Raw genomic sequence first — 144,179 nt, 5'->3', positions numbered from 1 at the left:
TTCACCTTGGCTACTCCCACCCTCTGCGCCACCAGAGACCCTTTGCCTTCTGGCTCCACGGGATCCCCTTCATCCCTCCAGCTCTGCATTGGTCAGTCATCACCCCTGTGCCACGGACTTGCGAGCCTCCCGCTGCGCTTTGGATCTCCACCCCTTCGGCTGCAGTGGGATCCTCCCTCCCCCCGGCTTTGCCTTGGTCTTCGGTTGCACCGGCTCTGCCTCAGGCCTCGGGAGCTCTGGTTTCACCTCGGATGCTCGTCACTGTGGCTCCGACTAGGTCTCCAGTGCCAGCGGTGTCACTCGATTCCATTGGCTCTCCGTCATTGCCTTGGGATCCCCTGAGATTGGCTCTGTCTCTATCCGTCATCCCACGTATGTCGTCGGCCACGCCTCCACCTTCATTCCTCCCTCCATCGATGCCGCCATGGACTGTTGTCTCATTGATGCTCCTACCTTTTGTTCCTCCGTGGAGTCTCTGCCTTTCTACCTGCCTTTCTAGTACTAGCTCTTTGCCTGCTCCTGTTGCACAGTCACCTGATCTAAAGAGATACTTTAGGCTATTTTGGCAGAGCCAAAGTCAGAAATCACATTGTGTGACCTGGCCACAGTTCTAGAAGCGAAATGGCTCAAAATCCCTCTGGCCGCTGTGAAGGACTTGTATCTGTCATTCCCAAGACAAATTGATGCTGTATTGGCCACAAAAGGTGGCCCTACACCAAATTATTGTGGTCTAAAACCAAGTGTCAGTTTCACTGTCCAACCCCTCTATGTCATCTGTCATAGGGACTTCTGGGAATTATTTTTTACTGTTTTCACCAAAAATCATATGGTTATTCATAGTTTTTAATTGCAAAATTAAAATTACCTTGTGACCATTTTTATTAGTCATGAAAATGTTTTATAGTTAAGTTTGTTAGTTTTTATTTTAAAGTTAAACTGAAGATTTTAATTTTTTTTTTCTTTTTTAGGTTTCATTAAAATATTTTATTTTATTTTTTTTACCAAAATGACATGAGGGTGAGTACACGATGACGGAATATCCATTTTTGGTTGAACTAATCCTTTAACAGCATTTCATTCCTGTCATGAGACTACTCCAGCATACCAAAGCAAACCTCCCCCTGAATACATACATTGACTCTAACCTTCATTTTGTTCTCATATTTCCTCTCAAATCCGAGCCTTACTTCAAATAAATAAATAAATACTAAGGGTCAGGACTTTGTGCTGACTGGCAGGGCTAATAAGCATCGCTGCCTCTCAACCCTGCCAGTCAACCCTGTATCGACTATCGAGTTTGTAACAGCATAATCCTTTTTGCGTTAATGCGAAGGATAACACAAAAGATAACAGGAGAAATAGAAGTGCTGTGACATTGAAGCCAGAAAGGCTTTTGTTTTCACAGTATTACTGGTATCGAGTCGAAGTTCCATCCATAATGCTTTATTGTGTGACGGCAGTTTTGAAATGTGCCCTCCTAGTGACAGTTACAAACGGATAGGCCAACGAGAGACATTTCAGGAGCTGTTCATAAGTTATGGAGGGGAACCAGTGAAGCAGAGTGAAACTGAAATTAATGTTCCCTTGCAGAGGGGCCGCCAAGGCCATATCAGCACAGGAAGGGCCTGTCGTTTAACAGGCCTCTCGTCTTTAATTAGAATCTGCCCCTCAAACGTAGCTTGTATTTCTGGCTAAACGGAATCTATGCATGAAACTTTGGTCCAGCCAAGACTTTACTGTGGTGTGTGTGCATTCAGAGAGAAGTTTTTTCTGGCATGTGCTGCGGACGTTTTTAGAGGCATGTATGTAGATGCGTGTGAACGGGGAATTAAGCGCAGCTAAGAATATGCCACGTACAGAAGAGGGGCATGAACCTTGACACCTGTCTCACAGTCCGGAGGATCAGAGCCTCTGATGTAGTGATTTGATCGAGTGAACACAAGTGTGATGTAATGGCATATATATGCGTATCATGCATATTTAGCTTTTTGTATAATTAAAACTAATATTATTAGATGATTATATTTGCATATTTAGTGTTTACTATAATTAATAGTAATATTAATAAATGGTTATTTGAATGTTTAGTTTTAATTGAATGAATACTAATATTATGAAATGGATATTTTTCTTAAAGTTATTATTATATAATTTAAAAATGTTAGTTTAAAATAATTATTTTGTACAGTAGTTATGAAGTCCTCTTGCAGTTGCTGTCCAGTACACAATAGTTTTTAATTAGAGGGAATTTATCTCATATCAAACTGTTTGTTTATGTTACTTGGAAAAACGTCAGACTGATTGTTATTATATTAATATTAAATATAATAATATATTGTATTATTAATATTGTGGTATAACACTGCAGGTTTTGTCTTTCTCCCTAATTAAACACACCTGATTCAACTCATCAGCTCATTAGAAGAAACTCCACTACCTGAAATGAGTGTGTCAGACAAAGGAGACTTTCAAAATGTGCAGTGTTGGGGGTCCTCCAGGACCAAGGTTCAGAAACACTTGTTTAGATAAACCCTAAATCAGGGATGGACAACTCCGGTCCTGGAGGGCCAGTGTCCAGCAGAGTTTAGCTCCAACCCTAATCAAACACACCTGAACCAGCTAATCAAGGTCTTTAGGATTAGTAGAAAGTTATAGGCAAGTGAGTTTTTATCAGGGATGGAGATAAACTCTGCAGGACACTGGCCCTCCAGGACCAGAGTTGTCCTTCCCTGCCCTAAATGATACGTAAATGCAAAATTAATTCTGTTTGGTTCCTTTACATGTCAGTCAGATGGTCTCTTCGGGTCAAGTATAGGTGTTTTTTGTCCTGCAATGTGGATAAAGTATGCAAAAAAAAAAAAAAACATAATGTTGCTACATTCTGCACTTTCAAGTGCCATTTTAATTGTCTTTAATTTTTGCAGTTACCTCAGTATCTGACTTCCTACTCTGGACGTTTTTTTTTTTCTAAAGATGTTTTGGCATCAGCTCAGCCACTTTTGGTCATTTCTCATTTCTAAAGGTTGGCACATTGGACAGCATGGACTCCAGTAGGCAGAGAAATTGATCTGCTTTTCTTTCCTCACAAAAGCTTTGCGATGCATTGGGACTCTGGGACTGACCATTGTTTAATGCTTTTTACAGGGTAGCTTGTGAGCGGCTTTGCTGCCCTGCCGTTCAGCAAAGGAAACTCTACAGCCATCTCTCTGTGCCCGATGTCCCACAAACCAGCCTCATTGTTCACCGCATTCTAAACCTATACATCTCCCAAAAGGAAATTGCATTTTGCTCTGTGGATGAAGCATGTGTAGCCACTTGTGACTTTTTTAAACCAGGCTTCGATGGATCAGTTCTCTCTATAAAAAGACCAGCAAACAGCATATTACTCTCCAACACACATACTCATCTGAAGAGTATGAAATGAGCAAAAAACTCTCAAACTTGTACTTTTATTTCACAGAAAGTATAATTTCATTAAGCACAGTTTCATTCAGCCTTCAACTCAAACAACAAAAGCTCCATCTTTCATAGCTCAGTTTTTTGCTGTGTCTAATTAAGGCAAGAGGGCTACACTTGTTGTTTTGTGAATTATCTTTGGCTTTGAAATCTAACCCTTAGGTTCTAGTTAGATTGAAAACGAGTCGTAGCATAAATGTTTAGCATCAATGTAGTGGAACCATCCCCAGATACTTAGGAACTGTCTTTAGACCTGACAGCCTTTGAGACAATCACTGTCTTCTGTCTTACACGCCACACTTGAACGCATTTGGATCATTGCTCCCTTAAGAGGAAAGTTTAAAGGATGCAGTGACTGGGCATAAAGACTCATCCTCAGTGCTCAAAGAATGGCCCAATTTAAGTGCTCTATCATGGGACTGATGCCTTGTGCTCTGCTTCCCCGATGATTCAGGTACCTGAAGGCATGAGCAGACTTCAAGGCCTGATAGAGACAGAATGTTTTGCAAAATGTTGCAATTGTTACATCTCATTTAATCATCAATAAGATGCTATTTCAATATTGACATTATTATAAAGCAATTGCTTTTCATGACCGGTAAAAAAAAATGTGTTGACGTAAAACTGCATGCAGGTGTATCAAAGCTGTAAAACAGTGAATGACATCCTGTACTTGTCTCCAAGGACTTGTCTGCATTATTATCCTGTTCCCCAACAGTTTAGGAAGGCACACAAAAAATAGAAAGACATTTAATTTTTAAATAATATCATAAAGAACTTCCTTTGACACTCGCATGCACATATGCACATGCACTTGAAATATGGCATTTGCTGTCATCATCGCCTTTTCCAGTGTTAAGCAATAGACTTTTTTTGTGTTTTATTTCTATTTCAATTGCTAATGCAATCAAAACATAATGGGCAGAATGTGAGTATTGGCATGAGCTTATTGCCTCTTTCAGTCCTGAGAGAACAGAGGCTATTAAACTGGTTCTGAAAGAGAGCTGATGTGCCAGTAATGCACATCAGTTTTGGTAACGGATAGATGGATATTGGCCACAAAGGGAGAGTAGTGATTATTTGTGGCAGCATTATTGGCAATTCTCAAGTCACTTGATGTATTTCAGCCATGCATTTTATTACGTTTTTAAATCATGGCTCAAGTTTTAGATGGAAGTCATTGGTGATTCTGCTAGAATGCAGTAGCCATTGTCAGCCACACTGTGGTTGGATTTTTTACTTATTTTCTGGCTCAGGCCAATGTTAGCATGTTTACACAGAGAATAGTCCCATTTTTGTTGTAAGGCAAAAAGAGACTGTGTTGTCAGCTTCTTTGAATTCTTGGGAGACATTTATGACTGTGACAAGTTATCAATCCTCTCTTTCACTCAATTCAATCCTCTCTTGATAGCCCTCAGTCGCATTGGATTTGAGCCAGATCCTCTTCTCTGATCCTATTGATTTACCAGACTGCTTTAATTGTAGAGGTAGTTTTAAATTTAGAGAGCAAATAGCTTTTATATTTCATCTTTATATATATATATATATATATATATATAAGAAAAAGAGAATATATATATATATATATATATATATATATATATATATATATATATATATATATATATATATATATATATATATACATTCTTTTTCTTTCTTGAATTTGATGGCTAAGCTTTCTCATTTTTTCTCCACCAAGCTAAAAAGTCTGTGAAATTAAGAAGACAAATTCATAATTTGAAAATTTGCCCTTTTGCTGTGAATCAGATTTTTTTTACTCTTATTTTAGTGTTACGTGATGTTGCAGTGAGTTTGTTTTTTGTGAGTGGTTAAATATGTTCAGTGTTTACTACAGTAGTGATTGTTACTCTGAGTGCTCCTCTCTCAAGTTGATGAATGTGAAGAGCAGAAGGGCTTTTCGCTGTCAGTTGAAGAGCACTACACTTTGAGGACCATTAAGCGGCATTATTAAAAATGCACAATTAGAAAATATGATTTTAATTAAGAAAATGTCAGTTGCTTTGCATATCTATAGTTTAGCAATGTTATTTCCTCTGCCCCACCTAGATGATCTGTTTGAATTTTGACTTCTTATCATGTTTTTGATCAGCAGGTCACGTCACTATCATTTTTCTCTGCTGTTTCGCTGCGTCACTGTTCCTTAATTTGATGTATAGCTGCTCTTGACAAAGCTGCCAGGGTAATCCTATTCACTGACCACACAGCCCATTGTCCAAATTGTTCATCATTAATTTGCTGGATATGGCTCAATGGCCCCTTGCCTTTGGGTGCAGATTAAAAGATATCTGTCCAAGAAAATGTCAGTAGATTCCTTTTTGATTAAGGTGGGTAGTTTTCATTCCCTTTCAAAAGAAGTGCTCCCTGTTCTATGTGTATGATATTAATAAGTCAATTTGGCCCCCTAGGCCTTTATTACACCACTGAAATATGACATTTTTCATTGATCAGATTTTCTGCTTGTTTTCTCTATTTTTCTTGTTTTCTTCAAGTTTATTTATATATATATATATATATATATATATATATATATATATATATATATATATATATATATATATATATATATATATATATATATATATATATATATAATATATATTAGATATTTTCCACAATTACCCAAATATTCTCTTTTTTTTAAAGCATCTTATGTAGCCTATTGTTTAAACAAATACTACATTGAAAAGACTGTACTGTTGTGAACAACACACAACTGACAAATGCTTTGACTAGCGCTGTCAGACACGGAAAATCCCTTAGATGTTAAAAGGACAAGATAATACATCGGACATTAATACAGATTTCTTTATTATGAACATAGGACTGACCTGAAGGAAAATGCTAAATCTGAATGCAGGTAATAAACTTGCTCACTCGATCTCTTTCTCACAATACTCTTCTACATAATACAGTAAGCTTCAATGAACAATATAAATTGAGAACATACAGTTTACAAGAGTGGTTAGTATGGGTGTTGTGTAGTGATACACAGAACCGTAGCGTGAAGCGGTCAAAGCCATGTTTTATCGTGAATAAAACACAACTATTGGTTATAATATCATATCATATCATCTTATCAAAATGGCTTCCATATTGTTGTATTGTGAATTATTCAGCACTGCACATTTATCAATATGATTTTTCAAAGCTTCAGTTTCAGAAAATCAGTGCACATGGCATGTGGTTGGACTTAAGTTGAAATGCTGCCGTTCTTTTAGCTCTGATTCAAAATAAGCCTTTCCACATGTTTTAATTATTTTTTTTTTAATCTGTGCAAGAGCAACATCAGTAGTGTGTGGCTGAGCAGAGAATCATTGCTCATTTTCAGTACAGTGGCGTTTTATATTGGACAACTTCTTAAGAAGGCTTGTTTATGAAACCTCCATTAAATATGCCACTGAAGCCATCTGTTCGCGTCCCATGGCACTCTGATGAAAATGATCAAATTAGAGATCACCGAGTAACAATACTGGCATGTGTGACTCTACTGACTGTGCCAGACACTAACCTTCTCTTTTTCTAAGAATGTCATGGAAGCCTGTTTGAAGAAAATAAATGATAACAGAAATAAAGGCGGTTGGCACCAGAAAACCCGCTGGACAGTGTGTGAAGATGTGATGTCACAATGAGAGTTGGAAAGAGAAAACCGTGTGACTGCTGCAAATGAGAAGCTTGGATATACATGCTGTTACCACCAATCTGGATGATGGATTCAAACTAACATTTTGGGTTTTGTCAGACAGATTTCTTGTCATTCTTAAGTTATATGATGACTTCTTTGGGACGGGATTACTTAATATCCCATCTTTGTACTCTTCAAAATAACATATGGGGAGGAACGCCTCATCTAAAACTAGGCGCCTGGCAAGGGAATATCTGTATCTGCTCTCTCTTTTCATGTGGAAAATTACATGGCATCTCAAATGGTACAGTCAGAGTCTGAGGAAAGCGCTTGCCAAGTGTTGACAGATCTTCTGCTTCTCTTCATTTCACATTGGTGTTATCTCACTACACACAAAATCTGGGGCGGAACCAAACACCACATGTGGCATGTTTAATTCAGGGCACCATGTTCCTGTATTTGTGTACTGGGTTAAAGAAATGTGACACTGGGTCTCATTTACTAAAAACTGAATACAAGCTGCATACTTTTAAGTAGTAGCATACTTTTAACTTTAAAATTAGACCTATCAATTAGTTATTCACTTATCTTTTTATTGCTGATTTTATATTATATTAGCATTGGTTCATCTTGGGAATGACAGATACAAATTCTGCACAGTGGCCAGAGGGAATTTGAGCCATTTCTCATTTCTCATCGCACACCATGTGATGCTGGTGGAGGAAAACATTTTCTGACTGATGTTCATCTTCACTTTCATGTTCATCAAAGCATTCTGTCACAAGTCTTGTTGTGTATATTGGTGCATTATCATGCTGATACATGGCAACCCCTTCAGGGTTCAGTGTTTGAACCATTAGGTGCACATGGTCCTCCAGAATGGTTCGGTAGTCCTTGACAGTGAAGCCCAGTAAGGCATGCCATGATATTACAGCCCAAACCATCGCTGATCCCCCATCGTGCTTCACTCTGGGCACACAACGGTCTGGGTGTTAAGCATCTTTGGGGCTTTTTCACACCGTAACTCCCACGGATGTGGGAAAAACATTGAATGTGGACTCATCAGAGAACAATACATGTATCACATTATCTGTGTTTTTTTTGGATACAATCAAAAAGACATCCCTTTCAGAAAGCTTTCTAATGCGTCCACAGTTACTCGTGTTGGATGTGGTTTGTCCTATGTGGCGGTATGCCGACATTACCCTGTATACCACAGCTCTCCATACACCACAAAGACTTTCTGTCCTGGTCAAAGATGCACACCAACAGTTTGTCCTCTTTTGAACTCTGATTTGTCTCCCATTATGTTGTGTGAATTGCAATATTTAATGTACAGCTGTGCTATTGCTCCACTAATTTAACCTTCACACTTTGCTCTTACTGATCATGATTTTTGTGTTTGCACACAGGTTTCATGCACAAACATGAGCACATCAGCATGCGGAATTGTATTTGTATTGTATTTTGTATTTGTATTTATGATTTGTAAAGCACATTTCAATACAACCTCGCTAAAGATAAGACAGACCCAAGACCCATTTCCCTTCTCCTGTTTTTAATCACGAAGGAGACAGTGACTCTGTAATCAAGGGAAAAGCACCAAGCCCCTTTCCCGCAAAGATCCAGTGGCTAATTAATAGAGTACTTTGAAAGGGTTAGCTGTCAGCCCATAGGGATCCATAAATCAGAATTTTCTCCCGCTTGCTTTCCTTATAGATCTAATGTCAGTATGGATGCAAAGAGGCCGGCACACCCTAAACTTGTCACTCATTCACATAGAACTACGCATGAGATGCATCTGAGCCCAAACCCATTAGTAAAATGGATTTAGGGAGAGAATGAAGGACGTCTGGACACAAGGAAAAGAAATCCCAGAGGAGGAAAGAGGAATCCAGAGGGGACAGTTATGCTCTCTCGGGGAAGGTCAGCAAAGTGTTTCCGACACAGAAGAGGGGGGTGGGGGGTGCTGAGGAACTAAAAAAATCCAATGTACTGTACAGCGCTGGAGTGGTGGCTTCAGCAAGTCACTGAAGCAAGAAAGATAATCCAGTTAAAATGAGAAATGTGAATGTCAATGCCTCTCCATTTGTCTACATTAATCCATCGGTAGATCCATGTGCACTAATGGTTAAAGTGATTAGGACTGATATTTTTAAAGCTCTAGAAAAGCCACCAGAAGCACTTACGATATCGACAGAATGTTTTGTCACTTTGCCTAAACCAGTAACCCTTTTGAAACCATTTAAAAATAGGAAGGGTCATCGCTGGCTAAGTATAGGCACATATTTCATACCTCAGACTGTGCTGTCCACTGGGTGTTGAATGGGAAAGCTCACTGATCAGGCACGGTGACTGGCCTTTGTCGGGTTTCACACAAACTGGGGCATGGCATGTTGAGAGATTCCCACTGAGGGATCTTTCAACCTTTCAACTCTTTATACCACCCACATTGAGACTCTGTTGCCCTTTTTCCACGACAAGAGTACACGATCTGAAAAAATTGTTTCGAAGTTGTAAAAATCGCTACTACATTAGAATGGTATGAAACTCAGTGACTTGCTGCAGTCACTATGTGACCACAAAAAATAAAAAAAAAACTTGTCTTGATTCAAAAAAGCTAAATGTCTTAAAAAAAAAATAGTCACACTAGTTGTTCGCGGTCAAAAATGGCCGCCATAGGAAATGAATGGGAAATATGCGAAAAAATATGAAAATACAAATAATTTTTTGTCTGTACAATCTATAAATTAGCCACGATGCAGAAAAAAGTGCACAGCAATGAAGGAATGACACTCTAAAATATCAAAAGTGCAAAATAGACACATACGTATCACTTCTGACAAGGTGTGTGATTAGAAACCTGAGGTTATTTGCAGAAATACCTCTTCTCTTCTGGTGGTTGTGGCTCTAAAAGTGCAGGATGGAGTGTGTCGTAAATCTGCCTCTCTCACTTACACCCCGGTCCTGCCTGGGACATAATCTCCTTTAGATAAATGCTCTGCACAACACCGTTCTTACAACAGTTGTAACAGCACCAAATTCGTGTGACTTCCCGTGTTTGACCGGGATGAATTTGAACACTGTGTTTGGAAAGAAATCATCACAAGTGATCTACTGAATCATATTTTCTCAATCTGTCTTTCTGGTTCTCTCACTTTACTTCTAATCTTTGTTTTTTTTTTTTCTTTCTTATCAGCTGTATAATACCTAGTGAAATTTAACCGTTAGCATTTTCATTCATCTCTATGGAGGTTGCTCAGCTCCGGACAAACGATTTGAGATTGGCCATCTGCCTTTTTTTGGGTAGCGTTCTATTCCGTATCCAGGTTTGTTTTTAAGCCAGTCACCTGAGCTGTAAATGCCATGTAACTAATGAATCTTGAGTTGTAGGACATGAAAAAGCAGATTAATGGCACCACAAGAATACACAATCCCTTCTTGGCAATGATGCTCTGCCTCCAAAAAATCAGGTACTGGTAAAACATTTATAATAATATATTAAAAATATTTGCCATTTGTGTTATTTGCCACTACTTTTTCATTGGGCATGCTTTTTGGGTCAAATATGGTGTAGATACAGCATCTGCCTCACAAACCTTGATCCCCTTTTTTTCTTGACTCAGATTTGTAAATGTATAATATATTATTTTTGTATCTTCTGTGTTTTTAAAGGTGCCGTAGAATGTCTTTTTAAAAGATGTAATATAAGTCTAAGGTGTCCCCTGAATGTGTCTGTGAAGTTTCAGCTCAAAATACCCCATAGATTTTTTTTTAATTCATTTTTTTAACTGCCTATTTTGGGGCATCATTAAATATGCGCTGATTCAGGCTGCGGCCCCTTAAAATTCTCGTGCTCCCTGCCCCCGGAGCTCGCGCTTGCCTTAAACAGTGCATAAACAAAGTTCACACAGCTAATATAACCCTCAAAATGGATCTTTACAAAGTGTTCGTCATGCAGCATGTCTAATCGCGTAAGTATAGAATTTATTTGGATGTTTACATTTGATTCTGAATGAGTTTGATTTTGCTCCATGGCTAAAGCTAACATTACACACTGCTGGAGAGATTTATAAAGAATGAAATTGTGTTTATGAATTATACAGACTGGAAGTGTTTAAAAAATGAAAGGTATTTTAAACCAATGAGATTTTTATAAAAAGAAGGAAACAATGGTGTTTGAGACTCACTATATGTCATCTCCATGTACTGAACTCTTGTTATTTAACTATTCAATTTTTAATTCTAGGGCACCTTTAATTATTTATTGCAAAGATTGAAATGTTTTGTCTAATACTACTTTACTATGGAATTTCAAATTATTGAACTAATCCACAGTGATCAGTAAGAAAGTAGGTTGTAATTTCTAAATGGATGTCACACTGAGGAGAGAAAATGTCTTGAATGGGCCATCTGTTGCATTGCCTTTGACATTTAAGCTCAGATACTGACTTATTTCTGTGAACTTCAAATATTGTGGTCTCAATCACTGTCTTTAGAAACACACTCTTATGGTGCCATTTCTTAAAGGTTAAATTTTGTTCGGCGAAAGGTTTTGGGGAGAGGGCAATAGTGTGTAATTGTTAAAAGAAATTGTGTGTCAAAATGTCCAGAAGCCCAATTCTCAACAGTTGAACACCACAATGTTCCACGTTTTGTAAATAAGTGGAATGTTTTTAATGAACAGAGAGCTGTAATAGGACATTTTAAACTAGAGCTTATCTGTTCAAAACTCGTCATCATGCTGTGATATTTAATTTAGTTGCCAGGGCGTAGCTATGCGGTTGCTAATGTATTGTAAATAGTTGTTAGTGCATTGTTGTATATTTTGTAGGGTGTTTTGCAAGGAAGTTGCTTACTAGCACAAGTCAAAAGAGCCCACCCTTAAGTCTCTTTTTTTTTAACATAATAGTTTTTTACTCATTTAGTTATCCGTCAGATTTTAAAAACCCTAAATCCAATTACTTAGAAAAGTAATAGTACAGCTTTCTTCAATAAACCACATTATTTGAAGTATTATATCTGTAGCACAAATGGTGCAGGGTGAGTTGCGTGCCAATGTTTTAAACTTGTGAAAACATTGTTCAATGCATCTATATTGGAGCAATATATTTATTTGGAGAATATATTTGACGTAATGAGGACACAGAGTCTTAGAGTGGAGCCTAAAAAGGCACTAGTGGCCTCTGGTTGTTTATACACACTCGCCACCAATATGGAGAGTTTGCCAGAAATATGACATCATGATAAACACAGATGACTCCGGACCCAGCTGAGTGACCCACATTTCAAGCAAATGAATTTCACCCCATTACATGAGCCAGAATTTTGTTTTTATAATGAGAATCTCTCCGTTTCTCTGCGCCGCCTGATATCTCTAAGCTCCCTCTCACTGACACTATAATTGTTTTGTTAAACAGCAACAGGAGACTGGCGCAAGTCTCCCTTGAAGAAAGCCGTGAAATTCAGTGTCTGCGACTGGGAGCTTTGATCAACCGGCCATGCTACCATGTCTTCAAAGCCTCAGACTTGCGAAACCTGTCTCTGCAGGAGAGTTTCTGCTATTACAAGTTCATCAGCATATGCAGCCTGGACTAAGACATATCTTCATTTATGCCTATTTGGGATTCTGCAACCATAGTGTTGGTGATTCACTGCTTCTAATGTTTCAAGACTTTGATGGGAAGCTCTTTGGTTCCCAGGAAACATTAGTAGCTAAAGCCTGTTTTTTAGTTCAGACCCTTAGGGAATGAAATCAGACAGTTTATGCATGAAGTCATTCAGTTCAAATGGTACAGGCAAATTAATTTGAAGTTTCAGGTTGTGTTGGTTGCTTTGTGAACACAATAATTGTTTGTGAGGTAAGCTCACTATTACTATTAAGTAATGTATGAATAATTTTTGGCTACATTGGTATAAAACTTTTTATACATCAATCTATCTTGACCACAACTTAGTTGGGAAAGCTGGATTTGGATCATACTAATCTCAAGAACTGCATAGCATGTGATCTGAGATGGATACAGTTTGATACTGTTTTTTTTAATTGAGACTCCTGGGGTTGGTATCTATTCAACATGAAAAAAGTACACACTGCTATTAATATTTGCTTTTTTCAAAAGAAGCGACAGACAACACTGGTCAGGCATCTTAATTTGTGCACTGTTCCTGATGACTTTGACTGGAGAACTTCTACTTAATTAAAACCGTTATACACTGAAGTTTTAATTAGGGTGGCCAGTATGTGGCAGTGATATTAAATGTAGCTCCAGCCGCTGGTTCATTATTGAAAATAATTGTTGCTTCCAGAGAGCTGCGACCAGAGCCAGCCAGCCTGCCTTTCTAAATGTGTAACTCGCAGGAAAAAAAGGACAAAAAGGGGTGTGTTAGGATGGAAACAAACGGTCCCAGGTGCTTTGTCGGCAGAGTGGGACGAGTGCCACACCAGCACGGTATAAGATGGGGGTCGGCACACTGCCAATGATCCTGTCACCCTCACAGTGAACTGGGAATTAAATAATCCGTAAGCAAGTGACAGGGCCAGTGCTGTTTTAACGAGCTTAGAGCAACCTTACAGAAGCAGGTTGATGGCTAGCATATAAAAGAACAGTGAGCAGCAAGGAGGGAGAAGGTAATAATGGTTTGAATTAGTACTGCCTGTCCTCCTTCCAGACTCTTTGCCAAAACTGATATAATTAGCCACCTCCTCACCCATTTCCTCCCAGAGCCCACCTCCCTGCTTGCTTTTTCCTCTATTTTTACGCACTTTCTTCTGATTAGTGTCACACTAAGGAGGCTATATAGCAGCAATTAGTCGAGCCGCTAAAATGCTTTTAACCTCACAAGCTTTCTCAAAGCATTGGGCCTAATATTAGATTAGGTTAATTGGTGTGCTATTAATTATTATTAATTAATGCTGTTCGCTTTGTGGCCGCATTCTAACCCCTAGGCTATTATGTTGACTGTAAAAGGAATGAGTGCGAAACGAATCCAGATTTATTTCGTCATGTATTTATGTCTCACTCACAGGCAGCGCCCCGCTGATGAGTTCTGGTAATGATGCGACATCGGCACCTGAAATTGCGGCATGTGTTTCTGGATGTGGGGTGGTGAATGGTGCGGACTTTACCATCAATTCCCAAGACGCATTAGTTTCCCGCATTCCCTGTGGCGAGCCTGTTTGTTATATGTCAGGTTTGTACCTCTTGCCGCTGTGGAGCCAGAACACTATTAAGCACTGTACAACGCACATGCATGCAAATCTCACAGTTCTGAAACAGTCTGTGCTTATCCCATACAAATCCTATGAGGAATTGTAGCGTGCGCCCAGAATGCGATTACACCTCAGACACATGGATGTCAGTGGAGAGCGACAACCGATCCACTTGATGACTCTGGCTGAAGTGGCAGCTAAATAAATTACACTTGACAAGAAATAGTCCTTTTGGTTCCTTTCTTGATGCCCCTGTTTTAAATATTCAAAAGCATCACATATGCAAAATATGGGCATATCTGATTCCAGTTTGCATGTCTACGATCTCAAATCACTGCAGTCGGCTTATCAGATTTCAGTATGCAAGAATGCCTCCAGGGTTGCAGTTTAATCAGACAACCACCCATTTTCGCTTCAGAAGATGGTACTAGTCAACATTTTATGAGCCATAATTTGCAAAAAAAAAAAATGATATATATTCAGATCGAAGAGTGACTCTCTCTAATGAAACCTTAGAATAATTTGGAGATGGATAGATTAATACGAGCAAGAGGTTATCCTCAAAATGTGGAACTGAATCTGGTCACAGCACACTGCCTCTCTATTCATCATACTTAATGTTCACAATTCAACAAATATGCCTGCAGTTTAAAATGATTAATTAGATTATTAATCAACGGCAATCAGTGAAAGCTTCATTTGGCGGATTGAATTAATCTTTCAAACAATTAGCCTTTCACAAAACCAATGCATAGCTTGCTTAATGCAGGTAATATAATTTTTTAATATCCTATTTTTTTATATTTAAGTTGATTTTTTTTTTTCAATAAGAGGTCTGATGTAGATAAAGTCTGCAATATATTGGATTTGTTATTGTGCAAGTCATAATTAAACATTCATAATTATTAGATATCTTTACTTTCAGTTAAAATGGCTAGCACAATATTAGCTTATGTGTCAAGGAAATTTAAAGATACAATAACTCTAAGTATTTATTCCAATTCTTTGTTTCATTATGAAAATTCAACTTATTTTTCAGTTATGCATATTGTTTGGGAGAAAATAACTTATGGCAGAGGAACACCTGAACAACAGACATCAGCTGCAGTCTTGATGTTGACTTAAAGGGTTAGTTCACCCAAAAATGTCATTTATTGCTCACCCTCACCGTAAGACCTTTGATCATCTTCGGAACACAAATTAAGATATTTTGATGCCTCTATTGCCAGCAAGTTAATTTACACTTGCAAACACCCAGAAAGGTACTAAAAACATAGTTCATGTGTGTACAGTGGTTCTACCTTAATATTATAAAGCGACGAGAATACTTTTTGTGTGCCAAAAAAACTAAATAACGACTTTTCAACAATATCTAGTGATGGGCAATTTCAAAACACTGCTTCGAATCTTTTGTTTCGAATCGCTTGGATAAAACTGTGGTGGGATTATTTGAATATGTCACGTGCATTTCTGTGGTTGATGCAACAACAGTAGCTTTGCTGGCCCTTCGCTGCTATCATGAAAGGTTTCCTTTCTGCTTTGAACAATTGTTCCAGATGTAATGTACTAGCCGTGAGGCCTGTTATCAGAGGTGAGCTACAGGGTGACATATAGAGGAGAATGGAAGAGGTCTAAGCAACCATAAATCAGGAGACTGTCTGGCACAGTTTAACACCCCCTCCCCCTATCGTCTCTAAGCCCGTATTGCGAAGACAAACGTGTCTGATCGAATCTGCTTCTAGCTGACACGCTCAAGCCCTTTTAATTTCCTTTCTTTGATTGAAATACACAATCTCATCAAGATAGAAGGAGCTTGAAAAGAGCTCATAAATGACAGCAATTAAGGTAAATCACTCTGTATCCAAAATGACTTAGTTGAACATTGATGTGTGGTCTGTGGTGGGTTTTGTGTATGCGTGTGTTGTTCTTTCTGTAATGTAATGAGATTTATAGTTAATGTTATACTGTAAAAAATGAAAAGAAATTGCAGTCACTGTTAACATGGTTAACAGAGTATCTTTTGCCATAATTGTCAGTTGACAATTTGATTTAATAAATTGTATAGCACTGTCCAGTCATGATGTCAGTTTGGTCTATCTGGATCTTCGAAATCTTAAGTTGTTCCTGCAAGTAAAGGACAGGTCCATTGTCATGATTTATTTTCTTTCTTTTCTGCCAGTATATCTTTCTTGCTGCTCACTCTCTGTCTTAGTGGCATTAGAAGTGTCAACAATACTTTCTTTCAAACTGCTGTGCCCCCCCAAAAAAAATCAAATTGAAAGGACAAGAGGGGTTTTAACTAAGATAAGGTGTTTAAAAAAATGTGAATGGCAGAGATGTACTGAATAAGAGAATGCATTGGGACCCTCCAATCCAACTAGAGCATCCTGGGAGTTTTATTCTCAAACTTTTTAATTTGGGTCAGATGTGAGTTCACAAAGTGGATGAGGCAACATCATCTGTTAGAAAATGGGTTTCAATTCTTCCAAGACAACTGGAATGTTCACAGCCTGTTTCACTGCTGTAATGTGGTATGATTCCGAGCTCGGAATTTGGCCCCAACCCAGAGTATTCCCCCCTTATCTCTGGTGAGGATAGTAACCAGGTGAGTGTGAGGAGACAGGGTGGTGGAGGGATGCAGAAAACTGTCGAAGAACATAGGTGATTTGGGTATGTATATGTATATAAATTATGTTTTTTGTACAAACAAAGCACTCGTGTCGCTTCATAAAATACTGAAGTCATATGGAGTACTTGATAGATGTCTTTCCTACCTTTCTCATCCTTGAAAGTGGTAGTTGCATTGGACAGAAACCTCTCAGACTTCATTTGTGTTCCGAAGATGAACGACGGTTTTACATATGTGGAACAACACAAGGGTGAGTAAATAATGACAGAATTTTCATTTTTGGGTGAACTAACCCTTCAAACAAAAGGGATTGGTGATCTCATCCAAAATATAAAATTTAAATTTCATTTATACTTTAATCCTCACAATTGTTATATCTAGATAAAAGTATAATCCTATTAATGTAGATATTTATGCTCTTTACTTTAAATGTGTTTAATAAAAAGTGTTTTGACAAGATGGTCTCTAAATGAGGTTAAGCTAAAAACAGAATTCGTGCACTACTTCAAAACCACTTTTCAAAATCACTTTTCTAACCCCTTTACTCTATGGGGCACATGATAAAGTATCTCCCAGTAATATAATAAAGAAGCAATTTCTTTGTATATGATGCTTATCTTCTGAATTATCTAAAATGATGCAGTTTTCTCATTTGTTGACAGTGTTGGAATGGAGCGACCATGTTATTGATCAGTGAGGCAGGCGGGCTGTCTCTTTAAGTCTGTAGTTTTTATTGTGGTTATTTTTTACTTTCATAGGGCAATTTCGATTTATTTTCTATGCCACAAAACATCCCTTTGTCCTTGAGCTGTTTGCTTAAGCGCTCAATTCTCTCTCTCTCTCACTCCATCTCAACACCCATTCGGCCACAGGAAGAGATTAATTAATGCCCAGCTGACATTTCTGTCTGTTTGTTTGTATTTTTTTTACATTGTAATCTTAACCTGTCCAACGGGAATGCCCATTAGGCCTCTACTGGAGCTGCGGATTTGGCTCTCTGTGCTTCAGGAAGAAAATGCTGTGCATAGAAAATATGAAGCAAACATTTCTGAAAATTTGTGTGATGTGCGGCATTCAAAGCTCAGAATTAGAATTTTATATTAGGATGGATAGATGTATATCTAATATAAGATGGATTCCAGACTGTTTTCCCAGGAGCGACGGCATTTAGATTTAAATGAATTTGGCTGCTTTGTCATTGATTTGTTGCCCGGAATTTCCCGCTGAAGCAGAGGAATCCACATGGTTTGATGTCCTCTTTTGCGATTCTTAAACTTTCAGTTTTTATGTGCAACTGTTCAGTTACTGTAAGCTTTTTGCTGTTATCCATGCAACCTTTTTGTCTTACTAGAGAACACAGATTGAACATGGTCTCTCTCTTTCTCTCCTCAGCCAAGTCAAACTCCAGCAGTGTATAACATTAAGAAACTTTCAAAAGAGTTTTAGAAAGGTCTCTGACTATGCATTTTGAGTCCTGAGTATTGCTTGTGCCAAGAACTTAATACGACCTTTGTTTGGAATAGAAAACTACTCTTCGGTATCTTCCACTGAAGATGTCAGATGATTGACAGTCTGTTTAACTTGCATCTGATTTAAATAGGCTATGTAACATGTAGCAATGGCCTGTGATTTATTTGACATTATTAGATTGTTTGTTTATCCAAGCTATTGTTTGCATTAGGACAGCCACCAAGCAGATGGGGCAATTGCTAGTCATCTGTTGCTGTGACATTTCTCCATCACAAGGCCCAGCCCAGCTTGTCATAAACAAATATGAATCCTTCTCATTCACTATCTTATATTTTTCTTCCTGAGAAAGTTTAAAATACTTTTTTTGTAGGCTATATCACAGACAAATATGATTTGATATCACTGGTTAAAATGCACAGTTTTGATGTCGTGATCATGAACAAACTAAACGAACTGGGCCATCTGTTTTTGAATGAGGATCTGCTGACTGACAGTGACTGTAGGAAAGGGGACATGATGTTCTCTCAGTTTGGCACACAAGTCAATTCCACGAGGATATAGTGTAAAAATGACGGCTGACTATGCACTATCAAAATGATTAATGGATATTATTGACTCATAATGCAATGTTTAAGCTATTGTTGCCTTTTTCTATAGCTTTAAATCATTCTGAGAAGTTGACAAATGGAGGATAGAGATTTGTTTAATTTGTGAATGAACTGTATGTGTGAATGATTCAGTGACTCACTATAAAAGAGTAATTTGATTTGTTCAGCGAATCATTGTTTTGAGTTAAAGAGTCATTAATTACTCACCCTCATGTCGATCCAAAGCCGTTAGACCTTTGTTCATCTTCAGAATACTAATTAACATAATTTTGATGAAATCCGATAGTTTTTTTTTTTTTTTTATGTCCCACAAAATTAACACATTCAAGGTCCGGAAAAGTAGTAAAGACATTGTTAAAATAGTCAATATCACTGCAGTGGTTGAACCGTAATGTTATGAAGTGACGAGAATATTTTTTGTGCGCAAAAACAAAACAAAAATAGTGATTTTATTCAACAATTTCCTCTCTGCCCTGTTATTTTACGTTGAAGACACATTGCAGAAATTCCATGTTTACGTCCAAATGCCAACTTATTGGCTGGCTCCTGCGTCAGCATCACACGCATGTGTCGTGGTGCTCATGTTAAAAGCGTCAGCCAATACTGAGCCGGCATTCGGACGTAAACACGGAAGCGCTGAACTGCGTTTACTGCGTCAACTGCATAGGAGACTGACATGGTAGAGAAGAAATTGTTGAGTAAAGTCATTATTTTTGTTTTGTTTTTGCACACAAAAAGTATTCTCGTCACTTCATAACATTAAGGTTGAAACACTGTAGACATGTTGACTATTTTAACAAGGTCTTTAGTACTTCTCTGGACCTTGAATGTGGTAATTTCATTGCTTTCTAATATGAGAGATAAAGAAAACCTCTCGGATTTCATCAAAAATATCTTAATTTGTGCTCCAAAGATGAACGAAGTCTTGCAGGTTTGGAATGACATGAGGATGACCTAACCTTTTGGGTAAAATAACCTTTTAATCAGTGTTTTTTGAACAAATCACTTGACTAATTATTCAGTGACTCGCTCATAAAGCCAGTCATTTGCCACCACTTAATGGTGTAATGATGTAACCTACAGAAATAGTTGCTACTAGTTTGTCTGGAATATGCACATATATAAATAGAGACAGAGAGAGACATCGACATGCCATTTTAATAAATGTCATTTCTGATTGATGATTCAGAGTTTTGAACAAATCTGTTGAGTGATTGTTGATCTAATGATTCAATGACTCACTCGTAACGCAGAAAGACATTCACTGTTTGGGTGTAACTACTGAAAATAACAAACTCTTTTAGTGAACAGAATTAAAAGGTTCAAGTCATTGGTATGAATGAAAAAAAAAACCACCACAAAGCGTACAGGGATCCATTGTTCTCATTATAATGGGGAACATCTCTTGCTCATTCCTTGGCAGATCTGAATGCTACAGCAAAGTAGTTTTTCATTTGCCTTGTTCTCTGTGCAAAGTGTATAGCAATTATACAATATTTAAGGCGTGAGATAGACATGTTGAATTGTACTTTCGATTAGTATAGTTGTGATGATCATGCCTTTGAAACGCTGATGTGCTTGCTGCGCTGTCTTTTGAAATTTAATTATAATGAGCTTGGGAGGGGAAAAAAAACAGCTTTATATTTTAGAGGTAAAGACATTGCTGTCAAAAGAATTTGCATCTGACAAAATTATAGTTTGTATGTGTAATAAGCTGCCAATGTGCTCCTCTGAATGAACACTAGTGCAATCTGATCCTGTTAGTCTTTAAAGTAATCAAATGTATTCCAACACTGCTCAACATACTTATTAGTTGATTAGTTCATTGATTGGTTGGTTGGTTGGCTGATTGATTGATTGATTGAAAGTATTGATTGACTGATTTTGCATGTTTAGTCAGAGTAGCAATAGCATTTTTGCATCAATAGAGCATCTACAGTGTCAACATTCTTGGATATTAAATACTTTGAAGTATGAATTCTGATCTTTGCATTCAACTTGTATCCATCCTCAACTCACATGTATCATGAATGTTGATTAGTTTCTTTTCTCATGACAGCAGGCTAAAAGGCTCTTGTAGAATTTTAATGATCCTATTAGGCAGTGAAGACGTGGTTGTGGCCACTCTTTGAAAAGAGAACCTTATCTAACCCATCCATTCATCATCAGAATCAGAATGAGCCTTATTTTATCATCTGTTTAGCTTCAATATGACTAGAATCTAATTTGATTTGATGTATTCCTTCCTTTACTCTGACTTGTCATGATGACAAAAGGTGGCATAATATTGAACCAGGGCCATTGCTTAAATTCACAGGGCCCAGGACATCCTTAGGCCCAAAGAGCCCCTCCTGTCAGTCCCATGCAACCTTGAACAGCAAAATGTAATTTATTACATACCCCAGAAAGACAATTAGGTATTCTAAATTTAAATTGTGCAAAATCAGATATGTCTCTCTCTTTGTAAGCGATATACATGCAGGGAGCCGTTAAGACATTTCATTAAAGCTGATGTTAACAGAATTAAGTACGCTAAGTTAACTTTTTCCCTAAAGTGTAGGCTCAGCAGTCTTTTCAAAACGTCAAGTCTAAAGCCGGTAATCATTGGACACCTGTGTAAAGGGAAGTTATTCATCTGAATTAGAACCCTTGATAATCTTCACACTGATGCGTCTGGATTTTTCTTGACAGATGTTTCGTTTGTGGCTCGACCGCGCATTTGATTATCCACATGCGAAAGAGAAGCTGTCACGCGCTTGACACAAGCTCTCTCTTTCGTTCTGTCCTTTTTCTCCACACGATCTCCATTAATCTTTTTCCGCCTTCAAACCACTGTCTCCCTTTTATGCATCATGTCTCCACATGCCAGTCACTGTTACATGGTGTATTTTAGTCAACAGATTTGCTCCACCGCTCCTATCCTTCCTAACCTGAGGCTAGTGCCTAATATTTCATATGTCTTTGCATTACATTTCAGGGTTGTGTCCCTAGAAATGTGCATTAAGCTTAAAGCCGTAACTCTGTAATGTGCAGGCTCGTGATTAAGTGATAAGAGCTCTTATAGTCTGTCAGGTGTGCCTTTCCCTATGATGCATGTTTTACCCTTAGCTCCCCTTAGATTATTCACTCATGGAGAGATTTTTTGCCAGCCCTGTTTTTTGTACGCTACAAAAAGTTTTGTACTTTAAACACATATATTGTGATATTTAGAGAAGGCAAAAAATGGTTTAATAACTGAAAATAATTAAAGGTCACACATTACAGTATTACTGTGCTGACTGAGTACCGTTGATGTGTAACTAGTTTTTGTTTCAGATGTTAGGGTGTTGTAGGAGGTGGTTTTTAACATGTTGTTGGTTTCCACTAGCTACTGCAGGTGCTTACTTGTTAGGTTGTTGCTTATTTGCCCTTAAAGGGATAGTTCACCTAAAAATGAAAATTATCCCATGATTTACTCACCCTCAAGCCATAGCTGTATATGTCTATCTTCTTTCAGACGAACACAATCAGAGATTTAAAAATATCCTTACTCCTCCAAGGTTTATAATGGTTGTGAATGTCAAAAATAATGCATCCATCCATAAAAAAGGTAATCCATATGACTCCAGGGGGTTAATAAAGGCTTTCTGAAGCAAAGCTATGCAATTTTGTAAGAAAAATATCCATATATAAAACTTATAAATTTAAATAACTCGCTTCCGGCAGACGACCATACGCAGAATGGATGATTTGGGGCAGAAGAGCAACCTTTGACCTGACGCACAAAGTAATGACAATGCGTGGAGGCGCAGATGATAGAGCAAAACAAATCACCAGTCACAGATTACAAGTCTTGCGCATTCTGTGTACGGTCGCCCACCGGAAGCTAGTTATTTGAAATTATAAAGTTTTAAGTATGAATATTTTTCTTTCAAAAATGCAACGCTTCGCTTCAGAAGGCCTTTATTAACCCCCTGTAGTCGTATGGATTACTTTTTTTTATGGATGGATGGATATTTTAAGCAAGGATATTTTTAAATCTCTGATTGTGTCTGAAAGAAGATAGTCATATACACCTAGGTTGGCTTGAGGGTGAGTAAATCATGGGACAATTTTCATTTTTGGGTGAACTACACCTTTAAGCATTATTTACAGGATGGACACTTTTAGATACAGCTAATGTTCTATATAAAATAGCTTGCCGCAGGGATGTATCTTAAGTTTTTATTTTGTAAGTGTGTGTTATATTGACAGTTATTTTTAATAATGTGCTCTTTTAAGGGAGAATTCATTGATTTTTGTTGTATGGACACACACACAATGGAATTCTTAAAATATCTTTCCGTTTACTTGCTGGTGTATAGTCCATTGTTCACTAGATACAAGTGCAATTTGATTTCTTCAGATAAATAGTTCTATCTGACCTCCAAACGGAAAGCAGATGTATAATTTCAATTCAATCCATATATTCTCCAAACTTGTCCTGTATGGTCGCGGGCACAAGTGAAATTATGTTAAAGCATTAAAAAATAATGCTAAGTTATTGGCGCTTAACTTAATGGAGTAAGCGTTCGCGTCAAAACAAGAACATCTGAACCCCTACCTGTCTCTCTCTCTTACCGTTTTACAGAAAAATGAAGGAAAATTTGTTAATCTAAAATATTCAACCACAAACTACTTAAGTATGAATGTATAATGAGGAAAAATTTGTACATTACAACTGTAAAAAGGAAAGTTTCTAATCATGTTTATTTTCTATGCACTTTTTTTTATTTAAGTGATAGTTTAAATAATGAACATGTCCTGTTTGGGGGAGACCAGGGGCAATTGTAACATCTCAAATTACACAAATCAGAAACAAGACAGAACCATGAAACTCAATTTGCATGTGCTCTGTGGAGATCCCTCTCTGCATGCCAAAAGACAAGCTTCTAAATCATACTTGATAAAGTTTTTCTACAAAGACTCATTTTTGAGGTATAAAAGTAAATTTTTTCATCTGTGGTATTTTCCTCATACTGTCTTAACCATTAATATCTATGAATTTAAATCTGTCTTGTTTTGATGACCATTCTGGAGTCTAACATTTGATATCTTTGTCAAACATTAGCTTTGTTGTTTCTAGCTAGCAGGGTGGCTTGTCACGGGGTGGTACCCCTGACAGCAACATAGTGTCGGCCCAGATCCAGCCCACATCTGATCCGTGTGTAATACATATGTACCAGATGTGGGCCAGATCTATGCCACATTATGTTGCTGTCTGGGACAGTCGGGGGCAATTGTAACACTGTGTTACAATTGCCCCAGACATCATCAAAATAGCATCCAGCTTAGTAAAGACATCAAAATAGATTATTTTTTCCAATAATTTAAGAAACGTGTTTTTCCCTCTCGAACTGGGGATCCATTTTACTGAGTAGGCCCTGTACACTCTCTCACAGCATGCCTAGGTTCAGACTAATGAAAACCGCAAAGGGAGTTAATTAAATGTTCTGGATAATATTGTGGATATTCAATTGTTTTAGCTATATCCATATTCTCTGGAGTTTATTGTGGTCACTGGTGAAGGTATTACATGTGTTGTTACAATTGCCCCCATATGTTGAATCGCCCCGCATATGGGGACCGATGTAACATTAAACTTCTAATGTTTCAATCAATTTTGTGACTCTAACATTGCTTGTAAAAACATTTGGTTGTTAATAAGTAGAACACAGATACTAATTTACTGACATAAAAATTGTATCCAAATATTTCAAAAGGTTTTTGAGTAGTGACAACATGACCAAAACATGTAACAATTGCCCCCGGTCTCCCCCTACTAAAAAAAAAAAAAAAAAAAACTGTCTATCTCTTTTTAAAACCAAATTTATTTTTTTTATTATTTATTTATTAATTATTGACGTGTTATTATCATTTTTCAAAAGTAAACTTGACAAGTGAAAAAAAAAAAAAAAAGGAGGCGGCAAAGGTCTCAGCTGGACGATAGTGCCCCCGCAAACCCCCACCCCCCATCCGGGAGGTATACAAGTTCTCCTCGCGCTTACCGCGCATCAGTCCGCTGTGTTCAGCGCTGAGAGCGCACGGCACCTCTTTTCTGACAGAACACGCACAGATCTCACAGGGGCTTCGGATTAGACCTGAACGAAGGCGTTTGACTTTTGGTCTTTTGGGAGTGAATGCTTCCACATCTTTCAGGCAGCTTTGGTAAATTGTGATGAGCACAATGAATGACATTTCGCTTGGAGACAGAGATCCCTGAGGAAATAAACTGTCCTGCACTCTGTTGTATGTGATATGTGTTTCACGTGTTTACGCACCACAGTGAGGTAGTTTGACTGACACGCGTTCCCACGGACCGTTAAATGCCCGGGATCCGGTTTTGGGTGATCTATACGGTGGATGCGGCGGAAAGAAAGACCGTTCTGTGATCACCGGGAGCGGGGACAATATGAAGTCTCTCAGAAAGTGGAATTCCGTCCGGACCATTTGGATTATTTACACAGAGATGATTCTTTTTCCAGTTCTTTGGTTTTTATCTCAAACTCGGGCGGCCCCGTCTATAACAGCCGAGCAGATGGATATGGGGGTGGTAGGTGCTCTTTCAAGCCTGTCTTCCGACTAATAATTATCGTTTAGGGAAAAGGCGTGAAAGAAAAACCTGTGGCCTGTGGGTATAGATAATTACACGTAAATTAGACACGTCTATGGGATTGAAATTGTATTCGCACTTAGACTCCCACACGTCTGAATGGACCCACAGATGGGAGTATGGATTTACTTCATTAATGTCTTCACAGAAGTCAAGTTTCACCCGCGCCGATTCAGCAGAACCAAATCGTGCTTGAGTGTCTTAAAGAAATAGTTCAGGCACAAATGAAAATCCTGTCATCGTTTACTCACAATCATTTTGTTCCAGACCTGTATGACTTTCTGTCGCACACAGAAGCCTGACGCCCTCGGTCACCATTCGCTTTCATTTATTTTTTCTTTCCATAGCTACAATGAAATTGTATGGTGATTCTGAGACTGTCATTTCATTTTATGTAACGTTACCGCTGAAGAAAATGTCATATACTGGTCTGGAATAATACGAGGAATGATGACAGAATAGGTGAACTATCCCTTTAAATATCGAGCCGCTCACTCGTGGGGTAAATTCGTTACCTTATTATGTGTGGTCTAACGTACATAAACACCGTTTATCTCATTCACACAGTCACGAACGCTACCAGAAGGGTGCTGGTTGTATTTCTGCAAAACGTAGGCTATTTTATATATCCTGATACAATAACTAACTGAAGAACGTCAGTGTGTTAAACTTTATCTACCCAGATGGCGGGTTGTAGTTGTAGCGCATGTTAGACACTATTTTTGTGTTCGTCTGTCTTGAGCCATAATCAACCTCTTCATAGCTTCATAGGTAGCCTACTTTTTCCCGCAAACACACTTTGATGCTGCGCGCGGTTTCAGAAATGTTGTTGACGTGACATTTTCACGCGCACTGAGATTTGGAGAGAGCGTGAACTGTGCACATCTGTTCGTTTGAAAGAGAAGTTGACTAAGAAATATATAGAAATGTACTCTTATTGAATACGTTTTGGTGGGTGATCAGGTAATTTGGCCGCTGCTCAAACTACATTGAAGTGTTTGTACTTTGTACTGAGGCAATTCCCTCAGAAATGTTAAAGAAAAAAGAAAAAAAAAAACTTAGTTTTATAGTTGCATTCAATTATCGCTTTAACATTTTTCATCCATATATTCATCTATGAAATGGGCATTTTTTGTTTTTTGAGGATGCACTTTGCATACTATAGGTGAGAAAAACAAAACATTTTTAACAACTAAGCAGGTCTGTGTATGATGGATTATTCTACTGGTACAGTTTTCATTTTGTATGCAGATAAGTTTATATATATATATATATATATATATATATATATATATATATATATATATATATATATATATATATATATCTATATATATATATAAAGCCTAGCAAAATTTAAACTTTGCGGTTTCGAGCAAGTTTTGAGCAATTTAATAAAGAATAGTCTGGAGAATGTGCCATTCAGTTTGACTGATCTAATATAGATTAGACAAGAACATTAATAGACATGCTTAAAAATGATAAATGAAATCTTGTTTTTCTTTTTTCTTTAGTTTAAAATTAATTTGGCTCAAATATCCCAGGTGGTCTGTGTCCCGTGCCTTTGTATGGGCATGGGATTGTGATCTGATATTCATATTTGCATGTGCATGTTGCTATACGTACATTACTGCAGCAACAGATGCATGTAAATTAATTTAACAAGAGTACTCCAGTACTTGCTTGTTAAGTTGTTCTGTTGTATATTTGATTTTCTTTTCAAAGAAATTGATTTTCCCAGTCAATATCCTTTTATCTTTCATATCCAGTAACTTTCCAAGAAGCTTTCTTGGCATGAGCATGAAGTGTTCATAAAGAAAAGTTTCTATTACAAGAGGTTATTTAATCCCCGCTCATTTAAATAACCCGTTGTAGTAGAAACTTTTGACCACTAGTGATCAATACCCGTAAATACATGTGGTCAGATCCCTTCATTTAAAATTACTTCTTGTAGTAAAAAACTTTCAGCAGTGTCTAATAAGTTTTCATTTAAACTTACAAATGAATGGCAGCGAGTTTAAAGGCTCTGTAAGAACCACCTTTTTTAATAACCCTCACAAATCTGACGCTACTGAACAGTTTGTCCGTGCATATAATGAGGCTGTTGATGTCTGCCAGTGTGTGACATTGCATGTCATCAAACCTCTGATCATTAAATGTGGCATAGATGCTCTGCAAAGGATCTCTGATGGGTTACAGCTCACTGTGACAGCAGCTGATAATAACACGACACTTACAGAAAGACACTTCTTTCAATTGACATCTCCCACCCCACCCTTTCTTGCAGTGTCCATGTGAGGAAACCACAACCATAGCACTGTTGTTATTAACTTGGCACCCCAGACCACTCATGCTTGAATGAAGACTAGGGTCATGTCCACCTCAAGAGAGGCTGGCTGTGGCTCTGTGGGTTACTGGCACTTACTGTATGCTTTTAGAAATCTAAAAGCCATGGGTGATGGCACAGATGGCGAAGTATTGTGTTAAGTAAGAGTGTTGTGATGGAGCAGATGGGAGTGTGGCATGATGATTGGTTTTAAGACTGTTGCTCGGTCTGTACAGAATGGGTCAATAATGACTGCAAACCCCATGTGACACAGTGGACCTCTGTCAGCCTCCCTCCGCTTGAATAGTGCATCTCTTAGAAACACATCATTATAAATAAAAATGTAAACTATGTAAATGTCCATTTTGCATGATGAAAATGTTATCTACTACTAGGATTTTTTTTTAGCATATTTTTGCATGGTAAGGCTATATTTAAGCATGCTTTATCTGTCAGTTCTCATTACTTTAATGTGTTGTCTTTCTGATTTTTTAATGAACGTTCTCATTACCGTAACAGGTATTGTTTTTTAAAGTACAGATACAAGTTAAAATACTTTTTTTGCAAAAATTATTAGAATTTAATAGCTTTTTAGAATTAAAATCTAATTTACTTTATTTATTTATTATGAATTAAAGGCAATACAGTGAAAGTCATATGTGTGTGTATATTATGCATATATTTTCTGCCAGTTCTCATTACTGGTACTTTTTTATTATTATTTTTATATGACTGTTATTTCTCATTTTTCATTTTTCATTAGTAGTCATTTGACTATATTACAGCCAGGTTACACATTTTCTGTTTACTTATATGTTAAAACAGTATCAGTAAAGTAAGAGTTTGAATTTTTAGAATTAAACTAAATTATTTTTTAACTAAATTACTTAATTAAAAAGACACTACAACAAATTCTACCATTTATAAACAGCAGGGGTGTGACGATACATTTGGTTCATGAGACACATGATATTGGGTTCACGAGAACAAGACAAGACAATATTTTTATAATATACAAATACTATATTTAAGAAATCTTTAATAACAAAATATAAGACAGAACATTTTTATTCAACTGAAAGTCACAAAATGGTGCATTTTACTTATCATTGAACTAATCTAGGGTTGTCACTAACAATTATTTTGGTAATTGAGTAATTGGCAAATTATTTTTGTTAGTTAAAGAATTAGTTCACTTTCAAATGAAAATTTCCTGACAATTTACTCACCCTATGTCATCCAAGATGCTCATGTCTTTCTCTCTTCAGTTGAAAAGAAATTAAGGTTTTTGATGAAAACATTCCAGGAGTTTTCTCCATATAGTGGACTTCAATGGCTTCCAAATGGTCAAAGCTCAAAATGACAGTTTCATTGCAGCTTCAAAGCGTTCTTTGCAATCACAGATGAGGAATAAGGGTCTTATCTAGCGAAACCATCGCTCATTTTCTAAAACAACAACAACAACAAAAAATTGTACATTTTAACCATAAATGCTCATCTTGAACTAGCTCTCTTCTTCTTCTCTGTTAGAATTCTGGCAGTGTAGACACTGCTATGTGTATTACTGCCCTCCACAGGTCAAAGTTTGAACTAAATTGTCATATACAATATGCTAGTGCAAGTATATAACAATTAGTTCAAACTTTGACCTGAGGAGGGCAGGCTTTCTTAGCTAAAGCAGATAACTCCAGCAGTCACACGCACATGCAAAAGGACAACCAATGTTTCAGTATATAAGATGTATATAGTGTACAAGGACTTGCAGGAGTTGAAATTATAAATCCTTGATTACTTTTAGTCAGCTTTGACAAAACTCAGCAAGTGCGTCTTTTTGAAGTGACTAAGCCTTGTCACCTGACCTGAATACGGCACGCTGATTGGCTAAAATGGACTTATCGGTATCGGACTTATCTGTACACAAACAACAAGGGCGCTTGTCGGTTTCTGCTGTAAAACATGAACTCATGATGCCTTGACAGTGGACAATACTGGCTTTTCTGACAAAACGGATTTATGGTTCAGAACATGCTATATGTGGAGAATAACGCACAGCAGTTTATTTTTTTTTAAAAGTGACGCTTATTGGTTTTTGCAAATGAACTGTTCATATATATATATATATATATATATATATATATATATAGAGAGAGAGAGAGAGAGAGAGATAGATAGATAGATAGATAGATAGATAGATAGATAGATAGATAGATAGATAGATAGATAGATAGATAGATAGATAGATATAGATATATATAGATAGATAGTTCGTCATGGCAGTCGAGCAAATCCACCATATTTTTACAAATACTACTGTTGTTATTTCACGAAATGTAGTTTTAAGAGTTTTTTAGACAAGAATATAGTTATTTAGACCTCAAATATGTGGCTCATATATAAACATAGCGCCTATTTTATGATTTGTTTAGATGCTTTCTGATATTTGAACTTCTGGCTGTCAGCGGCCATTCGGCACTCATGTATCCACCCAGAACAGCTTCATCTCGGCCAGGCTTTCTGGATTTTGCTATATCAAATAGGTAATCTTTGGTCTTATTCATTTATTACTTGTTTCAGAGCAAATCATTAAGGGGAAAATGAAGTTTCATAACTTTATGTGGTTGTATTTAACTTAAATCCTGTACTAGAGTGCTGCTTTTGTACGTTTTTCCATTTGTGTGCAATATATAGCATATGTTTATACAGCACAAAATTTTTAATCGTGATTAATTGTTTTTTTCACCTCTTTTTGAGAATTGGCAAAATAGGTTAAATCAGTAAGATTCTATGTTCCCTTCTTTTTTGTGTGTAACATGCAGCAAAGGTGTTTTTCTCACCTTTTTCTCGCATTGCAGGTTACATTCTGTTTTGAAAACCTCTGAGTCAAACTAGTTTAATGTCTTTAACGAGAGCACCAGCTGAACTCATCAACAGATGCATACAGCAGCGCATGAGCTCTACTGCCTGCCACCCTCACCCGTGGCATACTCATTATAGTACACATCACATATTAGCTTACAAGCTCTGAGTGGCACATCCTCAACTGAGCCAAAGAGAGTCAGCCACCGCGGCTGTCATGAGCCTGTCCATCATTCACAATGTCAATGTGACCAATGTGCTCACTCACTGGCTCTCACTTCTAATTACCCAAAAAGACTTCAGCATGAGTGAGGCAGGCCAGCAATTGACATCCAAAGCAAAGAGGCTGAAAGCCAACACAGGCCCAGAGAAGAGTAATCAAGAGAAAGGGATGAGTATAAGAGCACAGTCTTGGAGACTGAAAAGGGCCACAGCATTTAGAGAACTGGTAAACATTAAATCAATAGCATTTCTCTTTGGCTAAGATAGACCTGTCTCTGGAATAATGTACTGTGGATTGATTTGCAGCTTCAGTAGATCAGGTGATTTTTCTGGAAAAAACTCCCATTAATTGTACCTGTCAGCCGAAATCGGCTCCCTTGTGCATGTCCTCAGGGCTAAGACAGAGATATAACAATGCAACAGGATGCAGTAATTGTTCGGGGCCTATAGTTTGGTGCATGTCCTACTTTCGGCTGTTGTTCTGGATTCTCATGACCTTGTGTCCATTGCCAGGCATCTGGAGTTTGGGATTTGGGACGAGGAGATTATTTTAGGAACGAGGTCTGTGGAGAGGTGGCAGAGGTGTTGATGAGAATAGATTTGGCACAGTGAGGCAGGAGAGTAAGATGTGTAGAATTAAGCACCTGCTAAAACTGCATTACGATTTTTTTTTAGTCATATTTTTGAAATTGTATTAGGCTGCCTAATTAGATTTTCTCACAACCTGGAAACCACGGTGCACAATACAGCAGGAAATCTGGTTGAAGGTTTGGGAGTCGGAGTAGCTGCCCAACAACAATAACACTGATGTACTGTATCTTTGTCCCAAGCTATCACACTGTTTTGATTGTGTCCAGCTCAGAATAGAGAAAAGCACCAGGGAGGAATAGAAAAAGAAAAAGAGGCTCATCACTCTCTTCTCACTCCTATATTGTAGCCCATTCAGAAGAATCCCTGGATGGTGTCTGTAGATATATAGAGTGTCAGATAGACAGACCTTTAAGTAGCCTCAGATGCTGTTTCTCATTGGCACCCAGTGCGGCTCATCTTCCTGAGATGACAAATACCTTGCAGGGCTTGTGCTTCTTCCTGACCCTGTAGCCTATCTAGTTGACATGAGCAGCAATCTGGATGCAGGGTCAGTAACATGGTTAGTGCTCTGTAATGAAGTCCATCCCTGGTAGCAAACATGTGCAATCCAAATGGCTTTGGTAAAAGCTTGTATACATTGTCCTTACTGACTCTGGCATTTGAACAGGGGCATAACAACCATTTAGAAAGCTGCTGTTTGTAACTTTTTTTGGTTAAACATTATCCAAAGTCAATTTTTGAGCAAGTGCATAACCAGCAAGTGTTCAAAACCATCTCCTTACCTTAGCACAGTTCACAACGGTAAGCTTGTAATAATGTTTTCTAATTCGAGTGGTACTGGTAGGTTTCCATGGGAAATTCGAGCATGCCCCCATTTGTATTTGTGTCAGTATGTCATGTCTGTTTACATAAAGAAGGAGTCCTAGCTAGCAGGCTATATAATGTGAGGATGCTGCAGGTTTCTCACAGCATCTGGAATAATTAAACGTATCATTTTGAAGGTGGTTTGTATTGTATGACAAATGGACAATTAGAGATTAGACTGTACAGAAATTGAAATCTACAGGTAACGCTAATACACACCAAATACACGTAGTCACGCAATGCTGATGTTGTTAACATGAACAATTTGAGAACAAATTATAAGAATAAGAATAATTTTCACGGTTTGATGTAGAGTTGTCAAAAGTACTGACTTTGGTACCTAGTCGGTACTGAAATTTTAACAATTTTAAAGACGCTTTAAATGCTGTTGAGCAGATTCATAAAAACCTCTGATTGGCCACTGTGTTCACAGCTCATCGTATATGTCTGCGATTTGCTTCAAAGATCAATGCTGTTAAAACGTTGCAAATAATCATCATAGAAGCTCTTCACCAGTCGTTTACAAAGATACACGCGGAAGCATTTGAAAGCATGCATCTATCGTGGACCAGACCGTTGATAGATGCCTTCAAACGCTGCCGCTTTCAAAACTCTTTCAAATTCTAACACTTCTGTGCACTCTAAAAAATGCTGGGTTAAAAACAAACCAAGTTGGGTTGAAAATGGACAAACCCAGCGATTGGGTTAAATGTTTGCCCAACCTGCTGTATAGTTTTACTTAACTCAACTATTGTTTAAAAATTACAGTATTGCTTACTTAAAATGAACCCAAAATATATTGAAAATTAACATTTATTAATATGTTTAATGAACATTTTAATTTCATTTTAGATTCATTTTAAGTCAGCCATATAGTCATTTTTGGTCAATAGTTGGGTTAAATAAAACTACCCAGCAGGTTGGGCAAACATTTAACCCAACAGTTGGGTTAAAACAACCCAATCGCTGGGTTTGTCCATTTTCAACCCAACTTGGGTTGTTTTTAACCCAGCATTTTTTAGAGTGTGTGCTTTCAAACGCTGCCATGCATTGATCATTGTAGCCAATCACAGACATATCCGATGAGCGCGTCAACACAATGGCCAATCGGAGGTGTTCACAAATCCGCTCAACAGTGCTTAAACAAAGCATCACATTTTTCAAATTTCAGTACCGATAGGTACCGAAGGTGGTACTTTTGACAACTCTAGTTTGATGTGATATGAGCTAAGCAATCGTTAGATTTAATCACCATTAGCAGCTTGGTTTATTGTAATGCTTTTTTTTTTTCTCAGTTGTCAGAACAAAAGTGGCAGATTTGTTACTTAATTGTTCAGATGACATTCTCCAGTGAAAATTCTTATTTTCGTCATAGTTCCAAGACTACAATCTCTGATTCTGAAGTACCTGTAAAGTATCCACCAGTGCGGTGACTGACAGCCACATATTCTCCTCAAAACATTAAATTCATCCGCGCCGAGGAGCCGTGCCAACGTACAACCCATGTAAAGATGATAATTCCGCAAATAACTGCAATTGCAGGTTTCGAACTGAGATGGCGACAAAAAAGCAAAACTTACGGACTGCAGCTTTAACACTTTTTGGAAAGGAAATAAAAGGTGAGAACCCTATATCTAATATATAATAGATGAATAGCATATTTTATGCATTTCTGCTTGATGAATATTGAAATATTCTTAAATATACTGAAGTGTGCACGCAACTTGTTCAACATGTACACTGGCAAAAAATAGCTAGTCCTCTGTGCACGGTAATGATGTATTTTTAGTATGGGCCCGCTGAACAGCCTAGGGTAGTGATTATACTGAAAGCCTCAATGGATAAACCTCAGGAAACATAGTGGCCTGTAATAAGTTAAATGCATGAGGGAATGAAAAGAGCGGGACCCTACACCAGCAGCTAGCTCTCAGTAGTAACAGATCAAACTGTGTGGTAAAGGAAGTAAGAAGGACATACTTAGCTGCACGCAATATTACGTGCTTTCCATTGGATCACACCGATTGCAGCACTTCAGAACTAATGCTCCAGTCCAAATCTCTAAAGAAAACCCCAAATCATCTCCATCTGCAACACTGGTCTTATTTTAGCCAAAGGGTACCCCTATCTTCCCCTGGCAGGCTGAGATCAAGGGCGTCTGTGCTATGCTTGTCCAAACAAACGACTGGATCTTATAATTATGTTGGTTTTGTGTTGGGTTGTCGTGCTCCTTTGCAGCTCAAAGTAACCCACAAATCTATTGAGAAACAGGCAACCATAAAGCACCATCCAATAATAACCCAGCAACAACAGAGCCTGTCTTAAATTGCTTGCAGAATTGTTTAAACAGTTGCTGTGAAGTTTGTAAGAGAGTTGTTTTCTATTTATTTAGCTCAACAGCCATCCCCACCATAAACAAGTCGGCAAAAGGCCAAGTGATTTTAAAAAGCACCATGTAGATTTTGGTGACAACCCCATGATGGCCTCTACTAAGCCTGTTCATTTTCCAGGTCTTCAGAGGCACGCAGCAGGTGCTCCTGTGGTTTTTCTCTCATTTGCATTTTTTTTCCAGTTCCTAACGAGATGACAGAACAAGCTCGGAGTAAGGTGGAAGAAAGGCCTTTTCAGATGCAAGGAGTGCCAGTGAAATCATTTTGCAAGAGTAAAAGCTTTTGATGTGCGGGAAAAAAAAACGATTCAAGACGCTGTAAAGTTTAAATGACACGGCTCTTTCAATGTCTTGTCTCTGTGAAAATGGCAGAGAGAAAGAAAGGTATATTTGAGCCTAGCCAGGCTTTTCTGTTTAGATATACTTGGACATTAGACTTGAAGATTTAGAGAGAATCAAGATGCATGACCTCGCCATGGTCAAATAGATAAGAAAGGCAGTATAATAAGGTATTCTCTCGGTTTTACCAAAAATTGATGACTTGCCGCAGTATTTGAATTTTTCCACAGTTAAAAAAATGAAATATCAGCATTGTTAGATTTAATAAATGAAGCTTTCATTGAAATTACCTCATGAATACTCACATTTTCAGGGAGAAACTATTGAATTAAGGCGCATGCACAGCATGATTTATTGATTTCAATGGGGATTGTGCATCACAAAAACATAAAAGAAAAATACAAAGGTTTGAGACGCTCTCTCATGCAACCTAAGTTGAGTTTTGCTGCAACACACTCTAGTCTATTGCCATCCCTCAAAGTAATGTACTTTTATTAAGTGGAGTTGGTTCTTGTTTATCAATTATATTTTGTCTTTATTTTGACAAGACAATTGAGGGAGAAACAGGAAGCGATAGGGAATGGGATAAGGAAAGGAGCACAGACACAAACTCAAGCTTGTTTTTTAGCAGGCCTTTCCTTTGGAGGGATTAGGCTTAGTTAATTAAAGATACCTAGATTTAGGTAAATAACTATACAGCATTCATTTTATATCAGTACTGTCCATTTTATGTCAGTGCCGGGTTGTGTAGTAAGGAGTGCGGCTTAATCCATCATCATTTGCCCTTGAGCAAGGCTCAAGGAGGAATTAATGAGTGTACTGTACAGTCTTTTTAGGATAAAAGCTAAGTAACCACTTTACTGTTCAACTTTCATTACTTATAACATAGGCAGACGTTGAACATGTGAGTTATATAAAATGATCACCTTCATATGTCATTTATTACAACCCTTTAGTTGAATTAACTTGGATCAAGTGAATACAATTTAATGAAAGCATGGCCATCATAGTTGGCCATGGAGAACCATTGATGTGGCATTTTGATGTAAGTCTGACATCTAATATTTTTAAAAGCAGAGTGAAGGATTAAATTGCTAAATAGCACAACAGTGACTGCCCACTTTTTAAGCAGCCTTGGTTCCGGAATGTTTTTTGTCATATTTTTTTCCATAAACATTTTAAAAAAGAGACATTCAACAATGAGTTCTAAGCCATGAACAGAACAAACCCAGTCCCCGATGAATCACAGCAGTACAGATTTTGTTTTACACAAAAGTATTTGAAGTGTATTGGAAAACATTTAGATATACTACTATATACAAGTAGTTAGAGAGTGTAGGTAGACTAACGTATCATTCGCAATTCAAACAGTGTTGAAAAATGCATTTTCTCCTACAACATCATACAGTATATCATTGCTTAATCTCAGAGCTCATGGTAAATAAAGTTTATATTATTGTTAAAAATAAATTTTTCTGTAAAAAAAAATTGAGGCGCCTAACATATGTGTTCTAGTGAGTGTTCAAGTTTCACACCGTGCATTGTTCTTGATCAAAATTTACCTGATTAACATGAAAAAATAACAAATTTCACCATAAAATCATGTAAGTTAGGTGTCTCACTGAAAAAATAAATAAAATACACAAAAACACGTCACTGCCAGTTTTTTCCCAAACTTCAATAGCCTGTAACTGTCACCCCTCTTTTTGACAATAGATGTGAAAATGCACTATCCAAACTTACAGTCAAACCAAAATTTATTCGGACACCTTGAACATTTTATTCATTAAAGGTGCTAAAGAGGAGGATGTTTTGTTTTATACATTTTTGCAATATTACTTGAAACTGTCTTTACTAACTGATAAAAGACTATTTATTAGGTGCACTGAAAGTAATAATATTAATATACAACATCTGTGCACGAGGTAGGGCCTTAAAAACATCAGCCAATCGTTTACGGGATCATTGCGTAAACGATTGGCCTTCTGGCTTGTAAATCGCTGCCGTGATGTTCCTTGTGAGAGACGTGCGCGGATTGGCCCTCTGGCTTGTTAATCACTGCCATGACGTTCCTTGTGAGAGACGAGCGCGGCTGCGCGCTCCAGTAACTTTCCATACTCCACAGGCGCCGCATGCAATGTTTTTGTCCGGAGACGGGAGTAACAACTGCAGATTATGAGTTACCTGCGGTGAGTCCGACATAATGAATCCACTAACACGACACAGCAAATTCCGGTTGTAAACACTCGTGTTCCAATACTCGTGGCACGAGTTTTGGGAGGCGTTCCCTCGAAAGGAGGGAGGGTTGTTCTTACGCATGCGCTCATTTCAAAAACCTCAGTAACAGTCTTTGGTTTCTCAGTCGACGAAAAGATCCTCTTTATCACCTTTAATACAATTTATTCACTATATTTTTAAAAAATGGCAATAAAATATGACAAGATCTCAGAGTTAAACTGTGTCATAAAAAGATAATCTTAATTATGTCAGATAACACTGAAGCAAAACATGGTCAGGACAGAGTGTCTGAATAATTTTTGGTTCCAAATTTTTTATAAATTTTACTGGTAGTCCACTGTATGAAGATTGTATGAATTTTTGGGTATAATATGTCACAGTTTACTTTATTTTGCTATCCTCACTTATAAATGAACTATAGTGTCCTGCACCCACTAGTAGAATTATATAAAAAATGTTTATAATTTTTATAATTGTTTTATAATTTTAATAATTTTTGGTTTGACTTTAAATAGTTGTAATTCAAGAATGCTTTGCAATATAGACCATATATAGAACATACATAGACAATATATGTTTGGTCTGTAAAAGCACTGTAAAAAATAAAAGTGTGCAAAAGTTAGGGAAGTTTAAATTTACTGAAAATCAAATGTACTATACTAAACATTTTTTATGTTATATATAAAATATATATTTTACAAAATAATGTTTACTGTAAAATTACTATAAAATCAAAGCTATATGTCGAACCAAGTTGTGTTCCAAATTTAAAGTTGATATCACAAAAATCTAATTATTTTTTTTTACCTGTAACAAAGCAATAAATTTATGTCCAAATATCACTTCTATATCAAAACAGTCACCAAATATGGAACCTTGAGTCTCGGACCTTTCAGACAATATGCGTTTTGTAAGATTAGAAAAGGTTTTGATTGTAAAGTAGTTACACTGCCCACTAGGGAAGAGCTTGCTAAAATAAATTAAAGTACCATTTCCATGTGAACGCAATGTCCAATTTCAAAATGGTTTTCACAGAATGAATTTTGAGTTGGTAAGCTTTTGATTGATACCTAATTTATGATGATTACTAAAATCTGTGATATTAAAAAAGGCGATAAATTAAAAGAGTGCCAAGCATCCCGCTAGCGGGACGTGACAGTTAAAGGGTTAAATGATTAAAACTAGAGGCATATCTTAACTTTAAGTTTACTTTTATCATGTAAACTACCTATATACAGTAAGTTATATGCATATGTGTATGGGACAGAGGAGAACACGGTTGCATCACTGCAGAGTATGCTGCACATCATAAATCAAAGCACATGGCAGACAGTGGTCGGAGGAGAACACCGGAAATTGGATGGAATGTTTGATACTTGTCTTTAATACCTTTCTGGACCTCAAAATGAAATGACGTTGCTGCCTATGGTTCAGAAACCCTCAGATTTCATCAAAAATATCTTAATTTTGGGACAACATGAGGGTGAGTACTTAATGACATAAATTTCATTTTTGGGTGAACTAACCCATTAAGTACAATAGAAGACACTGGCAGTATCATGGCAGAAGTGAACATTTGGTTTAACAGTGCATTTTCATGGCACAGTAACTCCAGGAGAGGTGTTAAGAACTGTAAAGCTTTTTGGCCTTTGGTTGACCTTTCCACAGCATCTGATATGGTGAACAGGGAACTGCTGTAGGGGTTTCTGCTGAAACTTTGTTGTCTTAGTTCAGTGATGAGTCACTTCCAGATGAGTCAGGTCTGCATACTGGCATCTTTGTTATTAAAACTGTGTATTGCATAACGTGCCCCAAGGATCCTGAAGACAGTAGGGGAGATGTGAACTTTAGGCTGGATGAGAACATCTTCACCATCATGATGTTTCAAGCAATTTTCAGGTTAATGATCACTAAAGATCAGCTCAAATGATGTATAGAGTGAATCCAGCATATGTTCAAAATATGGAAGACGCCCACATCATCTAGCAACAGATTTGACAAAACAGAAACATTTCAGGAGGCACACATCCATGTCTGTCCCCACTAGCTAAGTCACTTGTATTATTTGTCATGAAAATTGCATGTCTCAAAAGGATTTCTGTAATCCCTGCAGACTCCAACAAAGAGGTAGAATCATTATTGGATATGATTCAGTACCATTAGTAGCCAAGGGAGCAAATTATCACATTCTTCTGTTTGTTTGTTTATCAGGAGCCTCTTGTGGCTCATATGAACCTTTTTGACTACTTGTTTGTCATTTTAATGCCTCACAGTCGCTAAACAAAGGCCTTTGGGCAATTTTTTCAGAATTTTTTTTCTCACTTGGATTGCTGCGATAGTAGTAGTTGGGTCAACGGGTCTGTCGGGAGGGAAAAATAGCAGTTTTAAGTGGGCTTTTATGATAATTTCTGTTCTTAGCATCTCAGGGTGATGAAATACAGAACACATAAAGCACCAAATAAAAATTACAGTTCACAGCAGCCAAGCTAAGGTGAATGTCTTATCTCTTAAGACGAGTTTGGGAGTAACTAAGCCAAGCGCAGACTAAAAGACTTCTGTGTTGGTTGACATTTTTTCTATTGAAAATCAGTGAAGAAATAACTGCAAATTTCTTTCTCCAAGTTGTTTTATGGCATTGCCAAGAATAGTCTCCTGTTGCTTTGTGCAACAGTTTGTGTGAGATGTTGTGGTATTGTAGATAGTTAGGAACATAATTATCTTGTAATTGATGCACCTTGTCTGAATCTTGCAAACAAGGTTAAAATCTGCTACTAGTGTACACACTAGAAAATAGTGTTGTCAAAAGAAGCGACTTCAATACCAAGTCAGTACTAAAATTTTAAAAATGTGATGCTTTGGGCGCTGTTGTGTGGATTCGTAAACACCTCTGATTGGCCATTGTGTTGACGCATTCATCAGATATGTCTGTGATTGGTTACAATGATCAATGTATGGGAGTGTTTGAAAGCATGCAGAAGTGTTTGAATTTGAAAGCATTATGAAAGTGGGAGTATTTGAAAGCAGGCATCTATCAGCGGACCGGTCCTTTCTGCTTTCAAACACTTCTGTGTGTATCTGTGTAAGCGCTTGGTGAAGAGCTTCATTGATGTCTATTTACAACTTGTTTTTGAAGCGTTGATCACTGTAGCCAATCACAAACATATCTGATGAGCGCGTGAACAGTGGCCAATCAGTGGTGTTTACGAATCTGCTCAACAGCACTCAAAGTGTCACGTTTTTAAAATTTCAGTACTGACTTGGTATCAAAGTCGGCACTTTTGACAACACTACTAGAAAAGCTTTGCTAATGATCCATGATCAGGTTATATTAGGGGGTGGGATGTTGTCATTCAAGAGAGCATCTGATTGGACAAAAAGCTGTAGTACCACATAAGTCATCAATATTTTTGCTTCATTTTACCTTAGAGAAATGTACATACTGTATCTGCTATAAGTTAGTTTAGTATATAAATTGGCTCAAAGATAACAAAGGACTGAAATGGAAAATAATGTAGGAATGGAAGCTACATGCTTTCAGTTGTATGAACCAAATTCCTTCACTGGGCGGCCATATTTGAAATGTCTCTATTTCAGTCAAGCAAGTGCAGCTCCTACCTCTTTGAATTGGGAAACATCAGTGATGGCATCATGACATTACCACTTGGCAATTGGCTCTTTTATTTAGAAAGCGGGACTTATTCCGCTATATTGCGTGTTGCACTTTCTCCCATTCATAGTAAAATGAGTGCACCGTCTTTGTATATCTAAAGTCTTTGGTAAGAAGAGATATCTGAGACATCATTGCCAACGTATTAATCATGCTACAGAAATCTATTGAGTAAACTGTACATTATAAGAGAGACTGTGTTGTATTGATAATTTGCAAAGGCAATATCAAAGCATGGCAGAAGCTGTATGTATGGTCGATGATTCAGCAGACAATATCTAGTTTCTCCGCCTCTTTTCATTTAGAAGGTCAGAAATCTTCTGCAAGTGATGTGTTTACCGTGCTCACTGACAGTTTTATTGCTCTTTGCGCCCATTCGGTTTCATAGATAAGTACAAAACAAAGCCTTTAGTTTGTTGATATTATCTTTGTAAATATTGGAGGGTAACTCAATGCCACTACAGTACATGAGATATAAACTGAATCTAAAGGCAGAGGATACTACGACACATGGGCCAGTTGTCACAAGGGTGAAACTAGAATTGATTGAGAATGATTTATTGAGAATTGAAATAGAATGATTTCTGTAATGTGTGACTGCATCTCGCAGTTGCCACTTTATTTGCCCAAACTTTATTTTATAACTTAATAAAAGGTGACTACTTTTTTTTTCTTTTTCATTTTTACATGCAGGAACAGGCATCCGTAGGTATGTGCAGAAATTGACTTTCTTACCCTGAGAAATATTCACTGGAGTATGAAGTGTGAAAGCCAGACCAGTAGATACTAGGCCCTGAAAACAATCAAATATAATTTTGCCCTTTCTAATGTTTTGTAGATGTTGATGCATTTGTTGACATTTAAACATCGTAACGTCGTGAATTGTGAAGTCACAGACTCTTGTTTCGGTTTTCAATTTTTCATTAACCAACTGACCCTTTGGGGGTCTTGGTAATTTTATAAACTGATTTTACTGTAGAGTTGACCTTCTCTGGTCAGAACTCATTTGGTTGACAAAAGCAACATTAGAGAACACATTATTTTCCAAGGAGGCCTTCTCATCAATCACCTGTGTGCTTCTTTTCTGCACATTTATCTGCTTTAAAGTGAGCATCTGTGGTTCTGTGCCCTGCAGCAAGGCCCAATGCTTGCGTCACAGGACTCATGAGTCTATCCCCAGAAAAGCTAGGAATTATGAGCTAATTAGCAATTGTTAGTAGCTCAGGGCCCTGGGATGATTTGGAACACAAGGATGGATATGACTCTGTCTTTATTGTGGCCTCTCTAATGATATAACGGACCTTCCCTGATCGCACAGGCTCATCCACAAAAAACTCGCCCCCTTCTGCTGCACGATATACAGAAGCAGACGACATCTAATTTCATCTGGTTCAGAGCGTCCTACAAAAATTGATTCACTGATTTTGACAAGGACACAAAAGCTATTTTTACACCTTCCTAACTCATAAGTCATTCAGCGGTGTATGTTTGTTTGTTTGGGATAAGCTGAGATATCATTACAAGAACAAAAAAGCAGTCAATTGTCTACTTTCAGATTGTCTCTCAATTTCCCCAAAACTGATTTAGCAGTGTGGGGATGTTTTCATACAATTCTCCCAAAATTTATTTCTGTGAGTTATTCAAGTAAAAGTAAAAGCTTCCTTGGTTGATGGAGAGTAAACAAGTAAAAAAACATGAAATCTTATTACATTGTGCATTCAGTATTTATCAAACTGTTACATTTGTCAGTCAAAAGCAGCATGCACACAGAAAGTTAAAGTTGACTGCAACTTTTCATATCTTCCTAGGCATTTGTTCATGTCTATGAATACACATATTCTCCTGTCAACACTCAGCCCCAGTTGCCACCATTTCTCAGCTCTGTCTCAGACAGAACGCTTCCAGGCTCTGTGTGTGTGTGCGAGTTAATCTCCATCACAATGATGTGTCTGACCGCGACAGCTGTTCTAGAAGCGCATTGGTGTTCTACCACATACAGAACCCATCAAAAGGCTTTTTCGCAAAGTATCAGTCAAAAGTTTGGATACGTTCTTTGTTATTACTATTTACCACAAAGTTATACAGGGCTCCAGATTGGGCGACCACCACATTACCCAAATGAGCTGCTATTTCTGTTGTACATAATGCATATGAGAAACAACATACAGCAAATTAAACGAAAGCGGAGCAAAACCACACCACTTGTTTGAGCTGTGAACCGTGGACCGTTTATCAGCTTGGACAATAATAAACCGCAAGCTCAGAACAGGCTTTCGCACGATGACCTCGATCACGCGATACTGTTGCTACACACTGCTGGAGATCCAGTGAGAAAGCATTTGAATTTGCCGCAGAATTAATAACATCACAGCGAGATCTAGTAAGAAGCATTTAAAGGGGTCATATAATGCCACTTTTACAAGATGTACAATAAGTCTCTGATGTCCCCAGAGAGAGAGTGTGTGTGAATTTATGTAGCTGATGTGATCTTATTAGTATCATTGATTAGCATATTCTGCCATGATCATCTATAAATCACTTGTGTGGGAATTGTTGTAACATCCTACAGTGTAGAATATATGCTGCATGAAGATAGAACAGGTATAGTTTAGTTTAAATACGGTTAAAACTTGTCATGTTGTCATCTTGCTTTTATGACATGCTATTGCATTTGTGTTACATACTGTATTGCAATAACATGGCCACACCCCCTTTGTTGCATGTTCTCGGGGGCAGGATTTATGTAAATTTTAGGGTTAGTGATGTCACCAACCCACGAAGAAGCTTGTTGTAATCCCTACCAGCCATTTTAAAAGAAAATATCTCCCTTTGCTTTGAACTTTGAGCGTCCTAACTTTGCAGATGTTGTTTACACTCTAAAAGCAACATTACACACTAACTAAAGGTAAAAAATTGAAATCATAATAAACCACCCTTTTAAATTAAATTCGACAAAGTATTGTTTGTTATAAACTACAGCTATTAGATCAAACAGCACTGACGTGGAAATCAGGAGAAATATTGTGCAGTGAAAGTTATATAAGGCTCACCAGTACACAAAAATCACCAACATTCACCATGGATTTAATGTAGTAATGCTAACTGTAATCATGGTCGCAGAAGTAGTCAAATTTTGAGAGTGGAATTCAAGAAGTTTTCAAGGACTTTTAAAAGTGCTTCACACTTTTTTCAACACTTCAAAGCTTTAATTTTATGTTTTATGTTATTTTTAAAGTGGTGATTTGTCAAGCTAAAAGTTAAAAATGAGGGAAAACTGTTGGCGTCGATGGCCTGGTGGTTAGAGTGCCAACATGCACAAATGCGTTCACAGCGACCCGATTCCTGTCTCGAGGTCCTTTGTCAATCCTGCCCACCTCTCTCTTTGCCCAAAGCTTTCCTGTCTGTTCTCTACTGTCCTCTCCAAATAAAGGCACAAAAAGCCCCTTAAATATAACTTTAAAAAAATGAGGGAAAACATGGCCAAAACAGTAGATGGCAGCAGAGGAGCACTTTTTGACTTATTAGCCATTTCTACTCCCTAATATATGGAAAAGTAGGCGGTCATAAAGTCCCATGAAAAACAAAAGCTTTTCTTCGAATTATGACTGAATTACACAGAAAGCAAGTAAAGAGTGCTTCTTTTATAATCACTGAAGCTGTCGGTCAGTTCAAATTTTCCCTATAAAATGTGGTTTTTGCATGATATTGTTTTTAGTAAATTAAAGAATTTTTAAATAATTTTAGAAAAAATAATTTTTCTATCTGCATCTCAATTCAAACTAAGTGCTTTACTGTGAGATTTCCAATAAATTTACGTTACCAAATGCTACCAAATCAGGTGCACCACCATCTGTATAACTTAGTGGACATATATATATATATATATATATATAACTTATAATATATATAGGAAATATTTCTACACAAAGTTATTGATATTAAAGGTCCCATTTTTTGTGGTTTTTTGAAGCTTTGATTGTGTTTATAGTGTGCAATATAACGTGTTCATGTTTCGCGTGTAAAAAAAAACAGTATTTTTCACATAATTTACTTATCTGTATACCGCTGTTTCCACTGTCATAAAAATGGGCTGATGACTTCCTTGTTCTATGAAGTCCCTCCTTCAGAAATACGTAACAAGTTCTGATTGTGCCAGCGGTTCTTGTGTTGTGATTCGACAGCAGCTTAGCGAACCGTGCCTGGAAAGGTCACGCCTCTTACCATAACGTGGAGATGCACGCGCTCAGTGTTATTGTAAACATGTCTTTAATTTTACCCTATCAATTTGAGCTGAAATCAGACCCGGTGATTGAACTGCGGGATGAAAATAACAGCGTTTCGACGACATGGTGACAAACACACTCTACAAACGCAACTCTTGCTCTTATCCGTGGGAGCGCAACAAGACCACGCCCCCTTTTTTGTGTATTCCTGTGGGCGGAGGTTAGTCAAAAAACTGTTTTAGTGACGTCATTAAAGAAGGAAGTAGAGGGATGTAGTCCAAACTGGCCGTTCGATGTAGGCGACTTCTGTTAAATAAAATATCTCGCTTGGCATTGAACTTTGAGCTTTAAAATTTTACAGATTTTATTTATACTCTAACAACAACATTAAACACTAACTAAAGTTTGAAACATGGGATCATGAAGAGCGGGACCTTTAAACATAGCCAAAAAATCTGGCAACTATGTCCAAACTTTTGACTGAAACTTTATCTGGCAATAATACTCTAAACTCGTGTGTTTGAAAAGCTAGTTTTCCCACTTCAATTCTCTGGAGCTTTATTAAGAGTGTGTTGGAGAATCTTTCAGAAGACACTGTGTATCTGTATGGCTTTTATGCCCACCGTGCTCTATGTGGAACATGTAATAAATAACACAGCTCTGTTCCAGTCCTATTATTTCCGCCATTTGTGGGTTTTGGCTAACTGCCATTTCCGACTGTTGGCCAAAAGGGATTCAACTTCAAGTGCCTATTTCAGGGCTCACTACGGCACTTAAATTTAACTGCTGTAATAGAAAATTGTTCCTGGAGTCAGGGTTTGTTTATTTTGAAACCTATGCCGGCTCTTGTTTACCGTTCTCCGCTTCCCATTGGGAAAAGCCAGAACGTGAGCGCACATGAAAACTGACAAGCAGCTTTGATGTGGGATTTCATCATTCCTTTCTGACTAAATATTTGATTGGAAATATGTTGTTTGAAACTCTATATATATAAGCAATGGAAATGCCTTCTTGGTAAATTGTGCCAACAGAAGCAGACGGATCAAATGCTGTTAAATTCAGCAGGGATTTTCACACAAAAGTCTTGAAATACAGAGGTGCCCAAGCTTTGTTGAACAACTCACTCACTCTCTCACTTATAAAAGAGGAATAGGAATTACAGAGCATATGTCAAGTGACAGAAGCAGGAAAGCATGACGAGGAATACCAAGGAAAATAGGCCTAGCTTATTCAAATGCACCTAGCTTGTTCCGAATAGCACCTGCACACCATTGAATATGAAATGATTTTGAATATGAAAGTCTTTTAGCAAATATGGTTTCGTAATGCCATTGTGCTTGGTGTTGGTCTTTGGGGTAAACATAAAAAAATGTTTTTGCAGTTTAAGGCTAAGGCTTTGAAACTTGTTGACCATAAATACAGTTGCCTCCAGTGACCCATCATTCATAGCTGTGGACAGAAGATTAGGGCCCAAATTTAACTTTTTTCCACTCCTTATCTTCCATAAATTATTCTTATACTGGCCATGAAACTGTATTTGCATTATTCTAAAAATCTATATTTGTCTCTGACAGTGTTTGTTTGTTTTTTCATATCACTCAGAGCATATCCAAAATGAGTCACAACTGCACCTGGCACAAAAACATTGAAAAAAAGAGACCCGGTTTTACAGAGAGGACTTAGCCTAAGCCAGGATTAGGTCTTAGTTTAATTAGGATTTTAAGTAGCTTTTATAAACATACACTAGAAAACAACATTATTGGTGTGCATCTTGAGACAAAACAATTGTAGTGACATTTTAAGATAAGTTTCTTTCAGTTAAAACAGCTCAAACATGCACTTTAGTCTAGGACTAGCTTAAGCCTTGTCTGTGAAACATATATATATATATATATATATATTATATATATATATATATATATATATATATATATATATATATATATATATATATATATACTAGTGGTGGGCTGTTATCGGCGTTAACGTGCTGCGTTAACGTGAGACTCTTATCGGGCGATAAAAAAAAATATCGCCGTTAATCTATTCTCAAAATTCGGTTGGGAGCTGGGTCTATACTACGCAAGCTATGGTGACTTTCACCTTGATATTTTACCGCGGATGTATACCTAGCCGAATTGACCCTTCGCAAAGACCCGCCCCCCTTAGTTACTGTTGCTTTGTCCAACAAGCCGTGGCGCTGTCACGCCACACACAGTGAAAAATACATTGCGGAGCCAAGAGGACACTGACAACACATCGACAGATGAGACGGAGCAGGTCACTTATGATATAAAACAAAGTCCCAGCTTTAAAACTGTGTAATTTAAGAAATTCAAGCAATAAAAACCGTTTTGTGGCTCTTTAATGTGTCGTGACAGATTGCTGTAGCGCCTCAGCTCAAGAGGCTATGAGTCCATTTATAGCATCAAATAAACATGAATGAACATGAGAATCAATGTTGTTTCAAACGCGGAAAGATGTCAATATACACAATTTTTCAAGTTTAACTCCACCGTGGTTAATCTTCTAACTCCTGACTGCTTTGTCGGACAAAATGGCGGATTACTTTTAGTCATTATTTGGGTAGCTCACATATTCTGAATGTCTTCGGCAGAATTCAAATGAGCCATTTTAATCTTGATTAATCTAGATTAATTCCAAGATTACAGTGAGATTAATCTAGATTAAAAAAATTAATCTATGCCCACCACTAATATATTCACACCGATTGTTGGCTGATTAAATATTATATATATATTTCATATTTTAAAATTAAAATAATGTAATTTATTACTCACCCTCATGTCGTTCTTCACCCGTAAGACCTTCATTCATCTTCGGAACATAAATTAAGATATTTTTGATGAAATTCGATGACTCAGTGAGGTCTGCATAGACAGCAATGCCACTTCCTCTCTTAAGATCCATAAAGGTACTAAAAACATATTTAAATCAGTTCATGTGAGTACATTGGTTGTACCTTAATATTATAAAGCAATGAGAATATTTTTTGTGCACCAAAAAAACTAAATAATGACTTTTTAACAATATCTAATGATGGCCAATTTCAAAACACTGCTTCATGAAGCTTTGGAGCTTTACGATCGAATCAGTGGTTCGCAACACCAAAGTCATGTGATTTCAGCAGTTTGGCGGTTTGATATATGATCCGAATCACTGATTCGACTCAAAAGATTCTTAACGCTCCGAAGCAGTGTTTTGAAATTGACCTTCACTAGATATAGTTAAAAGTCGTTATTTTGTGGGGGGTTTTTTGCACACAAAAAATATTATTGCCGCTTTATAAAAAGCACGGTAACAGTGTCCTCGTAATTCATCCCAAAGGTGTTCAATCGGGTTCAGGCAGGCTAGTCAAGTTCCTCCACACCAAACTCGCTCATCCATGTCTTTATGGACCTTACTTTGTGCACTGATGCGCAGTCATGTTGGAACAGGAAGGGGCCATCCCCAAACGTTTCCGACAAAGTTGGGTGCATGATATTGTCCAAAATTGGTATGCTGAAGCGGACCCACTTTATATTAAGTGGCCTTAACTACTATGGACTTACATTTAAATTAATCATTTGATACAATGCACTTATTGTGTACATACCTGTACATGTTTTTACATTGTACTCATATTTTAAAAAACACCTGCATGTAATTACATCTGTAATTAATTTCTGTAATTACATTTATAATTACACTGTTGACCCATCCCTTAACCCTTACCCCTACCCTTAAACCTACCCATACCTCCAAAGCTTTCCCTAACCTTACCCATATCCCACCTCAATAGCTGCAAATGTGTTTTGCAATTCAATATGAACCCAATAAGTACATTGTACTTATTTTTTGAGTACATAGTAGTTGAGGCCACTTAATATAAAGTGGGACCGCTGAAGCATTAAGATCCTTTCACTGGAACTAAGGGGCCAATCCTAACCCCTGAAAAACCACCCACACCATAATCCCCCCTCCACCAAACTTTACACTTGGCACAATGCAGTCAGGCAAGTACCGTCCTCCTGGCAACTGCCAAACCTAGACTCATCCATCGGATTGCCAGACAGAGAAGCACGATCCGTCACTCCAGAGAACACGTCTCCGCTGCTCTAGAGTTCAGTGGCGGTGTGCTTTACACCACTGCATCCAACGCTTTGCATTGCACTTGGTGATACAAGGCTTGTATGCAGCTGCTCGGCCATGGAAACCCATTCTATGAAGCTCTCTACACACTGTTCTTGAGCTAATCTGAAGGCCACATGAAGTTTGGAGGTCTGTATCTATTGACCCTGCAGAAAGTTGGAGACTTCTGCGCACTGTGTGCCACAGCATGCGCTGACCCCGCTCTGTGATTTTACGTGGCTGAGTTGCTGTTGTTTCCAATTGCTTCCACTTTGTTATGATACCACTATCAGTTGACTGTGGAATATTTAGTAGTGAGGAAATTTCCCGAATGGACTTATTGCACAAGTAGCAACCTATCATGGTACCATGCTTGAATTCACTGAGCTCCTGAGAGAGACCCATTCTTTCACAAATGTTTGTAGAAGCAGTCTGCATGCCCAATTTTTTACCTGCATTTGGCGATTGGCAATTGTTAATTTTGGATATTTCTCCTTCCTCAGTTGTACATCCTCGGCCCTGTAACACGCTTTTGATGTTTTTCTTTTGTTCTGTTTTTTTGTTATGAAGGTTGACCCCTATTGAGCTATAAGGAGATGAAATTAACCTAGACCGTTAGCTTGACACAGAAGGTGGCTGTTTGAAGGATCTGACATATTGATCTCCTCCAAAAGCAGCTTTAATGAATCTGCTTGCATGTGTCCACCAGTAGTTTCCACTCGAATTCAATGGAGTGTGACGTCCATTAGCCTCTGCTCAGTAATGTTTCAGATGAAGACTGATTTGACAAATCCTCTCTCTTTCTCTCTCTCTCTTATTGTCTTTTTGTTCTCGCCCCTGTGTAACTCATAATGGTAGTCTCGCTCCAGAAAAATCACAAATGAGATGACTATTACCACAGAAAATCATTTTAAAGTGTCATGGTTACAGTTAAGGCGCTTAAAACTGAAGTACACGTGAATAAGCGGTGCATTTTAAATAAATTACACACTTTTTCAAGTCAAACATTACATGTGTTAGCATGAGACTGTGTCTGTATAAAGTTATATCCAATCTTTTAAAATTGTCTTGACAGTGCAGCTTTGATAAAACCTGGTAACTTTCACACAATATGTGCAAAGACACCAGTGACGCATCTGTAACTGTATCTACCGAAGCATTGTTTACATGGAGAAAACTCCACCCACAGGAATTGCAATGGTAGCAGGTAAACTGAAGCTTATCCACCTAAGCTGTCCCACATAAAAATGAATGATTTAGACAACCTTAGAACTTAAAGAATAATGGGCTTGGCCTGAATAATTCATGAAAGTGCTTTTACAAAAAAAAAAAAAAAAATACAAGCTTCACATTTGGGCTTTTAAACCTCCAGAATGCTTCCCTGGTTTAAATCTATTATAAGTGTATTTGCTGTAATCATGATTTATGTATGTATTTATTTATTTATTTTTATATTAAACTTTATTTCAATAGTCCACTTTAGACATTCTACTAAGTATCCTTTCAAATACATGTCAGCTAACTCATTAATTTGCAACTACATGTCAACTAACTCACATTAGAGTAGTAGACTGTTAGGTTAGGTTTAGGGTTAGTAGAATAGTTTGACGTTTTTGCAATGACACTTATAGCCGGTCTGTTTGGGAACCATCAAAATAAAGTGCAAATATTAAAGGACCAGTTCCATATGACTTTCATCTTTCTAAAGAACACAACATATCCAAGCTTTATAATGGCAGTGAACAGGACCAATGAGTATGAAGCTCAAGAAAGTGCATCCATCCATCATAAAAATACTCCACGTGGCTGCAGGGGATTAATAAAGGCCTTATGAAGCGATGCATTTGTGTAAGAAAAATATCTATATTTAACAAGTTATAAAGTAAAATATCTAGCTTCAGTCAGACTGCCTTTCACATTCAACTTACGAAGAAAGTGTATCGTTTTTCGCAGTTCAAACGCTTATTTATTACTGACTTATTATTACTAAAATTAGTTTGTTTTTTTTTTATCAATGCTACCAGTTGTGGTTACCTCTGTGTGCCAACATTTGTCTCATTTGTATCTATTTTAACTAAGACAAATTTAACATTTCAGTGAAACATAACTGAGATATCTACTAGGCCTCCTGAGCTTTGAAAGTGTCACATCTGAGAAATTCAGAGGGAGTTGCTTTTTAATTTCAGCGTGGAAGTGGAAGGATAGACAGGTAGCATTGTCTCTACACAAAGTACAGCCACAAGTGAAGCGTGAGTGTTCAGTTGTGGACAGATACGCCCCAGATCTCTGGATCTTCAAGATAGTCAAACAAAGGGAATTTAATATTGAAGCCACCAGAGTGCCTTTAAATCATGTGCACGTTTGTGGGAGAGATAACTGAAGTCAGAATGGCAGAGATGGAGAGGTTCCTCTCTTATTTTCTAAAAGATATATCTTGTACTCTCACTCCTCTCTGCTGCATGTAAAATATATATGAAGCTAAATAAAAAAGTGCTCATATGGAAACACATCCACAACAGTTGCACCCCTTTTGAGCAAACACTGTGCTAGATACCAGTGGAGACACACTCCTTTGCTCTCTATGGGTACCGCAGCAGGTTAAAGCAGTAGTTTTTGATATGTATTATTACCACTCATACCCCACTGATCCAACACCTGTGCAGTATTGATCAGCTTAAACCCCTCAGGCCGCACAGAAATCCTGCACATCTGAGTCTTTAAATGTCAGATTGCCCATTTAATACTGCCTGTGTGTGACTCTTTCTCTAGGATTGTCTGACCCGGGCACTAAACCAGCTGACGCTATGTCTGACATGTACTGTATGTAAATAGATAAGTAATGTGTTAGAGATTGTATAATGATGTCTGCACTAAGCTCTCATAAGTAGGACCAGATGGAATTTGCTAACTTTTTTCTCTGTGGTAGTTTTGTTAGAAATCTACAGAATTCAGCAGAATGGAATGTGTTAAATGAGGCTGAGAATACTACACTATTACTGGTTGTGGAAAACATAATAAAATTAGCCAAAGTATCTGACAAACAAATTTGCAAGGATCATTTAAAAGAGATGTATTTTGCTTAAAACATCTGGGGGGTATTCCAGAAAGCAGGTTATGTGACTTACCTGGGTATGTTTAAGAGTAAGTGGATAACCTCAACTTTCAGTTCCAAAAAGGGAGGTAACTTTCAGGGTATGTAAGTAGCCATAGCGACTTACTCTCTGAACATAACCTGCACCAGAGCAGGCTATGTTCCAGGGTTAGTTTGCTTAAGAGGCGTTCAGATGTGTGTTATATAAGTAATATATACAACTTGAAGTTGAAGTTTCACCTGCAGTTGTGGCCTAATGTTTAGAGAGTTGGACTTGTAACCCAAAGGTCATGGGTTCAAGTCTCAGTACTGGCAGGCAATGTAGGCGGGAGGAGTGAAAGAACAGCTCTCTCTTCCATTCTCATTATCCACCACTGAGGTGCCCTAGAGCAAGGCACCTAACCCCCAATCACTCCCCAGGCACCGCATCAAAAATGACTTCCCACTGCTCTGGGTGTGTGTTCAATACTCACTGCTTTGTGTGGGTACATGGATGGGGGAAATACAGAGCACAAATTTTGAGTATGGGACACCATACTTGGCCACTTTCACTTTCATATAAATTTATTCATGATTTTTTTTTATAATAAGCATCATGTCATTTATTGGCCAATATCACCTAACCCTTAGTGGCATGTAAGCAAATTGAACTAGAATAACGGAATGAGATCATACAAATTTCAAATAGTTACTAATTGCCATGAGAGGTTAATTCATACACATACACTAACATTTATGCCTTGAAATGAGCATGTATAAATAATAGCATAACTTGTTTTATTTCTGGGTGAACTATTCTTCCTAACATTTTAGGAAGCGTTTCCTTGTCGCTGTCGCATTAGCTCGTGTACACATGTCACTCAATGAAAAATGAATGGAACGAAGTGTAATGCACTACATGGCAGCTCTAGAAAAGAAAGACAGACTTTTGATTAAAAGAACTAACCATATTATTGGTGCTTATTCTAGAACTTGCATGCACATTAGCTGGACCAGCCTGAAAAAATCATGGGCTGAAGTTTATTTTCTTGATACTAAAGAAGCTAAATTATGAATTTAGTGGGGTCCAATAGTCATGGCAGCATAACAATTTGAGTGAAAGGTTTAATGGAAAAATTTGCATTAATATCAGAAAGGCCTTGCCCCAAATGGGGAATGTGCACTTTATTCATTAATTTGCATTTGAAGACCGTAAGGTGTCCCATTTGTTATTTCGGGTTTCAGAAGGGTGCTCGTGAGCTTCCCCTTTGCGGCCGAAATGCTCCATTGATGCACACTTTTGCCGCGCCCATGAGCTCCACAGCGGACTTCTACCCGACAGTCAAAGCGGAATGGCATCATGAAAATGTGGACTCTGAGGAAGATCATGAGGGCTTAGTGCCAAAATCTTGGCATTCGATTTGTCCTACTTTGCTTTAATGGAAGAAGCACTTGAGCTGCATGAACTTCACAAGTTTGTGTAAAACCTGATGAAACCACCATCTTGTGCTTCAGTGGAAACATCTGCACAGTTGAGTTTAACATGATCATTGTTACTAATTTATTGACCATTTAGTGATCAGAATGATGCATAAATATTTCTTATTAATTTAATTTCATAACCTTTCTTCAACGTTAAACTTTAAACTATCCTTAAACTTTCCAGTTTATTCCTGGTTTAAATTAGATTTTAAATCCTATATTTTCAAAGCTCAGCCTTTTGGCTGCCACTGAAAGCTTGGCAAGCAGTTCAGGAGGTTCGTCCTTTTACCTTATTTCTGGTCCACGGTGGATGGATCGGACTGATTTGCTTAAATGGATTTTGCTATAGTTAAACCAATGTGCTATCATACAGTGCTCAAAAAGTGTCAAAATGTTGCCTCCCTCTCAACTTAAGTTACAGCAAAGTCACAGAGCCTGGGGGGAAGCATCAAGCTTGTGTACACAGCCCCAGATGCGATACAGATGTCTTGTTTTTTCCATGTTATTGATATATTGTGCTGTGGATAATTACACAGAGGAAAAAAAAACTTTGTTTGACTTTGTAAAGGATGACGTTATTCCATTATTGCCACACTCAATTAATATATAAGCAACATGGCAGGTTGTTAGACAAAAGACCTGCGTGCTGGTGTCGTAGGAGGTCTGTGTCTGAGAGATGATTGATCACCGGTCTCTTGATTGTGTATTAAAGCAGTTCTGTTCTGAATGCTTGAAGTTGTTACTGTATTGATTTAGCTGGCCTGTTTGTTTGTGTTGCCACTGCGCTGCCACTCTGAATATGGATGACCATGCAGGGAACAGCAGACAGCTCAGCTTTATCTCCTGCTTTTTTCATGCACATCTTTCACTCACTTGATCTTCCTCTCCTAGTCTGTCAGCTTCGTCATTGCAGCTCATGAAATTCAGCAAACATTTCTACAGCAAAGTGAATTTCTTACCCCATAAGTCTTTGTGTGATTTATCCTCTTTGTGTGTTTACGGTTGACTCTTGAATCCTGCAAATGGATAAAACCTTTTTTTTTTTTCATATGCATTACTTTATTTCTCTTTCCCCCTTCCCCTTTGGCTTGTTTACAATCTCCCAATCCTCTCTTGGTAGTTTGGGTTGGGCATTGTGACTGATGGATGGCTGGTTTTCCATTCTCTGCTTCAGCTGCGATGATGCCCAAATCCTTCCGGTCCTCTTACTCTCTTGATTATAAACTTTCGTCAGTCACTATGGGGACAAGGTAATATATTATAAAGTTTATCTGGATGGAGAACAGCACCCAAATCTTTCATCATGTACAATGCCAGTCAAAAGTAAGGACACACTTGACTAAGTTTGATGTTTCTTGTAATCTTAAAAAATCTTTCTGTCTAAAAACTTGAAATGGTTTTGTTGACAAAAATAAATTGCGCCTACAAATGAATTGCAATATAACTGTCACAATCACCAGCTGGTCTGTCCTTGATTGCCTCCAGAGGGCACTCCAACCCAGACCATTGCCACTCTATCATGGACTACATTACCCATAATGCTTTGCCTGGACTCATCAGCACTCATTGTTTTCAGCTGTGTCTCATTAGCCTGTTTAGCTTACCCTATATAAGCCTGGTTCATTTTGTTATTCTCTGCAAAGTCTTGTATGTGTCATCATTGCATTTCGGAGAGCTCCATTGTTTATTGGTTTCCCTGGTTTTGATAATTTGCCTGTTCTCTGGATTTGCCCTATTTCCCTGTCTCTTGGTTTATAGTGTCTGCCTGAGTTCCTGTCCTGGTATCTGTTTGGCCTGCCTCTATTTATGACCTTTTACCTGTTTTGTGGATTATGATTGTGAATTACCCTTCAATAAATACTAGGGCTGGGAAAAAAAATCGATTCACTTAAAGATTACTCCACTTTTAAATAAACTTTTGCTGATAATTTACTCACCCCTATGTCATCCAAGATGTCCATGTCTTTCCTTCTTCAGTCGAAAAGAAATTAAGGTTTTTGATGTAAACATTCTAGGATTTTTCTCCATATCATTCATTTCAATGGTCACCAAACGGTTGAAGGTCCAAACGGCAGCTTCAGTGCAGCTTCAAAGGGCTTTAAACGACACCAGATGATACCAGACGATGAATAAGGGTCTTATCTAGCGAAACGATCGGTCATTTTTTTAAGCACAAATGCTGGCCTTGCTCTTTTCTCCGATGTGCTTTCGTGACGTCACGTAATACGCAATTACGTTGAAAAGGTCACGGTTGACGTAGGCGGAAGTATCGAGTCAGTGTTTACATTACAAATGTGCGGAAGGAGGATCGTATACACATATTCAAATGTCTTTGTGTCAGTTTATTGTTTAACCCTTTGAGCGGTACATTCCCACATATGGGATGTTTATTTCTGTGCCCCTGGGCGTACGGTTCAACATATGGGATTTAGAATGTTCAGCGACGTACATAACTGCTAGATTCAAACTGTGCTTTCGCGCTCTGGCTGCGAGACGGATGCGCGCTCTCTTGTCATCACAGCTATGCAGTGTTTTCAGCCACATAATGTTTCTTTTAAGGTTTCAGACATTTAAATACGCATAAGCACCATTAAACAATACATTTGGAGTTTATACAATACACACTGATGTCAGACATCAGTGGAAGCATCAATAAACAGTGAATACAAATATAATTTGCCGACATTTATTCATACCAGACACACATAATGGGTCTAAGTAACTATAAAGTTTACTCTCTTATTCTTCCAGTTCACAAGCCACTTACTTGCATATATTTCAGGAGAAACTGATGTATTCACCTACTGTAAATCAGACTGACAGAACTCTGTGAACTGCAGTGCAAACTAAGATGGCGACGCCCATCTCGCATTATAGATCAAGATAAAGATCATTTATAAAGGTTTTTAAACGACAAAACACACTCACTCACACATATTAGAGAATCGGGATATCATATGGTTGAAGACATGTAAGCAAGTTTGCGAATATTTTAAATAAAAAAGGAAAAACAAAATAATAGTGATCCATCTCTCATACAGTGTTATTGTGGCTACGTTCAGCGCTCGTGACACGCACGCCATGGAAACAATAAGGGCAAACGTTCTAAAATAAGGATCGCCTTAAAAAAAAACTCACTCTGGCGGTCAGTTAGAATATTTTAAACTCACGCTTGAAAGGTGTGCGTATCCTTGGTGTTTTAATATTAGAAAGCCTAAAAGAGAATTTTTGTCAGGACAGAAATTTGTGACTTTTCAGAGATTTCCTATACACAATCCTGAGCGAATGAAACTGTGGTTGCTATGCCTACATCAACCGTGACCTTTTCAACGTAATTGCGTATTACGTGACGTTATGAACACACATCGGAGAAAAGAGCAAAGCCAGCATTTGTGCTTATAAAACTTAAACTTTTTAATTTTTAAAAAAAATGACCGATCGTTTCGCTAGATAAGACCCTTATTCATCGTCTGGTATCATCTGGTGTCGTTTAAAGCCCTTTGAAGCTGAACTGAAGCTGCTGTTTGGACCTTCAACCGTTTGGTGCCCATTGAAATGAATGATATGGAGAAAAATCTTAGAATGTTTTCATCAAAAACCTTAATTTCTTTTCGACTGAAGAAAGAAAGACATGGACATCTTGGATGACATGGGGGTGAGTAAATTATCAGCAAAAGTTTATTTAAAAGTGAACTAATCCTTTAACTATCACAATTTTTTTTTTTTTTTATTACGATTTTAAAATTCAATTTGTTTTATTCTGGAATTGATATTGATTCCAATTAAATTATTTTATTTTAGTCCTTGCTTATAGGTGAGGTGGACAAAAGTTATCCACTTTTGTTCAAACATCAACACTGACCACCACAAATGGATTTAAACTGTTCCGAAAACAGTTCTGGTGGCATGTGTGGGAGAAGCATTGTATCCTTTAGTGATGTCTCAATTCATGAATATTATACAGTAATGAATGGATTGTGTCAGACATCAATGCTGAGAGAGATAGAGTATAAGACAGTAGAGCTGCACGATTAACCTTTAAAAGATTATCTCGAATCAAACACCCACGCAATCTTATTTCTAAATGACAACAATTCGTCTGTCTCTTAAACCTTTGACAAAATCATATCACAACATTCAAATCTGTGTTGGCGCTGCTGCTGATCCAGAGAGAGCAGTCATTATTTCAACTCATAGTATATTTCTGTGACACAATAGTTCAAATTATCATAGAAGTACTGGGATAAATGTTTATATTTCAAATATAATCACTGATGTCTACTGTAGCTATCAAAATAGTTATGACCTTTTTGAAAACGGCGCTTCAAAAAACGACTGTATTGTTTACATTGTTTCTCCACTAGGTGGTTACAAATGACTGTTAAAATGTGCTTGTCATTGAATCATTTATTCAGGAGAATGCATTACTGTAATGTATGATGCTTCTGAAATAAAACTCAGAAAGATGTGACGAATTGTTTTTATAAATATGACACATCTTATACATCATGTAAAGTCTGTATAAGTGTGATTCAACTTTTCCCTATGGTCTAGTGTTAAAAAAACAAAGCAAAGTCACAATACATTGCAATATTGAATCGCAATTCTTAAAAAAATCACAATACACATCGCATCGGCACCCAAGTATCGTGATAGTATCAAATCAGGAGATTAATAAGCCCAGCCCTAATAAGCCTTAATAAATTCTGCATTTGGATCCTTAACCTTCATGTCTCTGAGCAGTTAAACTTTTAGTAAATTTATTTTACTTTAACTTTTGTTGTATTGTATGTATTTGATTATTTAAAATACAACTAAACCTAAAAAAATTAAATTTTATTTTAATTTATGAAGGATGTTAAACTATATAGTGAAGGAAACTGTTTCAATACAGTGTTTCAGAAAGTGTCCCAGGATGCATCTCATAAAGAGAATCTCCAGATTGTTCAGAATGATCTACAGTAGATAAAGCATGAACTTTAGATCAGTTTAACAATGGTCACTACAACATTCCCATAATTCTATATTGTTACTTCATAATTTAATGATTTTTCTGTTATTCCACAATGTTGAAAACATTAACAAAGTCCAAACCTTTGACTGGTGTTCTTACTTGTCTTTCAGCAGACACTTTAAATCCAAAGCGAGACTCAATATACTCATTGCAGAGCCAATCACTCCTGGAGTGAAGTGAGGTTAAGTGCCTGAGTCAATTGTGATTTAACAGGAAAGTGGTATCAGAAACTCTCCATTTCTTCAAACACTTGTATGTGGAGTTAAACCTGTAACCTTTATGTTAGCAGACCAATATCATTCACAACAAGGATAGTGTCACCTCATCAAACCCTTACAAAAATGTCCATATTTTTATGGTACCATGAGTAAATGCCAAAATTTTCATCTTGGCAGCTGAAATAACTTGTCTCAACCAGATGGTGGCATCTAAATGTCCTTCTCAGAGGTACAATATGAAGTTTTCTTGGGAAGTTTTCTCTTTCTCAGGATAACAGTGGGCACTTTGGCACTCTGCCTCCTCTGCATTGAAAAACAAATTCAATTCTTGTATTTTCATAGATAAACATCATTTGCCTCTATTTATTTTTTTTTTTTATTAATTGCACTCTTTTTAAGAGGATTTACATGTCCAAGGCCTAAAAGGGGGGGGGGGGGGGGTATTTATTTATTTATTTTGGAGGATTAGATGGAGACCTTTCAGTTTGAATATCTTTTCAGAGATAACTTTTACTTCAAAGCTTGATAAGAAACATAATCTTAAGCTCAGGTTTCTATGAAAACTGCCTTTTCTAAGATTTTTTTTGTCATTTTTGAGGGAAAGATTGTGAACTTTAAGCTTTACACATTTAGCTGTATTTGCTTGTGTCTGTATTGTTGTTTATTTTTGAGCTATGTATGCAATAATGACGTTATTAAATGTATTCCACCTGTCCTTTGCTGACACAATGTCTGAGTCCGAATCTGAAGACATTTCTAAAAAAGAAATCTGTCTGTAATAGAAGACAGTATGCTGTGCATCCAGGTCATGCTGTAGACTTCATTTCAGTACATATTTAAAACACAAAAGAAGCTGCTTATTTTATATTTGTCTATTATATTTTATTAATACATTCTTGTTCAAAAGACTGGGGTCGGTAAAATTTTTGGAATGAAATTTTAATAAAAATTATGCTTTTATTTAGCAAGGATACATCAAATTGATGAGAAGTGACAGTAGACATGTATAATGATACAAAAAAAAATCAGTTTCAAATAAATGCAGTTCTTTTAAACTTTCTATTCATCAAAGAGTCCTAAATTATATCATGGTTTACACAAAAATATTAAGCAGCACAGCTGTTTACAACATTGATGATAATTATAATAAGAAATCAACATTCTGAAGGATCATGTGACACTGAAGACTGGAAAAAAATATGCTGAAAATTCAGTTTTGCTATCACAGGAATAAATTACATTTTAAAATATATTAAAGGTGCCGTAGAACACGTTTTCAAAAGATGTAATATAAGTCTAAGGTGTCCCCTGAATGTATCTGTGAAGTTTCAGCTCAAAATAGATCTTTTTAAATAATTTTTTTTCAACTGCCTATTTTGGGGCATCATTAACTAAGCACTGATTCAGGGCAGCTGGCCCATTTAATTCCTCACGCTCCCCACCCCCAGAGCTTGTGCTTGCCTTAAACAGCATAAACAAAGTTCACACAGCTAATATAATCCTCAAAATGGATCTTTACAAATTGTTCATCATTCAACATGTCTAATTGCGTAAGTATAGTATTTATTTGGATGTTTACATCTGATTCTGAATGAGTTTGATAGTGCTCTGTGGCTAAAGCTAACATTACACACTGTTGGAGAGATTTATAAAGAATGAAGTTGTGTTTATGCATTATACAGACTGCAAGTGTTTAAAAATGAAAATAGCGACGGCTCTTGTCTCCGTGAATACAGTAATAAACGATGGTAACTTTAACCACATTTAACAGTACATTAGCAACATGCTAACAAAACATTTAGAAAGACAATTCACAAATATCACTAAAAATATCATGTTTTCATGGATCATGTCAGTTATTATTGCTCCATCTGCCATTTTTCGCTGTTGTTCTTGCTTGCTTACCTAGTCTGATGATTCAGCTATGCACAGATCCAGACATCCTGCCCTCGTCTAATGCCTTGAACATGAGCTGGCATATGCAAATATTGGGGGCGTACACCCCGACTGTTACGTAACAGTCAGTGTTTGGAAGGAAACAGAGAAGGAAACAACAGTGTTTGAGACTCACTGTTTGTCATTTCCATGTACTAAACTCTTGTTATTTAACTATGCCAAGGTAAATTAAATTTTTAATTCTAGGGCACCTTTAAATTAGAAATAGGGGTCATGACCCCAAGGTTAAGAAACATAACCTGTGTGTGTGGTGCTGGCAGGTCTGCAGAAGTCACTGTAATGGAAATTTTGTAGATTGAATATATCACTCATCAGCCACTTTCCCTGACATTTAGCTCTGTAAACAAGCTTTATTCACTGCATCCATGAGCAGGCACGATGACAAGCCTGACAGGGATGTCAGTGTCTGGGGAGATCCCAGCTAATGACTCACTTCCTCTCAGAAAGAGAGATGAAGGGGCTTTGTCAAATGAGCCTGTTGACTGGACACAGCAGACTGCAATGATCTCTGTGTGTTTAGATGCTGCCTATCAGTCAGAGACAATGGCACTCTTCAGAGGAGAGACGCAGCTGACTGACCACTATGACTCTCTCCACGGAGGCCGCACGGAGGACAAGGGAAGTGTCCTGCCATTTGACTCTTCCGCTTGACCTTTCGGAGCTCCGTATAAAAGCGCCCCTGTAATGACAGATCTACCCAAATGTAATTATGGACATCACATGATTATGTGGATATTTTAATTAGATGCTCTTTAATCTGAAGGTGAACGGGCAAAATGGTGGTCAAAAACAGCTTATTTCAGATTCTCTCTCTCTTTATCTCTCAGTTGGCAAAGCATTGAAATAATGTCAATAGAGACAGAAAAGGCAAAAGTAATGGTGGTAAAAAATATATAATTTTTTTTTTAAAAAGATGAGAAAACTTCAAGGCATTTATGAACATTTGCTAAGATGTTTTGGGTGATATATATCTAATGTATATTTTTTATTAAATCATAATAATTATTAGCCTCAGTTATGTAATTATAACAAAGCATTTAAAGTGTTACTCATTTGCATATATAAATGCATGTTATGCAAAATCATAAATTTTTTTCATGAACAATGTTGGTTTATTTTAATTACTGGTATATGAGCTTACTATTAAAGGGTTAATTCACCCAAAAATGAAAATTCTTGTCTTTAATTACTCACCCTCATGTCGTTCTACACCCATAAGACCTTTGTTCATCTTCAAACACAAATTAAGATATTTTTGATGAAATCCGAGAGGTATATGACTTGTCCATAGCATTCTAACCACCACTCTCAAGGTCCAGAAAGCTACCAAAGACATTGTTAAAACAGTCGAGGTGACTGCAGTGGTTCAATCTTAATTTTATGAAGCGACAAGAATACTTTTTGTATGCAAAAACAAAACAAAAATAATAACTTTATTCAATGAGCCGGTGTTCTGACGTAGAACCTGGAAGCGCTGAACGTAAACAGCGCACAAGAATGACACAGAAAGGAAGATATTGTTGAATAAAGTCATTATTTTTGTTTTGTTTTTGTGCACAAAAAGTATTCTTGTCGCTTCATAACATTAAAGGTGCCCTAGAACTTCTTTTTAAAAGATGTAATATAAGTTTAAGGTGTCCCCTGAATGTGTCTGTGAAGTTTCAGCTCAAAATACCCCATAGATTTTTTTTTTTATATATATATATATATATATATACATTTTTTTAACTGCCTATTTTGGGGCATCATTAACTATGCTCCGATAAATAGGTTGCGGCCCCTTTAAATCTCCCGCTCTCCCACCCCAGAGCTCGCGCTTGCCTTGAACAGCATAAAAACAGTTCACACAGCTAATATAACCCTCAACATCGGATCATGTGAGTATAGTATTTATGTGGATGTATTACATTTGATTCTGAATGAGTTTGATAGTGCTCCGTGGCTAACGGGGCTAAAGCTAACATTACACACTGTTTAAGAGACTTATAAAGAATGAAGTTGTGTTTATGCATTATACAGACTGCAAGTGTTTAAAAATTAAAATAGCTCTCTTGTCTCTGTGAATACAGTAAGAAACGATGGTAACTTTAACCACATTAACAGTACATTAGCAACATGCTAACGAAACATTTAGAAAGACAATTTACAAATATCACTAAAAATATCATGATATCATGGATCATGTCAGTTATTATTGCTCCATCTGCCATTTTTCACTATTGTCCTTGCTTGCTTACCTAGTCTGATGATTCAGCTGTGCACAGATCTTGTGTAATGCCTCGATCATGGGCTGGCATATGCAAATATTGGGAGTGTACATCCCAACTGTTACGTAGCAGTCGGTGTTATGTTGAGATTCGCCTGTTCTTCAGAGGTCTTTTAAACAAATGAGATTTACAAAAAAAGAGGAAACAATGGAGTTTGAAACTCAGTGTATGTCTTTTCCATGTACTGAACTCTTGTTATTCAACTATGCCAATATAAATTCAATATTTAATTCTAGGGCACCTTTAAGATTGAACCACTTCAGTCCAGATACTTTTTTAACAATGTCTTTAGGACATTTCTGGACCTTGAAAGTGGTGGTTAGATTGCTGTCTATGGACGAGTCAGATACCTCTCGAGTTTCTTCAAAAATATCTTAATTTGTGTTCCGAAGATGAATGAAGTCCTTACGGGTGAGAAACGACATGAGGGTGAGTAATAAATACAGAATTTTCATTTTTGAGTGAACTAACCTTTTAACTCTTCCGTTCATATTGGCCACATTCACACAGCAGCAGAATACAGTTGTCAGTCCTGTATTTGAGTTCTTAATAGGTTACGTTCACACACAGTTCAGTTATTTACGGGAGTGACAACTGTATTCTGTATAAAAGCCACTGCCAGTTAATGAAGATTTGATGGATAACCTGGACTGGACTTCTGTCATGTCAAAAATCTTTCAGTTTTATGGACATTTTTAATATTACTTTGGTCACAGTCGCTATGGTTACTGGTTAGAGAATGCAGACTTGATTCCCATTGCAGTTCATACAGACGCTATTGCAAGTTGCTGTGTGAATGGGACATTTTGAGACTCACGCCTGTTAGTAACTGCAGCTGTCAAACCCAAAAACCAACATTGTGAATGTAGCCATAGGAATGTCCACGTCGGTTTCTGCTTTTATATATCTTAATTTGTTTGTCACTTTTGATTTAGGATGAAATTCATGAAATTTAAGAACAAATCTGATCATACATGTGTTTTATAAATGAGGCCCCTGGAAAGCTGATTGCTAGGATGTTCTGGGTGGTTGCTAAGGCAGTGCCTTTCAATTGTAGGTGGTTACTAGGGCATTGCAATGATGTTGTTAGGGCAATCATTGATAGGGTGTTACTAAATTGCTTACTAGCCCAAGTCAAAAAAATCTCTATGATATTGTGTTCCCTAGAATAATGTAATAATTTTTTGTCTGCCAGACAAACATTGTGCTGTTGCTGAGGCTGTCTGGGTGGATACTAAGGCGTTCTTCGAACATTATTGAATTTATTACTAGCCCAAGTCAAAAATCTTTATGATATTATGATTCCTAGAATAAAAATCAAGTAGATGTTTTCATCTACTTGACAAAAATCCTAAATCAGAGTTGTGAGCCATCATTTTGAAATGAATATATTGTAGTACATTAACAAATAATACTGATGCTTGCCTATCATGCACCACTAATAAAATAAACATTGTTTTCTCTCTATCTTAGCTCTATGTGTCTAGGCGTAATGAATGATGCTGTTTATTAGAGCATGCTGATTTAAATTAAATGCCTGCTCAAAATGTATAGCTGTGAAGAAGCAAAAGTCAGTGGGTCTCACTCAGTAAGAATTGCACACAAGTGTTCTCACTTATGTGAACAGAAAAAATTGTCATGTACAATTCTACATGTCTTTATGCACAGAAATTTGATCTTGGCCTCATTCTTATGTTGATAAATTTGGATTATTGTAGATGAGGTAGCTCATGCTCACACTAATTAGCATAATACAAGCTCAGACTATCTTAATAAGGGTGTTTCCACACAACTTGTCTTCTACGGGTATGAATGTGGAGAATAGAACGTCTTAATTGTGATACCTCCCAATTTTAGGCAAATTCTAAGGAAGCATTGCATAGATTCTTCACAGAGATTAATATTTCAGTTAAAAAATCCAAGATGGCAGACGAAGTAAGAGAAATGTTGATTGCACAAACTTATTTCATTCAATACTGACAAGCAACGACAAAAACATTTAAAAATTCTTGTTTATCCTAGGCAATTTTATGCTTGTTAGAATACCATGTGGTTAGCTTAGCAACATGATAATGTTAAGTGCTATTGAAATCAGTTGTGAGCTGTTCAAAAGTGTCAAAGGACATAATCTTTAGGCCTGTTTCTGTGTGAAATGTGCGCACACAGGTTTTACCCACAGATATGAATGAGACGGAGGGAAAGAATGAACCTTTTTCTCTGTATTGTTGTTTTCAGTGTATTATGCACAGTTGTATGTTGTCTGACAATATGGATTAGTGCAGCTGGGATTAGGTTTATGAATGAATTAGAGACAGTTTTAGCATCCAAATGAAGCTACTTACACACTGCAGAGGTGAGATTTGGCAGCTCGTGAGTTTGTTACTAAAGTGAGAAGAAGAACACCAGCATAGAGATACAGGGATTACAGCGTTTCTGCTCTCTGATTGCTCTGCCCTCTGCTTTTATTCTGCTACAAAGTCGGTATAACTTTAGAGGTTAAGTCCCATGGCAGTTCCACCTGTCCAGCTCTAGATCAGCCCTTGACCTGTGACCTGTGACATTTAGGAGGTTTGATCTGTAGAGCCCCAGTAAGAGGATTGTTTTTTCCCTTTGAACTCATGTTCTCTGCTGTTCTCTGGTGTGAGATGTGAGTGGTGTGCAGGAAGAATTGGTCCTAACTAAAAAACAAAAAAAAAAAACTAGATTAAATATATTTTCTAAATTAGGTTCTAATTGTACACATTATTTTATATGAATTAAATATGTATGCGCATCCATAATTGCATATTATTATTTGCATGTATTATTTATACACTTAATTTAAAAGACTTTCTAATGACAAAATAACTATATATATATATATATATATAATATATATATATATATAATATAGATATATATATTTAGTTAGTTATTTTGTTCATAGATAAAATTGTTTAAATGTTGGTTGTTATAAACTGTTGTTATTGAGAGATAGAGAGAGAGAGAGAGAGACTTTTAAAAACCCTTTAATGACAATTTAACACAAAATTACACAATTATACAAAAACAAAACAAAACAAAAAACACCTTATTCAAAAAGCCTTGAAGAGACCTGCTCTTACAAATGTATTTCCCATTAAAACAGAATTCTACATTTTTTACAGACAGTACAGGATTATACATTACAAATTCTTAATTTCTCCAAAAAACTGACAAACCCTTATTTTCGAGAGTTTAAGAAGATATTCCAAACTCCGAGTATTACATACTCTGTACAATTACAAATTCATTTCCAAACCACCATCACTTATCATACATAAAATTCCATTTAAACACCAAACTTCCTCAAAAATGACCAATTTTCCAATAAATTTATAATAGGCAAATTCAACCACTAAGCGGGCAGAAACCAGACCTTTGTATGTCAAAACAATGTCAGTAGAACATTTTCCCATAATCTTAGCTTTTCTTGTCAACCATATACTCAATTTAGCTTGTCCATACAAATAATTCAAAAATACATCAACATTCCTTGTTTTATACCGATACTTAGGACCATAAATAAAACTTTCTTGACTAAAAACATGACCCAACATATCACACCATTCTTTTAACACTTGAAAAAGTGGCTCTAGTCTATTACACTCAACAAATAAATGGAAAACAGTTTCAGTATCAGAACAAAATGGACAAGTATCAATAACACTGGAGTCTAAAAGAGCTTTATGTTTATTTGTGGTTAATATTCCATGTATGATCCTCCACTGTAAATCACCGGTTCTCTTATCAATAGGAACCTTATATAAAGTTCTCCAGCTTCTTTTAGGTGAGAAATCTATACTAAAAATTTCTTGCCATTTTGACTCGCGTACTTGTTTCAGTTCTTGAAAACGCATTACTTTTACACAAACAAGATACATAGATTTCTTGCTCACATCACAAAAAAGATTAAGTTCTGGAGTACTAAAAGAAAGCAATTTTCCTCCTCCTCCTGCCAAAAATCCAGAGAAACTTTTACTTCCAACTCTGGAAACTCTTTCACATCATTATCATTTTGTTCTAATATCTCTTTATCCAGAGCACATTTAAATTCAGAAGGTACAGCAGCCACAATTTCATTTAAAAGTCTTTCAGAAAACCGTAAGGATTTCACACCAGTCTTTTCGCAATATCTTCTGGGGCTAACCACCCATCCTTGTTCAAAAAACATGACACCTTGTTGAGACCTGCTCTTAAAAGTGCATTTCTCATAAAAACAGAATTTAAACTTTTTACAAATAACACAGGGTTATACAATATGGGTTCCTCTTTTCCCCAAAAACCTTTTTCAGACCCCTGCTTTCGAGAAGTTGAGAAGACTTTCCAAACTTTAAGCATTGTCTTATAAAAAGGTGTTAGACCAGTTAAGTCCACTCCATCAAGATCCATTAAAAAAAGATGTCGATCGAATCCCATCTGTCCTCCTTTCCTCAATAATCCACAGGCTACATCTGTCCAGCTGATGTGCCTTTTATACAAAAGTCTTTGAGCAGCCTGTAATCTGAAAGCAGCAACTCTACATTCAATGTCAATGAGTCCTTGTCCTCCTTCACTAATTGGTAAATACAGGACAGCAGCTCTCAGCCAGTGCTGTCCTGACCAAAAAAATTAACCAATTGTCTTTGGATTTCTTTAATAAGGTTAAGAGGAGGATCCAAAATAGCCATTTTATGCCAGAATGAAGATGCAATAAGATTATTTACTATCAAAACTCTTCCTCTATATGATAATCGAGGGAGTAACCATTTCCAGTTGGACAAACGTACAGACATCTTCTCTATCAATCCATCCCAATTTTTCTTTTTATACAGATCAGATCATAAAAAACCCCTAAAAATTTAAGACCATCTTTGCTCCACTCAACATTTTCTGGCAATCTTATTATTGCACTTGAAACTCCACACCATAGAGCTTCACTTTTGCCCCAATTTATTTTGGCTGAAGAGGCCTTCTCATAGCACTGAATACAATTCAATACACTTTTTATATCTTCTTTATCTTTAATTATCACAGTGAGGTCATCAGCATAAGCAGAAAGTTTGATGGGTTTATTAAAAGATCCTTCAATATGTAAACCTTTTAATGCAGTTCTTAGTTTACACAATAATGGTTCAATAACTAAGCTGTAGAGCTGACCCGAAAGTGGGCACCCCTGCCTTATTCCCCTTCGGACTTTGATGGGTATACTTAAGCCTCCAGGCACTTTTACCATGCATTCAGCTTTTTCATAGAGTAATCTGATCCATGAAATAAAACCATTTCCAAATCCATATGCACTTAAAACATCAAACAAATAGGAATGATCCACTCTGTCAAAAGCCTTTTCTTGATCTAGTGACAAAATTCCAAGATCAATATTGTTTAACATCGAATAGTCAATAACATCTCTTATAAGGAACAAATTATCTCTAATGCATCTATTTTTTATGCAATAAGACTGATCATTATGAATTAATACACCCATATATTCATTCAGTCTATTAGAAATACACTTAGAGAAAATCTTATAATCCGTAGTCAACAAGGCTACAGGCCTCCAATTCTTAAGCAAAGTAAGATCACCTTTTTTGGTAGCAGAGAAAGAATTGCTCTTCTGCAACTAATAGGTAAACATCCTGTTTGTATTGAATATAAAATCATTTCATAATAATCATTCCCAATAACTTCCCAAAAATATTTAAAAAATTCAGAGGAAGCCCATCTAACCCAGGGGATTTTCCAGTTGATAATTCTTGCACAGCTTTAGTTACTTCTTGAAAACTTAAAATGCAATCCAAGTCCTCTTTATGTTCCGATTTAAGTTCTGGGATTAAATGTAAAGTTCATTTTTACTTTCCAAATCTGTTACATCCATATCATACAACTTAGAATAAAAATCAACAACACATTTACTCATTTCTGATGAGTCATAAAATAGATCACCTCTATCATTCCTTAAACACAACATTTGTTTCTCTTGACACACCTTTCGTTCTAAATTAAAAAAGAAAGATGTTGGTCCATCAATATCTCTAATATGAGAAAAACAAGCCCTAATAAGAGCTCCTTTTACTTTTTCTTGTAATAAATTTTCTAACTGTAGCTTTTTTTCTTTAATAACATTTTGTAACTGACTTTCATGTCTTTCCAACATTTTATTTTCAATTTCAAATATCTCATCTTCAAGGTCTTTAATCGTATTTTCCAATCTTTTTGATGAATAACAAGTATATTGTTGACAGAAAACCTTTATTTGAGTTTTTCCAACTTCCCACCACTGTATAATATCTCTAAAATCATTTTTATGCATCTGCCATGTTTGCCAAAATAAATTAAAATTTGCACAAAAAATAGCATCTTGTAACAACTTCTTATTAAAATGCCAATATGAACCCACTTTACATTGCTCTGACAATACACAATCTATTGTAATCATTTTATGATCCGAAATAATATTAGGAATTATATTAGCATTACAAATTCGACTTCTTGAGTTATTTGAAATATAAAATCTGTCCAATCTTGCTGCATAAACCTGTCCTTCTGAAACCTTCACCCAGGTATACTGTTTTAAAAAAGGGTTTTCAGTTCTCCATACATCATTTAACTCCAAACTTTTAACAATATTTGCTAAAACAGATGAAGACTGATAGTGTGTTTCTTCATTATTTCTATCCATATTAAAATCCAAAGTACAATTAAAATCTCCTCCCATAATAACAATATCTTTGGATTTTAATGTATTTAAAACATCCCTAATTTTCTTAAAGAGAGCAATTCTCTCAGACCCTTTATTATTTGCATAAATATTTACAAAAATTACATTATAAGTATTTAATTCTGCTTTTACAACCAATAAGCGACCTGGCTCTATCTCATGCTCAGACAAAATTTTAACCTTACAATTTGGACTAAAACATATAGCGACACCTGAACTAAAATTGGTGCCATGACTAAGAATGTACTTGCCCTCCCACCATAAGCCCCACTCTACTTCATTACTTTTATCACTATGGGTCTCTTGAAGAAAAGTTACTCCAATATTTTTTAATTTTAAACATTCTAAAAGCAAGAGCTTGTTTTCTCCTATCTCTAAGGCCATTTACATTTAAAGATGCTACTCTCAATGGCTCCATGAGACAGAAAAAGAAAGAAAAACAGAAAAGAAAGGAAAAACAAAGAGGCAGACAAACAACCATTATAATTATTTTAAAAACCGCCCCTCATCTCCTTTCCTACTCTTTTCCTTTGTCTTATCGTAGCTATATGTTTTTTCAACCGAAAGCGTTTCTGCTGTGATAACACCAGAAAAGTTATACGTTTTTCGTGCCCACACAACTGAAGCAACGAATTTATCAGTATCCGGAAAATAATCAGCAACATTTACCTTTCTACCTTTTGTTTCATCCAAAAACTCATTAATCTGTTCCACAGTGTATAAATTATCACCTACTTTTGGACAATCAGATATATCAGAACAACAATCATCATCTTTTACTCCATCATCCTGACTCATTCCTAAAGCCTCATCAAAACCCATATCTTCAACAGCAGTCACCACCCTTATATCCTGACTTACTGGTAAGGCCTCATCAGGAACCACATCTTCAACAGTCACCACCTTTACATTCTGACTTACTGACAAAACCTCATCAGAAACCACATCTTTAGCAGTATTCACTGCTTTTAAGCCAATTTTATTACTACAACAAGGCTGCTCTTCTTCCAAAAAACCAGCAGATTCACTTGAAGTTGCACTCACCTCGTTATCTTCACCAGTATCCACACTTTGGCCTTCTGAAACTTTCGCTGATTCCCGATTCTGCTCACCCTGACTCTCCATTGTAGCTTCATTTTCCACCTCTTGTCCTTCTCTTATCCGAGGCTCCTCTGGTCTATTTTTATGCGGACACGAGAATCTTTTGTGGCCAATATCACCACACTCAAAGCACCGTAAGCTTTCAGTGCTTGCATATAACACAAAGGAACTATCTCCGTCATTCACTCTAAAAGACACGTCTAGAATTTTATCCTGAGAATTTAAAAACATGTGAACCTGTCTTCTGAATGACAGTACATGTTTTAACGCTGGATTTTTACATCCTAAAGGTACCATCTTAACCGGACTGACTACTTTCCCAAAACGAGACAATTCCTTAACAATCACCTCACTTTTGATAAACGGAGGAACGTTTGAAATAGTTACTTTTGTAGCCGGTGCATACAACGGAGTAACCGGCAGAAACATTCCTTTCACCCAAAGCCCGTTTTCAATTACTTGATTAACAAGTTGTTCAGTCTTCAAAAAAACCACAACGGCTTTGTTCATTCGCGAAGCTGAATTTATATTTTCGTGACCAACCTGATCACCAACTACAACCAACACATCCTCAATCGAAGCAGTCGGCTCCGGTACGCATCTAAACCCATTCCGGAGGGAAAACGACATTGTTCCCCCCGTGGGAGACGCCATGCGGACGCCACTAACGACGGCACGGGTGGGAAAACCCCCCCCCCCCCCCCCTAAACTAACCTAAACTTATCAAACAAAAAAAAAAACAAAACAAAAAAGATGAAACACACTCACAGTATGTTTCAGAAATAAAGAAAGAGTAGAAAAAAAAAACATACAGCAATTAGAAACGCTCTCACACACATCCACTCACACACATCACTCCATGAGAGAGAGAGAGAGAGAGAGAGAGAGAGAGAGAGAGAGAGAGAGAGAGAGAGAGAGAGAGAGAGAGAGAGAGAGAGAGAAGATTGTAAATGTTTATATTGTAAAATGTATTACAATATTTATTTGGCTCTATTATTTTAATTAATATATAATACCTTATATGGAATATTTACATAAACAATAGTATAATGCTAATATATAGTAAAACATTTGCAGCCAACATTTAAATTATGTAGTTAGGACCAAAATAATTATATCTTTACAAAGCTGAGACTTTTTCCTTAAGTGCATAAAATAGGATAATGCATATAATAGGAAAATGTACCAGATGTATTTTTTGTATGTTTGTTTGTTTGTTTGTTTTTAATATTTCATAGCATCCTACTTTTCTCACTCATCACATTCAGTAGACTGCAAATTCATAACTAAGCTAATATATATATAGGCATGTTTATGAAAGGTGTATGTATATATATATATATATATATATATATATATATATATATATATATATATATATATATATATATATATATATATATATATATATATTTATTTATTTATTTATTTATTTTTTTATTTTTTTATTTTTTTTTTTTTTATTTATTTATTTATTTTTTTTGCAGTGCAGCTGTAACTTCAGAAATGGCTTAAGAAAACACTGGTTTGCTCCATTGAGCAACACTCAGTATGTTTACAGATGATGCTGTTTGCATACCCTCTGAACAAAAATAGCCAAAATCAAGCCTGCAGCTTTTCTGTTTCTCTGTTTCTTTTCATAAAAAGAAAAAAAAAAAAAAACTTTGAGGCCATTTTATTTCTGAAAAGAAGCAGAAGAAATGGACACGCTGCCGCCTTTCCTGCATCTTTCAGAAATATCCAGCAACGCAGACAGATTTTGGGAGGCAGGCGGATGGCGGACAATGACTGACTGCTCTACAGATAAATGCTAAACCCTGGCTCCGTGGAGAAAGAAGCAGCCTGCCTTAAAGACCATGGAGGAAAAAGAAAGACAGCAGCCTTTTGGCTTCCTGTTTTTTTTCTTTTTCTTTTTTTTTCTTTTTTCTTCTCCTCCAGAAGCCTTTTTTTGTCACTTATCCTAATGCATTTCTGAAAGATGTCAAGAAAGAAATGAAGCAAAATATTTTTCCCTGCAAACATGAGGTTTTCACCTTCATAAAATATGTAATTATTAAGTCCAGCAAGTTGACATATCTCAAAATATGCCAGTGTCATTGATTTGTCTCAAAATGCACACCAGTAATGTTTTTTCTAAGGCATGTTTATGAAAGGTATTTAAATGTCCTAACTGAACCTAGTCCTAAGCCTATGTGAAACTCTGTGAAACCACCCAACCTAAAACCATTTAGAACATGGAAAAAATCACATCCTTAAGTATTGTTCATATGTCTGTGTGGTGTTTTTAATATGCTTTACGACAAACCATGTCTCAAAAACGCAGTTTGAGACCACCCCTGTTTCCTACTATCCAAACATGTAACCCATCCCGACAACGTACGGCACAGGGCTTTTCTCCGCTGACTTTCTATGATGTTCAAAGCATTTGTAAGGTTGCTGATTTTTAGAAGGCAGCCGTCTGACTCTAAGATGGCAAATGGGAGCCTGGTTAGCTAAATGCTAATCATATCAATTGCTGTTATGCGTCTGATGTTGTAGAGAGTGATACACAAAACACATTATCATTCTGTTACATTGACTTGTAGACGACCCTGTATAATTCGCTCTTCCTCTTTTTCTGAATCAGTATCTGGTTCAAACATATATGGCTGAATTAAACCAATATTCACTTGCCATTGCCGTTTACTACAGTTGACCGAGTGGATCAGGTAGTCTGAGCTGGTGTGAATGAGTGGAGGTGGGGACTAATTTGCATATTCATGGTTCAAAAAAAAAAAAATGCATATAAAGAGGATTTACTTTCACCAATAAATTAATAAACAGGTTTTCTGTGCCTTTTGTGTGCTTCATTCTGTTCAAGTCATCTCCAAAGTCTCTCTCTGAAAAGTTTTTATTTACGATAAGTTTTTTGAATAAATGTGTTAACACCGTTAGGCCTAAAAGCTTTAAATATGTCTAATTTATTTTATGCATTAAATTGTTAATTAAAGGTAAAACATAATGCCAAAAACTTGCTCTTCCTGTTCCAAGCTTTTAACCATTCATTGAAATCTTTCCTTGTGAAAAGACCTTTCATTCATATTGCCACTGACTGACGTCCCAGACTATTAGCCTCTCGACGGCACATTAGTCTGTTAACCTTTCTCAGTGTGGCATAATGATCCGTGACACCTCATAGGTTATGAGGAGGAACATAGAGCCAGAATTGACTGTAGGACACTGGGGAGAATTCTCAGAGTTTGACGCGGTAAGGTCAGGGCTATAAATCTATGTAGTAAAAGTCTTCTGTGCAAAAGAGACTGGCACTGGCTTTGATACACACACCGAGCTGGGACTCACTTGGTGCGTGTACACTCTTCAAAGCATAAACAGATGCGCTGGAGTTTATTTTCAGGTTTTTACAGCATTGTCTGAGTTTATCGATTCTCCACTCGTATTCTATGAAGGTTTAATATCCCTTTGACCATTCTCACCTCCCTATGCTAAACAATTCATGGAAGCTTCTGAATTTCTTGTGAAGAGAAGCCTCACTTTTCCACTAGCTTTCCACTGGCTCATAGTAAGATAGATAGCATGTTTGAGGATTCTAAGCACCACTGAACACTGACCTTCACCGTTAAACTCAATCACTCATCATCACCTCCGGACCACCAGGGTTGGTCCGTCTTTTCGGGCCCCTCACAGCACAGTAATGCACTTGATCAAAGCCAGTAACCCTGGCCGAGTTGATCTTTTGGAAAATCTGCTTCTGTACAGACTGCAAAGACAGTCTCTGACATATTTTTAGGTCGCCCCTAACCATTAAAGGTTGTGAGATGACAATCCTCTCTAAATTTGAGAGCTCTGTCAGAAAAGTGGCCTGGCTGATATCGTACATGTGCAGACAAATCTGGCCAGTGTAATTTCCTGAAAACCCTAACCTCCCTTTCTCTATCAACTCCTGTTATGTATCCAGTAAAAGCAAGAAAAGATGATTTATATATCATGTAGAGAGAGAGAGAGAGAAAGGGCAAACTTCTAATATCTATTTTGTCCCTTGGTTGTTGGTTGAAGATTAGCAGAATGGCATATACTGTTAGCTATACTGCATAGGATTTTATCTTGGCTGTGACATGTGCAATTGTAACACTGTTGTATGAGTGATATAAAAATTGTATGACTGAATTGAGAAGATGAAATGTGATGAACATTATTTAATTAAGCTGAAGCTATTGAAGAAATTATGGTGTCTGTTCTTGACATGGCAATATTGTTAGTTAAAGGATTTAGCCCATTTCAGTTAATGATAATGTAGGTTTTACTTTTGCTTTAAATACATATTATTTCTGACAGCTTAAAGAATAACTACTACATGAAAGGAAAACCTATTCAGTTATATGTTAAAGCAATGACATTTCATTGAAGTGTTCTCTTTATTAAGATGCAGTGAATTAATCATAATTGCCCCCAAACGCTATTTAACCTCTTCAACCTTTATACGGGTTTGAAAACCACATTATAATGTTCACACATAAATTTTAAAGGCTTTCCTATATGGTATCACCCCATATTTGGTATCATTTGAAAGCTTAGAATCTAAAATTTACAGAGAATACCATAATTTTTATTTTTATGATACAAAAAGCAGTATAATTAAGCTTTCATATGCATTGGTCACAGTTACGAATTTTCGCAAAAACGATTGCAAAGAAAAATTTCTTCGCAAATGTATTTTTTATATTTTTCAGAAAACAGTCAAGTCATATATCACAAGAAAGCTCTCGTTCTAAGGAATTCTAAGGTACATGTAGTTTATTTCATTGTGTGACAATCATAGTTCAAAGAATAACACGCTGAATTATGATCACTCATTATGAAAAAAGACAAGCGTCACATTCCAACTCCAATGACTGCTTCAATCAGCCACAAACAGTTACAAATAGACAATATATACTATAATATATATCACTTTCAGCAGTGTTTTATGTAATTTCAAAGGGCTTTCTGTAAAATGAAACTGGGATATTGCATTTATACCAATGTATATGGGTATGGAAAGACTTTACATTTTAGTAGGCGGAAATTACATGAAGCGGAAATTGCATAAAAAAGTAATATTCTTCCCTTCAGGTGCATTTGAATAACTTTTGCATACAACATAATAGAGACGGAATTCTTTTTTCTAGTGTTTGCTGACATGTAGAGGAAAGAACCAGATATATATACATATAAATAAATACTTTCGAAAAAGAATTTATAACAAAAAAATCAAAAAGCGCCTCTTTTTTAGGGGCTTTATTACAGCACAGATAACAAATACTATCATTTTTATCACTTTCAGCAGTGTTTTATGTAACTTCAAAGGGTTTTCTGTAAAATTACACCAAAATTTTGTATTTAGAGCACTTTATGTGGGTATATGAAGCTTTTTAATTTGGGTAGACCAAATCCAGGTGGAAATCCCCAAAATGGTTCCGAAGCTTAAGGTGCTATGTGTAAAATTTGTGAGGATCTACTGACAGAAATGCAATATAATATACATAACTATGTTTTCAGTGGTACATAAAGACCTTACATAATGAACTGGTATGTTTTTATTACCTTAGAATGAGCCATTTCTATCACATACACTGTGGGTCCCCCTCCATGTCAAGTCGCTATGTTTCTACAGCAACCCTAAACGGACAAACACTCCACAGAGCGCGTTTCGTCACTATGTTGTTCTTCTTCTAAATCGTTCGTGTTTTTAGAGGCAGCTTGCATCATCACTACGTTGAATACGCACAAAGTAGTAGTAGTAATAGTAGTAGTCATCTGGTTTATTAGAAGCAGAGACCATTCTTTGTTAGAAGTAAGAAAAAACCTCATTGCTTCACACAAGCTACTCTCTGCTCTCTCAGGCGACAGGGAGGGTGGCGAGGGGTGTGCGTCGTTAGTTGCAGTTTGCAAGCTTACCTCTAGATGCCACTAAAATTTACACACTCCACCTTTAAATCACCCCTTATCAACTAGCCGTTCTTTATGAACATTTTATTTATATTATTTGTAAGGATTGTACTAATATAACCATTCTGGGTGATAAAATTATATAGGCCTATAAAATATGTTGCTTTAATAAACTAAAAATAAAATGATAAAATAAATCATTTTAAAGGTAAATACTAAAAAAAGCTTTTCACACTTGAAATAGTTAACCCTGGGTCATTTTAAACCCTGGGTAAATGAAATCCTGGGTTATCTTGCTTCACGTATCACACTGCTTATAATTTTCCTGGGGTTAACAATTAATCCTGGGTATTAGTTAGCTGATGTTTCACACTGTACATTCCTAAACCCTGGGTTAACTTTCTTATTTGCATATTTGCGGTGTCAGTGATTGGATAAACGCAACCTGTTTACATAGCTCTAGCGTTGCGCATCCTTGTATCGCCGACTGACTGTATTATCAAATTTTATACTGAATGGACATTTCTCTTCTTCACTCAAATCACATTTTCTGTCAGCATTTGACATTTTTCCTTTCAAACACTGAATTTACTGTTTGTATACAATGCACAGTATAGACCTCTTTGGAGCAGATGTCACAATTACGTCACTTGCAGCTGCGCGCGCATAGTGGTTGCAGAAAATTCACAGAATAAGAGAAAAATGTTTTGTTGTGCCTCTGGATGTTGGAATCGGAATGCAAAAAAAAAAAAAAGTCTTCATTTTTAAAGAAAACCATGGTTGAAAACGTCCTTTGAAGCTAAACGGAGACGTTTCACAGACTGGACTGATGACACCTGCAAGGATTAGTCTACTATTAAAGCAGGAATTAGATGTAAACACATAATATTCACATATACAGTTCAGAGGACATACATACATAGCAGTTATAGGTTTAAATATTATTTCATGCTGTAACATTTTACATAGATAATTTTTAAACAGTCTATCAAATTTAATTCACAATTCTGACTTTTTTTCTTGCATTTGAGTGTTTATGACTCCCAGTTCGGCCATTATAACTCACAATTGTGAGTTTATTTCACAATTCTGAGGGGAAAATTCAGAATTGCGGGATAAATTGCAATTCAGAAAAGACAGGATAACGAGTATATCTCACAATTCTGTTTTTCTTTGTAAGAAATGTGAGATATAAACTCAGGTTTGCGAGAAATAAAAGTCAGAATTGTGAGATAATATAAACTTGAAATTAACTTTTTTTTTATTCTTTTATTTCGTGGCTTCCGTAGACTGCTACTGCTCAACTGTCATTTTCTGCAACCAGGTAGGCTCCGCCCATAAAAAAACGTCATCACTGTTTGCAAACACCAAATTGGTCTATTTCTGTTACCGACCAAAACAGGCAAATATGAGAACGCGATTGGTTGTCTGTTGCTAAGCGTCTAGCTGTAACATTCTAACACCGCATCATTTCACACTGTACAAGTTTGGCACCGCTATGTAGGGTTAACACTGCAAAAGCAGTGCTAACACCGGGTAAAAAGCGGTGCTAACTTCACTTCTAAATTTCAAGTGTGAAAGCGCACCTTTACACAGGGTTAAAAGCGGTGTTTAGAACAAAGATACCCTGGGGTTAAGCACAGTATGAATAGCCCTAAAGTGAATTTAGTCATTATTATTAAGGTACCGTATGGAAAATGGATATTCATTTTGAGATTTGCTGAATTAAACAGTATTATTAAAGGATTCATTTTCTTTTAAAGATTAACTTTAAGTGAGTGTTAGATGATGGCAGAGGTAATCAAAATGTAAATGAAAAAAATACATATCTTACATTTGCTGATAACAGACATGGTACCGATATTTGTTGTGCAACTCTAATTATTAAACTGGCACATATGATGGCAGGTAGATTTGTAGTAGTTTGTGTGTAACAAATTAATAAAAAATGTTATTGCAACCAGTCTCCCCTACTATCTGATGATTTTAGCATGAAGATAATTATAATAACATTGCTGATGTGTGCTACTACAAGATTAACATTAATATTAGTAATATTTGGATGCCTCCTTAATGATCACACAGCAAGTTGTCCTTTTCTCTGGAACTGTGGGCACTTGTGCTTTGAGTTTTTGGATATCTGTGCTGCTGATAACAGCAGTGTGTGATTGTCAGTGTGAGTAATCTGTGTTGGTACTTGACTTGAGTTTGTATATGTTTGTGTGTGTATGCATAGGAGATATATGAGATACTGAGTACACACAGTGGCTCGTCATGCATCAATATTTAGCCAGCGGGAAAAGAGCTCACACAAAGAGAGTTATCCTCTTCTCCACACTTTTACACAGCTGGACAGTGTGTCAACACACAAATTATGTCAGCTGGCAGAGAGGAGGGAAAAAGAGTAGGCAGCAGTCAGTGCAGCATAGTGCCGCATAGCTGAAGAGGACCATGATTTATCAACTCACATAATGACAATTTGTTAATATAGTCTTGTACAGCACTTTTAAGCTGTGGGTGATGTCTTTTGTTTTCTTTTTTGATTTATTAGAAAAAAAAAACATATCATTTACAAAATCACATTCTGTAAAATATGGTTTCATGTCCAAATTTCTTATAATGTTTATATTTGGATAGCAGGATTGGGATTGTCCATCAGTCCCTGTTAGCTCAAATTTTAGGAAACCTACTGTATTGTTGGATATAATTGTGTTATATTTTTATTTAATTTAATCTAATTTTATTTTATTTTTATAATTAATATTTAGTCTATACCATTACCTATTTTATTTAATTAAAATATTATTTAGTCTATGGTCTACCTATTTTATTTAGTTTTATTTTATTGAAATATTTTTGGTCTCCAATGTACTTTTTTATTTATTCAGATATTATTTTGTCTATAGTGTACCTATTTTATTTTATTAAAATATTATTTGTCAATAGTGTTCCTATTTTATTAAAATATTATTGGGTCTAGAGTGTACCTATTGTTATTTAATTACAATTTGAAAGTATTAAAATTACTCTCTTTTGCTGTTCCAAATTCGTATAATTTATTAAATAATTTATTATTTATTAAACTCAAAAGGAGATATTTGTCAGACTTCACACAGTTTTTTAAATACAATTATTGCATAATTCTCTAGCTCCACTAAACTGTCTAAAATTGACATATGAACCAGTTTTTATGGTGCTTTTTATTTATTTTATTTTCTTTTGAGCAACAGCAAGAACACAATATTCACATCTTTTGTGTTCAAGCAAAGACAGTCAGATGGTTTGGAACAAAATGCTTGTGAGTAAATTGGATCTATTGCTTTAAGTCAGATCCTTTGGTTAGTGCTCCATGTTGTTGACCCACTCATCTGCATGTCCCTTAGACACTTCTTTTATTCTTCTGACTCATACTTTGAAGTGATTCCAAATTCTTAACTACTCTCTAACCTTGTTACAAGGAAACGTGCTAGAGCTCAAGTGTGGAGCTTTGCAAAGTTTAGCTTCAAGAAGTGAACTCTTCAACTCTTCGGTTATTCAGATTCAAAGACAGAGTATAAATGCAATATTGATGGTGTTTTACGCTCTTGTACCTGATGTTCTAGTTCTTTTGCTTGTCAGTGTCATCATTTGTTACACTGAGATGGAGTGGTTTGTTTGTGTTCTGAAAGACCTTGGTCTGTCCACTCACAGCACGTCATCATTCTTTTATTGGCACTTAAAGGAAAAGCCCACGTCATCAATGCCTTAAGTTGGCCAGCTTTGATGTTTTTAATCACTCTCTTTCACTCTTATAATTAATGTAAATCATATATATATATATATTTTTTTTCTAAACGATGAAGCATGATTAATCAAGCGAGAATCCTTTAAGAGATCATACATTTTAATGAACCGTATTACACCGGTGTTGTGTTTTAGCACAAAACTATATGAAATGAAATCCATAAACAGTTTGCACACAGGCCTGAGCTGATGTGCAGCTGGGACGTCTCCATGCTCTGCTGAGTTTGCTGCGCTGGCACAAAACAACTTTTCTAATGGAATCATTTGAATTATGAGGAGATAGACTCAGTTATTGATCTGACTGACCAAACACCATTAAAATTCAACATAGCCTGGCTTAATGCACAATAATGGAGAAAAAAACAGGCTTGAGTGTGTCAGAATCTTTAATATTGCCCTGAATTTTCAACTCAAATCGATGTTTGTTAATAGTCATTCAGCACAATCGCAATAGTCATCAATGTCAAGCAGATGAGCTGCAGAGTTGAGTCAACTAAAAGTGAGTGGGTGCTTTTGAGAGATGGTGATTGTCTCTTTAGAATCTGTGGTAGTGATTTCATGAAGTTTGATCAATCACTGTTAACATGGAGGGGGCCCTAAATTATTTATTAGTAATGATCAATATGGCTTCTTACAAATTCATTTTTTTTAAAATAAATAAATAAAACAAAATAAATATGGTTGTGTTGTAATTTTAGATATTATTTATATTTATTAATATTTAGATATTATTATTTAGATTTTGTATTTATTTTTAAATTAGCCACAATTTTAGAAGTAGATTCTGGTCAAGCTCATACACTTTATTAATTACAAACTATTTATTTACACAATGGTAAAAAATATATAGGATGGCAATGTGTTCGGCATGGTAATGGATATGACAATGGTTATATGTTTGGTTTTATATACACAACACACTGTTTTGAGCAAGTAAGATAATAATGCTGCTGCTGCTGTGCAATATAGCATAGATTGTTACAGTGTCTTTTGTAACTGGTAGTGAGCTGTTACTCTGTAGTAGGACAGTTATTAACAAAAAGCCACATTTGTTTGGTGGTGTCTGGGTTTTAGACTGGATAAATTAATAAAGCAGAGTAGTGACACATAACCTGGCAAGCATCTTTATTCACCAACTTGCAACATAGACCACCTTGCTAAAACACACATATGTAGGAGATGCGGAATGGATAAAAATAGCAAAAATAAATAAATAAAGAGGACTTGAATAAGCCCTATAAGCCCTAAACTAGGCTATGTTTTATTTCCATATTGTGAATAATAAATGAGTATCATTATAATTTGTTTGTTACACAATGGAATCTAGCTTATTGTAATAATTATTTGACGTAGCCTACTTTTACACTCCTTGGCATCCTCACGTACTAACTCCAATTTTTTTAATTGTTTGCATGCTGTAGGTATGCTATTATGTCGTATGCAGAGTGATGTTAACATTTAAGCTAGCTGGTGAGAGAAAATGGCACTATCAAAGAGCCCAAAGAAGAAAGCTGACAGTGAAAATAGGGCATACAAAGAAGAATGGAAAGACAACTATGCGTTCATCCTACCTGGTTTTGTGTCTTATCTGCAACGAAGTTGTTGGTGTTTGCAAAGAATATAATATTAGGGGCCATTCACATGTCGCTTCTAAAAACATGTAAAAAGTGCGGCTGTGCATCTTTCCTTTCCAAAACGCTTGCACTCCTGTGGCATCTGTTGTTGCTATGCAACCATGAACGGCGCTCTCCAGACAGATCTATTTCAGAACCAGCCACTATCAAAATAATCTGGCTGCAGGCGCAGGCCAGATATTATTGCTGGTGGGCCAACCACTGGCATACATGAATTACCTGTAGCTGATCAATACAGGTGGAGCTGGGGAAGGTGGAGGGTTTCTGAAAGCGCATTGCAACTGCTTCAGCAAATGCTGACCAAGTATTTGAAGGTTGACTAGCGAGCTCATTGGCTACTGATAAAGCAGGACCCTGTGCCATCTAGAGATTCATGACAGAACTTTGTATTTAGCCATTGCTCAGTTATTGATCGACAGTTACCTAACATAAGGATACGTTTTTGATATTGTCATACCAATTTCTGTAGTTTTATTATTTGTTTTAGTGTGAGACAAAAACTAAATACCATCACATCACATCACATCACATCACAGAATTCATCACATCCATTCCAAATAGTAAATGTTTGTGCTGTTTCTGGATGATGTCATTAATGAACTGATTTTTGTTAGTTAAGTTAATGAAATTTATAAATGACTGACAGGATGGAAAGTGAAATTGAGGACATAGGAAAATATATATGATGTGATTATTAATGAAAACACTTTCCTGAAGAAAACTGAACGTTTTTAATTGGAATAAAAACTGAAAAGGTACCTATTTCTTAATACATTGCCAGTTTTTCATGTTAGAAGTTGCATCTGAAGATCTGTAATTTGAAATGCCTGCTAACGTAATTATGATATTGTGATAAAAGGAAACAAACTGAAACTACATTTTAGCCAATTAAATCCAGTACATGTTCATGCCCCCATCACGTCAGAATATACATAATCGATGAGAGATTTGACGAAAAGTGCTTGTTTTCAGAAATATATCATTTTCAAGCATCTGTATCATGTATCAAGCAAATATATAATGTATCAAGCATCTACAAATTTTTACAAAAATGTTCTTCAACAACACCTGCTTTCTACCACAGGATTGGCTGAGCAAGTTTGGGTATCTCCCACCTTCTGATCCTGTGAATGGACAGCTACAGACCAAGGAAGCTCTGACAAGAGCCATCAAAGCCATGCAAAGATTTGGAGGGCTGGAAGAAACTGGAGTGCTAGGCTAGTACATTCTTTTAGTTTCATAATAAAGCTCTGATCCATGTTGTCCTTGGTTGTTCTCCTTGCATTTTTGGATGGTTTAAGTTTTAAGTTTTTTTGTAGTCTCATGTTCATCTGGCTTATTGCAGCTGGCAGATTTTCTTTTGCAGTTTACGGACCAAAAAAGCATCACCCTATCTGCATGCTGCACGTGTGTCTTGGTCTGTATTTATGCATGTATGTGTTTCCCTGCAGACCAAGCAACCTTGGGCTTAATGAAGACCCCTCGCTGCTCGCTGCCAGATGTGTCAGAGCCGGAGATGTCAGCAGGCAGACGAAAACGAGCACTAGCTCCTCAGAATAAGTGGAACAAGAGGCATCTTTCCTGGAGGTACATTCACTATGTTTGGGTCTGAAACTGTCTGAGTGATTTCTGTCAGACAGCTGTACATGTCAGAAATGCATTCAGTACATTTGAATTTATACATACATGACTTGAATCCTTAGAGCGGATGGAAAGAGACAGAATTAGTGATGCAATGAAATGAGAGTTCTTGGGCAAGGCTGAAATTCTGGACACATTGGGTTAGAAAATATTGGGGATTTTATTATTAGACATTATGGAGTTATATTCAGATTTTATTGCTAGAAAATATTGTATTTTTTATTTTATTTTATTTTATTTTTTGGCTAAAAAAATTTAGGCTTATTTTGATTTCTTAGCTAGAAAATATTAGGTTATTTTCTTATTTTATAGCTAGGAATTATTTGGTTATATTCTGAATTTATGCCATTCAAATCTTATTGCAAGATAATTTAGGCTTATATTCCCATCTTATAGGTAGAGTATTGCAGAAGAATGTCAGAAATCCCTCAACACAAGCTTTTCCAATTTCAATCACAGAAAATCTCCTCAACACCAGTCGCATGGCTGTCTTTTTTGAAGACAGATTTACAATGTGAATGTGTCTGTTCTTGAAGCGTGTTGTGTGTAATATTGGGTTTTGTTTACAGACACTTGTCTTGGGTTTCATACCATGTTTTTCATTACAGAAGCCCACTGTGATCTCGCATTCTCTGTGTTGTCAATCACACAGGCTTACACTCAACCCATTCTTACCTATAGGGTATACCTGTTATTTTTTAATTGGTAAAAAATCAATGTTTAGACATGTTTGTTACTTGAGTTATTTTATGCCCAGCAAATTAGGTCTCTGTGCACATTCTCTGTGCTGGGAAATCTAGGATTAATATAGCATTTCAATAATAAATGTATCTACTTCTTCATCCTCACACGGATGGGATCATGAATTGAGGAATCAACTTTTCCTTGAGCTTTTATTATATAAGAGGTCATCTTACTATAAGAATATTGTATAAGTTTTAGAACTGAAAACTTCCCCGTTAGTCCAAAAAAAAGCTTGTATTGACACCAGACCCAGCAAACAACTCGTCCCGTTAGCTCCACCCACTGGCGTGTTAGTGAGTTGATGAGGAGAGAAGAGTGATACAGGACTAAAAATAACATATACTTTCAAAGGATCCTAATGTTAGGAATATGGTTATTAATTTTCAACAATGTGAATTGTTTATTTTTATATTCGGTGTTCACTGTGGATTCTTTGGTAAATCAGTCACATTTCGGCGAAAGCTTTGCAAACAGACTTTTATGAAATGGACTCGACAGTGATGCAACAACATGTAAGTAACAGTGTTCATCACTGCAACCTGTCATGCCACAATGTAAATATAACGCCATAGATCTAAATGTAATGCAACACTTTTCACGATTAGTTAACCTTGAGAGCTGTAATAGTAAAAACATGCTAAAGTTTTCAAGAGAGTAATACTTAGCTATTTCATATGCAAAGATAATAGCCAATCACAGCAGTGGGCGTTTACACTGAAGTCTCACAGCAGAGAGCCGCTTAAAGGGGACCTATTATGCAAAATTCACTTTTTTGCATGGTGTTTGGCTATAAATGTGTGTTGGCGGTGTGTGTACACAACCACCCTATAATGATAAAGATCCAACCACTCCTTGATTTTAATCCCCATAAATCATAAGCAATGTCTCAGAACAAGCCGTTTCCAGAGCCCTGGCAATGTGACGTCACATTAGCCACAGGCCCCGCCCACGAATGTTGACAGACACTGTCGTTTTAACATAGAACCACCCTGAGCGCGTTCCACATTTCTGCACTGATGAGAATATCTCCCAAGCATTTTAATTGTTCTGTAGCTGGATTGATTAATCCACATAGTTCTATCTCCATGCAGCATATATTCACAGTTTCTGACATTATAGTGCGTCCTGACTGACTCCTAACACCGGAGAATCAGCTCTTGAAGCTCCGCCCTCTTAGGCCGAGCACAGCAGCTCATTTGCATTTAAAGGGCACAAACTGAAACGGTGTGTTTTTGCTCAACCCCCAAAAGTGGCAATTTTACATGCTATAAAAATGATCTGTTGGGTATTTTAAGCTAAAACTTCACACACACATCAGAGACTTATTTTACATCTTGTAAAATGGGACATAATAGGTCCCCTTTAAATCAGAGTGTTCAAATAAGAGGGCTAAAATCAGGATAGTAAAAATGGCTTTTATTTCTAAATTATGACAATTTTAAAAATCATACTAACATTATAAGTGCATCCCAGGAAAAAATATAAAACAATAAAACAACACAGTTCATGACCTCTTTAAGAATTTTTTCCAGATCATCAGGATGTGTTTTGTGTGTAGATGTTTGGAGATGTCTTCATCTGAATGGCTTCAGAATGGTGGAGGTAGTTTCTTGACATTTAAATACTTCATGAAATAGATTGATGAGTGCTGTTTTCTTTCGAGTTCCTATTAAAACAAAGTTGGCAAAAAAATGGCATGCATAAATAAATACATAAATAAATAGGCTTTATAGTGAGTGCAGCAGTATTAAATGAAAAGTATCCACATTCCCAGAAGAGATGCTTTTTAAATGTGTATATGCAACTCATTCTCTCTGCAAACTCGCTTGGTCAGGACCCGTCGGCATCACTTTTTAACGCACAGGGTACCCCTTTAGTGTTATTTTTCTTGATTGCTTTCATTGAATAACCTTTAACATCAATACACAGATGCAATAGGCATGGAAATTTTATCATGATGAAATTATATATTGGGGTAAAATTTTGCAATTATGACATGTTGGATCATGATTTTCAATTTAATCAGCCATCAGCCAATTTAATCAGCCAATTTTATTTACATACATTTTATTTTATTTTATTTTTTACACTATTTGGACATGTTTGAGCACATAACCTAACCCCTACCCCCAAACCTACCCATTTGTTATTATTATATATTATAAAACACAGGATACCTTGAATGCAATATATAAGTAATTTTGGATAAAAGCGTCTGCATAAATGCATAAATGTAAATTATATACAGTAGTATGTAAATGTAAATTATATACAGTAGTTTGACATCTCCTTCTGTGTTCCACAGAAGAAAGAAAAAACAGATTTGGAACAACATAATTTTTTGAGTGAACTATCAAATCCAAAGACATTTCTGATTCTAGAGCTGATAAACCCATTCAGATGAGATCTTCAACACATACATCCAGATGGTCTGGAATAAATTGCACAAGACATCTGACCTCAAAGACATGCAGCTTAATAAATGTTTGGCTTTCTGACTCAGCTGGGTCATTTGAGAGTTTGACCACTGGCGATTACTTTAAGACTACACAGGAAGCACGCTATCCCCTAAAAATCCTTCAGAGATGCAGCTATGATGTGTTTATCAATAAATGATAATATATAGCTATTTAGCTGAACAATATTTTAAAAATCACTACATTTCAATGTTTTAGCGAATAAAAGTGATATATTACACAACACTCTAATGCTGCCCTTTGAGGGTAATTGTATGTGATGTGTATGACTCATAGTGCTTGAAACTTCATACACTGAGTGTTCAGCGATACAGATGGACATCTGTTGTAACATTCTTAGCATTTATAATCTCATTTTTACCTATTGACATTTGAAAATATTTCCAAGCACTTCTAAGTCATTTTAATGTTTAGTTGTAGTTTAAGAATGAGATGTTTGGAAGCAACATTGTGTCTATTCAAATGTATTTTTCTTTTGGAGTCAAACACAATTGAATATACCAATACATTTTGCAGTTTGATATCCGTGCTTCCTCAATTTCCTCATTCTGTCTCCCTCAGCAGTTTGGTTATTTTTGTGTGACCTTAATATTTGCTTTAACCTACCTTCTCGGTGTTGATGAGTTTGGGCTGACCCAGCCAGGTGACCTCCTCAGAGCTGCCCAGTGCTGCTGGGGTGAAATGACTCCTATAACTGAGCTGGGAGAACTCTATCAGTTCTTGTACAATGCATGTCAGGAGCTTTGCACCCTGGTTCAGTTGTAGCGACAGAGGCGTGCCTATACACCAGCTGAGAAGCCAATCGCTGTAATAAAGCCTGTATAGAAGCACTGATAAAAAGCCTGTCCAGGGCAATTGAAAAGGGCTGTATGGAAAGAGACAGACAGACAGGAATGGAGTATGATGGATTCTGAGTGATTATTGCACTGCAGAGATCTTTTAAAATGGGCTTGGGCAAGGGAAGAATCGATAATACAAATGTACAGACAGCATAAAACTCAAGAGTTTTTGATCAGCGCAAGCTGACAGGTTCAAGAATCAAGATTCTTAAGGGAAAAAATTTCCAAAACAATATTTTTGTCTGTAAAAATATCTAAACATCCTTAAATATTAATTTACTTTATTAATTTACAAAAAGAATAATAAATTGTTAGCACTTATTACATTTAATGTAAAAAAACTTAATTTTAAGGCCGTTTCACAATGAACGCGACGCAAAAAAGCGAGGCGAATCGCATAAGAAGAAACCTTTCACACCGAATGCAAAAATGACTGATCATCTTCTGCTAATTCATGTCTGCACGCTAGGTGGCGCCGAACAGCAATGCATTTGTCTTCGTATATGTGTCTCATATATGTCTTTAAAATCGCCTGCTGCGTAATATACAGTGTTAAATTAAGATAAATAAAGTTTGGTACTTCAGTCTTGTAATGCTTACAAGAATACATCTTGAATATATTTAGAGGTACAATTAGCATCAAGCTACATTTCAACATGTATATGATTATTACTGTTTTTGCTCAAAACGTACTTTAAACCATCACTGAGTTATTGTAATAACCTCTGAGTATGATCTAAAGTGGGTTTTGATTCGATAATGGGCAGACACATTCTTTGTGTTTTTTTAATGGACTGAGGGCTAAATCTGCTTATCATTTGTCATAAACATCCTTTATTGTTATAAAAATGCCATGCGCTGCAAAAAAAAACACACAGAAAACATATCATCATAATCATATCTCATAACCACACACATGGAAAAAAATGAACAGTGATCTCATAATTCAGTGGAAAATGACAAGAAATTATATTCTGTATAAAGAACATGTGAGAATAAATCTGTTCTCAGATACTAATAATAATCTCCTCCTGGATACTCTTCTTTGGTGTTTGTTTACACTAGTTTTTTAAAAACAGCGCCACCACTCTCGCCCTTCTCGCAGCTGCTCCAGGCACGTGATCCAAAGCTCAAATCTAATTGGATGGCCCTTTTTTGTCACAGAGCGACAGGAAAAAAATCGACACATGGATCGAAAAAAAAATCCTCGCTTTTTTGTGCCACGAATGTTCGCACCCAGTGTGAAAGGCTCTATAGGGATCTACTGTTCCGATTCAAGAACGTCATTGTGGTGGAAATTCGTGCCAAATTTCACATTCAGTATGAAAGATTATATTCTGACTAACTATTAAATACTTTTTGCTCACTGTCATGTCTATTGGCAACAAAAGGATATTTAGTGAATTTTCATGTGGCTTTTTTCCAAACAAAGACCGAAGCATTGAGTTGAACTTAAGAACCGAATCAGTGAATCATTTTTTGAGCAGAATCAATCAGACTAAATGATTCATTCATGAATCGGACTGGTTTGTTCATGAAACAGAGTTCAACTCACTGTTCTCAGGGGTTCTTGGGTTAACAGTGAATAATGACTCAGTGTGGACTAATTTTATTTTCTTCTTTAAAATAGCTTTTTTTCACAAAAGAAAGTCATACACATCATACTTTTTTGTATGTCAACTGTATTTTTTGGGTGAACTGTCACTTTAAGGCTCAGACAGGTATCAAAACATGTTTAAAAAAAGTTTCTCTGCACAAAGTATTACTCCTTTTTTCTATTTTTCCGACAGCATACTGGTCCAGACAGTTGGATGGCCTCTCAGTGGATGCTGATGAATAAATGATTGATAAGTAAGAACACAGGTTCAGAGGTCTAGCTGTCTACATATGCATTCAGAGCACATGGACCATCAGTCACAAGTGGAGACAGACCCTCATCATGACTCCATCACTCCACATTAGACCCTCACCATACTCTAGGGCCACCGTCTGCTCGTTAACACTCTCATTAATTACCCAAATAGATTAGGAGTGATTGCTTTGAAGACAATGTGTTTTCCCCCCAGACTCACGTTGTGTGTCTTTGGGGTTGATTTCCCAAGCTGATTAGTAGGGAGCAGAGTGAAATGGCTTTATGATAAGCATCTCTTTCCTCACCACCCTCCATTACTCCCATCACATTTCTGTCTATCAAACCCCTTGACGCTCCTAATCCTTTCCATGCCGGCTGAAAATGGGAACATCTCTCACAATTGCTCAGTGCACTCCAGGCGATACCCAATGAGAGCTGTTGTGTGATTTCAATATCTTGGGCATCTATGTGTTTGCTTGAGCATGTAGCCTAGATGCCGGCACACAATGAGGGCGGAGGTTGTAAATCATCATGCTGTAGTTTAGCTAGATAATCCCCCCCATGTCCAAAGGACTCAAATGATGATAATCCGTCAGGGTTGGATTTCTTTTCATCCTTCATGGCGCGTGCCTGTGTGATTGGAGAGAGTAACTAAAAACCATATCACTGAATAGGCTGAGGGGATCTTTAAAGGAATAGTGCACTCAAAAGCAGTGGCGTACGGGACACCCCCCCCCCCAGCCACCAAAGGTTATAGCCTTTGCTTTTTTTTTTTAGAAGTGAACTCAATTGACTAAAGATGAAAACAAAGCATCCAACTGAAGCCCAAAAATGCAAGCAGAAGATCATAGAAAATAGTGCTAAATTACCACAAAAGGGGAAAAAATTCATCACTGTTGTTTCCATCACCGTTTGTAAGGTAGCCAAGACAACAGCAAGCTTTGATGCACTGTGTTACTGATAGCCAACGTTTGCCGAGACAAATAATATTGAAATATAAATATGAAACTAAATTGGCTACATTTTTTATCTGGCCGACGAATGCGCCGGCGTGTTCTGATGGAGTTTTTCCTCATGACAGCTGAAACAACTTAAAGGTGACCTAGATTCAAAAATTGAATTTACCTCAGCATAGTTAAATAATAAGAGTTCAGTACATGGAAATGACATACAGTGAGTCTCAAACACCATTGTTTCCTCCTTCTTATATAAATCTCATTTATTTAAAACATCTCAGAAGAACAGGCGAATCTCAACATAACACCGACTGTTACGTAACAACACCGATTGGGGACGTACACCCCGACTGTTACGTAACAGTCGGGGTGTACGCCCCAATATTTGCGTATGCCAGCCCATGTTTAAGGCATTAGACAAGGGCAGCCAGTATTAACATCTGGATCTGTGCACAGCTGAATCAACAGACTAGGTAAGCAAGCAAGAACAATAGCGAAAAATAGCAGATGGAGCAATAATAACTGACATGATTCATGATAACATGATATTTTTAGTGATATTTGTAAATTGTCTTTCTAAATGTTTCGTTAGCATGTTGCTAATGTACTGTTAAATGTGGTTAAAGTTACCATCGTTTCTTACTGTATTCACAGAGACAAGAGCCGTCGCTATTTTCATTTTTAAACACTTGCAGTCTGTATAATTCATAAACACAACTTCATTCTTTATAAATCTCTCCAACAGTGTAGCATTAGCTGTAGCCACAGAGCACAGCCTCAAACTCATTCAGAATCAATGTAAACATCCAAATAAACACTGTACTTATGCGATTAGACATGCTGCATGACGAACACTTTGTAAAGATCCATTTTGAGGGTTATATTAGCTGTATGACCTTTTTTTATGTTGTTTAAGGCAAGCGCAAGCTCTTAGGGCGTGGAGCACCAGATTTAAAGGGCCACACACCCTGAATCGGCTCATTTCTAATTATGCCCCAAAATAGGCAGTTAAAAAAATGAATTTAAAAAAATCAAACTTGCGTGGCTTTCTTCCTTCAATGAAAAACAAAAGGCAAAATTCTTTTTCACTTATAATAAATGGAGCCCAAAACTTTCAAGCTTCAAAAAGGATGCAAAAGCATCATAAAAATTGTCCAATATGATTCATGCACTTTATCCCCAGTCTTCTGAAGTCATATAATCTTGTTTTCCAGTGAGTTTTCAACCACAGGTGAATCATTGCGTCAATGAGTTGAATTCAAGAACCAAATCAATCTTATTTGTGAAAATATAATTCAGATATTTGATTCATCAAAAAGATGTGACTCAAAGGAATGATTCATTCATGAATTGGACGTTGCTACTTCTTTCAAAAATTCTCATGAATGCTCCAAGGTGCATATAAATATTTTCAGTGAATAACCAACTAAATTTCTGTTTGTCTCAGAATTTATAGAACCTAAAAGGGTTCTGTCAGGCACTTCATATATTTTTTCATATATTTTTCCATCATTGGATCATTTTATGGATTTAGTTTTATTTAGTTTTAACTCAATTTTAATTCTAATAAAATTTTATGAATTATACAGCTCGTAAACATACTTTATCATTAGGGGTGTAACAGTACACAAAACTGATGGTTCGGTCCCACAGTGGGGAGAAAACTAAACATAAAATTTTTATTAAACAGTGAACTGAACAGATCATGTCTGTCTTTAAATGAATTTGCTTATAATTAAATGTTTTTTAAAGATAAAAAAAATGATCTCTCACTTAATGCTGTAAACTATAGGGAGCCCTTACTTGCACATTACTATAATATTAAAGGTTAACAACATAGCCCAAAGTATAAGCCTAAATTCAGTTGCTATTTATTTTTAGATATAATAATCAACACTTAAATAACAAATTGTATGTAAACATGTAAACTGCACATATGGCAGCTTTTGCATTAACTTCTAAATCTAATTATAAAATTATGTTTTTACTCCACTTTGTTGTTGAATTATAATAATTTACACAGTGGCTGTCATTTTCATGACAGATTTATTTAAACATACATTAAATCAGGGGTCTCAAACTCAAATTGTCGGGGAGCCGTTTCTGTGATTGACACCTCATAGGAGGGCCATATTAACATTCAAGCGCAAGAAAGCGCAATATTTCAGAAAATTTACTTTCCTTTGCATTATTTCTCATTTACTTTCATTAGGGCAACTAAAATGTTTTTATACCTAAACTATAAATATTTTATTTACCATACTAAATGTAAACAGCAGTGTCTCTCTCATTGTTACAGAGTGTAATATAATACTATTACTAATATAATACTACTAATATAGCCTACTAATATAATGCTATTAATTGCAATAGTCTGGTGCAACTTCTCACATCCAACAAGGTGCATGGAATAAAAAATATGTAATTTAGGAACAAAACCAGCAAAACTTGTGGCGTGGAGGGGTCAGAAATAAACAAAAAACTGGAGCTATATATATATATATATATATATATATATATCAACTTTATTTTGCCAAAAAATAAAAAGCTCTCATACATACATTATTAGATTTTAACATCTAGTGGAAGTATTTTCCCTTACTTCATGTTAGCTTAAATAACATTAAAATCTTGCACTGAACAACACTGTACTGAACAAATACAATCCCTGAATACATTTGTACACTCTTCTGTTTCTTGACAGACACCTGCAGCGCTTGTGCTCACACAGCCTGAGACACATTTGTCCAAGATGCCGTTTGAACATCGGTAACGTTAAATGGCTGCATTTCGGTGGTTTAAATCGACGCTCGTGACTTAAAGTCAAGAGCTTTTACTGTAATTTAGGCAAGCGCGCTCATAGTAGAAGCGACGCGGTTGAGAGCGCGGCTCATGGTTGCATAGCAACGATAGACGCCACTGGAGCAAAAGCACATTGGAAAGAAGGAGAATGCGGCGCGGCGCCGCTTATGTGACGCGATATGTGAATGCCCCTTAGAACGGCGACTTTTTCTTTGCATATCAGTCATAATGTCTCGCGGGCCGGCAGTTTGAGACCACTGCCATAAGTGATAACAAAATAAAACAAAAGTTTTAAAATAACTCACGGGCCGCACTAACACTAAACTTTGATGCCAGGTGGGGGGCCACAAAATATCATCCCGCGGGCCGCGAGTTTGAGACCCCTGCATTAAATAAAGACATCACTAACAGGTAAAGTAAAATATAATGAATATATAGGCTAATATACTGCATATATTTAGTGAAAGAGTTCATTTCTCTGGCGGACTAACAAGCTGTGGACACAGTGAATATCTTGCCTGAGGTACACCATCCCAGCAAACATTCGGACGTCTATTGGCCGTTGAAAAGACGTCCGTCCGACACGTCCCGTCATGGTTGAAAAATAGTTCCAAAATGAAAGTTGAACCGACGTCTTTGACGTCTTCTGGACGTGAACTGCACGTCTTTTCTACGTCTAAATGCGTCGTCTTCTGGACGTGTAAATGTGTTGCTGCATATTTTAAGTGTATATAAGCCTGATTATGAAATAATCACACACCCATTGTGTAACATCGTGAAAGGCAATTAATTATGTCTTGAGGTTTAACTTGACAAAAGAGAGTACATCGGTACATACTGTGGGTGGTATATCACGTTTTTGAATAAACTGAAATATCCTGTTAAACATGAAAGTATTATGCAGTCAGTTTGCAGACATTTTCCTTATATAGAATTATTTTGGCATAATTGTTTCTTTAAAATTGAGTCAAGAACCCTAGGGTTCTATATAGAGCCTTTGAAACTTTATTTTGAAGAGTGAATTTGAGGTGTCATTCCTTTAAAACACCTATCTGGCTGTGCTTCACTCTGTCTCAGCGCCTAGTTGTGAGAGTGGAGGATTGATTTGATGTGCGATTATCACCATACAGTAAATGTCCTGTCTGGACCATTCATCTGCAGGGGTCAGGACTGCTGTGAGAATTACGACGGAATAGATGAAATGAGTTCTTTTGAACTTGCTCCCCCTGATTTCTATTTGCCATTTACTCTCTTTTTATCCCTTTCCCCTCTTGTCTGTCTAATCAGTCGTGTATCACATGGAGACAAAGAAGGGGGATTGTGACTGAAAATTAAACTTCAACATTTGAGCGTTTACATGCTGCTGGGATGGCCAATCTTCCCAGAGGCACTTTGTCAGGCTTTCAGGTTAGCTGCCACTGCTAGTGCCTGTATAATAACCAGACAGCATAGAGGAAAAAACAGCCTTGATTATTCTCCAATTTATGCCGGCCGTCTATTGAAACCCTGCTGAGGGCACATTATGGCGAAAATGGATGGAAAATTGAACTTGAAATTCATACTCCCTTCCCTAGCTCCCTAAATTTTTCATGTGACTATATTAGGCCATTGTATACTTACAGAGCAGACTGCACTTATTGAATGTAAACCTGAATAGAAAAAAACGCACAAAATTTTCAAAATGCCCTTGTTTGGCAAGTTTCCTCATAAGCACAGTCTTAAATGAGTTGAAAAGCCTTAAGTAAACATAAAGAGTTCAATGGATGTGTGTCAGATCTTAAAGTGACAGCAGACTAATATACCTGCTGCAGTCTGTGTCAATGTTAATTTAAACAACAAAAGACAAAGAGAAATTCACTCAATATTCTTGACTGAATAACCTTTGTAGCTTTAATAAGGAATAATCTATATTTGATTTATACAATGAAGACTATGCAGTGCGAACACATAGCTAGACTAAACCCACACAGATATACAAATCACACATACATAGGAAATGAGAGAGTGGAAAGATATTAAACCATAGCATAACGGGAATGAAGCTATGAAAAGAGTCATTTAACAAGCTGGAAGAACCATCAGTTTCTCACTATAAAGCACCTTTGTTAACAACTTAATACTAAGTCGCCTTTTAGTGTTCAAATGTACGGTACTTGCAAATGCCTTAGCTGTTGTGGAGCGTCCAGATATGTAGTCTCGAGAGAAATTCTTGATGGCTCAGTCCGATGGTGCTGAAGTTGTAATCAGAAGACCAGAAGAGAGAGCAGCGTGATCTGCGTGGGGGCTTTTTAACCTCTACAGAAGTCATACCTTTGAGCTTTGGCTCGACCAATGAGAAAGGTGCAATTTCCAAGTGGGAAATATTTCTTTGTTTTAAAGTGAACTCATTTGCATGAGGGGAGTGAGCTGGCAGTTTCTGTCCATTTATACTCTGATAAATATAACAAACATACAATACATTCTATGAGATGGTGATGTCCACTAAAGTGAGTCATTAAACAAGGAGTAATTTGATATGAAATACCACCTAGAAGGGTTACATTATCTAAGAGATCTGTCCTCGGGCATGTATAACACTATACAATATACAAAAGAACAATATACTAACAGAAATGATACACAAAATGTACTAGGGAAATGCATGTTGATTCATTTAAGGAAATTTGTCAATGAATTAGCGGAAAGGATGCCATTTCAATGGGCTGCATGTCTGGTTCTTGTATTGAGCACAATCTACAGTATGTGCCAAATGTCTTTGAAGTGTGTGAATGAAGCTGAAGGGTGATAGCTCTCCATGGGGGGGCCAGACATAAGAGTCAGCACTGGTGTAGGGTTGGAGGAGCAACTTTTACAATTGTGCATTTGATCGATTCAGATGCTACAACTTTATTAAATTTCTCTAGTATTTCTTAATACTACTGTTCGACATACCTGAAAATCTTAAAGCACTGTTTATATGATTTGTATGTTTGTTCTATTATATTTATTTGTGCTATCACAAATTATTTGTCTTTAAAAATGTTTTAACTTTATATTAGATAAATTAATAGTTTTTGTTGTTTTTGTATAAAAATTCTACAAACCCGATTCCAAAAAGTTGGGACACTGTACAAATTGTGAATAAAAAATAATGCAATAATTTACAAATCTCATAAATTTATATTTTATTCACAATAGAATATAGATAACATATCAAATGTTGAAAGTGAGTCATTTTGAAATGTCATGCCAAATATTGGCTCATTTTGGTTTTCATGAGAGCTACACATTCCAAAAAAGTTGGGACAGGTAGCAATAAGAGGCCAGAAAAGTTAAATGTACATATAAGGAACAGCTGGAGGACCAATTTGCAACTTATTAGGTCAAATGGCAACATGATTGGGTATAAAAAGAGCCTCTCAGAGTGGCAGTGTCTCTCAGAAGTCAAGATGGGCAGAGGATCACCAGTTCCCCCAATGCTGCGGCGAAAAATAGTGGAGCAATATCAGAAAGGAGTTTCTCAGAGAAAAACTGCAAAGAGTTTGAAGTTATCATCATCTACAGTGCATAATATCATCCAAAGTTTCAGAGAATCTGGAACAATCTCTGTGCGTAAGAGTCAAAGCCGGAAAACCATACTGGATGCCCGTGATCTTCGGGCCCTTAGACGGCACTGCATCACATATAGGAATGCTACTGTAATGGAAATCATAACATGGGCTCAGGAATACTTCCAGAAAACATTGTCGGTAAACACAATCCACCGTGCCATTCACCGTTGCTGGCTAAAACTCTATAGGTCATAAAAGAAGCCATATCTAAACATGATCCAGAAGCACAGGCGTTTTCTCTGGGCCAAGGCTCATTTAAAATGGACTGTGGCAAAGTGGAAAACTGTTCTGTGGTCAGACAAATCAAAATTTGAAGTTCTTTTTGGAAAACTGGGACACCATGTCATCCGGACTAAAGAGGACAAGGACAACCCAAGTTGTTATCAGCGCTCAGTTCAGAAGCCTGCATCTCTGATGGTATGGGGTTGCATGAGTGCGTGTGGCATGGGCAGCTTACAAATCTGGAAAGGCACCATCAATGCTGAAATGTATATCCAGGTTCTAGAACAACATATGCTCCCATCCAGACGTCGTCTCTTTCAGGGAAGACCTTGCATTTTCCAACATGACAATGCCAGACCACATACTGCATCAATTACAACATCATGGCTGCGTAGAAGAATGATCTGGGTACTGAAATGGCCAGCCTGCAGTCCAGATCTTTCACCCATAGAAAACATTTGGCGCATCATAAAGAGGAAGATGCGACAAAGAAGACCTAAGACGGTTGAGCAACTAGAAGCCTGTATTAGACATGTATGGGACAACATTCCTATTCCTAAACTTGAACAACTTGTCTCCTCAGTCCCCAGACGTTTGCAGACTGTTATAAAAAGAAGAGGGGATGCCGCACAGTGGTAAACATGGCCTTGTCCCAACTTTTTTGAGATGTGTTGATGTCATGAAATTTAAAATCAACTTATTTTTCCCTTAAAATGATACATTTTCTCAGTTTAAACATTTGATATGTCATCTATGTTGTATTCTGAATAAAATATTGAAATTTGAAACTTCCACATTATTGCATTCTGTTTTTGTTCACAATCTGTACAGTGTCTCAACTTTTTTGGAATCAGGTTCGTAATTGAGAATTGTGAAATTTCACTGGTAAGTAAAATGTTGGTGTCATAACAGCTTTATTTATTGAAATACAAGGTTGCATTCTGCACAGCTGAATTTTTATTTATTCATATTTATATTTATTCATAATTTTTACATTTATTCTAATGGGTTTATGTGAAGGTTGTTTTAAGTAAACTTAAATTAAAAGTTGTTATATTTTTTTTCTATTGAATTTTAAAAATTATACTGTAATGTTAAATGGCTATAATTATTACTCATTTCGAAATTGAGAAAAAAAATCTTGATAAATCATGACTAATTAATAAAAATGTTAATAATATTATTTTTATTAATATTATTGTATTATTTATAATAATTATATATTTTTTTATTAAATACATATATAATTAATTATATAATTATGTAATAAATTTTAAAATGAAGAACATGTATATAATATGAATATGTATAGAATATGTATATAATGTATAGAATATGTATATAATTTATGTATGTAATATACAAATACTTATATAGTTTGCTTTACATGCAATTTTTTAATATCTTTTTATGTCATTTCTACATGTCAGTTCTAGGCTACAACATGAACATGAGCACAAATTGTACACTGTTTCATGTTAAATTTCCTCTCAAGCTTTAGATTTGTATTCTCTGTTGCGTTTTTGCTCACTTAGGGTGTTAACTACATATCTGCCACTGGCACAAGTCATGCAGAAGAGCATTGGGGTGTGATAAATTAATGTACACACCTTGTAACACATCACAGAGAGAATGTTAGCACACAAAGAGGTCACTTAGCTCATTGTAAATGCAGCTGGGGGCAGTCATGACCTTGGCACGGCACTATTGTGCATCTCCTGCCTTTCCATTTGAACCAACTTGACTGTAAACTCATTGTAGAACCAGCTGTTAATCTAAACTGCCAAAGAACTTGACTGAATTTACATGCTGACCTTGAGCAACCGGTGCGAATACGCTACCAGCACCTAAAGTGCCCGAATAACTCCACTGGGAGAGTCAATGTTCTGCAAATATAATAGAATGCCTGAACCCGGTGCTTGTGCAGAAAGGATAAGTGTATTCTGTGTGGAGGGCACACTTCTTAGTGGGCACTTACAGAGCCGGCACTCTGAAATTAATTTCTCATCGATCTGTGTCTGTACTTGGAAAGAGGGTTCAAATTGCCCTTGGAAGAAGTGATTACCATGATTGTGGGGTGCAGTGGACTTCCACATCATACTTACTTGTTTCCGAATTACCATGAGTGAAACAGGAAAGAGGAAGATGAGAAGAAGATGTGTTGTAACTGTTGTGTATCGTAAATGTATTACTGTGGAACTAACTCTGAGTTAGAAAGAGCCACAAGAGCTGCTTTTGACAGCCTGCTGCATGTCTTGCCCTACTTCAAACGTCAAAGCGGTGTTGAATTTATCTTCTAGCACTGTAGGTGGTCTTACAAAAGGAATTCTTGTCTATTTCAAGCCACGATTTCAAATATATACTCATGTTTCTACTCTCACAGGGTGAGGACGTTTCCAAAGGAGTCAGTTTTGCTGGGTCGGGACACAGTGCGGGCACTTATGTACTACGCTCTGAAAGTGTGGAGTGACATCGCGCCTCTTAACTTCCATGAGGTGGCGGGGAATGAGGCGGATATTCAGATTGACTTCACCAAAGCGGACCATAATGATGGATACCCTTTCGATGGACCCGGCGGCACTGTAGCCCACGCCTTCTTTCCCGGAGAACGATTCACAGCTGGCGACACGCACTTTGATGATGATGAAGCCTGGACCTTCAGGTCACCAGGTAAGATGGCAAGAGAATATGTGACTGTGACCCATGCTGGCAAAATGAGTCGGAATGCACTAATTTCGAGGCAAAACAAGTCAAAAATGTTGATTTTGGTCGAATTTGAGGTTTTCCTAAAAATAAGTTAATTAAGACCTCGTCTAGTGATCACAATGCTTCAAATAGCTATTAAACACCTAAAAGGATCTTTATTTGTATGTTTTCTGAGAGGAGCACCTTTCCTTTGTCGTGAGAAATGCTGTTTTTCTCTGATCGCTTCACCACTCGCACTTCCCCTCAGCACAAATTTGGTGTTGTTTTAAAGGGCAGCATTCTAACTTTGTGAATATTTTTGATGGCATGAGTCTGAACCGATGAAATGTGATTTTCAAACTCATGCTGATGTAAATAAATTGCGATAATACAATCCCGATATGCACATATAAACAGAATCACTTCAAAATATTTAAAAAAAATTTTTTAAATAAATCTAAATATTTTCATATAGATATTCTATATAGATAGAATATATAGAACATTCTGTTCTCTGATTCCAACAAATCTTACATCATTTTGAAGGTTTTTTATATAACACTTTACAGTAAGGTTCATTAGTTAACATTAGGTAACAACATTAGTTAACATGAACTAATAATGAACTGCAGTTATACAGCATTTATTAATCTTTGTTAATGTTAATTTCAGCATTTACTAATATATTATTAAAATCTTGTTAACATTAGTTAATGCACTGTGAACTAACATAAACAATGAACAGCTGTATTTTCATTAACTAACCTTAACGAAGATTAGTAAATACAGTAACAAATGAATTGCTCATGGTTAGTTCATGTTAGTTAATATATTAACTAATGTTTAACTAATGAACATTATTGTAAAGTGTTACCAAAATAACAATACATCATTTTTGAAAACTTGCTCATTGCCACTCATTTTTAGTACAATTAATTTGTTTGACAGAATCTCCTCTTAATAAGCCTTTATCTGATCAGGTTCTTCTGTGCTCTAAATCACTACACAGTGTATATAACCATTGTTTTTATAAACAACATTTTATGTATTTTTGTGTATACATTTTTTTTTTATTTAAATGTAATATATATATATATATATATATATACTGTCAAAGATGTGAAATGTACAGATAGAGATTGTCTCTGATTGGGTCTGACAGGCTAAAAAGACTGCTGTCCACTCCCTTGACTCTTTTTCTGTCTGGGACTGTCACAGAAGCACATGTGATTCCTCAGGACACTTTTGTCAGTGATGTCTATCAGGTAATAGAGACATTTTCTGTGCGGTATTCAAAACAGGATCCTGAGCCCAGGAGCCAAGGCATGTCTGAAAGCAACAGATGCTGTTGTCTATCTCAGTTCCTCATTCTTCTCTCTTGGGCCATAACCTGGCTCGATCATCTCCAAGATGGACCTCCTTGCAAGCCAAAGGTGCACATGTTTGCCGAGAGACTGCGCTAACCACAAGGCTGCTAATTAGCATGGGGGCAGGTGGGGTTCCCATTACACCTGCCTGCCCAGTGAGTGAACCCTGATAGGATTGGTTCAAACTACCCTTTGCATCCCTACTCTGCTCTCTTGTGGCTATGGGCCATATGCTCATGGACAGCAGTGGAGTCTGCCCCAATTAGACCCCCCCATCAGACGAGCAGCTGCTTACTTAGGCCTTTGGCTGGTTTGGATGTAATATGAGGGACCGACTGAATGAATAAAGAGAGAAATATGGAGGGAAAAGACCTACTTAAAAATCACAAGCCTTTTACCACCCACTTACACGTCTCGACATACAAAGCTGAGCGTCTCACCCCTCCTTCATCTGCTGAAGACAAGCCGTTGACCTCTTCGTGTGTGTTCAACTGACCCTTCACCATAACACGGCCATTTCCATGTTTTCGCTTCATTAGCTGTCCAATTAATGACCACCTGCACCTGGACCTCCCATATGGTCATCAATTATTCCTGACCCATCATCACCAGCCATTATTCATTATGGGCCGTTGTAACAGGCCCAAGATTTCTACATCAGCCAAATATGTCCTGATTTAGTGTTATTTTTGGCTTTCCTTCTGCCCTCTGAGACTATCTAAGGATAAAAATCCAGAAATGTAATACACCACCACCGTTCAAAAGTTTGGGGTCAGTTAGTTTTTTTTTTTTAGTCTGTTATGCTCACCTGCATTTATTTAATTACAAAATACAGTACCATTTTTCAGAAGTCATTACCCCAGTTTTCAGTGTCACATGATCCTTCAGAAATCATTCTAATATGATTTGGTGCTCAAGAAACTGTTCTTATTATTATCAATGCCGAAAACATTTGTGCTGCTTGATATTTCTATGGAAACCACAATACATTTTAAAGATTTAAAGATTTTTAATGAATAGAAAGTTCAAAATATCAGCATTTATTTGAAATAGAAATATTTTGTAACATTATAAATGTAATTTTTTAAACGTTTATTGCATTTTTGCTGAATAGAATAATTGATTTCTTTCAAAAAAAAAAAAAAATCCTACTGAATCCAACAGTAGTGAATACGTGCACAAAAACAATTTTTTTTTAAATCATAAGCTAGCAGGTAAACAGTGTATAGGGATTTTTTTTTAGTACCAAGTATGTATTTTACGTGGTTTGATAGCTTGACTAAATCTTTGGCTAGATATAGAGGAATTGCATAATATGCATCACACTTTTTAATCTCTCATGTGCAGTTGCATTTTTTTCCATAGACCAACCAGCAAACTTAAAGAAAATGTTCTGCCCCTTCAGAGTGATGAAACATGGAGTAATGCTAAAATAAAGAGCTGGATGTTTTGTTTCAAAGGTGAGAAAGAAAGATGAGGAAGTTATTAAGCAGTAAGCAGAACAGAGTGTAGTAGTTTACAGCAGGCTACTGCCATAGGGTGTAAATAATTTATATGATCCTGATAGAAATGCACCCACAGCCTATTGCTACTACGAACGTAACTCCCACACTCGTTTATAGACGACAGGTAAAAATTCGCACTGTGATTTCAGTTTTGTTGTTGAATTCAGTGCTATTCATTAAAAAAACATTTAACCAACAGTATATATTAGACACTTTAATTGAAAATAAATGTGATTTAATTCAAATTAGATCTTAAAGGGTTAGTTCCCCCCCAAAGTGAAATTACTCAACCTCAAGCCATACGTGTATATGACTTTCTTCTTTCAGGTGAATACAGACGAAGTTATATTAAATAATGTCCTGGCTCTTCCAAGCTTTATAATGGCAGTGAATAGAGGATGAGATTTTGAAGCCCAAAAAAGTACATCCATCCATCATAAAAGATATCCACACAACACCGGGTGGTTAAATAAAACCTTTCTGAAGCGAAGCGATGCATTTGTGTAAGAAAAATATCCATATTTAAAACTTTTAAAAACTAAAAAAACTAGCTTCCGACAGACGGTCGTATGCATCGATTTAGAGCGAAAGAGTGAACTCTAACCTGACGCATGACATTTTGATGAATGCGTAAGTGCAAACACTGGTCATGAATTAGAAGTCTAAAATGAAAATTTTTAAAGAGAAATGTCAGGATTTCAATATAAGAAAAGAAGAGCTTGAGTTTGTTGCTCAGCCTTAGTTGAACGGCGAGAGGCGTCAAAGTATACGCTCCTCCTACATCGCGTCATGGGTTACACTTTTGGCGCAAGTCGACGTGCGTATGGCCATCTGTTTGAAGCTAGTAATTTTAGTTTTTAAAGTATTAAATATGGATATTTTTCTTACACAAACGCATCGCTTCAGAACACCTTTATTAACCCCCTGGAGCCATGAGGATATCTTTTATGATCTTTTATGCACTTCAAAATCTCATCCTCTATTCACTCCATTATAAAGCTTGGAAGAGCCAGGACATTATTTAATATAACTCTGATTTTATTCATCTGAAAGAAAAAAGTCATATACACTTAGGATGGCTTGAGGGTGAGTAAATCATAGGGTAATTTTCATTTTTGGGTGAACTCTCCCTTTAAAATATTATAGCCAATAGAAATTTTTACATTGAAACTTTAAATTAATTATTTTTAAGATACAAATTTTAAGGAATACAAATCTTTGAGGCTCAGCTGATTGAACTCATTTTAAAAAAACAAGCGTTATCATGCAAACAGAGGGTGAGTAAACGCATGTGGCGACCAGGGCGGGCAAGAGCCGTGAGGGAACGGCGCGAGGCCGGTGGCGCGAGTGTTAATGAGCTTCACCTGGGAGGCGCACCGGCCTTGAGTCTCTCACAGAGGAGCTCCGGGAGCATAAAAGGAGGAGCGACTACAATGAAGGATGAGAGAGGACCAGGCCTGGACTTTGTTATGTTTTATTATGTTTGTGTGGCCGGCAGACGTCCGCGAGGGTCTGCCGGCATTACTTTCATTTTGTTCTTTGTTTATTTTGGATTAAAGTTTTGTTGAACGTACTGGTTCCCGCCTCCTTCTTCCCACAACTACTAACCGTGTTACAACGCACTTCCCTTTTCCCTGTTTCTCTCTCCCTCCAGCTCAGTCTGGTGAACTGAAAGCATATTGTTTTTGACATAACAAGAACTTTCTCTTTGAGGGAACGGCAGAAAGAAACAGGAAAGAGGAAGTTCTGCTATGTGTACAGATTAATTAGCTCTTAATGGAGACTAGACAGAATTCAAAATGCTCCGTTTGAAATTGTAGATATCGTCATGCATGTTGCATTGCAGTGGATGCGTCCCATGTTCCCATGGGTCAAAAGAGTGGAATCACAGGAGCGTCTCTAGCTGTTATGACAGCAGGCAGATTGCTTTTATTAATTATGCCTTCATTGGTTGCTCACTAATGCAGACTGATTGTTATGGCCCAAACAAAAGGCTCATTAAGCAGGTGGTTTTTTGATAAACTTTTCGCAATTTGGCTGAAGCCTGTGATTCACTATTGAATTTAATGTCTGTGTGCGTGTCCACATCTTTTTGTGTGTATGACAAAATGAGGCAGAAGACCCTGGTCCATTATCGTCCATTTTGCCGAGCCGCCAGTCATTAGCAGTTACTATTGTTGATTTCCTTTCTGTGAACACACTGCGAGAGAAAGAGAGAGAGAGCACTCTTTACCTTTATGAACAAGGTTATTCTAAGAAATCATCAACTTTCTGCCTATGCTTTAGTGACTTTAAAGGATTAGTTCAACCACAAGTGAAAATGCTGTCATTATTTACTTACCCTCTGTCCTTCAAAATCAGTATGATTTTGATTAATTTTACTGGCTACTCTTTTACAAATAGTTGCAATGAATGGGAACTGATGCTTCAAACAGGACATGAAAGCACCATAAATTATTATAAAATAGTCTATATAACTCTTCAGCAATAGGCTATTTCAAGTCTTCTGAAACCACATTACCACAATATACAGTGGGTAAAGAAAGTATTCAGACCCCCTTAAATTTTTCACTCTTTGTTATATTGCAGCCATTTGCTAAAATCATTTAAGTTTATTTTTTTCCTCATTAATTAAACAGCACCCCATATTGACAGAGAAACACAGAATTGTTGACATTTTTGCAGATTTATTAAAAAAGAAAAACTGAAATATCACATGGTCCTAAGTATTCAGACCCTTTGCACAGTATTTAGTAGAAGCAACCTTTTGATCTAATACAGCCATGAGTCTTTTTGGGAAAGATGCAACAAGTTTTTCACACCTGGATTTGGGGATCCTCTGCCATTCCTCCTTGCAGATCCTCTCCAGTTCTGTCAGGTTGGATGGTAAACGTTGGTGGACAGCCATGTTTAGGTCTCTCCAGAGATGCTCAATTGGGTTTAAGTCAGTGCTCTGGCTGGGCCATTCAAGAACAGTCACGGAGTTGTTGTGAAGCCACTCCTTCGTTATTTTAGCTGTGTGCTTAGGGTCATTGTCTTGTTGGAAGGTAAACCTTCGGCCCAGTCTGAGGTCCTGAGCACTCTGGAGAAGGTTTTTGTCCAGGATATCCCTGTACTTGGCCGCATTCATCTTTCCCTCAATTGCAACCAGTCGCCCTGTCCCTGCAGCTGAAAAACACCCCCACAGCATGATGCTGCCACCACCATGCTTCACTGTTGGGACTGTATTGGACAGGTGACGAGCAGTGCCTGGTTTTCTCCACACATACCGCTTAGAATTAAGTCAAAAAAGTTCTATCTTGGTCTAATCAGACCAGAGAATCTTATTTCTCACCATCTTGGCAAACTCCATGCAGGCTTTCATGTGTCTTGCACTGAGGAGAGGCTTCCGTCGGGCCACTCTGCCATAAAGCCCCGACTGGTTGAGGGCTGCAGTGATGGTTGACTTTCTACAACTTTCTCCCATCTCCCGACTGCATCTCTGGAGCTCAGACAAAGTGATCTTTGGGTTCTTCTTTACCTCTCTCACCAAGGCTCTTCTCCCCCGATAGCTCAGTTTGGGCGGATGGCCAGCTCTAGGAAGGGTTCTGGTCATCCCAAACGTCTTCCATTTAAGGATTATGGAGGCCACTGTGCTCTTAGAAACCTTAAATTTTTTTGTAACCTTGGCCAGATCTGTGCCTTGCCACAATTCTGTCTCTGAGCTCTTCAGCCAGTTCCTTTGACCTCATGATTCTCATTAGCTCTGACATGCACTGTGAGCTGTAAGGTCTTACATAGACAGGTGTGTGGCTTTCCTAATCAAGTCCAGTCAGTATAATCAAACACAGCTGGACTCAAATGTAGATGTAGAACCATCTCAAGGATGATCAGAAGAAATGGACAGCACCTGAGTTAAATATATGAGTGTCACAGAATACTGAATACTTAGGACCATGTGATATTTCAGTTTTTCTTTTTTAATAAATCTGCAAAAATGTCAACAATTCTGTGGGTTTTTTTGTCAATATGGGGTGCTGTGTGTACATTAATGAGGAAAAAAAGGAACTTAAATGATTTTAGCAAATGGCTGCAATATAACAAAGATTGACAAATTATAGGGGGTCTGAATACTTTCCGTACCCATTGTACATGAACAAATCTTTCAGACCTGTTTTGTGAACTTTATTAACCAATTAATTGAAAAGATGTTGAAAACATGAGAAAAACTGAATTAATTAAATTGCATTCAGACCTGAATAACCAATTCATATTCATAAGATCTGACTCAAAAGAATGATTAAATCTTACTGATTTGTTGTTCACAATTAAGAGTCAAGAGTGTAATTGAATAATGACTCGCATTTTGGTAAGTTTCTGATACAAAGCTGTCATAATGTTTTAGAAGATTTGAAATAGGGGTTGAATTCAGGTTGATTGGGACATTTTTTTTTCCCCACTCAATGGCAAAAAGTGTCCCAGTCAACCTGAATTCACCCCCTATTCATATGGACTACTTTTGTGATACTTTTATTGCACTTTTGCATCTTTTTGAAGCTTGAAAGCCACCAAAATACATTGCAATTGCATGGAAAAGAGCGACCAGTACAATTCTTCCACAGAAGAAAGAAAATGCAGGTTTAGAAGGACATGAGGGTGAGTAATTGATGACAGATTCCAAATTGTCAGTGATCTATTTCATTAAAGCCACTCTGATCTGATCTGATCCTAAACACATGTATTTGTTTACTGAACAGAAGGTACTTTAATACCATAAACATTACTCAAACAAGCTTTTGAAATCCAGGGCCAGACTGTTAACATGCACAGGCTAAATTTCTGTCTTAAAATAGTTTACACTCATTTATTTCAGTCATTTGTGACAGACACCTTCAGCTTCCTGCTTTAGGCTGCCATGTACCAGATGTTTCCAGTGCGTAAGGTCTTAATCAGATTGCTTCATAGCCATCTGTCATCTGCCGCATCTCCTCCTTTGGACCCTGATCGGCACAAAGTTCATCTGGATGAATCGCTAGCTTGTGCTAAACAAATCAGCCTCTAGCAATTAGATATGGCGGTTGCTAACCACTCTCAGGGCAAAACTTATCAGTCATAATTCTTACTCAGAATGTTTGTTGTCTGAAAGAGACATTGCACCCAAAAATAAAAAATCTGTCATTTACTTCTCATCCTCATATCCTTCTTCCATGCATATTGGTAACTTCCTGTCCATGATATATGGAAAATAACAGAGTAACACAGTAAAAAAAAAAAGTTTCTTCATTTGAGTTACACAAAAGAAAGAACGTCATATGGGTTTGACACAACATGAGGGGTGAGTAAACAATAGCTCACAGTAAACAAAGAAAAGAAGCAGTGACAGGATGATGGTTGGTATGTACTAACAGTGGGAAACTGTATATTCATGCAGTGTACACATGTCAAAAGATCAACTGACCCTTCGCAAAGACCCACCCCCCTTAGTTACTGTCGCTTTGTCCGACAAGCCATGGCGCTGTCACGCCACACAGAGTGAAAAATAAATTTTGAATTTTGTGGCTCTTTATGTGTCATGACAGATTGCTGTAGCGCCTCAGCTCAAGCAGCTCGTGAACCGATCATCTCTTCTTGCTAGTTAATTTATAGCATCAAATAAACATGAATGAACATGAGAAGGAATGTTGTTTCAAACGCGGAAAGACGTCAGTACACACCATTTTTCAAGTTGAAGTCCACCGAGGTTAAACTCGTGACTGCTTTGTCAGACAACATGGCGGATTCGGCATTATGATTGGTTAGATCGCTTGTCAATCAAACTCCCGGTGAAGGGTCAATTCCGATTTGAAAATTGTGACATAAACTGCACATCAATTACTTTATTTAGTGGTCATTTAAACATTAGGATCCCTATCATACACCCGGTGCAATGCTGCGCCAGGCGCAACGCAAACGTTTTTTGCTAGTTTCAGCCCGACGAGGTTATCATTTTCATGTCCTGCACCACGTTGTTTAAATAGCAAATGCATTTGCGACCATTTGTGTGCCCATGGGCGTGCTGGTCTGAAAACAAGGTGTGTTCAGGCACATTGTTGGCGTGTTGCTATTTTGAGGCAAGTGAAATAGACTGTGCCATTGATCAACTGAAACAATGGCGCATTTTTTTTGTTGTTATTTAAAGGGTGCATTAGTAATAAGCGCCTATAGGCGGGTGCACGATGCGCATACACTGCTTATTACACACACAGGGACAGCACACAAACATTTTTAAATATTAAAAATAAAAGGATTCCTCTCTGGAGAAACATTCAGTCTCTCTGTTTGCAAATTCCACCATGTAAATAGCTAATCCGCCATGGCGCGAGCGCAAATGGCTTTTAAAGGGAATGGGAGATGAGACTCTGATTGGTTTATTACACGTTATGCCCAAAACACACCCATTACTTATTAGGAGAATAGGGACAACCCTTTTAGACCATGCGCCGGGTGCGCTGACCATTTTTCCCATCGTTAAACTAGCAAAAGTGGATACGGACACACACTAAGTGCACTTGCGCCGTGTGCTTTAGACCTTGCGCTTAGATCGTTAAAATAGGGCCCTACATTCGGATTCATCAGTCGGAATGATTTTATTCTGGTTGGAAAGAATGAGTCCGTGTAAACGTAGCTAATGATAGAATTTTCATTTTCAGGTGTACTGTTGGTGTTAAAAGGTTCACACATTTTGAAAAAGACACACTTTAAGATTATGCTTGCATTGTTCTGCTGAAAACTCGGGTGACTTTCCTCACCAAGCAGAAATCCATCAGGTCCCGGCCTCTTTTGTTTTGCGTAATCTTTGAAGTGCATTATGCTAATGCAAAAAGCAGGTACCCACATGAGGGTTTCGAGCCCCCGTTAGTGATACACGGCTCATTTTGAGTCGTAATCTTAATGAGCAAGTCACTGATTTAATCCTCGGTTTTGCTCAGAGAAGCTTGTCTAGCTGTGTTCTGCTTATACAAACCTGCCGCGAAAGGCAACTGTCACGCGTTTTGGCATTTCCACAGTTTGTAGAGCCCAGGGCCCTGCTCACCTTTCTCTCTGTCTGTCTATCTATAAATCTCTTCCTGTCTATTTGTCTCTCTCTCTCTCTCTCTCTCTGTCTCTATTCCAACTAATCCAATGACACTTTCCTGGCTCTGGCTGCATTTTTGTTGCCATCTCCAGAGACCATTTAACAGAAAAGTGTGAATGTTTTTTTTTATGGCTGGCTGCATCGCGCAGATCTGTAAGTGTACTAAAGCGAGATAATGAAAAAGGTGAGTAACGTTTAATGGCACAGTCCTCCCTGTCAATCACAAGCTCATTGTGTTGAAAATGACAATGTGGGTGGACGTCCTGAACTATTCCCAATTTAATCACCATGATTTCCAGAACATAATTGCACTGGATGTCTTCATCCTTGTGAAACAAGGTATTTTATGTTCAGTAGGACAGAAATATCACAAATGAAATCTGTTTTTAGTTTCAGTTCTCTCTCCTAAATCACATGGAGAGGCAAATTTCTGAGGTTTTCTGCCCCTCAAATTGTCTTAATAATGCCTTAAACTATGCTCATATTTGCCAAGTCAGAGATCTCATCAAATTCTTTAGAGAAAAATTATGTGAGATTTGCTAACCACATAGTTTTATAAATATATTTATAATGGATAGAATTGTAAATAAATTATATTTATATGTGCAAGTTATTATTTGTAAAATATTACTTTGTTAAATTGTCTAATTTCTCTGAACTTTTTAACCTCTTGTAGTCCCCTGGTTGTATCCAGAACCCTTAATCTTAGTATTACTGTTGATCTGGTTTGTTATAATGAAGAAAAGACTTTTCTCCCTAACTTTTCCTCTTTATTGTGTCTTTTCTCTTTAGATTCCCACGGCATGGACCTTTTCGCAGTGGCGGTGCATGAGTTTGGCCATGCCATAGGGCTTGCACACACCTCTGCCATTGAGTCCATCATGCGCCCTTACTACCAGGGGCCAGTGGGTGACCCACTCAAGTACAACCTCCCGTACGAAGACAAGGTCCGTGTCTGGCAGCTTTACGGTAAGAACATCCACCCCTTGGTCACGTCTGGTTTCTTTCTTTCCTCCCGTAATTCCTCCCTCTCCATCAGCTAACTGAAAACAGGCACTGTGGCAGATTGTGTGAGATCCTCAATCAAACACGGACACCCTGCTATCGCTGTTTGAATCTCAGATGCCTTGGCATCGTTGGAGAAGCAAAAAGTGACAAGTAGCGACAACTCGAAGGCACAGTCTTTCTGCAAGACATACAGATAGATGCTGTAATCTGTCAACAGTAAACACACAAGGATGACACTAAGAATGAGTTGTGCCTGCTGATAGCACTGTTACATGCGCTGTCTGCGTCTCTTTAGCACCCTAGTATTCACTAAAAGAACTAGAATCGGGTAATCGCCTGCTAACTCGATTTGCACCATCATTTCTGCTCTTGTGCGTCCATCTGAGTGCTCAGATATAAATGATGAAGCCAGTATTCATTTTTATACAGTTTTCTGTTTTAGTCCTAATTCAAAAATGTAGTCAATATTTCATTGTCATATGTATATTGTACCTGAATAAGTTGGCAAATCTAAAAAAAAAAGAAAAGAGCTACATGAAATTTTTTATGTTAAGAAATGTAAAGTTTAAGTAAGCAGAACTGGCAGATTTCAATTTTGTTCTCATACATTTTAATTGCTCTTAACTTGAAATTTTGGGGAAAGTTAAAGGGTTAGTTCACCCAAAAATGAAAATGATGTCATTAATGACTCACCCTCATGTCGTTCCAAACCCGTAAGACCTCCGTTCATCTTCGGAACACAGTTTAAGATATTTTAGATTTAGTCCGAGAGCTTTCTGTCCCTCAATTGAAAATGTATGTACGGTAGACTGTCCATGTCCAGAAAGGTAATAAAAACATCATCAATGTAGTCCATGTGAAATCGGTGGGCTAGCTAGAAATTTTTGAAGCATCTAAAATACATTTTTGGTCCAAAAACAACAAAAACTACGACTTTATTCAGCATTATATTCTCTTCCAGAATCCTTTTCATTTAATTGATTCCATTGAATCGATTCCATTGAATCCTTTCATCTGTCGACATTGGTAATGCACTTTTACGTCGTTGTTTTTGGCGATTAGGACATCCGCAACATGCACACTTACGCACCATTTTAAAAAATAAAGCAATACCAAAATACAAACAATGTAGAATAGCTTGAATACAGCGTGCGTCTCCCTCAGACTGTAAATTAAGCTTGGTCGCCCCGGATAACACGTCAGCAGCGTCACTGCAGAGTCGTGAACCCGGATTGTCAACAGACCCGGAAGAGAATACAATGCTGAATAAAGTCGTAGTTTTTGTTATTTTTGGACCAAAATGTATTTTTGATGCTTCAAAAACTTCTAACTAACCCACTGATGTCACATGGTCTACTTTGATGATGTTTTTATTACCTTTCTGGACATGGACAGTCTACCGTACATACATTTTCAATGGAGGGACAGAAAGCTCTCTGCTCTCACTAAATCTAAAATATCTTAAACTGTGTCCCAAAGATGAACGGAGGTCTTACGGGTTTGGAACGACATGAGGGTGAGTCATTAATGACATCATTTTTGGTGAACTAACCCTTTAATTCATACATTTAACTTTAAATTATCATGTAATCTCAACTTATATTTTTAGCAGTGGAAATTTAGCTAGCTATAACTAGCTAATTCAGCAAATGCTAATTGGTGACACAATGCTTTGAATAACATTAGCATAATATGTGACCCGATCTGGCGAAATGAGTCGGAAGTCGCAACGTTCTATTTTAAGATATGGGCCAATAATGTGGAAAAACAATGAAAAAATCGATTTTTTTTTTTTTTAAGGTAATTTCAAAGAACAGACTTTCAAAAATAATCTCCCAAAGTTTCGTAGTCCAGATAATTGAGTAAAGGTATTTAAATGGCTATTAAATTTGACATGGTTTTACTAAATTCGCTGGAAATGAACTTCTCAACTCCTCTCGTCACTTATGAGCATTTCCCGGTATCCCCTGAAACGTCATTATCTTTGCTCTACAAATATGGTGTTACACGTTGTATAGAACCAATCAAAAAGCTTAGAAATGTAAACACACTGACCTAAACGCTGATTTTTAACAATGGGAAGCCCCGTTTCGACTGACAGGCACGCGATCGGTCCAGCCATCCTCCTGTCAGACTAGCGCGCCTTATAAAATAAAACTCCCATTTGCGTCTCTCTTTAAAAGCCAATAAAAATTGAATCCATATAGGTAGCACAAACATTCTTTTTGCATACAAAATCAAAGACTTTAAGCTTTCACATCAAGCCTCCAACATGCTTCTGTTGCGTTGTTTTCACCCTCTAATGAGTCTGAGTAATATGCGTTTACAACAAAAACAGCACAGCAGCTAACTGAATACAAGTATGTATATTTCACATGCTCATAACTTCATGAAAAATGCACAGATCATAAAAATGACATATCAATATTTAAAGCAGATTCTCAAGATTAAAATGAATCCAAAATCAATATATTATATTGCGTTGATCACAAGATATTACTCACGAAATGATTTAACATACTTGGCTAAAAACATGTCTCTCATCTCTCCGGGATGCAGTGTGTATCCAATGTTCCCGGACCCATCCATGTTCGTTTTCCAACGTGGAATAACACATAATAGATATCATTTTAAAGCTTAGGGTTAGGGTTAGGGTTAATCTCATCTTTTTAATGCATCTAACCTTTAACCTTTAAAACTCCTAACGAGTGCTGAGAAGTGCCTCTAAACCAGAGTTTACCGCCCATTGGCGCCACCTGGCTGCGGAAAAAATGAACAACAATTTTTCAAACTATTCTTTATAATATCACCACGAAATTTGAACCAGATGCAGCTCACATATAGGAGAGCATCACCAAAAAAGTTTTTTTAGCGATCTTATTGTGTTCCTGAGTTATTCCATGTCAAATAAAAAAAGAAAAATTATTTTTTTTAAATTATATATATTTTTTGTCTTTTATCAGCTGTTTCTCAGCAAGATAATGTCCAAATGTAATGTAATTTATATTTTCTTAAATTTTAAAATGTTTTCTATCAAATGATTCCTACCTTTTGACTCTCCTTGCTAAATTTTTGGTGTTTTGAGTATTTACTTTTGTGTGTGTCGCAAATAAAAAAAAAAAAAAAAAAAAGAACTCTAAAAAAGCCTTCAGGTCTTAAAGGGTTAATTCAAATATATATATATATATATATATATATATATATATATATATATATATATATATATATATATATATATATATATATATGTCTTTGGTCAAATTAAGCTGTAAAATAAATAGTTTATCCCTTTAAATGCAATTGATTTTGAAAGATATCAACAAAAAAACGGGCAAAAAACTTTAAAAGCGATTTTCTCAGGTTTTCAATTGGAAAAAGAGGGCAGACGACCATAATTAAAATGGGTATATCTTTAAAACCATTCAAGGTATGACTTTTACTAGGATATCATTTTAAAGCTTATTGTCTCATCTTTCCATTGATACCAAAATCTCAATTTTGAAATTTGGGTCACTGTGACTCATTTTGCTGGATCAGGTCACATATAGCAACTGTACAGTAAAAGTACAGCAATATAGATCTTTTATCATATACCTTTTCTCAAACTAAGTTCATGCTCCACTTGTCACCATGATGGTAACCCCTCAAAAAAACCCACATGGGATAGATAGCAAAGCATTAAACACTACTAAATCCTCTACTTATTAATCTTGCAAAAAAAAAAAATTATACAACACTTAATTTGAGCATTTATTCTCCCTTTCAAGTGTCATGGCCAAGCATGCTGGGAAATAGCAATCCCTACCCAGTTTCAGGTACATTGAAGAATTAAAAGAAACAAGTTCGTAAAACTCAAAACAATGAAACAATTCAGATTACTTAAAATGTGTCAGTTTCGCAAATTAAAAAGAAAAAGAAAGTTTAAATACTTGTAAAATTCAATTTGATTGAACTAATTTGTTTAATTTGAGTTTGCCCTACTCAAACCAGTTAATTATTTTGAGTGTTTGGGTCAATTTTATTTTGATTAAAATTTATTTATTATAGTAAAAATAAAAATAAAAATTGTGTAAAAATAAGAGTGCAAGAAAGTGAAATTAGTGTGCAAAAAATATTATATTATAATATATTATATTATATTATATTATATTATATTATATTATATTATATTATATTATATACGTCAACTTTTGAAAACCTGTATTCCTGAAAAAAACATTACGTGTGTCATTAATGTTGCTATTAATGTTGTTAATTCCTTACACCTTGTCTACACCAGACGCAACTTTTTCCGCATCACATTGTGGCATGCCGCAACAGCTAAAAGCTGTCTACACTGAAGTTTGTCAAACTGACTGTTGCAAAGCACTTGGACTACGTCAGAAATAGAATGTGGGATTCTGTTTACTGTCAGGAATTTGTCGCATCATGGCGCGCCACATCCAGTGTAGACAATGTCACTGATTATATGGGTTCTATTGTCTTTTTGCCATGTGTAGACACAGTGTTATGCTTTAGTTATTTATCATCTGTGTTTTAGTGAGTAATTACAGAAAGAGTGCATTCACAACATGACTCATACATTTCAACAGTTTACTGCTTTTCCTCCATCCCTCCCCACTCACATTACCTTGTTTTTAGCTGAAGTGCCCACTGTAATTTGCAGTGATTGGCACTGCATGCCCCCTCTGCAGGATGCCCTTTTGTATGATCCCACCAGGCAAATAACAGGCCCTAAACGAGGGGCGCAGAGAGCAGAAGTGATTTGGTTTGTATAGGGGCACTATTGATTTAATTACATGGCTGTGTTGAGCCAGACTAGGAGCACAGGGATTAATTGGTCGTCACCCTGATTTGGACCCTGCTAATCAACATGCAGAATGCCGCAGGCAAACAAGTATGGTGGGAAGCAAAGAGATAGAGAAACATTTAGGGATAGGGATGGAAAGATCAAGATTGACTCAAGCAAATAGTGCCAGGAGCTCTGGAAATCGAGCAGATGAACATGGGCCAAGCATTTAATACATGCATGTGTAGTTTCTGCAATATAATGAGAGCACACATTCTGAGAGTGAAATAATCATCCTTTTTCCCAATGAATTAATGGACTTCATGTTCTGTTGAGATGTACTTTTTACTGACTTTATTTTTGAGTGCCAGAGACCCCTGTGATGGAGGCTACTAATAAAAATAATAATAACAGTATTTTGTAATTAACCTCTTATTTTACATTCAAATTCTTTTCTCCTGAGAAAAAGAAATAGTAATCTTAGTGTTTCCTTGTGTGTTTCAGAAAAGATCTCAATAATGCCTCAAGCTGTGCTCATACATTTCAATATGAACTGAACTAAACATTCTCCAAAGACCAATTTATCTGAGCTATGCTGTCCACATCGATTTTATAGCTCAATACTTTTACTGCATATCAAGAATTATTTTACAAAAAGAGTCTTATTTGTGTCTTCTTTGTAAGATAAATATCTGATACAAATTTAATGAGACATAACTGATAACTGTCATGATCAACGTCTGTTCCTGTCACATCCCGGACTACATTTCCCATGATCCTCCATTGCTTATCACCTGCAGTCACTTCACAATCACTCCACACTAATCACCACACCCAGCTGCACATCATTACCAGGACTATAAAGGACTCACACTCACACCACCAGTTTGCGAAGTCTTGATTACTCTGTGTGTCAATTCTAAGCGTTTCCCTGTGATTATCCTGTTTCCCTGTCTGTTCCTGTTCCTGCCTTTGACCCTTGCCTTGCCATCCTGTTCTGTGAATGATATCTGCCAGCCCTGATCTTCTGCCTGTATCTTGACCACGATTCTGCCTGTCCCTCGCTGTTCCTGTTTGCTCCTGATTGACCCTGCCTGTATGACTACGCTCACTTCTAATAAAACGCTGCAGTTGGATCTTACTCTGAGTCCTGCCTTCGTTACAGAAGACTTCGCCTTACCCAGATCCAGCAGCTTCGGTGAGCATGTCCAGCCTCAGCATGGACCCAGCATGGTGTCTCGTCAGCCTGCGTCAAGGTAACAGTACTCTCGAGGCACATATCCAGAAATTTTTGGGGATTGCTAATTTATCTGATCTGCCGGACCACGCCCTCATTGACTTCTTTACCTATGGATTAAACGAACCATTAAAGAACTGCTTACTTACCAATGGTCCCCGAGGGTCGCTCATGGAATTTCTGGACTTTGCCCTGTTCACTGTCGGTTCACTTTTTACTGTGGGTATCGCAGAGGAATGCGACACCACAGTGAATCACGTCATGGCGGCCGCTAAAGAGAACACTCACAAAATGGCGGCCACCACAACAACATCACATCACGTCTCCGCTGATCGCCCAGAGCAACGTCACGTCTCCGCTGATCGCCCAGAGCAACGTCACGTCTCCGCTGATCGCCCAGAGCAACGTCACGTCTCCGCTGATCGCCCAGAGCAACGTCACGTCTCCGCTGATCGCCCAGAGCAACGTCACGTCTCCGCTGATCGCCCAGAGCAACGTCACGTCTCCGCTGATCGCCCAGAGCAACGTCACGTCTCCGCTGATCGCCCAGAGCAACGTCACGTCTCCGCTGATCGCCCAGAGCCCGTTCCAGCCAGTGTATCCGTTCCCGAGCCCGCTCCAGCCAGTGAGTCCACTCCAGTCCAGCATGCTTTCCCTGTCAGTCCTGTGATGGCCAAGAGGGCTGTCTTCACTTTTTATGTCTTGGCTGTCATGCGTGCGTGGAGGATGTACTCGAGCTCTATGGACTTGGGAGCAGTCTGCCAGCCCGAGCCCGCTGTTGTCCCAGAGCGGCCCGCTGTTGTCCCAGAGCGGCCCGCTGTTGTCCCAGAGCGGCCCGCTGTTGTCCCAGAACGGCCCGCTGTTGTCCCAGAACGGCCCGCTGCCGTCCCAGAACGGCCCGCTGCCGTCCCAGAACGGCCCGCTGCCGTCTCAGAGCAGCCGTTTGCCCCGCTGGGTCGCTTCGCTCTCAAGTTCGCCGCTTGCAGCGCTCTCAAGTTCGCCGCTTGCAACGCTCTCAAGTTCGCCGCTTGCAACGCTCTCAAGTTCGCCGCTTGCAACGCTCTCAAGTTCGCCGCTTGCAACGCTCTCAAGTTCGCCGCTTGCAACGCACTCAAGTTCGCCGCTTGCAACGCACTCAGTTCGCCGCTTGCAACGCACTCAAGTTCGCCGCTTGCAACGCACTCAAGTTCGCCGGTTGCAACGCACCTCAGCTCTCTGGATGCGATGGACAAGATGGCTGTTTCGCCAGTGCCTACGGGCAAGATGGCCGCCCCTTTGGTGTCAAGGAACATAGGGGGTGTTCCAGCCATCGAGTCCGCTCCAGAACCTGTGCTACTTGCCCTGCCAGCGCCCCACGAGCTCCTTGTCCACGAATCGACCATGGCCACCGTTGATTTCCCCAAGAACTTTTGGGGGGGGGCCATATACCAGAGGGTGGGGAGCTTGTGGGTGGGGACCCTGCAAGGCCGCAACCATCAGCGTGCTCCGAACTGCTAGGGCCGCCCATGGACTATAAACCCCTATGGCCATTAATGGACTGTAGGCCACTAAGGCCATGTATGGACTCCGACCTACCGTGGCTGCTCAAGCCGCCTGACCTGCCGTGGCTGCCTAAGCCGCCTGACCTGCCGTGGTTGCCTGAACCACCCGATCTACCGTGGCCGCCCAGGCCACCTGACCTGCCGTGGCCGCCCGAGCCACCTGACCCACCGTGGCTGCCCGAGTTCCAGGGGCTGCATTGGAGATCCCGTTCCTGGCTGCTACTAGATCTCCAATGCACCCACCCCCCCCTCCCTAGCTGTTCCTTCACGTCGCGAGGACGCGCCTTCCGGGAGGGGGGCGTTATGTCATGATCAACGTCTGTTCCTGTCACATCCCGGACTACATTTCCCATGATCCTCCATTGCTTATCACCTGCAGTCACTTCACAATCACTCCACACTAATCACCACACCCAGCTGCACATCATTACCAGGACTATAAAGGACTCACACTCACACCACCAGTTTGCGAAGTCTTGATTACTCTGTGTGTCAATTCTAAGCGTTTCCCTGTGATTATCCTGTTTCCCTGTCTGTTCCTGTTCCTGCCTTTGACCCTTGCCTTGCCATCCTGTTCTGTGAATGATATCTGCCAGCCCTGATCTTCTGCCTGTATCTTGACCACGATTCTGCCTGTCCCTCGCTGTTCCTGTTTGCTCCTGATTGACCCTGCCTGTATGACTACGCTCACTTCTAATAAAACGCTGCAGTTGGATCTTACTCTGAGTCCTGCCTTCGTTACAATAACTAAGAAAATAATTTCATAATCGTTATTTTATTTCCTTTTTTAATGTAAATGTTCCTCTGAACAAGTCAAAATTATTGAACCCTCTTTTGTACAACTAAGTTAAATGCTTATTTGTGAGGTCAATTTTACCACAGCGCAAAAAAAAAGAAAAGTACAATGTGAACAAATCCAAATGAAGTTCAAATGCAAAAGCCACTAAACGCCACCTTGTTCAAAAATGAGATGATATTCAGCTAACGCTCTCCGCACATAGTGTATGTTCATCAAATACTTGGTTTGTTTGCAGAAACCATTAAACGCCACTTCCCTTTGTCAGCAAAAGCCTTTAAGTCCACAGAAGAAACAATCGGAAGATGCAAATCCAATCTTATGATTTCAAGATGAATGACGGAGTGCGTATGAGCCTATTTGAATTACCGAGCTTCAAGTTTTTATCATGTTTTGTCCATCGTTACAGTGGCAACGACAGGATTTTGTGTGTAGCAAGTAAACAGTGTTCCTTGTGCTGCTGTAAAACTGACAGAAACTGATGTTTTACTTTGTCTAGTTGTCCAAAGAAGTGGAAAACACACACATGGACTTTTTGGTTGCATGGACTGGTTTTGCAGCAAAAGACAAATTTGTTAAAGGTGCCATTGAATTGAAATTGAATTTACCTCGGCATAGTTGAATAACAAGAGTTCAGTATATGGAAAAGACATACACTGAGTTTCAAACTCCATTGTTTCCTCCTTCTTGTATAAATCTCATTTGTTTAAAAGACCTCCGAAGAACAGGCGAATCTCAACATAACACCGACTATTACATAACAGTCGGGATCATTAATATGTATGACCCCAATATTTGCATATGCCAGCCCATGATCAAGGCATTACACAAGGGCAGCCAGTATTAACGTCTGGATCTGTGCACAGCTGAATCATTAGACTAGGTAAGCAAGCAAGGACAATAGCGAAAAATGGCAGATGGAGCAATAATAACTGACATGATTCATGATAACATGATACTTTAAGTGATATTGGTAAATTGTCTTTCTAAATGTTTTGTTAGCATGTTGCTAATGTACTGTTAAATGTGGTTAAAGTTACCATCGTTTCTTACTGTATTCACGGAGACAAGAGCCGTCGCTATTTTCATTATTAAACACTTGCAGTCTGTATAATTCAAAAACACAACTTCATTCTTTATAAATCTCTCCAACAGTGTAGCATTAGCCCATTAGCCATGGAGCCCAGCCTCAAACTCATTCAGAATCAATGTAAACATCAAAATAAATACTATACTTACATAATTAGACATGCTGCATGACAAACACTTTGTAAAGATCCATTTTGAGGGTTATATTAGCTGTGTGAACTTTGTTTATGCAGTGATAGAGTCGAGAGCTCGGGAGGGGGCGGAGAGCGCGCGATTTAAAGGGACCGCAGCATTAATCGGCGCATTTCTAATTATGCCTCAAAATAGGCAATTAAAAAAAATTAATTAAAAAAAATCTATGGGGTATTTTGAGCAGACACATTCACGGGACACCTTAGACTTATATTACATCTTGTAAAAAAAACGTTCGATGGCACCTTTAAATACCAATTAATTGACTAAAGTGACACTTTTGAAAATAAGGCATTTCAATAACTGACTAACAACCTTTTCATTGCAGTTAAAATGAAATTACTGAACGTAAACATACTGTAGGTGTTACATATCCCGTGTCTCCCGGACTCCATTTCCCACAATCCTCCTGTTCTCCACACCTGCACTCACTTCCCTCATCATCCCCCCATCATCACTGATCATCATCACCTGGACTCCCTCGTCAGCACTCCCTTTATATATGGACTCACTCCCTTCACTTCTTATCTGTTAATGTGTATGTTAACCTGTGTTTGGAGGTTGTCTCCTCGTTTTACCAATAAAACCCGTTTTGCTTGTGGAAGCCCGTCTCTACAACACCAGACTGTTACAGTAGGAGCTTGGTAAAAAAAAAAAAAAAAAAATGCTCGTTCAAAAGAAAAGATGTCAGATGGACTTAGAGGTTTTTGCAATGAAACTCTTCAAATAGACGATTGGCAACTACTTACTTCTACACTAGAAATATACTAACTAATATAGAAAATATTTATTTAATTTCTTGCAGGTTATCATATTTTGTATCTGGGGTCACTTGATGGGCCCCCATATACTGTAACTTTTTTACATTGCATGCATGTTTTTTAAGGCAAAATTTCTCAAAAATTCTCATATTATTATAAACCCACTGAGCATCAACCAGACACAAAGTATGTATATTGCATATGTTTTTGAGAGATTAAAAGGGCCTTGGGGTCCCCAAGCAGAACATGAGGGTTAAAAGTTAAAGTGATAGCGTACTTTTGGAAATAATTTTTTATTTTTTTTTTTAACAAAGATAGATTAAACTTGTGCATTTTGTTGGTTGTTCAACTTTTTGCGCATTATTACTCATACATTTTTAAAACTCCTTTTTGGTTATCTCTATAGTAATTACTTGGGTGTAACAAGGTTTGTAAAAAAGTCAACAATGCATAGTGTGTGTTTCTCTCAAGTGTGTGGCATTTTTATGCTTTTGCACAAGTTTATCTCGTTTTGTGTTTTGACAGGTGTTCGGGACTCCGTATCGCACACGCCACAGACAGATGACCCCTCTCAAACAGCCGAACCCCCTGTCTTGCTTGACCTCCCCATAAACAGATCCACAATGCCGTGAGTCAACATGCACACATCCACAAAAACCACATTCCTTTGGTCAGCGTGTCTTGAACATTTAGAATTGCAGAGGTAGTGGTCCATTTAGGAGGAAAGTATGTATGGACTTTATAATGCACCCACAACTGCACTCAGCCCTGCTGAAGCAAATGCCAGAATGACACAAATTATAGACTCAATTCCTGACTCCAAGTAAGCAAGCATTTAGCTTCTGCGAGAGCAGCCTGCACCTCTCTATTTTCCTCTCTCTCCATCTTCCCGGCTGACTCGTGAGACAGGTAGATTTAGTTTGACAAAGGTCAGTAATATATTCCTCTCAGAGAGCTCAGCTAATAAGCTGTGAATGAAGATCTTTGTTAATAAAGTGTCTGGCGAGTTCCTGCTCACAAAAGCAGCTCTGTCACGGTAATTGCTCCATCATTAGCATCCCAGCCACGTCAAAGTGCTAAGTCAGTCATTAGCCGAGGGAATAACGCATTCAGAGATTTCGTTGCAAGCAGGTGATAACATCATCTTTGATTTGCCCAATCGTAAACCAAGCACATAATAAGGACATTCAGGACTGGTTGCACAAAGCCATAGGTAGCCAAAAATATTCCTATACAGACTTACGATAAAATATGTAAGGGCTAGCGCTTTAAAAAAGCACCGGTGGCTTGTGCTGACTCTAAACTGGATATTTAAAGGTGCTCTATGTAAAAAATATTTTGACTGTATTAAAGCATAAAAATACCATAATATGTTTGCAGAGATGAAGCAAGTTTCTTGTTTCTCCAAAAGACAATTATTCTACTTTTAAATGTGCGTTCCATGTCAGAATGTCTATTTTTGTTTTGGTCTGTGTTATCTGAGCCACTGCCAGTTTACCCAATAATATTTCGACACTCTGGGTTGCCAGATGGCAGAAAACACAGCGATGGAAGCCAGCAAAAGAACTGGGACAAAGATCGCAAATTCTACCTGACCTTAAATGCCTTGGCAATAAAAAGAGTGCAAACGTATACATTAGCTGAACTTATACTGTAAGGTTCATCGCTTTCCATTGTCAATTACACTCATTTCTGTTGTATGTCCTCAATCTGGCACCCTGAGTGAGCGTTGAGTCTGAGAGGGAGGGAGCGGGGAAACGACTCTCTCCAATATTTTGAATTTGGACTGCAGTACCCACTTCAACTGATAGCAGTCAATGTCACATACTGCACCTTTAAATGGTAGCAGAAGTGTTAAGTGTCTTAAAGGTGCCCTAGCACTTCTTTTTAAAAGATGTAATATAAGTCTAAGGTGTCCCCTGAATGTGTCTGTGAAGTTTCAGCTCAAAATACCCCATAGATTTTTTTAAATTAATTTTTTATCTGCCTATTTTGGGGCATCATTAACTATGCACCAATATATAGGTTGCGGCCCCTTTAATTGCCTTGAACAGCATAAACATAGTTTACACAGCTAATATAACCCTCAAAAAATGGACCTTTACAAGATGTTCGTCATGCATGCTGCATGCATACATCGGATCATGTGAGTATTGTATTTATTTGGATGTTTACATTTGATTCTGAATGAGTTTGAGGCTGTGCTCCATGGCTAAAGCTAACATTACACACTGTTGGAGAGATTTATAAAGAATGAAGTTGTGTTTATGCATTATACAGACTGCAAGTGTTTAAAAATGAAAACTGTCTCTTGTCTCCGTGAATACAGTAAGAAACGATGGTAACTTTAACCACATTTAACAGTACATTAGCAACATGCTAATGAAACATTTAGAAAGACAGTTTACAAATATCACTAAAAATATCATGATATCATGGATCATGTCAATTATTATCGCTCCATCTGCCATTTTTCACTATTGTCCTTGCTTGCTTACCTAGTCTGATGATTCAGCTGTGCACATCCAGACGTTCTGCCCTTGTGTAATGCCTTAACATGGGCTGGCATATGCAAATATTGTGGGCGTACATATTAATGATCCCGACTGTTACATAACAGTCAGTGTTATGTTGAGATTTGCCTGTTCTTCTGAGGTCTTTTAAACAAATGAGATTTATATAAGAAGGAGGAAACAATGGAGTTTGAAACTCAGTGTATGTCTTTTCCATGTACTGAACTCTTGTTATTCAACTATGCCAATATAAATTCAATATTTAACTGTAGGGCACCTTTAAGATAAATAAAGGCATATGTGTTAGCTGTGGTATTTTATTTTGTTTTGACTGAAATGAATCCATGGCAACTTTTCAATGGCCGTCAATGGAGAAAGATGCAGCCAGATGTTGTAGTTACGATATCTACCAGTAGAGACTAACTAGCTAGACCTTGACCCCTCAGATACAGAATTATTGGCATCATTGGTAAATATAATCAAAGAAGGCTGTGAAAATAAATCTGCATTGTTTTTTTTGATAATGTGGGGGGGGATTCACATTATGAAATGTTTTTCTCTAATACACATTGGCCACAATTATTGGTACCTCTAGAAATCTGTATGAGTAAAAAATATCTGAAGTATATCCCCCTTTATATTTACAGCTTTTAGCACATTACAGTGACTAGGAACATGAAATTATCCAGACTTCCTGTCTATGACGTCCTGTTTGACAATAGTATAAATATGAGGAAACACAAAGGCCAAATTTCCTTAATCATCCATCACATTGAGTAAAACCAAAGAATATAGTTCTGATGTGCAGCGAAAGATTGTTGAGCTTCACAAAATAGAAAGTGGCTGTAAGAATAAAGCTAAAGCTTCAGGGCAATTAAGAAGCTCCAATCAACAGGAAATGTTACAAATCTACATAGAAGAGGACGTGTGTCTGTATTGTCTATTGGCAAGGAGGAGAGTTTGAGTGGCCAAAGACTGTTCAAGGATCACAGCTGGAGAATTGCAGAAAATAGTTGAGTTATGGAGTCAGAAAGCCTCAAAAAAATATATATGAAAAAGCACCTACATCAACACAAGTTGTTTGGGAGGGTTTCAAGAAAAATCATCCAAAAACAAACTAAAGCATATTCAGTTGTCAGACACGACTGGAAGTGGTTCGATGGTCAGATGAAACTACATGCAAATATGCAAAACCACAAGATGGGTCTGGTGTGCACAGGAATAAAAATTACCCCCTGTCCTCAGTTAAATATACTGCTGGATCTTTAATGTTGTGGGACTATTTTTCTGCTGGAGGTCCTCGACATCTTGTTCATCTTGTTCAGCATCATGGATTCTATCAAATACTAACAGATAAAAAATTGAAACCTGACCGCCTCTGCTAGAAATCTGATTATGGGCCATGGTTGGATCTTTCATCAGGACAGTGATCCAAAACAAACATCAAAACCAACACAAAAATGGGTCACTGTGCACAAAATAAATCTTCTGCCATAGCCATGCCCAGTCCCCTGACCTGAATCCCGTAGAAAACTGAATAGGAAAGTGTATCATTTGAAAGATTTTTTTGTGAATTTTTTTTTAATTTTCTTTGTTCATATTTACCAAGGGTGCCAATAATTCTGACCAAGACTGTATAGGCAAAATGTTTTACTCTGGATCATATCATTATTTAAAATTATGCTGCTGTGTAATTATTCCACAATGCACTGAAGCTGCATGACCACCTTAGGATGTGCATACATTTTAAATAATTCAATTATTCCTTCCATAATCAATGATTCACTCATGCAGAAACATAAATATTTCTACCAGTGAAAGTCTTGTGCTCTACCTTCACACTTCTTGCCAAGTTTATCCATTTCTTTTTTCTTTGTACTTTCTCATAGACCTGCCCGTGACGCGCCTGACCGATGCACTAGCCACTTTGATGCTGTTGCCCAGATTCGAGGGGAGGCCTTCTTTTTCAAAGGTAAGAACGCTCAGAAGTCCAGGGTGAAATGAATTTAACAATCGATGATGTATGAGGTTATACATCCTTTTGTGTGTATAAACTACAAAACATCTGTTTAAAAAAGAAAAACTAGACTTAATCTGTCTTGTGTTCTAATATTTTTACATTGTTAAAATAAAATCAATTTAACAGAATGCATAATTGCAAAAGAAATTATAACTATAATTGATAGTAAGATATTCCGACTCGTCGTCATGTGACATATCTTGAATTTGAGGTTGTTTTTTGAACTTTAGTTTCATTTTCTGACCTGGTTAGAATTAGTAGAGTTAATTATTAAAACAGAGAAGAAAAATGTGCAAGTGGGGTGAGAAGAAAAACAATTCAATCATTATCTTTAGTATATATTTTTTATACTATCTTATTCTATATTATTCTATTTAAAAAGAAATAAAATGTTAAATAAATGTTTGCTGCTTAAGTAAATGTATCTTGTTGTAAGTATTTTATAAATATTGATTAAAAAATATTTTTTGCATTATCAATCTATTTTAGTATTTTCAGTTTATTTTTGTTTTCTATTTATTCTATTTTTTCTACATTTTATTTCTGTTAGTTGACAACACTTCTAACCTTTATTCATCTAATATTTATTTATATTTTTTTACTGTCTGCATTTTGATACATTATCATTTGCATGTTGTATTTGTTTGGCTGTTTCTGCCAGCTGGGCACCCTCCTACCCACTGCCCCGGGCATGCATACATTCCTCGCTTTATTAACCAATGTCCCTTATACATCATGTGATTGCACATAATTACACCATAAGCTTACATAAACACAAATAATAACACATTCTTACTGTCAAACCTCTCATCAGGGAAGTATTTTTGGCGTCTGACACGTGAAAAGCACCTGGTGTCGTTAAGGCCAGCTCAGATCCATCGCTTCTGGAGAGGCCTGCCTGCCAACCTGGACAGTGTTGATGCTGTATATGAGAGACCTGGAGACCATAGGATAGTGTTCTTTAAAGGTAAATGCCTGGATCATTAAAATTGATTTAATATAACCTTTTAGTATAACCTTTTGCATATTTGTAACTACATTTTAACTGGTTTGTCTCACCTTAAGTATTACACTTTGACACATGACTCACCCTGAACTGTTTATAGACATGATGCTACAGATATTATTGGTACCTGAAGTCATGCAGCTTGTCTCAGAGATGTAAACATTTTCCAAAAAAATATAACATTTCCAGAATAATTACCTTTAAAAAATGCATGGTTGCAAATTAAACATCCAACTGATTTAATTAAACTTTGTTCCAAACATTACTTTTAAGGGGTTTTATGTTGATCATTAATAATGTTGACGATTGCATCTTAAAGGTAGGCTAGGCAATTTCTGTTATTCTGGTTGAAACTCTCTTCACATCCCAAAAGTAATCAATAATAGAAGTGGTCTCATTATTAAAAAAATACATATATCTTCTCTGGAAGCCTCAGGACCAAAAAATGTTCGTCCAATCATTGCATTGTACTTTGAAATGTACGTTCCGTGTCAGAATGTCTGTTTTTGTTTTGGTCTGTGTTATCCTGGTCACTGCCAATTTACCCAATAGTATTTTGACATGTCAGGTTGTCGCCATATTGCCCCAAGCAAATTAACTATGTCAGAAATCGCAGATTCTTCATGACCCAAAAAGCCTAAGCAATTAAAGGGGGCAATTTTTCTAGGCTTGATTGTGTTTTTGGGGCGCAGTTTAACATGTTTTAATGTTTTGTTTTTTTGAAAACGCTGTATTTTTCATATATTTTACCTTTATTCTACACCTCTGTTTCCACTGTTATATGAACGGCTCATTTGACTTCCTACTTCTATGAAGCCACTCCCTCCGAAATATGCAATGTGCTCAGATTGGTTAGCGGGCCCAGTGTAATCCAGAGCCATCGTGATTCGCTGAAGCGTCCGGAAACGCCCCTTACCATTTGTTACCCGTGTTATGAAATATTCGGTGTCTGAGATTTTCGGTGACACTGGGCGGAGCTTACATGAATATTCACGAGTTTCCTGTTTTGAGTTAAAGCGCCACTGAAAATGTTAGTGCACGCTCTTCGGCTTACATTAAAGCATATGTTATAAAGCATTAAAGCTTAATTAGCATATGTTTCAGCGGTAAACGATGTCAAGCTTATATTCTAACTGTTATTGATGCACAAGATTTTATATATAAGCTATATTGTTTTATGTCGTGTCATGTGTTAGCTATGTTTGATATGAACACAGCCAATGATTCACCAGAGTTGTCGTTAGGATTCGCTAAACGAGCCAATAGCGTTTTAAGTAGCCTATTTTTGTTGTTTCTGTATTACCTTGAGTCTTTTAAGCATATAGTTTTGAAAGTTTGCCAAAATGTATGCTAGCATAATAATATTAATTGTAAACTCCTGTGGTGAGGGCAGCAGTAAACTTTCCTAGTTTGCAGAACTTGAAGCACTTCTAATCTGGGTATACTTGAATTTCTATATGTAATGTTTCAAAAATTGCACACATGCAAGAAAACATGTTAATGTACTTTATATATAGTTTATTTATTATCCAAATAGGCCACAGTGAATTATGCATGCAATAACTAATATAATATCTATAGCCAATATTCTTTAATTCCCAAATATGACTTTTGCCAGTAAATATCCTTGTACACCAGACAAAGCAGACACTTTTATTTTTCACTTTATTTTGAACATGACAGTGTATTAAAAATTGTAATACTACATGTTTGTTGTATGTCATTTTATTATATATTTCAGATTGAATGCGTCAGTAGCAAAGGCTGGTATCACTGGAATCACAAGAGCAGTCCAAACTTTAATTTGTCTGGGATCCCAAGACCCTGTGTAAAGTGTGTTAATCTGCTTGCTATGAATAGAAACATTAGACAGTGATATTTGCTTCCCTGCAGCACGTTCACTATATGGAGAAGACAATGGCAAAAGTATGAGAAATGTTATTGTTATGTGGATAATCATATATATATATATACATACTACTGTGATTGTTTTGTCATTTCTTAATTGCTTGCTCAGTTGGTAAACATTTTTAAAGAGACTTTATTAAATCCTAAAGTTGAGTTTTTTGTTTTTTTTTTCATATTATTAGGAAACATTCTCAATCTTTTTTCCCACAAAATGATGCATTTCATTGACCATAAAAAAAAAAAAAAAAAAATTAATGTGGAAAAAACATGAAGCACTGTGAATCAGGATTCAGTTTAACACAGTGGTGATATGAAACTATATGGAACTAAATGATCAAACCAGCAGTATATTCACAATGAAATGTATAAATTCTATTCTACAAGCTTTCCATAACAATTACAATTTTTTTTATGTTAAATAAGCTGCTAAAATAATAGACCATGTAGTAATTTGCATATCTGTAATATCAAAGATGAAAGTAAATAATGATAGTAGTTTCACTTTGAATAAAAAATAGCAACTGATTCTGTGTTGGAATTTTATTCACAACTGAGAAGAAGTCACGACATATGACATATTTAGTTAGCAAAAACACTTGTATTTAAACACACTTTACACAGGGTCTTGGGATCCCAGAAAAATGAAAGTTTGGACTGCTCTTGTGATTCCAGTGATACAAGCCTTACTGACACATTCAGTCTGAAATATATAATAAAATGACATTACAACAAACATGTATTATTAAAATTTTTAATACACTGTCATGTTCAAAACAAAGTGAAAAATAAGAAAAAAGTCTGCTTTGTCTGGTGTACAGGGATATTTATTGGCAAAAGTCATATTTGGGAATGAAAGAATATTGGCTATAGATAATATATTAGTTATCACATGTGTAATTCACCATGGCCTATTTGGATAATAAATAAACTATATTTAAAGTACATTAACATGTTTTCTTGCAGGTGTGCAATTTATTTTTGAAACATTACATATAGAAATTCAAGTATACCCAGATTAGAAGCGCTTCAAGTTCTGCAAACTAGGAAAGTTTACTGCTGCTTTCACCACAGGAGTTTACAATTAATATTATTATGCTACCATACATTTGGCAAACTTTCAAAATTATATACTTAAAAGACCCAACAAATATAGGCTACTTTAAACGCTATTGGCTCGTTTAGCGAATCCTAACGACAACTCTGGTGAATCATTGGCTGTGTTCATATCAAACATAGCTAACACATGACATGACATAAAACAATATAGCTTGTATATAAAATCTTGTGCATCAATAACAGTTAGAATATAAGCTTGACATCGTTTAACGCTGAAACGTCTCGGTTACATAGGTAACCCTCGTTCCCTGAAGGAGGGAACAGAGACGTACGTCGGACAGACCGACGAATAGGAATCTCGCTAGAGAGGCCAATCTACTTCGAGTGTAACTAAACGAGCCAATGCACATTGGCATGCAATCATATGCATCAGCTGCTTACCTCGCAGCGCGGGTATATAATGAGCAGCAGGTGCGTTGCATCTTCAGGTTTTCGCTGAGAAGCCGATCCGAGCAGGCGGCAGCATCAGCAGGACAACGCCTGTGGTGACGGGACGTACGTCTCCGTTCCCTGCTTCAGGGAACGAGGGTTACCTATGTAACCGAGACGTTCCCATTCAGTCGGTCACGTTCGACGTACGTCGGACAGACCGACGAATAGGAATCCCTACCAAAGCGCCACAGGAGCTGCCCTCTTCCAGCGCTCTGTCGTGAGCCACCTGAACCCCCTTGCCTAAGGACGGTGGGACCAGGCTCACGCAGAGAGGGTCGATCACTGTTGTTCCCAAAAACCCACTCAGTGCGACAATTGGATAACGCTGGGAAAGCGTAGCCTTACCTGCGATAAGGAACGCTGCGGAAGCCATATCCTTCCCCGAAGGAGTTATATGGATAAGTACATATGGACTAACCTTGTAGGTTGTACAACATAAGGAAGAACTGGGGTGACTCCACTCGATGAGAGATGGGTTCTCCCAGAGGGAAAGACACGGGCTTCGTTTAGGAGCAGCCGTGGAAAAAGCCATATGGGATCCCCGTAGGGTCACACATATGGAACCCAGCCTAAATCCAGTTCTCAAGGATACAACGGAGTATAGGCCTGGCGCCAGACGCTCCGCCACGTCGGCTGCCGAAGGGTAACCGGAGGACTCAACAGGGTCTGCCCGTAGGGACTCTCTGGAGAATAGAATGCGCATGTAGCGCAGCAAGCCGACACTAAGCCGGGGCCTCTCCGTGCCTCTGACCTGAGGCGAGAACACGGGAGGAGACCGGCTCGACACGAAGGCTATAGTATCTAGCGAACGTGTTAGGTGTCGCCCAGCCCGCAGCTCTACAAATGTCTGTTAGCGAGGCGCCACGAGCCAGCGCCCAGGAGGATGCCACACCTCTCATGGAGTGGGCATGCAACCTGAGCGGGCAGGGCACGCCCTGAGCTTGGTAAGCAAGGGCGATGGCATCCACTATCCAGTGGGCCATCCTCTGCTTGGAGACAGCCTTTCCCTTCTGCTGGCCTCCGTAACAGACAAAGAGCTGGTCTGAGGTCCTGAAGCTTCGAGTTCTGTCTAAGTACAGTCGCAAGGCGCGAACTGGACAGAGCAAAGCCAGGGCTGGGTCTGCCTCCTCCGAGGGCAGCGCTTGCAGGCTCACTACCTGGTCCCTGAAGGGAGTGGTAGGAACCTTGGGCACGTAGCCAGGCCGGGGTCTCAGTACCACGTGGCTGTCACCCGGCCCGAACTCTAGGCACGATTCGTCGACCGAAAATGACTGCAGGTCCCCTACTCCTGAGTGATTGGCACCCGGAACGTGCCGCGTTGCCACGCCCATCTCGGGACTCGGCCGTGAAGCCAGTGCTGAAGCGGTCTCATATGAAGCAGACCGAGCGGTGTTACAGCCGCTGCAGCCGCCATATGCCCCAGGAGCCTCTGAAAAAACTTCAGTGGGACCGCTGTCCTGCCATTGAACGTATTCAGGCAGTTCAACACCGACCGAGCACGTTCCTCTGTGAGGCGTGCTATCTGTTCGACCGAATCCAACTCCATACCGAGAAAAGAGATCCTCTGCACTGGGGCGAGTTTGCTCTTCTCCCAGTTGACCTGAAGCCCCAACCGGCTGAGGTGCCTGAGCACTAAGTCCCTGTGTTCGCACAACTGATCCCGAGACTGTGCTAGAATGAGCCAGTCGTCCAGGTAGTTGAGAATGCGAACACCCTGTTCTCTCATGGGAACAAGGGCTCCCTCCACGACTTTCGTGAAGACGCGGGGAGACAGGGCCAGCCCGAAGGGTAAGACTCTGTACTGATATGCTCGACCTTCGAACGCGAATCTCAGGAATGGCCTGTGTCGCGGAAGAATCGAAACATGAAAGTACTCGTCCTTCAGGTCGATCGCTGCAAACCAATCTTGGGGACGGATGCACTCGAAAATGCGTTTCTGCGTAAGCATTTTGAACGGTAGCTTGTGAAGGCTCCGATTCAAAACTCGCAGGTCCAAGATCGGTCGTAACCCGCCGCTTTTCTTGGGTACAATGAAGTAGGGGCTGTAGAACCCTGACCTCAAATCGGCTGGAGGGACCAGCTCTATCGCGTCCTTCGCCAGTAGGACTGCGATCTCCGCACGCAGAACAGGGGCATCGACATCTTTCACTGAAGTGAAGAGGACGCCCCTGAACTTGGGGGGACGCCGGGCGAACTGAATCGCATAGCCGAGCCTGATGGTCCAGAGGAGCCAGCGAGACGGACTGGGAAGCGCTAGCCAGGCTCCCAGAGACCGCACCAGCGGCACCAAGGGGACCACCGGCGTACCCGCCGCGGGGCAGCGAGGTGGAACGCAGGGACGCGGCCCGGGATGCTCTCTGTGTGAGGCGGCCCGAAGCGGGGTCACAGTGTTCTGTGCAACACTTACCTGCTTCCACGGGTGGACAGAGGGAGCAGTCGAGGATTTGCTTACCTGCTGCTCGCTGCTGTCCGCTGGCGACAGAAGAGGTGGATGAGAGTGGTGAGGTTCTAGCCCTCCCACTGCTCTCCGAGCCCTCTTCGGACCCGGAGATAAAGGAAACTGCTCTTTTATTGAAAATTTGGGTACCGCTGGTTGTTGAGCCAGCGGCGGAACAAAAGGAAACAACAAAAGATTCTCCACCCGGCCCTCCTCCAGGGGAAGGAGCGGTGCAGTCACCACCTCCTGAAGAGCAGTCCCCTCCATCTCCGGGTCGCCCGTCCTAGGGCCGCTTGGACTTGGCCTTGCCACCCTTCTTCTTGGGGGGTGGCTGGACGGGCTGGGCACCCCGCCCGCGACCGGCTCCACGGCGCCGCTTGGATGGAGGCTGCTGCTGCTGGGGCGCGGGAGCGGGGGCGGCTGCAGGGGGGCGCCCTCGGCGACGGGTAGTCTGAGGTGCCGCCGGCGGTGGAGGTGCAGCAGCTGACCGCCTCGGCAGGATGTGACTGATGGCCTCAGACTGCCTTTGTACAGCCGAGAACTGTTGGGCAAAGTTCTCGACCGCGTCGCCGAAAAGGCCGGTCTGGGACACGGGGGAATTAAGAAACCTGACCTTGTCGGTATCCCTCATGTCCGCAAGACACAGCCAGAGATGGCGTTCCTGGACCACCATAGTGGACATCGCACGACCCACTGACCGCGCCGTAACCTTCGTCGCTCGAAGCGCGAGGTCCGTCGCGGCACGAAGTTCCTGGAGAACTTGTGGATCATGACCACCCTCGTGCAGGTCCCTCAGTGCCTTGGCCTGATGGACCTGCAACAACGCCATAGCGTGTAAGGCAGAGGCAGCTTCCCCACAGGCCTGATAAGATCCGACGAGTACTTACAGGCCCGGGAAGGGAGAGACGGCTCCCCCCGCCAGGTGGAGTTAGGGCACAGTTGCATAGCAACGGCCCGTTCCACAGGGGGTATGCGCGTGTAACCCTTCGCTGCCCCGCCATCAAGGGTGGTGAGGGAGGAGGACCCACCGACACGGTTTCGGGCAGTAAAAGGTGCCGTCCACGTGCCTGTGAGCTCCTCATGCACCTCCGGGAAGAAGGGCACTGGGGTGGGGGGCTGAGAACCAGCCCTGGCCACCCCGAGATACCAGTCATCCAACCTCGACCCTGTTGGCGGCCCGGGAAAGCATAGCCATCATTTCCGGGTCCGTGTCGGCACCAGGTAACGACCGCATCCAGAAACACACAAGTAGAACGACATCTTTAAAAAGACGCGAACTACTCGTGTTAGCTCTTTCAAGGACTGACTCTTTTAGGTGCTGAAGCACGCAGGGGAATAGCCGCTGCAGCACAGACAGGGAATGTGCAGCCTGTCGTGTGCACTCTCCTTGAAGGCGCTCCTCTTACCAGCTGTAACAACAGCTTTTTAGCGCTCTAGGCGCACCGTTTCACCAGCCGTGAGAACGGCCTTCACGCTGATTACAGCTTGCTCAATCAAACAAAAGGCAAAAACAAAAACAAAAGGAGAATCGGCCCCGCTGCTGCGCTGTCCGCCTGCACCTCGCAACAAAGAGACGTCTTGAAGAGAGACTCGTTCACCACACTCGCTTTCAGTAGCTGTCTTCATAGAAGGTTTGGCTCCGAAGCGAAAAGCTGAAGATGCAACGCACCTGCTGCTCATTATATACCCGCGCTGCGAGGTAAGCAGCTGATGCATATGATTGCATGCCAATGTGCATTGGCTCGTTTAGTTACACTCGAAGTAGATTGGCCTCTCTAGCGAGATTCCTATTCGTCGGTCTGTCCGACGTACGTCGAACGTGACCGACTGAATGGGAACATATGCTAATTACCTTTAATGTAAGCCGAAGAGCGTGCACTAACATTTTCAGTGGCGCTTTAAATCTAAACAGGAAACTCGTGAATATTCATGTAAGCTCCGCCCAGTGTCACCTGAAAATCTCAGACACCGAATATTTCATAACAACGGTTACGTGGGCTTTGGTTATATTGTATGTTCAATTTGATTATATTGCTGTATCAAATTGAGCCCGAATCAGACCCAGATGAACAGCAGAAGAATTTAAGAATGGTATTTCATTTAGTATTTGTGTCAAAGTGTTTGGATGCTGTCACTGCTGTTTGTTAGCTTTCAATATACGGTTTTATCCTGATTAAAGCTTTACTGTAGCCAAATACATGACTGAGTAGTTGCATTTTTGTAAAGGTAGCGTTTAATTTAGGGCATGAACAACTGTTTGTCTATGAACATATAAGTTTGGTGTATATGTCCTTGATGCAACCAAAAAATACCAACAGAACTATACGTTTAAAAGACATGTACAAACAATAAAACGTACTTACAGATTGAAGCCAATAAATAGCAGCTTCTGCTTTTAAAGTGGGAACTGCTCCATCTTTCAGTAAAAGCTTAGCTTTGTGCAAATCCAGCATTGAACTCGTGTAGATTCAGGAAGCTGTCTTCCGCGCCGCATCCAGTGTAGAAAATATCACAGATTATAATGGGTTCTATTATCTTTTGACGCGCCGCGCCGCTCGCGTCCGGTGTACACAACTCTTCCGCTTTCATTATGCTGCATGACAGGGCCATGCCCCTTTTGTTGCATGTTCCCGGGGGGCGTGTTTTGCAGGGTTTATGATGTCACCAACCCGGGAAGAAGCTCATTGTAGTCCAAACCGGTCGTTTTTGTAGGCAATAAACTGCCATAACTTTAAAAGACAATATCTCAGTTTGCATTGAACTTTCAGCGCTGTAACTTTGCAGATACTGTTTATGCTCAAGCAGCAACATTACACACTAACTAAAGTTAAAAAAGTGAAATCGCATTGAACCAAAACATGGCAAACATATACATTAGCTAAACAACTTAATTTCACTTGACCCTGCTGCATGTCCTCAATCTGGCAACCTTCATGAGCTTTAAGTCTGAGGAGCGCGGGGTGGGGGAAACGACTCTCTCCAATATTTTGGATTTGGACTGCAGTACCCATTTTCACGACTAGCTGTCAATAATGTTGAAGTTTTTGTGGTTACTATTGTGCTAAAGAGTGCTCATGGGTAGGTTGTGGTGACTACATGAAGGTATACAGCACACTGACTATGCTTGCTGTTAACTGTAACTGAAATAGATAGAAAAGAATAGATAGAAATAGCAACCACAGGATTGTGGTGATGTTTTGTGCAACACATTTCCATTTCTGAAAATGTCCAGTCTAGTATGCTTGTTGCTTTTGGCAGTCTGTAATCTGTGGTAATTCCACAGTTAGAGATCAAGAACATCTCTCAAAAGCTTTTTTTGTGCTATATTTCAAAAAGACCCTCTGATTGCAAGTTAATTCAAGGCATTTTAAGCTAAATGCTCCCTAGAGCATAAACACTCATTCTTACGAAACTTGGATTGGAATTTAATGCTTTCTAGTTATGTAAATGTCATTTTTAATAAGTTGGACTATAAAGTGAACAATGTCCTTCAAAGATATAATGCAAGAGTGTTTTGAAGCTCAAAAGCATGGAGGTAAAAAGAAATATGGTATATTTAGAGCATTTAAATGCATTTCACAGCAGCTCTGTGTTTTCTAATCTGGTCTTCTGGTAAAGAAAGCCTTTAACATTTTCCCACTTCACAATAAATTCTTCTCACTTCTTTTAGGAGGGAAATATTGGGTGTTCAAGGACAATAACGTTGAAGAGGGCTACCCACGACCTGTCAGTGACTTTGGGCTGCCCGCGGAAGGAGTGGATGCAGTTTTTGTTTGGCTGCACAATGAGAAGACCTACTTCTTCAAGGACAGCCGTTACTGGCGCTACGATGACCATCTGCATCGCATGGACCTCGGCTACCCAAAAGACACAGCGCTGTGGAAAGGGATCCCATCTCAACTGGATGATGCCATGCGGTGGTCTGACAGTAAGTGTGGTGAATCGTATTATTCACCATCAGAATAATGAATCGTCAGAACCCGGAAGACTAATTCGCCACTGGTTCTTTTGGGATTTTTCCATGGGGTTTTATAATAGGGTATTTCAGTTTATGAGTAAAATAAAGCCTGTGGTAAACATAACTTGATGATACTTTGACGTTTTGCCCTATTTGAACTTAAAAATAGACTGTGGAATAAAAAAACAAAAATTAAATTAACCACTTTCCTTCTAAAATTCAAATTGATGCTAATATTGTCTTCCATCATGTGCAATACATATCTAATAACATCTCAAAAATGACTCTTTAAAGCTTTATACATGATTTAAAAGGGACTGCGTACAGTTGTACAACCCGATCAACCTTGGAAGAAATGGTTTTATTCGGGTGGAGAGGATGTTAGCCGTGCAGGTGTTTTGATTGTGTGGTTGTCATAGCAGCAGTTTTGAGGTCTATGTGAGCAGAATGGAAAACGGGGCATAATGTCCTGTCATGCCTAATGCACAGCATTGTGTCTAATGCACAGTGAGCTCCTTGTGGTGTCCTCAAGGATGAAGACCAGTCAATTGCAATTCTGTGGATCAAATAAAGCATGTGTTCAATAAAACGCAAAGCTTGCAAATGCATTTTTCTGAGCACTTTCGTTTAAAAACACACACAGCTACTTTTTCCCCCATTTTTTTCATGTTTGTCTCTCGCATTTATACTAGGGCTAGAGTTAATGCATGAAATCATTCAAAATGTTGAACACAGTTATTCAACTTGACTGTAGAATGTCAGCAAATCTAAATATGCAAAATGTTTGACAGGTAGAAAGCCTATTTCTGATGTGAAAGAAATACAGGCCACGTCCCCTTTTTTCTTTTTGCAGAGTTTAGGATGGTCACATAGATGAGTATGATTTATCAGGATACATATTTCATATTTCAGATATCTCTTAGACATTTTATGTGTGGTATTCCAACAAAGTAATTACCTGCAGCCCCTGTAATTAGCATTAAAGCATTTTGAACATTTTTGAAATGTCATCCACACGTGAAACATCCCATCATTTGTATGAATGTGAAGGTCAGTTATTTTGCATATTATGCTTAATGTTAGCCTATAAAGACATGCAGGTGAACGTTTTTTATCATTGTGTCACGTCTCGCTGTTTTTTTCCTTATCTCAATGCAAATGTATAAAATGGTAATTTAGGGTGCATTAAGCCATTAGGGTGCATTTCTTTTCTTTTTTTTACCTTTTGTTTGCGCTGTTTTATCCCCCCTAAAAAATCATCTTTACAGTTTTGCATATTGTTAATTCACTTACAATCACCCCTTACTATAACAATAAAAATATAGTTCAAAATATTGTTTTAAATATAAAAGAATATGGAGTCCACACCACAACTATAATGATAATGGCACCAAAAAATTATATTGTTTTTTCCAGCTGAAGAACGATAATCAAAATCCTCATTTAGATGCGCATTTAGAGGCAGAAGACAAAACTGCAACGCACTTACAATAACTGAACAATATCATTGTCTGCTATAGTGTTATCAAAAGTACCAACTTCGATACCAAGTTGATACTGAAATTTTAAAAGTGTGACGCTTTGAGCGCTGTTGAGCAGATTCATAAACACCTCTGATTGGCCATTTTGTTGACGCGTTCATCGAAAGCAGGAGCAACGTGTTTTTGAAGTGTTGATCATTGTAGCCCATTCTTAATCCGTAGGGTTTAATATGGAGTTGGCCCACCCTTTGCAGCTATAACAGCTTCAGCTCTTCCTGGAAGGCTTTCCACAAGGTTTAGAAGCTTGTTTACGGGAATTTTTGACCATTCTTCTAAAGCGCATTTGTGATGTTGGACGAGAAGGCCTGGCTCGCAGTCTCCGCTCGAATTCATCCCAAAGGTGTTCTATTGGGATGAGATCAGGACACTGTGGAGGCCAGTCAGGTTCCTCCAGACCAAACTCGCTCATCCATGTCTTTATGGACCTTGCTTTGTGCACTGATGCGCAGTCATGTTGGAACAGGAAGGGGCCATCTCCAAACTGTTCCCACAAAGTTGGGAGCTTGAAATTGTCCAAAATGTCTTGGTATGCTGAAGCATTAAGAGTTCCTTTCACTGGAACTAAGGGGCTAATCCCAACCCCTGAAAAACAACCCACACCATAATCCCCCTCCACTAAACTTTACACTTGGCACAACGCAGTCAGGCAAGTACTGTTCTCCTGGCAACTGCCAAACCCAGACTCATCCATCGGATTGCCAGACAGAGAAGCGTGATTCGTCACTTCAGAGAACATGTCTCCAGTGCTCTAGAGTCCAGTGGCGGTGTGCTTTACACCACTGCATCCGACGCTTTGCATTGGCCATGGAAACCCATTCCATGAAGCTCTCTACACACTGTTCCTGAACTAATCTGAAGGCCACACAAAGTTTGGAGGTCTGTAACTATTGACTCTGCTGAAAGTTGGTGACTTCTGTGCACTGTGTGCCTCAGCATGAGCTGATCCCACTCTGTGATTTCACATGAGTTGCTGTTGTTCCCAATTGTTTCCGAATGTTCACAAATCCACTTCAAACTGTCACATTTTTTAAATTTCAGTATTGACTTGGTATTGAAGTTGGTACTTTTGACAACAGTAGTCTGCTGGTGTGGATGCTAATAGTGATCGTTATAGTTATCTTTATAGTTCTTGTTCTTGGTGTGAACAGATCTTTCGGCTCAATTTGACACACCAGATCTTCTTCCTTGCAGTAGCAGTTCTGTAGGCAGAATGAGGGGCAGAAAAGCTGTCTCATCAGGTGTTATCCTCTAAGGCTTTGCTAGCCCCACAGGAATGAGGAGTGACAAGAGGCCACACTCTAAAGTGACAGTCTCAGCCTCCACGGGGGGAGGAACTATCAGCCTGAGGAGGTGCTGGCAACAGAGTCTTGTTCAAATAGACAGCACTGAAGGCCAATTTCACCTGCAGAGTGAGACAGAGAGAGATAGTAAAGCTCTTGTTCAGAGTGGACAAATGCAAGCATTAGGCTGAACTGGAAGAAAAGCTTTTCATCATGAAGCAAAATGTGGAGGTCTCCTCATCCCCCCGAAAAAACATGTGATTTACTGTCAGTTGAGCAGAGTGTTAAAGAAATAGATTTTTAAAATATTTAATTCTGTCCTTATATTCTCACTCTCATGTCATTCCAAACCCATATAAGACTTTCTTCTTTGGAACACAAAAGGAGATATTTAGCAGATTATCTGAGCTGCTCTCTTCCTTATAATGAAAGTGGATGGGGACCAGGCACTGTCGAGCTCCCAAAAGGGAAAAAAAGCAATCTGCATGAATATGCTCTCTTCTAAAATCATCTGAAAGATTTATGAGGAAAAGACCAAATATTGAGTCATTATTCAGTATATTATTTTAAAATCTCTCACACATATGTATAAATGTCAGTTACAATCAGTTAATTAAGGAATTTCCAAACTTTTTTGTCAGCCTTTTGACATAAGATATTTACTTTAAATATTTATGCCCTGAGATTTTAAGTTAATATTTCAATAAATTAATAATGCATTTGAATGTTCATGGTTTTCTGATGTTGGTGACATGCAGGTAAATAAATATATAAAATATTTCATCTTTTATTTTGATTTTTCATTTAAATAATTTATTTTAATTTGACATTTTTATGATTTAATCCATTATTAGCTTTTTATCAACTCAAAAACCCACTGCAATTCTGTCAGTTAACTGAGTTTGTTCATTGTTATGAGTTTATTAATCAGTCAGATACTTTCATCGTTATGCTTTTTTGTCAATTATAATGATTTTATTCCTATATTTATATCTTTTTTATCAGCCAATCTTAAAGGGGACCTGTTATGCCCCTTTTCACAAGATGTAATGTAAGTCTCTGGTGTCCCCAGAATATGTCTATGAATTTTCAGCTCAAAATACCCAACAGATCTTTTATTATAACTTGTCAAATTTGCACCTATTTGGGTGAGAGCAAAAACATGCCTTTTTGCTCATGAGCAACTTTTCCAGAAGTGGATGGAGCTTTAACAGCTCGTGCTTAAACAACAAAACTGGACAATCTCACGCAGCCAGAATGTCAGAAATTGTCAGTAGCGGTGTTCAACCTTACATGTTCGAACTGGAGTCGGACACTGAGGAAGAGACTTAACAACTTTTATAATGCAACTGAATGTTTCTGAATGGTTAGTGGATAAATTTAGGTAGATGATGTGATTGATTAAATTGTTGATGTAAATTGATTTATTTAATTCACTGACCTGCATGTACCATCATGTTAATCTTTTGTGCAAACCCAGCATTGACCCTCGTTTTTAAGGCAGTCTGGCGTAAAATGATTTGCGCAAATATATCATTTTACCAACTTTAATTCAGCACATTTCCTTCATAAATGAAATTCAACCTCAGTGGCTCAGATGCCGAGAGTATACAGAGACTCTGGAGAGAAAGTTTATGATTTATGAGGATTATAAAAAAAAGGAGTGGATGGATTTTTATCATTATAGGCTGCATGTTTACAAACACTCTGGACACATCTGTGTTCAAACAACTTATAAAAGTGAATTTTGCATAAGAGGTCTCCTTTAAACAGTCCACCAGTGTCCAGAGACTACAGTGTGAAAAGCAATCCTCAACACATTCTACAGGGTCAAGCCCTCCAAGGCTGAAATCCTAGAATCGCTCCGGCAGGAAACAGAGTTGACAAAAGCCATATAGAGGGAAAAGTGAAATCATAATGATCTATATACCAGATGAAAGCAGGTCTGGAAAAATCCATTCTATACATCAACCTTTATTTTATTTCCTTGTATTTTCTGCTCTCTCTACCCAGGTGCATCGTATTTCTTCAAGGGAAAGGAGTATTGGCGCGTAGCGGGCAGCGATATGGAGGTCGAAGCGGGTTATCCACGTCCCATCGGCAAGGACTGGCTGGTGTGCACAGAAATGCAGTCGGACTCCCCGGAGATGCAGAACAACTCAAACACGAGGCTTCACGGACAGCACCACGCAGACCATGCAGAAAATGGCTACGAGGTTTGTTCTTGCACTTCGGACTCAGCCTCCCCGCTGGGGACGCGACTGACCCTCTCGCCCGCCTGGGTGTTAGCGCCACTCTGGACGCTCGCTCTCGCTCTCTCCTCTGCTCCTCTCTGATAAGGGGACAGCCACAGGCCTGTACTCACAAAGACTCAAGGAGCAGAACATACAGAAGCCTGTGGGTGAAGAGAGCGATGAGAGACTGATGGAACGGACTCAGCACTTCAATCAAGAGAGGGATTGGATCACTTTTTCTTTTTTTTTTCTGGAAACTGGAAATTCTATTATTATCATCTGTTATTATTATTATTAGTGATGCTTGCTATTGCCAACTCAACTCCATGCATTAAGCTTCGGCACATAATTAATCTCACACCATTTGTGCTACAGATATAAGTTGAAGTGTGCATTTAAAGGATTAGTCCACTTTTAAATACAATTTTCCTGATAATTTACTCACCCCCATGTCATCCAAAATTTCCATGTCTTTGTTTCTTCAGTTGAAAAGAAATTAAGGTTTTTGATGAAAACATTCCAGGATTTTTCTCCATATAATGGACTTCATTGGCCTCCAAATGGTTGAAGGTCAAAATGACAGTTTCAGTGCAGCTTCAAAGGGCTTTAAACAATACTAGTCTTATCTAGCGAAACAATCGTACAACTGTAAACTGAATGAAACACAAATGAAAAACAGAAAAAATACAACTGCATATGCTTTATAAACACAAATTAACGCCTTGCACGTGCTTCCGCTTTCCGTATTCTCCAAAACGCTTACGCCGTTTGTCCTACAGCTTCCCTATTCTACTTACGGAAAAAAACGAAACTTTCAGCATGTTCGTTCCGTTCCGAAGACACTTATTCCTCGTCTGGTATCGTTTAAAGCCCTTTGAAGCTGCACTGAAACTGTCATTTTGACCTTCAACAATGGTGCCCATTGAAGTCCACTATAAGGAGAATAATCCTGGAATGTTTTCATCAAAAACCTTAATTTATTTTCGACTGACGAAAGAAAGACATGAACATCTTGGATGACATGGGGGTGAGTAAATTATCAGGAAAATTTTATTTGAAAGTGAACTAATCCTTTAATTTATCAGACACACAACTTCACCTGGCAGACAATAAAACAAGCAAAAAACATCCTGCAGGAGGGATATGAGCCATATTTAGGACCCAAAATATCCGATACTTGGAATAAATCCACAAGAAACGCCCATCGTGGCAGCGTGTTTTGCACGGGCAAGCATCACTAACATTTTTATTAGAAAAAGTGAAAATATATTGTTTTTATTTTTTTATTAGTAGTAGTACCTAAAACCTGAGAACATCCATTATCAGATTTATGTAATGATTTTGTTTCAGAATTTCAAGAGATACAGTAACCAGCTTTCTGAGGCGTTTCCAGAGCAAGTAATAGTAATGGTGATAATGATAATAATGATAGCGATAGTAATAATATTGCTGATATCGGGAAGGTGGCAGAAATCTCACAAATAGGGCTTCCTGCTGGCTGCAGTTGAGAGGCATCATGGGATACCATGAGTCAAACCTTAACCTTGCTCAAAGTGCTTTAAGAATCCAGTCACTCGTTTGTATTGGCACTTTTCTGCTAAAAGCATAATCCTTTACTTATTCTACGGGTTTCTTATTGTAACCGTCTCTTCCTTGTCCTCTCTGATCCACCTATTCCCAGTGTCTTAGCATCTGTTTCTTAATATTCTGCCTTGTTCTAAGCAATTATATTTACTCTCATCTTCAATACTGACTGTTTTAGTAATATACACCACATCACTCTAAAGCAATGACAGTTACTGATTGCAGTCGACTGTATTTTTGTAATAAACACCACTTTTGTTTAGTTCAAGGTCGTGCATGATGCTGGATTCACAATGCCTG

General features: G+C 37.9%; 1 protein-coding gene across 1 annotated transcript; it reads left to right on the top strand.

Annotated features, from left to right (window-relative positions):
* Nucleotides 1–83,826: 83,826 nt before the first annotated feature.
* mmp17a (matrix metallopeptidase 17a) lies at nucleotides 83,827–142,648 on the top strand. Its single transcript, XM_067376156.1, has 9 exons — nucleotides 83,827–83,881; nucleotides 84,116–84,251; nucleotides 100,171–100,457; nucleotides 111,230–111,406; nucleotides 122,376–122,478; nucleotides 126,253–126,335; nucleotides 127,198–127,350; nucleotides 136,953–137,210; nucleotides 142,075–142,648. The coding sequence occupies exons 1-9, from the start codon at nucleotides 83,842–83,844 to the stop codon at nucleotides 142,395–142,397; spliced, it is 1,560 nt and encodes a 519-aa protein (XP_067232257.1). The 5' UTR covers nucleotides 83,827–83,841; the 3' UTR covers nucleotides 142,398–142,648.
* The last annotated feature ends 1,531 nt before the right edge of the window (nucleotides 142,649–144,179 follow it).

Source organism: Chanodichthys erythropterus, chromosome 22, assembly GCF_024489055.1.
Source record: "Chanodichthys erythropterus isolate Z2021 chromosome 22, ASM2448905v1, whole genome shotgun sequence".
Taxonomy (NCBI): Eukaryota; Metazoa; Chordata; class Actinopteri; order Cypriniformes; family Xenocyprididae; genus Chanodichthys; species Chanodichthys erythropterus.
This window is presented reverse-complemented; position numbering and strand designations above follow the sequence as displayed.

Coding starts and splice junctions, on each gene's coding strand:
- mmp17a (XM_067376156.1), top strand. CDS start 83,842: ATGCAAAGATTTGGAGGGCTGGAAGAAACTGGAGTGCTAG. Junction 122,479..126,252: donor ATAAACAGATCCACAATGCC/GTGAGTCAACAT, acceptor ACTTTCTCATAG/ACCTGCCCGTGACGCGCCTG. Junction 137,211..142,074: donor TGCCATGCGGTGGTCTGACA/GTAAGTGTGGTG, acceptor CTCTCTACCCAG/GTGCATCGTATTTCTTCAAG.